This window comes from Antechinus flavipes, chromosome 2, assembly GCF_016432865.1.
Source record: "Antechinus flavipes isolate AdamAnt ecotype Samford, QLD, Australia chromosome 2, AdamAnt_v2, whole genome shotgun sequence".
Classification (NCBI taxonomy): Eukaryota; Metazoa; Chordata; class Mammalia; order Dasyuromorphia; family Dasyuridae; genus Antechinus; species Antechinus flavipes.
Genome location: NC_067399.1, coordinates 410,032,305 through 410,155,528, shown reverse-complemented (window position 1 = coordinate 410,155,528; position 123,224 = coordinate 410,032,305). Strand labels below are relative to the sequence as shown.

General features: G+C 35.5%; 1 long non-coding RNA gene across 3 annotated transcripts; it reads left to right on the top strand.

Moving 5' to 3' along the window:
- The first annotated feature begins 41,941 nt into the window (after positions 1 to 41,941).
- LOC127550149 (uncharacterized) lies at positions 41,942 to 114,992 on the top strand. 3 transcript variants are annotated; one of them, XR_007950780.1, is made up of 4 exons: positions 41,942 to 42,113; positions 110,087 to 110,146; positions 113,722 to 113,757; positions 114,563 to 114,992. It is a non-coding gene; the product is annotated as an uncharacterized LOC127550149 (long non-coding RNA). The 3 variants fall into 3 exon arrangements; XR_007950782.1 differs by lacking the exon at positions 41,942 to 42,113 and adding an exon at positions 81,790 to 82,847; XR_007950781.1 differs by lacking the exons at positions 41,942 to 42,113; positions 110,087 to 110,146 and adding an exon at positions 112,208 to 112,332.
- The last annotated feature ends 8,232 nt before the right edge of the window (positions 114,993 to 123,224 follow it).

Here is a 123,224-nt window from a genome sequence, read left to right as displayed (position 1 = left end):
TTCAAAGTGATTTAAGAGATTTAAGTTCATTTGGTAGAACCTGCTGGTGCTGTCCAGTGGATAGTTGGTGCTAAAAGAAAAAATACCTGAGACAAATACTTAGAAATTCAGCCCTTAGTCTTCTTATCCTCTCTATTGCTTCTCTTCTGTCCCATACCTGTATCCTGACCCCAACCAAAGGCTGCATGTTGCTACTTTTTTTTTTACTTTAAGACTTTCCTTAGTATTAATTTTTAACCTGGTTTCACTAGTTTAAAAAAAAAAAAAGAGGAAGAAGAACCACACAGTGTAATTTGCCCCAGATCCCTTACCTCATTAGAGACAGTTTTGTGAACTCTTCTGTTTCACCTTCAGAACTGGTCTATGTTTGACTTAGGTTAAATAACATTTATAGCATGTCACAGTTGGAAGGGATATTATCTAGTCCAGGCTGTTTATTTTATCAATGCAAAAAGAGGTCCAGTTCAGATTTGATCAAGGTCATTCAGCTCAATCATCCCAGTGGCAAAACAAACAAAAAACCAAAAAAAAAAAAAAAAAAAAACCCAGGACTAACAAAATTTAAGTTTTGTGCTATCCATCTCATGCCTTTTAAAAAAAAAAAACCACACTTTGCTATCGCCTATAAAAAACTTTTTCCTAACAAGGTATGATATTAAAATTTGAAAAATATTACTGAAAATAGTTATGCTGGCATCTCTCCAGAAATTAGGACAGATTATCATTTATTAAGAACAGTTAGATCTCATCTTACCTAAAGACAGGGGACAGGACTAATGACCACTCAGTGCCTAAACCCCAAGATTCTATAAACTTTGCTCAGCATAGAAAAAATCCTGCATTTTAGCCATGGTGGTTTCTTTTCCGGAATATCATCAATGGCTGATCCTTGATATCTAAATTCACTCTCCTCATCTTTTACACATGCCATTAAAACCTGGAAAGACTGACTCAGATAGACTTGTCATCTTTGCAGAAGGAAGAGAAAAAGAAATATAGTGGCAATACAAGCAGGAAGGCAAGAATCCAAAAAGTAGTCCAGAGGAGTGGACAGAAGACTTTTAAAAGGGGCAGGAGCAATGGGACTGAGGATGGAGTAACTCAAGTTGTAGAGTTTTATAGAATATTAGAGTTTGAAGGAACTTTAGAAAACATTGTGTCCAGAAGATGAAATTGAAGGTCAAAGAGATTAAGTTGTCTGTAGTCACATGTTCTTGTTTCTGATTTTCCCCCTTGCTAGTTTCACACCATTCTTTACCTTCTACACCTGAATTTTGCTATCTGATACACCAAGATACAGTACAGCATAGTGGAAACTGCCAACTGCATTAGGAGAGGGAGTTTCCTCACCTCAAAGATCCCTATATTTATTAAATTGTGGGTCCCATCCCTATTCCCTATTTGAGATAGCCATATTTTTGAAAATGCCAAAAATTTATCCTGTTAAGCAGAATTCTGGCATACACTATGGCCATTAGGAAGAATAATTTTCGTCATTCTAACAATCAGGACTCTTTATATGCTTTCATTGTTAAGGATAATCATTTTCTATTTAGGTAAAATTCTATGCTCTGTTAGTGTGTTAGTAAGTGAAAAGTGTTAACTGAGTTAAGTGTGAAGTTCAAGTACCTTTGTGGAATTCAAATGCTAGCATTTCCAAGTCTCCCTTAAGGGTTGTTATGAAGGTAGAACATCTTACCACAAAATAGGCAGTTATATTAGCCTTGACAAAAACATTGTAAACAGGACCTTAATAAATGAATTTATAATTGTTAATTCTTCTTACACCCAAGTTCCCTGACATATGCCTAACAATCACTGGGAGTGAATTTTAACCTACTGAGCTAAAGATTTATTTGTTCAGTTATCATCATGGGGAACCATTTTCTCTGCACTACTTGGGACAGAACATACTACAGAGCTCTGATTCATTCCACAATGAAGGAGGGAAAGCCTTTCATTCTCTTTATTAATGCATTATGAACTTACAATTTTTAACAATAGTCTACCTCACCCCTTTGGCTACTTCTATGGTGAGTCTTCAGTAGCCTACAAGAAAAGCCTTCAGAGTGTCAAAGCAGAGAGACTAAAGTTCAGAAAGATTCAGTGATTAGTTTAATGTGCCAAGAACAAAATTGTGGGTCTACAATTGTTGAAAGCCTCTTGTTTTTCCTCTATGACAACAAATAGTTATTGAACACTACCATATTCCTGACACTCTGCTAGGTGCTCTAGGTCATACAAAATGAGAAGACATCTTTGTCTTCAATAGTACTATAAATTTAGAGCTGAAGGGACTTTAGAGATTACTTAGTGTACCCCATCCCTTTTATTTTTACAAATGAGGAAGTGAGGCCTAGAGAATGGGTCTTGCCCAAGATTATGCAGATGGTATGTAGCAGAAAAGGAATTTGAAGACAGGTCCTCTATATTCCAAATTCAGCTTTTTCCCAAAATACTTCTTTGCCTCTACACTCTAACATTTCGATGGACAGGTTGTGGCTATTCCTTCTGGCCCTATAATTCTATTATCTGCTTTATTCTACCTTCTCAGACACATTTTATGCCAATGTTCTTTATGAACTCTATATATGCCAGGCAAATCAGACTTGTTACCTTAAATCTCTCACCTTTGGACTTTTGCATAGGCCTTTACCTCAGGCTTGAATCTCAGTCTCTTCTCTTTTTTATTTCTTAGTGCTTCTGTTATCTCTTCTAATGATATTCTTTTTCTAATTTTTTTGAGAGGCAATTGGAATTAACTGACTTGCCCAGGGTCAGACAGCTAGTAAATGTTAAGTGTTTGAGTTTGGATTTGAAGTCAGGTCCTTCTGATTCCAGGGCAAGTGCTCTGTCCACTAAGCCATGTAGCTTCTCCCTATGACATTAATTTTTTTTCATACCCAGAGAGAATGTAAGCACCTTGACCCCATGCTTTGGCTGTGTGTGTGTGTGTGTGTGTGCGTGTGTGTGCACATACACACACACACACACACACACACACACAGCCCACTCAGACTTCTGTAGTAGCCAGGAAGGATCATTGGGCATTTCCACAAGACCTAAAGGCTCCTTAGGCATTATCATTTGCCTTGTAGCTGAATTCTCATATATAAATTATCTTTCTCAATTAGAGTATGACTTTTTTTCTTTTTGCTCTTAATGTTTTTTTAATTGCACATAAAGATAATTATCAACATTCATTTTTGTATGATTTTTGAGTTCCAAATTTTTTTCCCTCTCTCCCTTTTTTTCTCCTTCCCCAAGACAGCAAGCACTCTGATATAGAATATACATAAAAATAATATTTAACATATTTCCATATAAATTATGTTATGAAAGAAGAATCAGAACAAAAGGGAAAAACCATGAGAAAGAAAAAATAAAAAACAAAAAAAGTGAAAATAATATGCTCTAGTCTGCATTCAGATTCCATAGTTCTTTATCTGGATGCAGATTACATTTTGCATCTTGAGTCTTTTGGAATTCTCTTATATAATTGTCTTTCTGAGAAGAGCTAAATCTATCATAATTGATCATTACGCAATGTTGCTATTACTATGTATAATGTTTTTCTGATTCTGCTCATTTCACTCAGCATTAGTTCATATAAGTCCAAGTTTTTCTGAAATCCATTTGCTCATTATTTCTTATGGAACAATACATACTACAGTCATTCCCTAACTTTTGGATATCCTCTCAGTTTCTAACTCTTTGCCACCACAAAACTTGATATAAATATTTTTGTATATGTGGGTTCTTTCCCCTTTTTTAATGATATCTTTGGGATACAGATATTGCTGGGTCAAAGGATATGTACAGTTTGGTTGTCCTTTGGTCAAAGTTCCAAATTGCTCTCCAGAATGGTTGGATCGGTTCACAATTCCAGAACGATGTATTAGTGTTTCAATTTTCACACCTCTTCTCCAAAATTTATTATTTCCCTTTTCTGTCAAGAGTGGAAACTTATTAAGGACAAATCCCTCTCATTTATGTAGTTTATATATGTATGTATATTAATGTCTTTGTATATATATGTACACACACAATACAGCATGTATACATATACATGCTTATACATTAATGTCTTGATATATATATAGACATGCATATGTACATACATGCCAAGAACTGTGCTAAATGCCAGGGGATAAAAATAGAAAAAGTGATACAGTCTTGTTCTCAAAAAATTCCCACTCTAATTGAGCGAGACAACTCATATAAGATAGTTTGGCTGCAGGACTAATGGTAAGACCTTGGGGGTCTTTAGGTAGATCTAGTGAAAATGTCCAATGGTCCTGCCTGATTACTCCATGAAGTCTGATTGGTATGGAGGTATGGGAATAGGGGAAGAGGCACCTTTACTGTCAGCTCTTCCCTCAGAGTTGTCCTATGGAGCCTTAATGAATCAAATCAAATTGATTCTTCCTTGTAGATCAACCCTTCACATCTTCTCATTCTTTGTGATAATTGTCCATATTATACCATGAATTATTCATAGAGGATGCTTAATAAATGTTTGTTGATTGATAATAGTATAGCTCTCATCTTTTACTTCTATCACCATATGTTTAGAGCATGCTTTATGTGCACGTGATCTTGAAAGTGTCTTTTATGCCACTTCTAGAATAAAAGTTCTATATATATAAATATACATACATATGTACATATAAAACCACTGTTAATATATTATACCAGACATACTCAGAATGTATTTTTTAATTGTCTTTTGGGTAACATTGATTTTTCTGAGATTGTATTCTTTGATTTATAGATACATATAATACCACTAAGAGTATATTGGTGTTAAAACAATAATCTATAGCAGGAAGGAGCACTTTATGATATCTTTTGATCATTGTTCTCTTCCTTTCAGTTTTGAGCTAGACCATTTTCCATTTGCAGGACTTGTCCAGAATACCTTCTACTGCATCTATCTACATCTATGTTTCTGTTTATGTCTGTGTCTGGTTCTGTTTCTGTGTCTATGTCTAGATTTATGTCTACCTTTCTCTCACTCTCTTACTGGATTAAGTCAGTGTGCCATTGTGTTAAATTGTATCTTGTTCTGGTCTTCCTTTAGTCAGTTTAGCAAGTTTATAAGTAGCTAGTATAAAGGGGACAAGAGAAGGAAATAAGATTGCAAAGAGGAATCCAAAGTCACATACAAACCATCCCAAAGATCCAAGGAACATAATTGATATTCTGGTAACATGTACTGAATTAGCAGACATCATCTAAGTGTTTCTGTCAGAGTTATAGCACTTTAATATATAGATTCAAAATAAATTCCACATCTCCAGTTTCAGACTAGCAGAACATCGAGGTGCTGATAACTCTGAAATTATGTAAATATGTTAACTTTTAAGTTTTATAGATAACTTTGAGGTAATTTGGGTATATTAATGAACTGATCCCAAAGTGACACATATAGGAGTTAAGTCTATTCTCAAAAAAAAGAAAACAAAACCCAAACCCTATAAAAATGAGACATCAAAACCCTTTCCCTCCCAACACGCTTTTATCTCTATCAGGTCCATGTGGCTAAGTGCTCCCAAATCTTATCCATGGTTATATAAATGATATTTTCTGCTTTCCCTTCCCATTCTCTTCTTTATACTCTTTCCATCCTCTTCCACTTGCCTTCCTTCACCAACTTATTCCCCTGTCATCACACTATCTCTCTCTATACCCCTTTCATTGCTTGTCTTTGTATTATCAGTACCTCAATAAAATGCGATTGCCATCCCATTTCCTGCTGCCAATTGTGGTCTTTCATGGTGAATAACCAGAGAATTGGACATGCCTATCTCCATTTCATAATTTCATAAATTAATTATCAATTCAGCCAACCTTTCAGCTATATGTCATAATCTGGCCAACATGCATTCTATAACTTAATTTTTAAAAATTGCTTGCTTCATTTTTGCTAGGTAGTCACATAATACTTATGAAAAATCAACTTTTTCCTTTGAGTTTATGTTTATAGTTGTTATAAAATTATACCATTTTGGGGACTTTCAATCTTTGATGTATACATACACACACACACACACACAAACACATACATACACGCTCATATATGTGCTAGTGAGTCTCTGGTTTAGTCATTTCTTTGCCAGGACAAAGCTCTGCCAATGGTTATATTTTTGGGTGTTTTTTCTCATTCTGCTTGTCTTCATCTGGGGGCCTCTGGATCTCTATGCTGAATCCCTAGGTTAAGATCTTTCAAATTTTTGGTTTGTAGGGCTGAATGTTCAGGACTCTCTATGGCATCTCAGTACCCTGACTGAGCACTCCTGAACCTATGTCTGCTGCTTTTCTGGATTTCTGAAATCCCCAGCCTGGGGCTTTCTGACCTCCCTGGAACTTGTTTAAGAAACACTTCCACTCTTGCTTCCCTTGGAGAGAGAGTCCTGTGGGCTGCACATGTTTCTGTTCTTGCAAGAAGGCTATAAGGTAAAGGCTTGTTTGCCTCTGCTGGCACTGGCTGCTCTGGCACTGGCTTTGCTAGCGGCTCTTTTTCCTTATTGCCCATTGGCTTCTGGCTGACTTTGCAGTTTGGGGGTGGAAGAAGTCATTTGCTGTAGTTTCTCATTAGATTTCTGGTTTGTTATTGGGTCTGGTGTAAATTTCAGGTTTTTGCTGGAGTAGATATGTAGGAGCTGGGCAGTCTGCCTCCTTTTGGGCAGCTGTCTTGGCCAGAACTCCACAATACATATTCTTATCCACTTGGATTTTGCTGTGTGGATTTCTTGGCCAATCTTTTAATTGACCATGGGACTTACTAAAGAAGCCTATAGTATTTCAGGGGATTGATGTAATCAGCACAGTTTCTGACCTGGCTCTTAAATGCCTTAAAATATAAAGACCTTACTTGTTGCTTGAATGAGTTTACACATCAGTTTGTCACATGCTATCAGTAATTTCTCTGGTGGAACTGAGTCTTTTTTACTTAGGAAAAAAATACAGAAAAGTTTTATTGATGCCTCATTTGCTGAATACCAGTTATTTTCTGCTATAACTCTATCCTTCCCAATGAAATCATGGAACAACATAAAACAGGTAAGCAAAATCAGCTAACAAAATGAATATGTCTCACAACATATGCAACATTCTGTTGCATCATCTTCTGTGTTCTGAAGGGAGGAGGGGAACATATTTCATTATTTTTTCCTCTAAGACCAAAATTGCTTATTTCAATTAACTTCAGTTTTGCTGCCTTTTTAGCATTATTTTAACTTACTCTATTATAGCCATTGTATATATTTCCTCCTAGTTCTAATTTTCTTCTGTATCAGTTCAAATAAATCTTCCTACATTTCTCCAAATTCTTTGTATTTAACACTTATAGCACAACAGCATTATTTGACATTAATTTACTACTGACATTTTAAAAATTATTTTCTCTCATTGAAGAACATCTTTTTTTTTTGTTTGTTTTTTTTTTTTTTTTGCTATTACACAAGTGCTGTTAAAAACATTTCATAACAAAGTTAACAAAATATGTGTACTAGTACTAGAATGAGTAATATAGAAGACAAGAGTTATATAGGAAATCCGTGTCAGTGAAAGTTGCTGGAGATATTTATAAGCAGGAAGTGGAACTTGAGCTGGGTTCCCAGTAGCTCATATCTTCTACTTAGTGTTCAATCTGCTAAATCATATTGCCTTTGACAGATTCAAATTTGTGTGGGATTTAGAAAGTCTTGCATGAGATTATCAAGTAGGAAGAGATGTTGAAAGGTGACAAATCCATGTCTTCCTGGTTGCATGTCTATCCCTCTAAGCCTTATGCAATAACACCTTTCTGGTCTGTATAAAGGTATAGTTTGTCATTTTAAGTTAATTTCTGGCTGGACATAATGGTACATTCCTATAATCCTAGCTACCAGTGAGGCTGAGGCTAGCAGATTCCTTAGACTTGGGAGTTCTGAACTGCTCTTATATGCCCTGAGATAAATGTTGATATAGAGAGCCCTCAGGAGCTGGAGCTAATGGTTGCCAGAAGAAAAGCAAAAAGGACCAAGTCAGAATCAGAGTGGGTCAAAATTCTAGTCCAGATCAGAATATCATCAAACCCATGAATAGCTCCCCTTTTCAACTAAGTTAAGATTTTAAAAATAGATAATAATATAATAAAGTTAATTTCTGAGCAAAAGTAAGGTACACTTAAACTTAGAGAAACATGTAATTATGTAGGCAAAGGTGTAAGGCCAGCTTTACCACAGAGAAACCAACTGCTCTTAGCTCATAGAAGTTTTTTTTGTTGACTTTGGTGGTGCCTGCCCACCCATGCCTGTCAGAGATGCTACTGAAAGCAAAACAGCAAAACTAACATCATTTCACAAGCTATGAACACCACAGTTCTTTTAATTTTCTCACTCCAGCAATCTCCTATAAAAGAGATCCCAGATGCTTCCTTAACATATGATTTTAATTCAGTCTCTTGAGGGTTTGTCAATTTGATCTTCACCAGAATACTTTCTCTTCCCAGGAAAATCATGGAACTATAGTATCCAGACTCAAGGAATCAAAGAAGTGACTTGTCAAAATTACTGGAAAGAAAAAAATGTCAATGAAAATCACTCCTTTGCCTATCCACATCCTGGAAAAGAGGATTGCTGGGACAGGAAATGCCCAGCATTTCTTAGACTATTTATTAAACCCTTGGCCAGGACTTGGAATCTTTCCTTGGGATCAACTAAGATTCAGTGGAGAAAGATGCTGCTCCATTTATCAACTCTTACACTTGGGTAGGAAGTTATTGGATGGGACCAGTCTTTCATAATGGTAACATCTTAGGTATTGTGATTTGAGGGGACAACTGGATGATTTTGTGGTTCAGTCATTTAGTTGTGCCTGAATCTTTGTGACTTTCTGTATCATAATATGTTAGTGCTATCCATGAAGTTTTTTTTTTTTAAGCAAAGATATTAGAATGATTTACTATTTCCTTCTCTAGTGGATTACAGCAAACAGAGTGATGTGACTTATTTAGGATCTAGTATTCTAAAGTGGATGGTCGCCTCATTCAATTACCTCATTCCACCATTAAAAACTCTATTCATTTGAGGAAATGAACAGGAACAGTTTTAAAAAAGGAAATATACTATATAGAGCTGGTATATTCTTTCATTTATTCATTCAGTCTTTGTTCAGTCAATAATAGCTCAGTATGAATTTGTTTATCAGTTTATCAGATCCTTTCTTCTTTGAATTTTGAGTTGGAGATCTAGGTTTCATATCTTAACTCTTTTAATTACTACTTATATGAATATGAAACATTTGGCATCTTTGGAGTTTTTGATTATTTTTCATTTGTAAAATGAGATGTTTGAACTTTTGGCACAGCAGCTTTGCTGGTTGGTTTTGTTTAACTGTTTTAATTTTTTATAAAGCTAGGCTATATATTGGGTGGGGAAAGGATGGATATTCAGAAATGATTGTGATATAAAAACAAAAGGTAGAAAAAGCTTTTTTTTTTTTAAAGTTATGTGACAACAAAACAAATCAAAGTGACCAAAAAAGTCACTTAAGTGATGTCTGAATCCTAAATCTCCATCTCTGATCCTATAATTCTTTCCAGCTTTAAAGCCAACAGTCATTAGGGAAAGGCTTTTGGTCCTATGGGGGACTAATTATAAGATGGATGGTTGAGGAAGGGAGAAAATGAAGAAGCATACTAATGACAAACTTCTTTGACTTTACAAATTTTGTTTAAGTAAGTCCTGTTGCTGAGCCAAATAATAAAACTGTGTGTTTTCTGTAGTCAGGGGAAAATTTTCATAGGGCAAGAGTCAGGATATTCTAATACAGCAAAGTAGGAATAGAAGCTGTTCTTTTTCATCCATTCAGAAGCTAACTCCTTCTTCCTAACCCATTTTATTTGATCCAGATCCAGAGGACATATGTCTCAACTCTCTTAAGGAAAAGATTGGGGAGGTGATAGGGAAGCTGAATAGCAGTCTGAAAGCATCTGACATGTTTTAATTCTAGGATACAGTCCTATTTGTGAGGAACTATAGTTCAGCAGAAAGAATTTTGGAGTTAGACTGAATCCTGATCTTACCATTTATAAGATGTGTTATCTTAGATAGGCAGTTGTCTTAACCATTGTCCCTCAGTTTCTTCATTGTGAAATGGCCATAATACCTTCTCTGTTTGCCTCACTCAAACAGTAAGGATCAAATGCTCTAAAGTACACAAAAGGTCTTTGTAACCACAAAGCACCATGTAAATACAAATTTTATTATAATTATGACTACCGAGGCTGCAAAAAGATGGGTTGAAGTGATGGCAAGAAAAATATGAATTAGTTCAAAGAGATACTTGTTCTTTGATTCACATATTTAAAACTGGAAGAGACTTTAAAGGACATCTATTCCAATTGCCTTCTCATTTTACATATGAAGAAATTGAGGGTAAGAGAGACCAAATGATATCTTATCTCTCCAAATTATACAGGTAGTAAGTCGCAGTACCAGACACTTTCTTTCTTAGCTTATTAAATGCTATGATGTCCTTCTCCAAAGTAGTTTTTTGAAAACAGAAAACAGGTGCTTTGTATCTGATGACTTAGATGATATTATGGTTACCTCTGACTTTGTTTCTTAATCAATGTACTTCTCGATAGATTAAAAACTGTGTAACTTTGCCAGTTTGCCAAAACAATATGACTTGCTTTGGAAACAATAATAATAACACTAAATGATAATAGCTAATGTTTGTATTTCTTTTTAACATTTTCAAAATGCTTTACATAAATTATCTTAGAGCAACCTTATGATGTAGCTACTTTTTTTTTTTTTTTGAGATGTCTCAAATTTTTTATTGACAGAACCTATGCCAGGGTAGTTTTTTACAGCATTATCTCTTGCACTCTCTTCTGTTCCGATTTTTCCCCTCCCTCCCTCCACCCCCTCCCCCAGATGGCAAGCAGTCCTTTGCATGTTAAATAGGTTACATACAGTATGTCCTAGATACAATATATGTGTGCAGAACCGAACAGTTCTCTTGTTGCACAGGGAGAATTGGATTCAGAAGGTATAAATAACCCGGGAAGAAAAACAAAAATGCAAGCAGTTTATATTCATTTCCCAGTGTTCTTTCTTTGGGTGTAGCTGCTTCTGTCCATCCTTGACCAATTGAAACTGAATTAGCTCTCTTTATCGAAGAGATCCACTTCCATCAGAATACATCCTCAAACAGTATCGTTGTTGAGGTATATAATGATCTCCTGGTTCTGCTCATTTCACTTAGCATCAGTTCATATAAGTCTCGCCAGTCCTCTCTGTATTCATCCTGCTGGTAATTTCTTACAGAACAATAATATTCCATAATATTCATATACCACAATTTACTCAACCATTCTCCAATTGATGGACATCCATTCATTTTCTAGCTTCTAGCCACTACAAACAGGGCCGCCACAAACATTTTGGCACATACAGGTCCCTTTCCCTTCTTTAGTATCTCTTTGGAGTATAAGCCCAGTAGAAACACTGCTGGATCAAAGGATATGCACAGTTTGATAACTTTTTGAGCATAGTTCCAAATTGCTCTCCAGAATGGCTTGATGTGTTCATAATTCCACCAACAATGTATCAGTGTTCCTGTTTTCCCAATGATGTAGCTACTTTTACTACACTCATTTAAAAGATGAAAGCTGAGGCTAAAAAAGGCAAAGAGACTTGCCCAGGGTCACATAGCTAATAAGGTTCTAAGGCAGGATTCAAACTCCCTCTTTCTGATTCCAATTCCAACACTATCTCTATGTACCATTTAACTAATGCCTTAAGCAAACTCAGGGATAACTAGGTATTCCTTAAGCTGATGATGAGATCCTTCCTTTAGCAGAACTTCAACTGAGCTTGGGGTTAAGGTAAGTACAGTATTTAAGGATAAGACTGGGGTAATTGACTTGAGGAATATGGTATGCTAAGAAAATGTAAGACTAAGTCTTTGCCAAGGGCCAGGAAGGAGGGCTCTCATTCTGTAATGCATGGGTAATAGTGCAGTTAGTGTCAACAGAAATTTTCTTTGTGCATCTATTCAACCACATAATAGCATGGGCTCTTAAACAGGAGTCTCACTGGCAGAACATTCACACAGTTTTGGGCTGGGGGGATGGGGAAGCAGCATATGCTAATTATCATCAGGTGCCAGATACAGTGTTCTTTGGAGGAGAAAGAGGAAGGGGAGGGGTCTACAGGCATGTAGCCAATGGAACTCAAAAATCAGAATAAATATTTATTATCATTTAAATTCAGTAGACTAAGCTGAGCAATGAACAGAACAAAATTCAGTTTGTAGTTGTTTTTCTTCAGGACCACACAATTCTATCAAAAGCTGAACTGGCTCCAGATTTAGGAGTCCAGCTCTTTAGGGGCACCTGAAAACCTCAGTAAGATGATTTACTCACCCTGGGGGAAATGTCCAAAAGTAACCTCTTTCACCCCATCTTAGAGGAGCTGGTTCCAGAGGCCTTCCAGACATCAGTGAGTTTTTATTTAATTTACCTTGGAAGGATTTGGTCCCATTATAAATGGCCTTGCCTTCCCTTGACAAGTCATTCCCTCAGAAATAGAGGGATGAAGTCAGCGAGGACTGGAAGCCAAAACTAAGTGAATCTCATCAAACTTTTCTTTTCAATTTTGTTTCTGTTTGGGGTTTGACCATAATACACCTCCCCCCCCTTTTTTTTTTTACCCTGAGTGTTTTCTACTATAAACAGACTAACTTATTTGCACAACCAGGTTCTACCACAGACAGAATTTTGATGTAGGTGAGTTTTATGTAGGGTACTTTTCTTTTTTCCCCCAATATGTTTTTATTTATTTCATTAAATAATTTCCAGTTACATGTGAAAAAATAAACATTTCATTTTTGAAAAGTGCAAATTCCCTCCCTCCTTCTCTTCCCCCCTCCTTGGAAGACAAGCAATTTATCAATTAAAGACAAGCAATTTATCAATTAAAGACAAGCAATTTATCAATTATACATATAAAATCATACAAAATACATTAGCCATGTTGCAAAAAAAAAAAAAAAAAACAGTCAAAAAACCCCCAAGAAAAATGAAGAAAGTAAAAAAAAAAAAATGCTTCAATCTGCATTCAGAGTTGATCAGTTATTTCTCTGGTGGGAGATAGCATTTTTCATCATGAGTCCTTTGGAATTGTCTTGGCTTGCTATTAAAATCACAGCAGCTAAGTCTTTAACAGTTGATCATAGTTCAACGTTGCTGTTACTGTGTACAATGTTCTTCTGGTCCTGCTCACTTCATTTTACATGACTTCATGTAAGTAGTCTTAGGTTTTTCTGAAACCATCTTGCTCATTATTTCTTATAGTAGAATAGTATTCATATACCACAACTTGTTCAGCCATTCCCCAATTGATGGGCAGACTCTTGATTTCCAATTCTTTGACACCAAAAAAAAGAGCTGCTATAATTTTTTTTTTTGCACAAATAGATCCTTTTCATTTTCCTTTGATATTTTTCCTTTAGAAATCTTTTGATATATAGTGATACCACTACTATAGACCTACTAGTGGTATTGCTGAGTCAAATGTGTGTATAGTTTTATATTTCTTTGGGCATAGTGACAAATTGTTCTCCAAAATGGTTGAATCAATTCACAACTCCACCAACAATGCATTAGTGTTTGGGATACTTTTCTGTCACCTTTTGTGTACTTTCTTCTCTCTTTGGACAATACCCTTTCTTTAATTAGGTCTTCAGTGTACAACCTATATTTTCTTTTTTAAAAATTTTATTTTTATAAACTTTATTTTCAAAAAACATGCATAATCTTCAACATTCATCCTTGCAAAATCTTGTGTACAATCTATATTTTCTACATTTTCCAAATTAACAATTATATAATTCCTTAGATTTTAAAAAGTGATGAAATGCAAATATTATTATCTCCATTTTTTAATATATGGGGGAAATGAGATTCAAAGAGATTCTGATATACTTTTTTTAAACATGGGCCTGAAGCTTATTTGTATTTGCAATAACTTATTGGTGGAAGTTGATTACTTAGTGTTTTATGATTGTGTAGAATTGATGAAATCTTGGTAGAAGAGATCCTTCTTTTTCTTGCTTCTGTCTTCCATAAAGGACACATTGGATCCAGATGTGATTGCTAACACAGTCTTTACACAGCCCATAAGGATAAAACCAAGAATAACTCTGTATATAAATGAGCAAAGGATAGGAACAAATAATTCTCATTTAAAAATTTTTTTGAACAAGTAATTCAAATGAAGAAAAGCAAAACTGCCAACAATTATTTTTAAAAGCCTCAAAGTCACTGATAATAAGAAAAATGCAAATTCAAACAATTCTGAGGTATCACTTCATACTCATCAAATTGGCTAGGATGATGTTATTTTTGATCAGTCATTTCAATTGCTTTAACTTTGTGATCCCATTTGGGGTTTTCTTGGCAAATATACTGGAGTCATTTGCCATTTTCTTATCAAATTCATTTTACAGATGAGGAAACTGAGGCAATCAGGGTTAAGAGACTTGCCCAGTTATATAACTATTAAGTATCTGAGGCCAGATTTGAACTAAGGAAGATGAGTTTTCCTGATTTCAAACCCCTTTCACTGTGTCACTCAGATGCCCTTGCCAAGGTGGAAAAATTCAAAATGGACAGGGATGGGGTTTTGGTAGAATGACATAGGGAAGTAAGGAGAATACTAATTCCCTACTAATCGATTGATTCAATTTTCCTTCTATTCTCAAGAAGCTTACATTCAATTGAGGACAGGAAAAGTAATAATCACTCACATCTTTTAGCTACATAAACCTATTATTGAGTTTATTTCCAAAGATCAAGAATATATCTAGTTTATGAAAATAGTCATAGCAGCATTATTTGTAATTAGTAAAAAACTGGAAACAAATTTTGTACCTGACTGGGGAATGTCTGGACAAACTGTGCTATATGAACATAATGGAAAATATTGCACCATACGGAATATATGAAAAATGTAAAAAATTTGAACACATATGGACATGTTTTACATGAAGAAAAACCACATGAACAGAGCTGAACCAAAAGAATAATATACACAATTACTAAAGCTAGAAAATGACTTTAAATAGTCACAAGATAGGTAAAAAGTTAATATTCAGACAAAACATGTTTGTATTCTTTCTTTTCCCAAATGGAAAAAGACTAAAGAAAAAATTTATTGCCAGTCAAAATTATGCTTCCTCCCTCCGATTGTAGATGGAAGGAGATGCATTTGAAAGTATGATAGGGATCTGTGTGATATGCCAAAGCAAAGTTTTTTGATAAACATTTTTTTAAAGTATGAAAACTGTAATGTGAACTCATATTACCTGACTTCCATTCTAGCACTCTTTTTGAGCACAGTCTCTTAGTTCCTAGTTTCTGGCTTTTTTTGACTCTTAATTCTGTATCAAATTTTACTTGTTTTGTGTGCCATTCCTATAGCCCTCCAGGTTCTAGAACCAAATATGATGAACTATTTTCCAATAATGAAGAGTAATGTCTTAATAAGTTATAACTACCAAGAATCAGTTTGCACTTTAATAAGAACTTTTAAAGACAGCAAGGGGATACAGTTAAGTTCTATGTTCCTTGAGGACAGATATATTTTTACCATGTTGCTCAGAACTCTGTTTCCCATAGGGATACTTAAACAATTTATTGATGATGCTAAGGATAATTATAATATGAATAAAAGAAGGGTAAATTCAACTTTTTCCTTTAAAAACTTAAAGAATTCTAAACCTAATAGTCATCAAAGTAAAGAAAATGAATTGATCATACTTGATTATATTTCGTTAAGAAAATACATGTGGGCAATTAGGTGATTTTGTGGATAGAGCATTGAGCTTGAAGTCAGGAAGATCTTAGTTCATACTCAACTTCAGACACTTAACTAGCTGTGGGACCCTGGGCAAGTCATATAACCCTTATTTGCCTCACTTCCTTATCTGTAAAATAGGGATACAGTAGAGAAAAAAAAATGGAAAATCATTCCAGTATCTTCGCCAAGAAAACCCCTGTGGACAAAAGTCCATAGGGTCATGTAGAATTGGACATGACTGAATGACTGAACAATAACAAGAAAATACATATATTAACTGTAACAAAATAAATACCTATTTATTTTATATCCTCTTCAGATCTTTTCCCCCCTGAAAATTATTTCTTCCAATTATTTATGCTATTTTTAAAAATAGTTACATCCAGTTATAGAGAGTTTTTTTTTCTTTACCCTGCACCACTTAATATAAGATTTCTCTTGTCTCTTTGAATTTTTCTCAGTTGTTATTCCTAATGGCTCAATTATATTCCATTAAGTTAGTATACCATTTCTTTAGTCATTCATGAATTGTAATGAATACATGTTGTTTCCAGATTTTTTCAATTATGAGAAAAGCTCATAAGAATATTTTTGTACTACCTCCTGCTTGTTGGAATCCTTACTAACTGCTAACTAATTAGAGTTGATTTAATCTTACAAGAAGATTTTGGCCAGAACCTGAAACAAGGTACTAAGTAGAACTAATTAATACAAGGCTTGTGTTCACACCTTTACTCATTGGAGTTCACAAGTATGCTAGCTTCACAAAGTAAACTTTCTAACTTCAAGGGAGTTCACACCTCCCTTAAAGCTCTCTTTTCTTGTAAGATTAGATCAACTCTAGTTAGCAGTTAGTAAGGATTCCAACATCTTCTTTTCCTTCTTCTAACTTTTAAAATAATACCTTAGAGTATATAGTAATAAAATCACTGAATCAAAGGTGATGAATAGTTTTATATGTATTCAACTTTTTCCCAACATCCATTTTGATAATTAAGAAAAACCCCACACAAAATTGTAGTACATATTGATCACTCACTTACTCACCCACTCAACATTTACTGACTGTTCAAAGTACAAGAAAATTATTGGCTTGAATTTCTGAGAACCTAATTGGAACTCTTAGGGATTTAGGAATGAGCAAATAGGACTTTGTAATCCATCAGACAGGGATGAAACTGGCATTTACCTTAGCTATGTCTATGAAAATAAGCTAACTAATAATGTAAACAAGAAGCATGAGCGCATATTTAGGTTATTAGAAAGAATAAACACTGCCATATTTTATCAGAATACTCTCTGCACACAGTGAAGTAGGTGCATAATAAAAGTCTGTTGAACTGAATTCTCCAGAAGCAGCAATTGCACAGTGGAAATTGAGAAGCTATTAATAAATCATTTGCAATAAAGAAGGCCACAAAGATCTTTACTTGCCAACAGTGGATTCAAGTGACTGTATATACTTAGAAGTATAGTATTTTGGAACTAGAAGCAATCTTATGATGATTCAAGAAATTTCTTAAGGCCTGAACAGCCTGTTCCCTCCACAGCAGTACAAGCAACCTGGATCAGAATTTTTTTAATAGTCTGTTCTCCTTAATACTGTGGCTGGAACTGCATGTAAACTCTCTGGGAGCAAGGGCCAAGTCTTCCTCAATGTCTTGTACAAAAGGATAGCAATGGGGCCTTCATTTGTTATTTCATTGATATAAGGAACTATGTGGTAATGAAATATCCTCTACCAATGTAGGTTGGCACCTTCTCTTCAATTTAAGGTATTAGAGAGCTAGCTGGAGCACAAAAGTTAAGTGACTTGCTCAGGATCCCACTATTAGAATATTTCAGATGCATAATTTGAAATCTTGTCTTGTTGGCTTTGAGGACAGTTCTCTTTCCATTATACTATGCTTATAGTGGTGATGTGGTACTGAAATCAGAATTATGATGAAATTTATTGGGAACTATATGTAAAGATAGGAACTTTACAACTGCTAAGGTAAATTGTGTAATAGCAAGGTTGATCTATTTGAAGGCTCCTTTTGATCCTGGCTTAGTGGGCTTAGATCCTGCTATTTAAATCTTTTGACTTGTCATTGTCCAGTGGTCTTTCAACTATGAATTGTAGTCTTTTAAAAAAAAATTTCTATAATTTAAAATTTTCACTAATTTATATTGCTTTTAATTTCTAGAACATCACAAAATCTTTCATGGAATCATGGGTTTTGGGAATATAAATTATCTAGTCATCTAATCTCAGTGGTAATCTAGTTTAGTACTTATCTGAGTCATGAATCCAGATTAATGAGGTTAGATGGGAGAAATTTGCAAGAGTTTGGGGGAGAACGTGTAATGTGAAAGGGAGAGAAAAACAAAATAGCCATAAGACACTAGAAACTGATAGAAGGATTATTTGATGAATTTGTGAGAAGGTTTCTATTTTTCTATGGTCCTTCCAACTTTCTGTTCTCTTATATGCATTTAAAAATGCTTCATTTTATTTTATTCTCTTCCCTCCTTCCCTCCCTCCCTCCCTCTCTCCCTCCGACTCTCGCTTTCTTTCTTCCTTCCTTGCTTCCTTCCTTCCTTCCTATGAGATATTTGTTTTGCATGGTGATTTATATTTGTTGTAAGGATTTGCCTGCTTTTCTTTTCTTTTTCCAATGGGGAGGGTCAAGTAGGAGGAAGAGAAAATGCTTATTAATGAAAATAAAATTAAAAACAAATTTAAATATTGTTATTGTATAAATTGTTCTCCTAATTCTGCCCACTTTACTTCATTTCCTACAAGTGTTTCCAGAGTTCTTTGAAATTGTTCTTTTGTTCCTTTCTAGAAATCAAATTAAATTAATTGGGAAAGGTAACAATTACACAGACCTTGATATTCTTAAAGTAAATCAAATTGAGCATAAAACTTTCAAGGACAAAACTGTGACTGAGTACATTAAAGTTGAATCAATGGTCTAATATTCTATAATCAAAACTCAATGGAAAGAACATGATTAGAGCAATTAACAGCTATGCAATATTAGTCTTAATATTTACTTTTATTAAGACTAATATTGCATAGCTGTTAATTTGGGCTATAGTAGAACTGAAAGTATCCTAACAAAAATACATACAATATTAATGAAACAACTTAAGGCAGTTATAGAGATTAATATTTCCTTGCCAAAATTAAGGAAGATGATTGATAGATTATATCAGAGGATGTAATTAATTAGCAGGTCAGATACTTACAGAAATGCATTTGGCATAAGAAGACCAGATTTCATCGAGCAATAGTAAAGACTAATGATAGGTATATGCCACTGGATTTGTCAAATACAACTGAAAGGAGTTTTCCTCCTGATGGAGCCTATAAAATATTTGAGATGCAAGAGTGGAATCAAAAGGTCTTTCTAGGACAACACTCACATAGTATGTCAACAAAGAAATATTGAGTAAATCATAATATTTGTTTAGAGAAATTAAGGAATTTATGATGGTCACCCAGAACCAGGTAATTGCGACCACATATTACAAACATGTTATCTTAAAGGAGCTAGAATTAGTGATTGATACAGATTATATAAAAAAAGGACAGACATTATACAGCATATCATTTCAGGTTATAAGAATTTAGCAGCTCTTAAATACCTAGCAAGGCACAGGTAGGTGGTGAGAATTACATATCAGAAATTCCTTATCTTTTACAAACAGATACACCAAAATCCCATATTACAAATACAGATGTCAAAATATCATTGACAGTTTAGCAAGCAAACTATATAGACACTATATAGATAATTATAGAACATCCCCCTCAAAAAATATCGACCACAATCAACTGGATATGACATTAATCTACAAAATTTAAAAACATTTTACTAACTTCACCATACTTAATTGTCAAAATCTTTAAGCTATATGGAATAAAGCTTCCCAAAGTTTTCAAAACAGAGTTGAAAAGAAATTAAAACCATGTAAGAAAAAACAAAACATCTGTGTGACTGAGGTACATATCATACTGGTTATCTTGTCTGCTACTGTAGTTGTTTCACAAAAGCTGTAGGCTTATATCCATAGAAGATGAATTTACATTCTAATACTTTTACATAATTATAAAAAAAACCCCCAGCTATTTTATCTTCCTTTGGGGAAAAAATAGCCTGCAGATCCCTAAATATAAAAAGAATAATAGCAATTTTATTACTTGTCTTGGTACTGTTTCTATATGAACTCCATCAAAAAAGAAGAGAACAAAATGATGAACATTGACAACAACATCAGTCTTAATCCATATGTTTGAAATAGTAAAAATGGATAATAATAAATTCAGAAAACATCCAGACAAAAACTTATACAATAGTAGCAAAACAGGGAACCTATCATCGCAAGGCAACTAAAGAAAGATAAATACTTCCTTGTCGAACATGGAAGAAATAAGTTGTTCAATATATTCACATCACACTATAGACAGGTTTAAAATGAATTGAAATAGTTATCCCTTCATGGAGTAATAATAAAAATTAAAATAGGTATGTGCCATTGGATTTGTCTACTGTAAACAAAAATATTATACGTTTGGATGGAACTAATGAAATTGTTAAGATCAAAGAGCATAATCAAAAGGCCTTCCATGGGTGAGACACATGAACTCAATTAGCAACATGTCAGCAAGCATTGAAATGGCCAAATCGTGTGGAATTATTTACAGAACTGAAGGAGATTCTGCTAAAGATGTGAGACTACATTATTACCATGAGGAACTACAGATAAGTTATTTTTTAAAAAAATTAGGCTTTTTGATCATTGCAAGTTATACAAGGAAGTAGTAGAAACTATGTAACATAACATAGCAGTTTGCAAAACCTTGGTACATACATAATATCTAATAAGATACAGTCTCATGACCAGAATTATACATCTTCATTTCTCTTATATAAGATAGCTAGGTGACCAGTGGATAGAGTACTGTATCAGTACTATATCTGGAGTTAGAAAGACCTGAAGGGAAAATCTGACCTCAGATATTTACTGTTGACCTTGAGCAAATAGCATCTATTTACCTCAGTTTCCCAAACTGTAAAAAGGGGACAATAATAACATCTATCTCTTAGAGTTGTTGTGAGGGTCAAATGAGACAATATTTTAAATCTCTTACCATAGTGCCTGGCACATTGTAAATGTGATTTATTTGTTATTATTAATTAATAGACAGCAAATCCCTTTACTACAAATATAGATGCTAAAATAGCTTTGAGAATCTGACAGATAAATTAAACTTTAATTAGAATATTATCACAAAAGTTTTTGTCCATAAGTACCCAGAGTTAGCACTGACCCAGAAAAATGAAGAACAGTATTTTAAAATAGATGTCACTAAGCAAAATTCTCATAATCTTCAAATTATATAAAATGAAAAACTCTTAAAATATAGAGACCCAGTGGGAAAAAAATCAAAATAACATGGGAACAAAATGAAGTACATAACATCATTATGATCCCATATGCTGCTGGAGATATCCAAAAGATGCTTTCAGTAAGTCTAGAGAAAATGACCTTATATTCTAAAACTTTGACTTAATCACTAAAAGCAGTTATTTTATATGCCTGCACAATAATTTATAGAACATCAAACACAAAAAGAATAATAGCATATCATCAAATATCCTAGGGATTCCATCAAACTAAGATGAGAACAAAATAATAGTTATAATAATAAATAATGATATGGTAATCAATCACATACATTTTCAGTGTTTGTGAGTTTGATGAAAGTAGCTGAGAGATCTGGGTTTGAATCCTGACCCTATCACTTGCCATTTATATGAACTTGTACACATCCCTGGGCCTCAGTTTCTTCATCTGTAAAATGAAATGGTTGGTTTATCAGGGGTCCTCAAACTTTTTAAATAGGGGGGCCAGTTCACTGTCCCTCAGACTGTTGGAGGGACAGACTTTGTTTTGTGGGCCTTTAAATAAAGAAACTTCATAGCCCTGGCTGAGGAGGATAAACGTCCTCAGCTGCTGCATCTGGCCTGTGGGCGGTAGTTTGAGGACCCCTGGACTTTAGATGATCTCTAAGGAGTCTTTCAGTTTTAACATTTCATGATTATTCGCATGATCCCTGTACTTTCTTGCAATAGCTTTCCCACTCCTGTACTTTGTTTATATTATTAACTCTACCTGGACAATCCTAATCTCATTTCTCCTCAAAACCCTACCTTTCTTCATTGTTCAGCTCAAATGCCACCTACTCCATGAAGACTTGTTAGATTCCACCCCTCCCCCCAAAAAAACCCCTCTTCTATGCTATCTCTGTCTCTCTCCATCTCTGTATTTTCTGTCTCTCTGTCTCTCTCTCCCTCTGATTCTGTCTCTCTGTTTATCTCTGTCTCTCTCTCTTACTCTCTCTCATCTCATTCTTCTCAATACTGAACTCCCGCAGAGTTTTGTACTTCTTTTATGACATTTGCCAGTAATACTTTATTTGTTTTTCATTATTTGTATACTTAATATCATTTCTAAATGGTAATTTCCATGCAGCCTGAACCTGTGTTTCGTTTACCCTTATATCTTTTGTGTCTAATGTAGAGGCATATCTTCTACAATCTACCCATACTGACCCATACATGTCATTCTATCTTTCATCTCTGTGTTTTTGTCTTCTATGTTGGAATTGTTCTTTTTCTTCACCTCTATCTTTTAGACTCCTCGTTTTCTTTTAAGACTCGGCTCAAATGAAATTTTCTGCAGGATACTTCTCCCAGACTCATCTCCCCTCCATCTGCTAAAGCCTTTACCTTCTAAGCTTATCTTCCATATACTCTATATATCTTGTATGTACCTACTTATTAACATGCTGTTTTCCCCATTAAAATGTGATCATCTGAGGGAAGGGAAAGTTTTTGCCTTTCTTTGTACTCTAGTTCTTAGTACAGTGCCTGGTTTATTTAATAAATCTTTGTAGATTAATGGATTGATTATCTCCTAATAATAAATATTTGTTGAATCAATTTGAATGATCTCATTTGATCTTCTTTTGAAACTTGTAGGAAAGGCAGAATAGCTTCTAGTTCCATCTTGCAGATAAGAAAATAGAGGTAAGGCAAAAGCATTCTCAAGGTCCTGAAGCTTATTAATAAATAAGCAAGAGAGATAGGTTTCTTGATCTTTCTGTAAAAATCACTGCTCCCTTTCTTGGAGATTAGCTTGTGGAACTATTCCTTTTTAAAGGGTAGAGAGCTCCCTGTATTTAAGTTGCTTCTTTTTATCCATGCAGGCAGAAAGTTTTTCCTCATCAAGGAAACTAAGGAGCAATGGCCAGAGCCCTAAGTTCTGCAGAATGCTAAGACTCGCTTAGAGAAGGAAGTGGCTGTCATGGGCGAAGAATGTTTTCATAGTAAGCAGATCATCTAGGGAGATTAAAACTGGGCACCTTTGACTGCAGACCACTGGGCTCTCAGTTGCGCCAATGAGGCCCCACTGGAGCGTTCCCTAGGTAACAGTAGTGGAGGCTAAACAGATTTATGGGTGGGGTTACCACTAAGTGAGCACATTTTGTATCCATCTATCTATTCCTACAGTGTTGGTTTATACCACAGACTCAACAAGAGATAAATATGACACGTGGAAAGGAAAATATCTCCCCACCTCTTGGCTCCTGGTGTGCTGAGTTCCTAGAAACACAGTCTATGCTCCCTGTTTTTTGAAGAGAGGACAGGAACAAAGAATGGACTTGCCCAGGTGGACTTTCATTATCTAAATGGCTTCTGGAAAAATGAACCTCACTTCCCATTCCCACCCTCACCCTCTTTCTCCATGACCACACAGACTTTTGTTGGAAGAAGGAAAACTTTCATTGCACAATGAACTTGCTATTGCTGAGTTGCTATCAAAGTGTTCAATGTACTAGGTATGAAATAAAATGTTTATCTTATTTTTGACTTCTAAGTGTTTACTACCCTTAACAAGTTACTTTTATATATGTTTACAATCCAAGTTGATATAACATACATATTACATTTAGCTATAAATGAAATCCAGCAATTCAATGAAGAAATGTTCATTTCTTCTTTCTATTTATGCAAGACATTGTGCTAGGAATACAAAGAAAAAAATGAAATCTCTTGCTTTGAGGAGCTAATATATTGTAGGAGAAAAGGGCAGAGAACTGGGGAGGGGGAGATTACAACACAGACACAAGAAAATGCAAAATAATTTTGTGAAGGGAATGTTAATTACTTGGGGAATTGGGAAAGGATTTATATAAAAGGTTGCATAATGTAATTATAGAACATTAGTCTTGGGATAGGAAACTTCTAGTTAAAATTCAGGCTCAGGTATTTCCTAGCTGTGTGAGTTAGGGCAAGTCACTTCACTTCTGCTTAACTCAGTTTTCTCAAATGTAAAGTTAGGGAGTTGAACTTGATGTCCCTAAAGTCTCTTCTAACTCTAAATCTTTGATCATAATGAGGTACTTGAGTTTAGTTTTGAAGGAAGGATTACATGAGGTAAGAAGAGGAGATGGGAGTGCATTTTAGACATAGGAGATCACTGGAACAAAGGAACAGAAGCAAGAGAGAAGGGAATGTCATGTAAAACTGTAGAATACAGGAACAACTGTAGAATAGCTTGCATGAAACAGAGGATGAATATTAGAGAATATTCCCTAATTATTAAATAATAAATATTAAATTATTATTATATATTAATACTGTATTAATTAAATATTAAATGAAGCTAGAATGGTAGATGAGAGCTGGAATGTGGAGGGATTTAGATTCTGGCTGAAGCATTTGTAGTTTATCCTAAGAACAGTTGGAAGATATTGAACATTTTTGAATATGGAAATTATATGGTCATTTCTGTGTTTTAGGAATATCAATTTGGCAGCTAAATAGAAAATAGATTGGAGAAAGAAGACTGGAGGCAGAGAGACTAATTAGTAGGCTCTTGGGATAGTTTGGATGTCTAGTGATGAGGCTCTGAACTAGTATGAAAGCTATGTGAATAGAGACAAAGAAATAAATATAACCATGATGTGACCACATTTCAAAATGAGTTATATGTCCAAGTAAATGTTCCCTTCAAAGAGGTAAACTTGGGTAGAGCTTTACATTTATTCGTGTAATACTCACTTGTCTTTCAATATTTGAGAATTTTTTGGGAATTGACTTCCCAACTTTTCATTAAAAATATGTCTTTTTGGCTTAGAGGAAGAGGCCTTAGCCTTTTCTGTCTTGGAACCCCCTTGGCAGTCTGATGAAACTATGAATCCCTTCTCAGAATAATGCTTTTTTAATGTGAAAAATAAAATATATAGAATGCCAATAATGAAATACAGTAATCAAAATGTTAGAAACAACAACAGTAATAACATGCACCCCAGGTTAAGAATCCCTGCTTAAGAATCATATTTCATGCACAAGTAAAAGCTAAAATCCTGCCCCACCATTTTTTTTCTGTTAGAGCAAAGAATTTGTATTTACAGTTTGATTTCCCATTGCCTTTTCCCCGCCTCATATAAGTAGGTAGGATGTCATTGGAGAACAGGGGCTTCAAGAAATGGAAATCCAGAGATACTGAGAACAATTTAAACTTTAATCATGATACTAAAAAACTCCAGATCCTCTTTTAAAGAGCTCCAGAAGGAATGAGCTTTCTAACTCAGCCACAAACTTTGCCTCTTTCTCCTTTTGTGGTTTCAATTCTAAAAGGAATTATGATCTGATGAGTAAAAAAAAAAAAAAAAAAAGGATTCTTTCTAAGGGAACAATGAAGGATTGCCTACATCTCAGGCAGCATGGTTCTCTGGCCAATACAAACCAGAGATTTGCTATAAGGCCTGTGGTGAATTCTCTTAGTTGTTTCATAGTGAACAAAGCTCATACACTATAACACACCAGATACATATAATTTATATAAGTAATTTTGAGAAACTGCAAGCAGGGAGGGCCTAGCACAGAGTTTAATTGTTCTTGCTTTGGTCATTAGGGCAAGAAGGATATTAAAACTACAGATCGTGATTGGGAAGTGAGGTCAGAGAAGAGAGCAACTGTGACTGTCCATTAGGGACAGTAGACATGGGCAGGGACATTTCTTTCCAAGCACTGGCGCCCCTAATAATTACATTGCAACGGAGACCTTTGAAAATAGACAGAGAAAGAAGCCAGATTTATTGGAATATGCTTAAATCATAAACTCAGAATAGAAAAAAGGAAAAAAGATGAAACCTCAGAGATCATTTAACAGAAATGTTTTTATATAGTGCTTTCTGATTCATGAAATTCTTTCTTCACAAAATCTTGTGAAGTAGGTAGTACAAGTACTGTCATCTTGATTTTTACATTATAGGAAACTGAGACTCAGTAAAGTTAAATGATTTGGTTAAGATCGTACAGCTAGGAGTTATCACAGAAAAAAATGTTGCAATTGTTTTTCATTTAGTTGACTTGTGTTGTTTTCATTTTTATTACTATAATCATTTTGTATTAGTATTCTTTTTGTACTTCAATATGCATCAGCTCCTAACAGTGTAATAATATGTGATCACATTTAGAAACCATAATTTATGGGCCTATTCCCTAAGAAATGAATGCCCACTTACTTTCCATTTTTTGTTTACATCCAAGTGTTAATGATTATATCTCAATCTCTATCATTTCTATCTTTATCATCTCTAGGCCTATTTTGCTTCCTCTTTCTTCATATATATACATATATACACAACTATGTTATTTGTATATATGTTTGCACATGTGTGTATGTGTATATGAATGTGTATATATAATATATACACACGCATATCTACCAATAGTAGGGAGTCTATTATGTGTACCTTTGGTATTGGCCTATGGACTCCTCAAAAGTATGTTTTTTAAATGCACAAAATAAAATTCATTCCTTTCTTTTTGTTACAGACATCCTTTTGGTAAATGACCATTAATGCAATTCCCAGGGAAAAGATTATAAACAAATTGTTTAGTGAGTTTTCTTGCATGATTTCAAATTATTTAAGAGAAAGATTAGACCAATCCACAACTTTGTTAAAAATATTTTCCTTCTTTCATATACTTTTCCAAGACTGATCCAGAACTTTTTCTACCACTCCCTAGTGCTTTCCCACTCCCAGTTAGTTGAAAAGCCACTACACTGTGTGGAAATCATAGAAAGCCAATTTTTGATGAAATAACTTTTTTCACAAATTATTTTATTTTATAATAATAATAAGAGTTTTCGAGGTACTTTGTATTGTCTCACTTGTTTTTTGTTGGAATCCTTACAAAGTGTTAAGTCATTAGAATTGATAGAGACAATAATTATCTAATTTAGCATGGTTCAGTATGATTGATCTGATCCTATAAGGGGATGTTATGGGCCAGAACTTGAAATAAGGTACTAAGTGGAATTGAGGAGACAATGTTTAAATCTAGTTTAGAACTGATTTAATCCTACAACAAATAATGGTTTCCCAGCGATAATGATTGGTGTGTACAGTGTACAGCATATAAGCAAGAAGCTCTCAGGGCCAAAGAGCATTCTGGGAGAGACAGAAGCCCACTCTCGGGGGCGGAGACAGATTCATTCCATATTCCACCTTTGTGCTGACTGGAGACATTTGGAGGGAGCTAGGGGCTGAAGCTCAAGACTTTGAAGGACACAATAAAGCACTGGATTTTAATTCCTGGCTGCATTTGAGATGATTATTACTCTGAACTGAAACTAAGGCTACCTCCAGAAAACCTCCCCAAGAAACCTGTTCCCACAGAGAACCATTATATTGTAGACAAAGAAGAAGAACACCACAGTTTTTGACATACCTCTGTGATGAATGAAATATAAGCAATATTATTCTAATTTTTTCTCAATAATATTTTATTTTTCCAATTACATATAAAGATACTTTTCAACATTTATTTTTCTAAGATTTTGATTTCCAAATTTTTTCTCCTTCTCCCCTTTACTTCCCTCTTTCCCAAGACGGCAATCAATCTGATATAATCAGATATATTGTACAATCATTTTATGTACATTATGTGTATATTTTATGTACAATATATATGTACAATCATTTTAAACATATTTCCATATTTGTCATGTGGTGAAAGAAAAAAATCAAACTAAAAGGAAAAAAATATAAGAAAGAAGAAGCAAAAAAAGATGAAAATAGTATGTTTTGATCTGCATTCAGTCTTCATAGTTCTCCCTCTGGATGTGGATGATATTTCCCATGTTAAATCTATTGGAATTGGAATTCTATTGCAATCATCACATTACCAAGAAGAGATAATACTATCACAGTTGATCCTCATATAACCTTGCTGTTACTGTGTAAAATGTTCTCCGTTCTACTTACTTCATTCAGCATCAATTCATAGAAATCTTTCTAGGCTTTTCTGAAATGAGCTTGCTTGTCATTTCTTATAGAACAATAATATTTCATTACATATACCATAACTTATTCAGCTATTCCCTAATTGATGGGCTTCCACTCAATTTCCAATTTCTTGCCACTAAGAAAAGAGCTGTTATAAACATTTTTTGCACATTTTCCTCTTGTTATAGAGGGAACAGATACAGACTCAGTAGAAACATTGCTGGATCAAAGAGTATGCAGTTTTATAGCCCTTTGGACATAGTTATAACTCCAAAATGGTTGTGTCATTTGTAACTCTACTAACAATGTATCAGTGTTCCAGTTTTCATACATCCCCTCCAACATTTATTATCTTTTCCTGTCATTTTAGCTAATCTGAGAGGTGTGAAGTAGTGCCTCAGCGTTGTCTTTATTTGCATTTTTCTAATCAATAGTGATTTAGAGTCTTTTTTTTTTCATGTGATTAGAAATGGCTTTACTTTCTTCACCTGAAATTGTCTGTTCATATCCTCCCACCATTTATCAATTGAGGAATAACATGTATTCTTATAAATTTGAATCTGTTATCTATATATCATAGAAATGAAGCCTTTATCAGTAACACTGGCTGCAAAATCCTTCCTTCCCCAATTTCTCCTTCCATTCTAATTTTGGCTGCATTGGTTTTGTTTGTGCAAAACCTTTTAAATTTAATATAATTGGAATTATCCATTTTGCATTTCATAATGTTCTCTACTTCTTTGGACATAAATTCCTCTCTTCTCCACTGATCTGACAGGTGTCAGATGATCCTTTGCTCTCCTAATTTGCTTATAATATTATCCTTTATATCTAAATCATGAACTCATTTTGACCTTATCTTGGTATAGGGTGTGAAATGTTGGTCAATGCCTAGTTTCTGCAGTATTGTTTTCCAATTTTTGGAGCAATTTTTGTCAAATACTGGATTTTTATCCCAGAAGTATTATTCTGATTTTACAGATGATGATGTGACATTAAAAAAATTTCTGAGTTCATGTGAAAAAGGTCTTGGCATTTTTGTGGATTATAAGCTCAACATTAACTGATAATGAGATATGGTAGCCCATGAGGTTAATATGCTCTGGGGCTACATTTAGAGAAGAATAATGTCAGAATGAGAGTGATTATAATCCCATTTTACTCAGTTCTTGTCAGACCACATCTGGAGAACTATGTGGAGATTTGGGAGTCTTTTGATGAGAGATGATAATTGAATTTGTGAAAACTGATGAGATCATGAAAGAAGAGTATAAGAGACAGAGAAAAGAAGTCTGAGAACAGAGCCTTAGGGGGACATCCATGATTCAGGGGTGGGAGATGGATAAAAAACAGAAAGGGAAATGGAGGAATGGTCATACATCTAGAGAAATCAAGAGGGAGCTGTTCTGAGCCAAGGCACCAAACATTTATTAAGCATCTACTATGTGCCAGGCACTGGGTTAAGTGATAGAAATACAAAGAAAAGGCAAAGACAATCTCTACTCTCAAAGAGCTCACAGCCTAATGGGGAAAGAGCCAAGGCAAAAGAAAGTTTCTCATAAGATAGGATGGCCAGCATTGTTGCAAGCTACAGAAATGTTAAAGAGGTTGAAGATTGAGAAAAGAAAATAGGTTTTTGGGAAAGTAATTAATGTTCAAAATAGAATGAGCAGTTCTAGGACATGACTCTCCCATCACAGAAAGTATACAAAGATGATAAATTCAAGTCAACAGATAATATATTAAGTGTCACCTCTACACAAAGTACTATTAGGTTTGGGGCCAGGCAATGTGTATAAGGTATTTATGTTTCAGGTAAGGATTGGGTTAAATTACATATACAGCTCCTCCAACTTTAAGATTTGGTAATTTTATATTCCTTCTCTCATCTACCCTTCTCAAAACAAAATGGTGCATTTCCAGTTTTCAGGTAAATGGGTACAAAGGCCATACCCAGATAAAATTACGGTGATCCTACTCAATATCTACTGACAAATGTTCTGTACTAGTCAGAATGCTCTAATAGTATGAGTACCTTGGACAAGGGCAAAAGAAATAAGATACTAGTAAAAACACATATTACACTATAGCTGGAAATCCTGGTTTATGCCTTGTATCTTACCATAAAAAAGTATTTGCCCTATATTTTTGTTCCCTTAAGGATTTTCTAGGAACTGAGTTCAAATCCTGCCTCACAAATTTTAGGTGTATACCCTGTGTAACTCATTTAGCTTTCCTCAGCCTGAGAGTCTTCCTATATAGAATAGGGACAATAATTGCACATACTTCATAGGTCTGTTGTGAGAATCAAATTAGGTAAAAAATACATAAAATTATTTGCAAACCTTCAAGAGTTTTATAAATGTTTTATTGTTGTTATTGTTGTTGACTAGTTAAGCAATCTGATAAGTATAAAGTACTAATAGTTTCTCTCTGGCAATACTGTATATTTAGATTTTCAAGCAGGTGCCCTGGAATAGTATGGTGACCATGGTGATGGATTTGGAGTTAACAGACCTCGATTTCAAATCCTGACTAATACTAGCAACTTAATCTCTCTAAATCTTAACTTTCTCATCTGCAAAATGAGAGTAATAATACCTGTATGTCCTGCCTTACCAAGTTATTTTGAAAGTACTTTGTAAATCGTTAAGTACTAAAGAAATGTAAATGTTTATGATTTTTGTGAAGAGATACAGATAGATTTAGAGATACAGAGCCTCAACCCAGAGGAAATATTTCAGTGTGGAGAAGGGAATTTTAGAAACTCAGGCAGGCTAAGTGATTGGCAATAGGGGTGGGGATCTTGGAAGAGCTTTTGATTCCATTTAAACTATATTAATATCTATTGGTAGGTAACTACTTCTTTCTTCTAGAGGAAAAGACTAACTTTTGGTTGTAAATAGATCACCAGTAGATTGTAAATGAGAAGTTTCTTCCTTCCTTCTTTCCTTCTTTTTCTTCTTGCCTGCCTGCTTCCCTGCCCTAGTCTTCCTGCATTTCTTCCTTAGAACATTCATTAAAGCACCTGACAGACAGCCTGCGGGCCACCCTTAAAATGAGTCATATAGATTTGGATTCATGTCTTGCCTTTACACTTAATAGTTATATGACCATAGGCATGTCAGTTAGCCTCTTAGTACCCCAGGAAACTTTGTAGGACCCTGAGTTCCAGATGAATGAATACACACACACACACACACACACACACACACACACACACACATACTCTCTCTCTCTCTCTCTCTCTCTCTGTCTCTCTGTCTCTCTCTCTGTCTCTGTCTCTGTCTTTGTCTCTCTGTCTCTCTCTCTATATATATATACATACATACATACATACTTATAGAAAGATAGATAGATAGATAGATAGATAGATAGTAGAAGGAGTTTCTATGCTAGGAAGCTTCTCACAATAATGAAATCACAGGTCTAAATAAATAACAAATGAGCTTTCCATATGTAAGATCTTATGCAAGGGTCTAGGGCTGTTATGAGGAACTCTTTACTATTGTTTGTTGTGACTCTGGAGTTATCATCCACTCTCTAGTCTTCCTTATCCCTTAGAGGCAATCAGTTGTCTTGTCTTACACATGCACCCTCCATAACCTCTCTCTCATCTATTCTTTTCTCATAACCACTACCCTATGTGGCTGCTACTCACTTCAGGCCCTCATGATCTCTTGACAAGATGAATTACTGTGATAGCCTACCAGGTCATTTCCTTGACTCAAATTTCTTCCCTCTCCCATCCATTCTTCACTAGCTTCCAAAATGATTTTCCCTAAAGCACAGGTTACTCTCCTCAGAAAGCTTCAGTGGTTCTCCATTTCCTCTAGGATCAAATAAAAAAAAAATACCCAAGCAAAGGCATTTAATGGAAGGAAATCATGAGAACAAAAGTTATATAACATTCATGGGGGGCCATTTTCCCACACCTATAGTCAATGCATCAATGCAAAGAATTGGCACACACTTAGAGTGCCCTAAAAAGAGGCATGCACATGGGGAACATGTATGACCCAGACAACTCACATCTCACGGACTGCAGGGCCCCTATGTCTTTCCCTTCTTATGATAGCCTTAAAGTACATCTCCTGGAGATAGCCTCTGCTGGTAATATCACTCACTTGGCTCCCTTGGCCTGTTTCTCTATGTAGCTCAACCCCTGAAGACTAAAACTAACTCACACAAAGTTTGTGATTTTGACTCACAAAGTTGTTGGATCCTCTGTTCTCTGACGCCTGTGGATTATCATACTGGGTAGAAACTCTACTGCAAGGTGCTTTTTCCAAGTAGTGAAGAAAACTTCCTCTAAATAATTTCCAACCCATTTTTACAGGCTTACTATTACTTATTTTCATACATTCTATGGTCCTGCCTAACTGGTTTATTATTCTTCATACATGCCAGTCTATCCTTCATTGCTTGTGCCTTTGCAGTGCTGTGTCCCATACTTGGAATTGCACTTCTGCCTTCCTTTCACTTCTTATTATCCTTAACTTCCTTCAAAGTTTAGTTTAAATGTTGTATACTACATGAGGCTTTTCCTGATTTCTGACAGCTGCTACTGCCTCCTCCCCAAATTACTTTGTATACATGTTCATGTTGTTTCTCCTGGTAGAATGCAAGCTCTTTGAGGGTTACAACTTTTTTATTTTGTTTTTGTATTCCTCATACCCAGCAAAAATGCCTAACATATAGTAGCCCCTTAGTAATGCTTACTGATTGATTGCAAAGAGATTTTCTTTCTTTTCATAAAATCTAGGATCTAGGAAGATCCTGTTTTCCTAGAAGTATTTGAGTCCTTGAACATAGTAATTCCCAAAGAGGGAAGAAATGATAGATATTATTAGCTCACTAGGGAAGATAGACTATTTCCCCAGAGAAGGTAAAGCTGTATCTTCTCAAATGGATTAGTAGGAAAAATAAAATGTTTTTTTCTTTCCAATGCTGGTCACTACTTTGTGTGTCCTTGAGAATCTTGTCAAGGGGGTTGTTATACTTACAACTTGGTCTCCAATGGAGCGAAGCTGATGAGCACATTACCCGGCATGGAGCAACTCATAAAAAAAGAATAGATTTGACTAAAGGCCTAATGTGTTCTTCAACATGGGATTGATTTTTACATCACATTTGTTTTCCAAAGAACAGGGATGAAAAAGGAATTCCCTCTCTTCCACCACTGCTAGTCATGTTTTATAGACAATGAGATGTATGGATCAAATACTCCCCTCTCATGAAAAATCATTCTCTTACCTCCCATTAGTACAAGGAGATCCCAGGAATGCATTTAGCCACTTAAAATTAGTCAATATTCCACTCCTTTTTTTCAAGACTTTAAGAGTTCTCCCATTTCTACCAAATAAAACCAAAACTTCTTACCTAGGAATTCATGGCCTTGATAGCCTACCTACTTCCTTATACATGCTCTACCAATGTTTACAGCCAATTAGACAGTTTACTGTTCTCCAACAAAGTATGTTCATGCCCCATACTTTCCTATCCCAGTTTCTTTGTCTTTGCTATCCTTTGCCTTAGAATCATCTACTTTCTTCTAATTTCAAGACATATGGAAATCCTACCAATTCTTCAGGGATAAACTTTAAGGCTATTTGTTTCATGTAGTTTTCCTTCTTCTCAGAAAGATATGATTTTTCCTTGCTTTTGAGAATTCCCAGGAAAGGAAGTATGGCATAGAAAATAGAAAGTTGGTATCTTATTCATTATTATGCCATTTTATATTTATTTTTAAATAAATATTTATTTCTTCTTCTAGATTTTAAGGTCCAAGCTTTATTCATTTTTATATACTTGTCAGTGTTACTCATATGTGAACTAGACAGTCAATAAAAGTGTGTTGAATTAAGTTGTATTTTATAAACCTTGAAGAGTTATAGAAATATGAGTCTTTATTATTGTTACTGTTAGTATTATTATTATTTTTTTTGAACAAGAGCCAGGAATTATAAGTAGTGTTGTTATGGAAGTGCATCTGCAAAAATATGACTGTTTTTGGATAACATTTGGTGCCAGATCTCAAGCTTTAAAACTTCAAGTTTCTCCAAATAGAACTTGAAATCACTGAAGTGGAAAAATGTTCTCTGCTCATTAAAGGAAGCTTGTTTGTTTATTTTTGTTATTGATTAAAACTCTAGCCAAATTTCACGTTCTCTCATTTAGAGAGATAACAGAATTGAAATCATTAATTTCATAAGCAAATAAAGGAGTAAAGCTTCAATAAGCAGGTCCGTGTAGGTTGGAGGTCTATTAAAGCGAGAGGAAGAGCAACAGAATGGGATTTTTTAAAAGGACTTGCCGTCTGTGATAGTTTATAAAATCCTCTCTGTTTTTTTTTTTTTCCTGCCCACCTAGCCTTTCTCGCAATAGTTCATCTCTGCTCTAGACACCCTCGCCTGGCAGCCTTCCTGGAATTTCCCAGGCATGGAATCTTCCACACTAGAAGCTTCTGAGTCACTCTTACTAATTGACATCTCCCTACCTGTGACATCAGAAAAGAGGGAAAACCAATCAGAAACTTGTCTTCCATATAGTCTCCTGTCTCCAAAGGTCAATTTCAATTGGAACAAATTCTTCAGAGGGTGAGATGCAATTTGATATGGTTTCAGGCAAAACTGAGAAGTGGGCAAAGATTATCTTCTTCCATACTCTTCTTTGGCATGTGCAAACTTCTACATTGCAAGTGGTTATCAATACTGGCAATTTTTGATTAAAACTCTATCCACTACATATCTAACTGCTCCTATAGTAAGTATTTAATAAATGTTTATTGACTAACTAATTGACTCATCAGTATGTGAGATGAGGTGACTTAAAGGCATGGTAAATAATGAGATCCCTAAGAGAAGATGTAGAGAAGAAAAGGGTCTAAGCCATAGAAATCATAGAAAAGGATCATAGGGATGCACCTGTACAGAGGGGAAAGGCCATGGATGATGGTCCTACAAAGGAGACTCAGAAAGCACGATCAGACAGAGAGTATGTCCCCAGGAGGAGACTGTTTGGGAGGAGACAATGGTCCATGGTATCAAAACCTATTAGGAGGATAAGGAGAATAAGGATCTAGAAAAGTCAATGGATTTAGCTGTTAAGAGATCACTGGGAACTTTGGAGAGAAAAGATTTGTTTAATTGGTGGAATTCAAAGCTAAATTGGAAGCACTGAGAAGTGAATAATTGGAAGGTGAAAAAAAGAAACATTAAACACAGACAGTTTTTTCTAAGGGGGAGAAATAGGGTAGTATCTTCAAAGGATTGTTGAGTCAAATGATGGATTGTTTTTTAAGCATTAGGAAGTTCTGGTTATGTTTGTAGATAGTAGGGGAGGAGTTAGTGAATAACAAGATATTGAAGATTATAAAATGAGAGGGGAATGATTGATGGTACATGTTTCTAGACACAATGAATCACAAATAATGGTGATGTAACCTTTAGAGTGAACTGTGATTGAAGGGACTGATTTCTGATTGCTTATATTATATGGATAATATAAGGCATATGGTAACAATGGCATTGGGTGTGAAGATTTATAGGGGAGCAAAGGTGACAAGGTGAATGACTATGTGGAGCTGGAAGATTCTAGCTAGCTGTGTTCTTTCAGCTTTAGCCTATGGATATTAAAGATCCCTCGTCTTGACTTTCCTACATACATTCCTAACACCCGTGAGACCAAAAAGAGAGAAATGGCAGATTTGAACTAAGCTGTGGCAGAAAGTTCTAGAGATTGAATACTTCTCAAGGTAAATTCATCCCACTCTCTAAAAGCAGTTAAAGCTTTCCTAGAAGGTGAGGTGAGTGGCTGAGCAATCTCTCTCTTTCCTCTCCACTGAGGGACTGATGGATTTCTGAGAAGCCACTTATTACCTAGTTTCTATTTTCTGCATGGAATTTATGAGAGACCTGGTGTGGGAGAAATCAGGCTTCCCACCTGAGGAGTTAGGATAAGGTGAAGTAGCTTGCTTAGGCCACAGGTGTTGAATACAAATGCTTTATTTCTTGAATATCACCATGCTTTCTATTTTTATGTAAATTGTTCTTGTTCTTTATACTAATATGAATTCTAAGCAATTTCTGAACTTAACTAGATGTTTAGAAATCTTTTAGAGGAAGTAAGGAATTTTGAGAGGTATGAACATAACAAAGCAACAAGAATATATGAAATTTGGGAATAATAAGGCAAACAAGTTTCCTTTTAAAACATCATACCATCCCCACTACACATCCAGTTCAAATGCACTGGAATGTACTTACCTTTAGGTAGAAGGAAGAAAATGGGACATGATGTAGGCCGTGAGAGGTTTGGGTCTAGCCTTGAGTTGACCTATATCATCTGAGAATTCTGACATGAAAATTAGGGTTGTTTTCTGCAACCTCTTTCAATTTCCTTGAATCCTACTTCATTTCTGAGTCCAGCTTTAATTTCTGTCTAACTCACTACCTTGAGGTTATTGTCAGTGCCAGTCTCACCTCCTCATTTTTAGCCAACTAAGCTCCTATGTGACTCACGCTCTGTGTGAAGCTGCAAATGTCTGCCTCATTTTCATTCCGAAGCTACACATTGCTGTGGAGCAGCTGGGCATAGTGAGGCTATCGCCCTTGCTCCAGAGGCCTGTTAAATCAAGAACAAAGCCAATTAGCATGGGAGCCATGCCAACTCGGCCTCATCCCAGGTGGAGAGATTAATTTCCATGCTGGTAACAACTCATCTCTGGCAATGATTTTGCCCCTCCAAAAGGGGAATTTCCAGGAAAGGCACATGTCTCCTTTCAGTGACTGCAAAAGTCAATTAATGTGCAGCAGAGACTGATAGGAGAGTGAGAGTGGGGGATGAGAACAGAGAAGGAAAATAAGACAAGAAGGGCTCAGACATTGAAGTCAGGAGGGCTTAATCAGAAGGAATGTCCCCAAGAGATTACTGGATGTTGGCAGGGGTCCTGGTAAAGATCACAGGACTTAATCAATAACATCAAAGAACAAAATTCAACTCATGATGTGATTAGTGGGAAGAACATTGGCCTAGATGTCAAAAGATGTAGGTTTTAGCTCAGCCATTAACTCACTGTGCAACTTAAAGAAGATCACTTCATTACCTCTTAATTTCTATCAAGTGAGAGGGTTTGACTAAATGAAATATAAGGCCCTTTCTAGTTCTAAGATTCTATCGTTCAATGATCATGGGTCCTCAGAATGGGCTGAACTGTTGACTCATCTTCTTTTTGAGGGGAGAATCAAAAGTATCCTGTGACATGTATTTCTAGTTTCTAGAACCAAAGCTATTCCCTTTAGGAAATTCTGGTTGGCCGCAGAAAATTATTTTTGGAATTCTGACACACTCTGTTAATGAGTCGTAAATGGCTCAACAAAACGGTAATGATATTGAAATGGATTCTTTCAATGACATTTCCAGAAAATCTCCAGTGTGATCACTGGATATAAACTCTAGATAATTCTAGAAATGGAAGCTAGGTGGTACAGTGAAAAGTCAGGACTAGAGGCAGGAAGAATGGGATCCTGGGCAAGTCAGTTAACCCTTTTGTCCTCATCTATAAAATGAGCTGGAGAAGGAAAAGACAAATCACTCCAATATCTTTGCCAAGAAAACTCCAAATAAGGTCACATGGAGTTGGAATGAATGAAATGATTGAACAATAATTCAGGAAATAGCTTTCATTCAATAATTAGTACTCCGGAAGAAAAGAAATGTAAGTACCATGGGGCCCCTGTGCCAAATAGGGAGCCCCTACCTTGAAAATGGAGTATTATCATCAGTTCTTATATGGGTCTATTAACTACTCTATTTTATAGTCATATATGATGCTGTTAACCTTAACTATACTTTCTGCAATTGTCATCACAAATTCATTCCCACTAGTAGGCTCATGAGATAATTAGAAGTTTTTTCACAGAAAAAAAGGGTATTAAAATGTGAGCTTTTGGGGGGAGTTATGATATTTTAATATTTGTATCCTAAACACCTAGCACAATGTATGACACATGATAAACATTGAATAAATGCTAGTCAGTTGCTTGAAACTGATCTTCCCCTCCCTCCATTCAAAGCACATGGATTATTAGTGATGGAGTTAGAGGAATAGCTTTATGTACTAAAGGCAACACATTTTACTTCAATGTCATAGAAGGGTTTCATACCAAAAACTGAATTTTGGAATTCTTTCTTTTTTCGCCCACAATAAGGATTGATCTTTGAATAAATATGATACTCTGCTTCTTCCAACTGTCTCAACCATTAAATCTAATCGACCATGCAGAAATCCTTTTATTTTTATAGAAATGCACTTTTTTTTTTTTTTTTTGCAATCATAGATTCTTATATGGAAAGCAAGCAGAGACATTATCTAGCTCAACATTCATTGCCCCAGTGGGGAACAGTGATTTGTCCAGAGTCACACAGGTTGACCCAAGTTTTAAATACAAGTCCTGTAAGTCCAAAACCAGTGTTCTTTTCAACACATATTACTTTCTGTAGACTAGCAACAATAAATAGTTAACTTAGCACTGACTGGGTATAGATGTGGCTTTATTTCTTCATTGCCACATAGTTTAAATAACTTTTTTTCACAAGTCAGGCCTTGTTTTCAACAAGGAGGGAACAATTAAACACTGTAGCCATGTACTTATATACTAGTCCTTAGGACAGCACAGTCTAGTATAGTCTAATAAGGAAGATATTATCTTTAGAATTCAATTAGAAACAAAACAATAATAATCTGCATTTATATCATTCTTTGGTTGGAAATTGTTTTTGTTTTAGTTGTTTTTAGTCATGTCTGACTTTTGTGACCCCATTTGGTGTTTTCTTGGCAAAGATACTGGAGTGGTTTGCCATTTTCTTTTACAGCTCATTTCACAGATGAGGAAACTAAGGCAAACAGGGAAGTGATTTGCCCAGTGCCACATAGTTAGCACCGGAGGTCTGATTTGGGTTCAGGTCTTCCCGAATGCAGGCCCAGCAAACTATCCACTATCCAGCTAGCTGCATTTTATAAATACTATTTCATTTTATACTTACAACAATCTGAGGAGGTAAGTACTCTCCTGCCTCCAGATCTAGAACCTTATCCACTAAACCTTCTAACTTAATCATAAAATCATATCGGGGTAAATGGGGTGAGAGGAACCATTTAATACAACTTCTTCATTTTATAGAGAAGGAAATTGATTTGGCAAGAGGGAAGATGAAAAGTAGTTTGTCTAAAATCATAGTTATGAAAAAATTGTCAGATATTTATTATTTAGAGTACAAAATAAAATTTCTTGGGGAAAAATATGGATTCATGAATTCCTTGTCTCCTTTCCCATCTTTTTGAGGGTAGAGGTCTGCAATCTGAAATCCATTATTCTTAATTATTCCTGTTCCCTATTGTCATAAATACTTGATACTTACCATATAATTAAACATCTGGACTTTTAGATCTATCCCAAATATTCTTGAACACTACTTTATGAAGTTTTCTTTTCATTAAATCTATTCTTTACAATTGAAATGTGATGGAAAGTCATTGGAGTAGATCTCCTAGGCAATGTTGAGCAAATAGACCTCATTTCCTCCTCATTATCTTCATCACCATTATTACCACCACCACCACTATCATTATCAACAGCAGAGGCAGCAGGTGGCACAGTGTTGCAACTGGAGTCTTCCTAGACAGGAGTTTGAATCTAGTCCAGATCAGTTGTGTGACCCTGGGCAAATCATTCAATTCTGTATGCCTCAGTTTTCTTATCTGTAAAATAGGGATAATAATAGCATCTATCTCCCAGAGTTGGTGTGAGAATATAATATTTGTAAGACTGATGTGAGCAGAACCAGGAGAACATGGTACACAGCAATAACAATATTGTCTGATGAACAATTGTGGATGACTTAGGTATTCTCAGCAATACAATGATCCAAGACAATTTCAAAGGACTTAAGATGAAAAATGCTATTTGCCTCCAGAGAAAGAAATGAAAGCATCTAAATATAGACAGAAATGTATACTTTTCAACATATTACTTTCTGTAGACTACAATAAATAGTCAATTTAGCACTGACTGGGTTTTTCCAGACTGAGCAACTAAGCCTTGCTCTTTATCAGGGATCTTTAGGCTGGAAGTGAAGTCATTCTTTCAAAAATGAAGTAATTTGAAGGCCATTGAGGGACCTCATTATGTTTGGGTAACATTAAGGCAATACCAAAATCTTACTTTGTTGGGTACTAAGTCATAATTCCAGAAAGAATTCTCTTATTTACTGTTAACTTTGAAATAAATAATCCTCTAGGAGCCTCTTGGGTAATATTTGAGCCTCTAGCTAGCCCTTTAGCTAGAATACTTGAACAAAGCTTCATGTGAGGGCTATAGAAACATTTTGGCAACAACTGGTTGAATCTCTACTGAACACTAGATCTGAACTGATCTTTGTCTCTAAATCACCAACTGCCCTATCAGCTTTTCAAATACTTCAAAATCATGGAGGCAGAATGATATAGCAGAAATCATGCTGGTTTGGGAGCTGGAGGATCCGAGTTCAAAATCCATCTCTGCTGTTTGATACAAGTACAACAAAAGGCAAGTGGGTTTTCGGATTTTCAATGATAAACTAACAGAGCTGGCTCTATAAATATCTCTTAAAGATCTAAAACTATGACTCATGAATCTTTTTATTGGTTTTGCTTTTTTTATTTCCTCATTTTTCTTTCTTTTTTTGGGGGGTGGTGAGGCAATTAGGGCTAAGTGACTTGCCCAGGTCCACATAACTAGTAATTGTCAAGTGTCTGAGGCTAGATTTGAACTCTTGACTTCAGGGCTGGTTCTTTATCCACTACACTATCTAGCTGCTTCACCTTTTTGCCAGCATTGTAGGAAGAACGGGGTACAACATGTTTCAGTGAAAAGAGAGAATAGGCAACACCACAGGAAGTACAGAGGAGAAATGCTATTGATGGATGCGGGCTGCAATGAATGCAATAAATTTATTTATATAAATATAAATAGTATATATATCATTATATATTATAATACATTATATATTTATAATTCATAAATAGTATAAAACAAATGATGACTGGCACTTTGACAATGAATTAAAGGCAGATATCTTATGTGGAGTGAATATCTTGAGTGAACTGACATATAAATTATTGGTTAAAAAAATGTGGTGAGAGTGAATAATGGGAGAAGATAGCAGCCAAGAGGAACAGTGCTCTTTGAGCACACATAGTGCTTGGTCTAAGGCTTTCTTCCCTAGTGCTATTGAAATCCTTGTCTGCTGCAAAAGGGTACCCTGCAGGGTGGTGGTCTTCAGTGATAGAAGAGTTCACTCTGTCATGAAGGATAAGATCCATCTCTTGGGAGCTGAATTTTCAGAAGGCATGATTACTATTCAAGTTCCCTTTTAGATGTGTTCCGAGCTCTAGTTTCCAAGCATTGCAAGACCTGATTATGGGTCACACAAGACCCGAAAGGAATAGAGAAGGATCCCATATGGCTGTCCTCAGTAAGGATAAGGCATTAAGGGCCATACCCAACACAGCTGGGGAAGACACACAGAAGAAATCCCAGACCACCGCATCTAGGTGACTGCAAGGATTCTTAGGGCCTTATGTATTGTCCACTTCTCCAGGTCTGGTTGATTGCCCTGGGTTACCCCAGTGCCAAAGGTATATAAAATTAATCTAAAGGACTACTCTTCTCCAGTGAATACAGGTTACAGACTCTGCTACTTATCTCCAGTGCACAATCCCAGCAAAACTCCATATACATGTTTGTTGATTGCTGTTTTGATGAGAAGAAGGAATTTACTTGATCTCTGAAAAAGGCAATCTCCTTTTGGATCTATGAGGACTCCCACAGGACTGACAGGATGTTAAAGATGTGAGTGAGATACATGCTTTTAATTAAGTTGGGTTTATCCCTCGAATTCAAGGACAGTCAGAAGAATTTTCTTCCATTAGAAACCATGATTCCACTTCTCCCCATTTCCTACCTCTGTCATCACTGAAAGCATAACAATAGAAGTCCAACTCTGAAAGGATTTCAAGAACCTTGAGTTGCAGTGAGAGCAATCTTAGCCAGTCTCTGAGAATAACAAGACACAATTGTGTTGACAAGATTCTCTTCATTAAGCTTTGATAGCCACCATGTGGGTTATAACTTTTATAAGTACCCATGGTCCAGAAGGTGGTGCTTCCATTACACAGTGCCTTGCATCTGGTAGATATTTAATGAAAATTTAATTTGAAATCATCTTAGTCGTTAGTATTTTCAGATTAAACCAGCTTTTAATATAGATTTATAAAATTTTTCAAGCTAAAAGAAATTATAGAAATCTTGTGGAGTGGAAAAAGCTCTGAATTTAGTAAAATATAGATTGAAGTTTTAACTTTACTTGTCATTTGTACTACCTGGACAAATTACAGATTCTTGTACATCTTTTGTTTTAACTTGTGTCAAATAATGATGAGGGTGGTGGTGGTGATGATGATGATGATGATGATGATGATAAAAAGTGTTTTAAAGATTTCTGGGGCATCTAGGTGGCACAATGGATAGATCTCCAGACCTGCAGTCAGGAGGACCTGAGTTCAAATTGTCTCAGGCAGTTCCTAGCTATTTGACTTTGAGTTTTTGCCTCAGTTTCCTCATTTGTAAAATGAGCCGGAGAAAGAAATGGCAAACCATTCCAGTATCTTTGTGAAGAAAACTCCAAATGGGGTCATGATGTATCAGACACAAATGAAAAAACCTATTAATAAAAACAACAACAAAATTTTACAATGACCTTTACACTCATTATTTTATTTGATCAAATGAAGGAATTGGTGTAATTTAGCTTTAACTTGATAGAGGTTAAAAAATCCCACTGATTTTTTTTTTCCTGAGGCAATTTGGGTTAAGTGACTTGCCCAGGGTCACACAGCTAGGAAGTATCAAGTATCTGAGGTCAGATTTGAACTTAAATCCTCCTGACTTCAGAGCTGGCACTCTATCTACTGAGCCATCTAGCTACCCCAAGGTAGAGGATTTATTGGATAGAATGGATTAAGGAAGAACTGCATTCATATTCTCTGACACTAGGTTTATGACTCTGAGGAAGACACTTATTTTCCTCAATTTTCATTTAAAAAAAATAACTATGTTCTTATCTGTCAAATGAGGGAGTTGGATTCAATGACTCCTAATATTCCTTTCTGGTCTAAATTATAATTCTAATGATTTTGTCCAGCCCTGCCATTTTACAACTGGAGAACCAAAGTCCTTATCAGTAAAGTGCTTTGCCCATGGTTGCCCAGGGAGTCAGGATTCCTGATTGGTGCTGGGGTGTTTGTTCTGCTACATCCATCTGTCTCCTTCTCACTATTGAAAAAAAAAAAAGAGCCGCAGATTCAGCCTTTTCAGACTAAACACACAGACTCATGTACACGCACACACACATACACATACATACATGCACAGCAGGAAGAGAAGGGTACATATAGGCACTTTCATCCCTCTTTGCAGATAGAGACTATGGAACAGAAATCTGTTTGCAGGATGAGTCACAGAGGCATTGGGCTGAAGGGCAGGATCCAGCATCCCTGGGGAATCTTTATTTATAGCTCAAGCCAATGTGATGGATAGCCAAGGAGACGAATAAAATCATTCCTGAGGAGCTTCAGTGATGGATAGTGATAAGATAACCAAAATATTTCATTCCCACCATAACGCACTTTTCGCAGGAGCTTATTGTGGTAACAAGACCTCCAAAACCGCTGTGTCATTCTTAAGTGTGCAGACCCTGCCGTCTACCAGGGACAGAACCACATTTGCTGCATTCCTTTCACTTCGTGTGCCGGAAGAAGCTTTCTCTGGGCTGAATATACATGAACTCCCTGTTAATCTGAGCAAACACAGAAGCTGCCCAAAACAAACAACAACAACCAAAAAAAATGCTGTGGCAGGGCTGAGGCCCTTGATATGGTCAAGATCAAAACGATACACAATCTACTCCTGGAACTGTACAGCTCTGCCTCTGTAAACAGTGTGGTTTCTGTAAGAGGCAGGATAAATTACATAAACTGATCCAGATTCCAGGGACAACTTTACCTGTAAGAAGGAGGGGCTCTCTCTGGTGTGGTTTGGAGGATAATGGGGAAAATTCTTTCCCCCCATTCCTTCATCCCTCTTCCCCATTAGATGCTAGGATTTAGAATTAGAATGGACGCTAGATATCATTTAGAGTAATGCTCTAAATTTATAGATGAGATAATTGAGACCCAAGGTCACATGCATCTGGACCGGAACCCACGTCCTCTGGCTCCATATCCTAAATTATGATACCTTTTTACTGGATCCCTCTTACTTGCTCAGTGCCTTCTGCACATAAGTTCTTTTTTTAATTTCCACTGAAATGCCCCACCTGGTTTGCCTTCCTTAAGGGAGTGATTGCTTCATATTCTAGAACTTACCTTCCCACTTATTCCAAATATACATTTCGGTCCTCAATCAAAGTTGATTCATTCCCAGATGTTCTTCCCCCCCTCCCCAGGCAATTACAATATATTTAAGAGACCTAATTCATGCTAAGGTGTGCATGGCTGATTAATACCTCAATTTACATTTTAAGAATGTCACCATAATGTTTTGGATTCCAGATGGGAGGATAATGATAATGATAATAATAACAGTAATGATGACTAGCATCACAGCTAACATTTATATAGGCTTCCTATATGCTAAGCACCCATAGTACTTTACAATTACCATCCCATTTGATCATCACAGCAGTCTTGGGAGATAGACATTATTATTATCCCTTTTTTAAAATTAGGGAAACTATAGTGAACAGGGGTTAAGTGACTTGCCTGGGGTTACATAGCTAGTAGGTGTATGAGGACAGATTTGAACTTAATTCTGCCTGGCTCCAGGCCCAGCACATTAAATAGCTCGGAGGTTTGCAAAACCATTAATATGTTGTCATTATTAAGTTGTAATACATGAATGTGAGGGATTAGAGGTGGATATTATGACATAAAAATGATGAGGAGACTTTCAGAAATACCTGGGAAGATCTGTATGAATTGAAGCAATGTTGAAGCAAAAAAATAAGTGAGCAGAAACAGGAGAACAATGTAAACTGGCAATCTTGACACATAAAGGAGAATCAGACAGAGAAAGGAAGGAAAGATTTGGAAGAAGAGGGGAGAAGGGAGGTGCCCATCTAAGTAAAACAAAATGCTTCAATGATCCTAGTTTCTTCTCTATAGAAACTCTAAATTAGCTATCTGGCTTCTTTATGTTTCTTTCTGTTTACCTTGAAGTCATATATATATATATATATTTCTTTCCTAATTCTGTTTGCTTCTGTCCGTATCATTTCATGTAAGCCTTCTCATGGTTCTCTGGGTACTTCATACTTCTTTCTTATTGTGTTGTAACATTCCATTACATGCATGTGCCAGTTTGTTTAGCTTTTCCCTAATTGACAACCATCCAATTTATTTCCAATTCTTTCTTATCACAAAGAATGCTTCAATAGATATTTTGTTATATGGTCTTGATTTTGTCATCAATCACAAATGTACCACCTTTATGTTTAAGAATTTTGAATTTCTCTGATCTTATGTAGACCATAACTATTAGCTTTTCCCTTTGTCTTTCTTTATAAAACTCCACTCTTCATTCTCCCCAATTCCTCAACTCCTCGATTATCTCTCTTAAACACTTTTTCCTCTTTCCCCCATCTTAACTCCATTGGTGAACAATTCAGTTCTGTAGCATTCTCTTGAATTCCTAACTTCCTTATCATATCATCAGTTATGCAGTCAAGCCTTAGCCTTGGATCATTCCCATCATTAGCTGCCTTTGTTGCTGAATGAAGATGGAAAAATATCAATCAGTCATACCCTGTCCACTGGGTATTATTTATGTTATACAACCTCTACTAGTTCCTTGTTGTTGGTAGGCGATTCTATTATACTTTTTTAAAAATAAATTCATTATCTTATTCTTTTTTGGCATTGTTTCTTCCCAATCTTTTCATCCATCTTCAGATGTTTTATGGATTCCTTTCCCCTCATTTCCTCAGATGAAAATTTTGTCTCATGTTTTACAGGAAAAAAATTGAGGCTTTTTGCTGTCACCTCACTATTTTCTCTCTTCCTCATCTCTTATCACTCAGATATTTTCTGTCAGTATCTCTTCATTTACCCCTGGCTCACATGATGAAGTAGCCTTATTTTTTATTCTCTACTTGTTAGAGCAATCCCATTTATTACATCTCCTCCAAGAGCTTCCTCCATATCTACCTCACTTTTTCCACTTATTTTCAATTTTTCCTTTTCTACTAACTTATTCTTCACTGTATACAAACATGTCTGTATTTGTTACATCTTGAAAAAAATCTTCATTTGATCTTTCCATCCTTGTTAACTATTGTTCTCTATTTCTTCTTCCCTTTGTAGCTAAACTCCTGGAAAAGGTTATCTGTAATAGGTGCCTCCATTCCCTTCCTCTCTCTTCTAAACCCCTTACAATCAGGTTTCTATCTTATCATTTCACTAAAAGTTCTCTCTCCAAAGTTAGTGGATTTCTTAATTGCCAAATCTAATGACCTTTTCTAAATACTGATTCTCCCTGACACCTCTTTAGTCTTTCACACTATTGATCATCCTCTTCTCCTTGATATTTTCTTCTTTCTAGGATTTTGGGATACCACTCTTTTCTGCTTCTTCTCTTACTTATCTAATCATTGTTTCCTTTGCTAAATCTTCTTTCAGAACACACTCTTGAATTGTAGAGGTCCCTCAGGAGTCTTTCCTGGACCTTCTTCTCTCCTCTCTCTATACCTTGACCTGATGATCATCTCTCAGGGATTTAATTGATGTTTAGTTGATGATTCTCAAATATATCCATCGTTTCCCAAAGTCTCTGCTGACTTCTAACCTTGCACATCCAACTGTCTTTCAGACATTTAAAACTGAATATTCAGTAAATATCTTAAACTCAGTATGATTAAAATGGAGCATTAACTTTCCCCTAAAAGCTCTCCCGTGTCCTACTTTCCCAATTACTATAGAAGGGAACACCATTCTCCCGGGCCTTCAGGTTCATAACTTAGGAATCATCCTGGACTCCTCACTATTTCTCACCTCTCGTAGTCAAGTGTTGCCAAGGTCTTTTCATCTCACCTTTGCAACATTTTTTCAAATATGTCCATTTCTCTCCTCTGACATTGCTACCACTCTAGTGCAGACTCTTATCACCTCATACCTTGACTACTGTAAATAGCCTGCTGCTAGATCTGCCTGCCTTAAATCTCTCTCCACTCCAAACCTTTCTCTATACAGCCACAAAAATAATTTTCCTAAAATGCAGGGTTGATCATGTTACTTAATCAACTCCAGTGACTCTCCATTGCCTCCAGGGTCAAAAACAAAATATTCTGTTTGGCATTTAAATTCTTTCTCAACCAACCTTCTTAACTTCATCATGAACTCTTCCATTCAGTGACACATACCTCTTTGCTATTTTATAAATAGGGCATCCTATCTCCTAGCTCTGGGAATTTTATTTGTACCCCTTCTTCATCTCTATCTACTGACTTTCCTGTCTTCCTGTATGTCCCAATTAAAATTCCATATTTTATCCAAAGCCTTCCCAATCCTTCTTAATTCTAATGCCTTTCCTCTGTTGATTATTTCCTATTTATCTTTTAAATAGTTTGCTTTATATATATTATGTGTATAATATATATATGTTTTTCTTTGCATATTGTCTCATTAGATTGAGTGCTTTGAGGGTGCTTTTTGTCTCTTTTTCAATGACCAACTTAGCACACTGTTACAGAATGGACATTTATTAATGTTTATTGATTGATATATTGATATATTCAACCTTTTTTCCCATTCTTTGATCTTCTTGGAGTATGTGTCTAGTGTAGAATCTCTGGGTCAAAAAGAATGGACATTTTTAATAACATAAATCCAGACTGTAATACAGAATGGTTGTATGAATTCATAACTCCACCTTTTAAACAAATAATCCCTAACCTGGCAGGAGAATAGTCCTTGAGAAACCTGGTTCCTAATTATGGCTTTGTGACATATTATTAGCACAACCATGAGCAAGTCATCTTATCCATCAAAACCTGAGATTACTCATTTTCCTTGACAAGCACTTATTTGCTATAGAACTTTGCATATGCTAGACGTACATCATTTTATTGAATGAATGAGTTTATTGAGTATTAATTTTCCCAAACCTTTATTTCATCTTTTAGATAAAGTGACTTGATTCTTAAGGTCAGACAATGAGTTAGAAGCAGAGAAAAGACTAGTCCAATTTATGTTTCCTCGCCATTTTTTCTTCCTCATCATATTATATCATATATCCATGGCTCGAATGTATTTATATGTAAGGTACATGAGTAACCACATGCCATAATAGAGAGCTGACCAGAATTTGGGAACATCTAGGTCCAATCTACATTTATCCCAAACCATGAATCTGTAGGCAAGTGAATTAATCTCTCAATATCCCAGGTAATTTTCTGAGGGGAAAGGAAAAGGGGCAAAGACTCAATATATTAAATATTTTACAAATATTATCTTATTTGATTCTCAGAACAAATATGGGATGTAGCTGCTATTATTATCCCAATTTTACAGCTGAGGAAACTGAGGCAAACTCAGTAAAGTGACTTGTCCAGTATTGTACAGTTAAGATGTATCTGAGGGTAAATTTGAACTCTGGTTTTTCTGATTCTAGGCTCTGTGCTCTGTCCATGGTGTCACCTAGCTGTAGAGAAGTTGCAACCATAGGTTGCAGAGAAAGTCCTGCTTTGGTGGATGAAGCTTCTTACCAGGAGTTAACCTATACTGATGATGACAAAAATCATAAATATAGTCTTTCTCTTTCCCCTACAATATGTACATGTTGTTTTCCTCAATAGAATATAAATTCCTTGAAGGCAGGGACTGTTGGTTTTTTTTGTTTGTTTGTTTTTGTCTTTATTTTTCTGTGAATTAGTAGAACATCTGCAATATAGTGGGTTTTGATAACTACTTTTAGGAAAAAAAAAGGTTGATTAAGAAGATTAAAAAAAGAGAACAACGTGCTTACTTCACAGGGTTGTCATGAAGATCAGAGAAGATAATAGATGTGAAAATGCTTTCAATAAGTTAAAATAAGTGGAAAACCAGCCTTAGACCAGTCAGGATTTGGAGCCAAATAGTAGAGTAAGAGACAGAGCTATGATGTGGAGGAATAAGCTTGAACCTTGCCCTATATTAGTACAATGAGTTATGGGTATTGTAAAGGTCCCGATACAAAAAAGGATCTGCTAGAGAGGGAGAAGAATAATACATTCTAATGCCCTTGAGAGCTTTACTGCTAAATAGGGTCTCTGACCTGAGGATAGTATGATAAGTCTAAGTCACAGGGGTCCTCAAACTTTTTAAGGGGGGCCAGTTCAATGTCCCTCAGACAGTTGTAGGGCCAGACTATAGTAAAAAAAAAAAAAAAAAAACTTTTTGTGGGCCTTTAAATAAAGAAACTTCATAGTCCTGGATGAGTGAGATAAACGTTCTTAGCTGCCCAATCTGGTCTGCAGCGGTAGTTTGAGGACCCCTGGAAGAGATCACATAGGTCCCCGGGGAGATGGGAAAGGGAAGAGTAGTCTTTTGACTGAGTGGGGATATGCATCTTTTTTGGAAATAACTAACATTTATATAGCTCTTTAAAGTTTGCATATATGATTTCATTTGGACCTCATGACAATCCTTTGTGTTAAAGAAAGCTTGTTCTATGTTCAAAATTTTAGCCCAACTACTTTCATGGAAAGGTAAATTTCCTTGCTTTTTTGCTTTCAAACTTATTTGTGCATCAAATTCTAATGTTTCCAGAGCAAATCCTGGTTGGAGACATAACCTAAAAGATACTTAAAGCTTTTTGAGGGGTGAGGGGTAGAATCCTTGGATCAGATGGTGTAAAGATTTTAAACAAAGTGTCCCCCAACTCCCCAAAATGAACCCTCTCCTTATAAACATAGGGTGTTAATTTGGGGCCATACATAAGGATAAGATATTTTCCTTTTGGTTTCTGCGGAGAAAGAATGAAATAGCCAATTGAACCAATATCATACAAGAATTAGAAATAGCAGCCAGACGAAGTCATAGGATTCCAGACTCCAGCTCTGGCTTTTGGTAGGACACTCAGAGTCAGTGTCTGGAGGCCTTTGGGGCAGGTTTACAGTTGACCTGAAGAAGCCAGCTGGGGGTCACTGTTACCCAGAGATATCAGCTCTGCCCTTGGTTGACCTTAGCACTCAGAGACAGTACCAGCCCCCAGCTGCAGAAGTAGGGGCTTCAAGTCTTGTTTTGTTTAGTGTTTTCCTTTGAACAAACCCTTCTGATAGATGTAGCTCAGCTGCTGGCAAGGGTGAGTCATTGGAGAAGGAACTGCTGAGGAGCCAAACAATGAGGCTTGATTTATGACCCTAGGCTTCCTCCCCAGAAACCCTATCATGTGTCCCTTTTAGGAAGGGGCCTTGTCCAGATGGGCTGCTTTTCAAAATGCAAGGCTGAATCCCAGAGACCTACTCCTACCACATCTGTTGTAGTGTGCAGGAGAAGGAGAGAACCTGGAAACCAAATAAAGATGTTGGGCCAAAGTAGGAAACCTTCCTTCAGCAAGCTAAGTCCATTCATTAGACATAAGGAATTCTGGGTATTGGTGACTTTCCTTGTGATCTCATTAAAAGCTGAGCTGGAGGTGGAGCTTGGAGGCAAACTCTCTGGATTCTCAAGTTAGATGTCCTATTATTCTTTGGAATCTACGAAAGAAAAAATACCCCACGAGAGACCCAAGGGAGGCCCTATGCAGAAAAAACTTGGCCAGCACAGAAAAGCTATTTAATTTTAGCTGCCAACAAGTTTTATGGGTCAGTCAGTACATGATGATCTTTGCACTGGGGACACTGACCAGTCATTGCCGTCATGGGCCTTTGCTAAGATAACTTTTTGTGAACTTGTAGGCTCCATGCTGGGTAGAAAGTAAAGGAATCTGGGTCCTTGATTGACCCCAGGCAAGTTGCTTAACTCTATGCCTGAGGCAATCAAAGTAGGAACCAGAATGTTTGCATGCAGGTAATTTAATTAAAAATTATCTGAAATCTTCAGTTTGAAAGTGCTAGAGAAAAACTAATATGAACTTCACTTATTGTATTGTGTAGAGACTAGTGCTGCAGTGACAAATTATTTGAGTCACAATTGTCTTCTGGGATTTAGAAGAAATGTCAATAAAATCATGAATAATAGGCGCCTGGCTGACATCTAAGAAGGTCAAGGATAAGAATTGGTTGGTGATGAAGCTCTATTGTGAGGGAGGGAAGGTCAGTGTTAGAAAAAGCTAATTAAAGTGGGGGTTGAGAGTGTGTGTGTATATAGAGTGATGGTAGAAATTTGTTTGGGAGAGAAGGAAATGAAACTATGGATTTCATCAGATACTTTGTAGAATTAGAATTTCAAGCATATTTCCAGTTCAATTTCCTTTTTTTAAAGGCGAGGAAACTGAGGCTTACAGACGTTAAGTTACTTGCACCTAGTTAGCATCACAGATAGAATTTGAACCCTTCTCCTCCAGAGCTAGTGTTTTTTTCCCACTGTACCACCTTTCCTCCTCTTTCCTTTAACAATCAAGTCGATGATGGAATGGGCTTAATGGTCTCAGTGGTCTCAGGGGGTACTGTCCTTCCAGATCTCCATTACTGTTGAACTCTTGATAAAGTGCTCACTGGGATTCAGTTAGAAAATTTCTACAGAAATATATTAGCCAACCCAATTTATGAGGCTAGCATACAGATAGTTCCTAGGACCCTTCCTCAATTCCCTTAATGGAGACATTAATGAGTCTAGTAATATCAGAAGAATACTAAATAGATGTTATTTAGGATCTTTTTCCTTATAAAGAGCCTAAATCTTCCTGGAACATCCACTTGTTACTTCAAGTTTTTTTCTGTTGATGGAAATGGAAAAAGTTAAATTCTCCTTCTATTTAATAGTTCTCAAAAAAGGGTAATATAACAGAAGTAAATGGAGGAAAACATAAGCTAACAATCATAATTCACATTTAATTTGAATTATTTAAGAATTTAAGAAAAGGATAGTAACAGATGGATAAGAAAACAAAACCCAACAATCTGTTGTATACAAAAAAATACAACTAAGAGTAAGGACAAATAGAGAATGAAAAATGAGAGACTGAAACAAAATTTATTACACATATATATCCCCAAAAGGCAGGAATAATAATCATACTATCAAACAAAGAAAACAAAACAAAACACAACCAACAGTACCTAGGGAAAGTATATTATCCTTAAAGAAGCCATAGACATTGAACCATTATCAGTACTAAATATGTATGAACTAATTTGCACAGCATATAAATTCATAAAGAAAAAGGTAAATAAAAATGCAAATGATATAACAAATAAGACAATTGTTGTAAGAGACTATTTTTTCCGTTAAATATAACATAAATGTAAAGAAAACCATAAAACTGGAAAAATTGTTAAAGAATGTAGATCCGAAACCATTTATGGTGTATTTTGAATGGGTACATTTAAGAATATACATTTTTCATAGCATTATATAGTACCTTGACAAAAACTGATCAGACCATCCTTTCTGTCTTTTTCAAAAATCTTCTTCTAGAACATGTTCTCTAACCATATATGTTCCCATAGGATTCTGCTCTGGGTCCTCTTCTCTTTTCTTTCTCTACTACTTCATTTGGTGATCTCATTAGCTCTTACGGATTTAATTACTATCGCTATATGAATGATTCTCAAATCTACTTAAGCTCCTCTAACCTATCTGGTGGCTTCTAGCCTCACATCTCCAGATCTTCTTGAGTTGGATGTCCAGTAAATATCTTAAAACATCATGTGCAAAACTGAATTCATAATTTTTTCCTTTAAGTCTTCTCCTTTCTCTTTACTTCCCTACTATTGTTGAGTGCAAAACCATCCTCAGTCTCTCAGACTAACCAATGTAGGTATCATTTTTGACTCCTTACTATCTCATCACTCATGTCCAATCTGTTGCTAGGGCCTATCAATCTTACCTTTACCAACAGCTTTCAGATATTCTCCCTTTTCTCTTTGGACACTGCCACCACTCTGTAACAGGTTCTTATCACCACAGGCTTGGATTATTGCTTCCCTCAAGGCTCTCCCCACTCCATTGCAACCTCCATTCAGTTGCCAAAGTGATTTTCCTAAGGCTCAAGTCTGACTATGTCACGCCTCTACTTAATAAACTCTAATGGCTCCCAATTTTCTTTAGGATCAAATTCTAAATCTACTGTTGGGCCCGCAAAGCCCTTTATGATCTAGACCCCTTCTATCTTTCTAGTTTTATTCTCTGTCTCATGCTCTTCAATCTTGTGACACTTATCTCCTTGCTGTTCTATGAACAAGAAACTCCATCTTTCAGATCTGGGCTATCTTCTGGACCTGGAATGTTCTCTGTCCTTATCTCTGCTTCCTGGTTTGCTTTCAACTAAATGGTTCTCTTCTATGTGAAGTATTTCTTAGCCCTTTTTAATTATACTATTTTCCATCTTTTAATTATTTCTTATTTTTTCCATATATAGCTTATTTATACTTATTTGTTTTCTAGTCTCTCCCATTAGATTGTAAGTTCCTTGAGTATAGGGATTATTTTTTGCCTCTTTTTGTATCCCCAGCAGTTAGCACAATGTTTAGCCCATAGTAGATGTTTAATGTTTAACTGACAAACCTTGTGCTAGAGCTCAGAAATTACAAATAAATGTAAAAATATACTAAATATATCCTTTATAGATCATACAAAATAAAATAGTAATTAAATATGAGGAAAAGGCATAGATATAAATGGAAACTTTATAATGACATCCTGAATAATGAGAGGGTCAAAGAATAAAATCTTTGAAACAATTAGTAACTTCCTGAAAGGGAATGTTAGTGATGAGACATACCAAAATTTCTGAGATCCAGCTAAAATTGTCTTCAGAAGTAATGCATGATGGGGAATAGATAGTTTATACTCTAGTTCCAGTGATGACCTTACTGAATGTAAGACAAAAGGATGTCATCCAGGAATAGAGATGTTAGTCATTCAAAGAGAAAAAAATATAAGATGAGTGGCCAACTCCATCAGTGTCAACAAAGTATTTTTTTAAAAATTGGAGGAAGGTCTTTGGCAGATTGTGTGGGCACAGAGTTACACATGGATGAGAAAGTATTGATTGGTTAGCATTTACAGCAATGAAGGGAGTACCCACATCAGAAAGGTGACAAACCACGGAAGTACCAAAGAATTGTTAGTCACCAATAAACTCATTAGATGTTGTTACGGAATCTGATAGTTCCATTGCTCATTTAGCAGTTCAGATTAACACTAAAATGGTCAAGCTAGTCTTGATTATAAAATAAGTTAAGAGGAAGCAATACAAAATTATCATCACCACTTCTTTATCATCATTTGATATGAAGCAAAGGTTATTGAGATCAAAAAAACAATTATTTACAACCAAACAGCAACCCCCCAAAATCCCACAATTCCTCCCCCTTTAAATATACAAACAGAGTCAAATCTTAATCCAATTGTAATGTTCTGGATTGTTCTGAAATCTCCCCTACCCTAAAATATATTTCTTAGCAACCAGTCTAGCACAGTGCCTAGGACAGAGGGTGTGCATCACTATAGGATTAAATCATTATTAAATTTGCCTGAGAGTAACTATTTAGCACGTTAATGAGAATTATTTTATCTAATTAAATCACTGCTTCTCAGAGAGTAGTTGCTTTGGGGGATGGAAAGGAACATATGGAAGGGTAGGGAAATGACTATAGAAAGAATAGGACTCCAGTGGAGGATCAAGGGCTAGGATCAAACTATCAGGGAGGAAACTGAGCCATGAGAGGGAGAGTTTAAAAGGTGCAGAAAATAAACTCTGTCAGTTTCATAATCTTTCCTTTCCTTTTCCCCTCTAAACAGGCTACAGGTTTTTGCTGATGACTTACAAGAAATGACCTAGATTTCAGAGGAAAAGTTTCTGAACCCCAAAAGCACATGGGACTGAATCTATACTGTTAGCATCATTTATGTGCCTGGTATTATGCAAAAATAAATTTACTAAGCTAAATTGTCTCCAATTCCATAGAAGGCCATACTGTCTTACTATAGACTGTCATACTATAGAGATTATTCATATAAAATGAATATAGGTTCTATCTTCCCAACAATATGTTTTAAAACCCAGAATAACATGACTTTTGTTTGTTTCTTTTCTGTTGATTATCAGGTCTTCTTAGTAAATTTTATTCTTGGAAAACCAAATGGCCAGTATTAATGGTTCTGAATAGCCAATCAGGGCCCACTTTGGCTATTTGTTATGTCCCTCCTGAAATACCCAAAATTCTAAAGTTGACTTTGGGTCAGTTCTCTGAAAGATAGCCCTGAAACTTTGCTGTATACCAGATGGGAGATGACTTCTGACTAGCCAGAGGAGTCCTGAGTACAGATGCTATGTGAAATGGAGAAATTTTAAGCAAAGAGCTCAAGAAATGGAATTTGAGAGCAAAGAATGAGAACGTCCAGGTACAAACTTGTGAAAGGCAGCTGGGAAATTCCCCAAAAAGCTAAGACATATGGGAATGCTGAATTCCCAAAGCCCTTGATTCTCAGTCCCTCCAATCCTAGAACAGACTTCTTGGTGAGACAGTAAGATTGATGAGTTTATTCTTTCTTTGGAAGAATTGAGATTTTATCTTATTCCTGAGTTAAAGAACTTATTTATTCTTATATTTCTATTGTCTACTCTAATTTGCATCACTTCCCTGATGTTTACTTACTATTTACTTGGATAAATAGGTTTACTTACTAAACAAAATGTGTGTGTGTGTGTGTGTGTGTGTGTGTGTGTGTGTGTGTGTGTGTTTATGTCCCAAGAATTTGTTGGGAGGGAGCTTAGTTGACAAGAGAAAGCTGTTACCTTTCCTTTTAGAGTGACCAGGGGAAATGGCTTTTATTTTGACCCTAAAAAGAAAGCATTTTACCATGACTACACATATTTTATTTGATGTATGGTAGATGGATATAATTCTAACCCAATACTCCTTTTGAAGATGGATGAGACATCTCACTAGGATCCTCCTTTGTTGCACTGAATATGATGATTATTATTGATGGTACACTACCTAGGATTCTAGGCTTCTCCCCTCCCCCCCACTAGATGATTGGCTTTGGAAGAGGGATGTGAATGAGGCATCAGATCCCCAGTAGAGGAACATAGGTTAGGGATGTGGACTCCCCAGTGCTGGAACTCCTTTTTTTGGCTGGGGATGAAGATCCATGGTTTTCCACTTTACTACTTAGAGGTCATGTAGACCACCACATGGTTGCTATAATCATACTCATGGTCCTATCAGGAAATGAGCTTGGCAAAATGGTCATTGAGGGCAATACCAGTGTCAGCATCAAAGGTAGACAAGTGAGTATTGACAGTTCAGGGCCCTCCTCTTGCTCCTCACAAAGACAAGAAGTCACAGTATCCCTTGGAAATGAGGTAGGCAGGATGCCACAGGCGGGTCAGTCAATTGCTATTAGATGGCTACCTACTATGTATATTATGCTTTATAAAATAAGGGTTGGAAAAAATGATTTCTAAGATCCAGAAATTATTTTGGAGTTATCTGTTTTAGGATGATTTACAGATCTGCTAGTGCAGTAAATAGAAATGCTTCTTCATAGAAAGGTAAATTGTTGTTATGGAGAAAATGTTCTGAAAGGATTCATGGAAGTATTATCTCTTTTAAAGGAAATAAAAATTTCCTGACAATTTGTCTATCCAAAATGGGCTGCCTTTGGAAGTGGTGGGTTGCCCCTCCATGGCTGACTTTAAGTAAAGGGTAGATAACTCTTTACTGGGGTAATTGGAGAGAAAATTCTCATTTACTATGATTGGACTACATGGTCTGTGAGGTAAATCCCAATCTGGGAATTTTGTGATCCTGTGTTTTTTTTCCTTCCTACCCCAACATTCTATTTTTACTATATGACTGTTGCTACAAGTGCTAATAATGATGAGCCATAATAAAAAACTAAACCTAGCAGTTAGACAGGACACAAATGATATCTAGGTTTATCATGCATTTGACTCATTCGAAAACTAGCCATGAAGCAAGAGATGAAATAAATCAAGTTGGACATAGGATCATGCATCTGACTAAAAGTTGGGAGAACTGGATTCAAATCCTATCAGTATCTTGCCAAAGTCACTTCTTCATTCCAGGCCTCTGTTCATTCAGCTATAAAATGAGAAGATTGGACTAAATGACCTTCAGGTTTTAACCTTCTCTGATTCCACAATGGTCCAGTTCCTGCTGTCCTTTAAATAGCAAGCAAAAGCAGTTTCTAAAACCCAGAAGGAAGAGAGGTCCAAAGGGAGGTTGGTCTTTCATAGAATTAGAGCTTTGCTTTTCACTGTCAGGGTTCCTCCAGCAGATATACACAGAGCTCAGTCTCCCTAAGGAGTCCAAATAGAGGCCCAGTAACAGTGTGGTGCAATGGAAAGAGCATTGATTCAGGAGTAAGAGAACCTGACACTTGCTACCTGTGACCTGGTACAGAGCTGTTGGATGATACCATCAATATTCCCAAGTGTGACTTGAACCAGAAGAAAATGTAATTGGAAAATTTAAAAATAAATAAATAAAAATACAATAGAACATAGATAATGTTGATTTGTAGTTTTCTAAGTCAATATACAGCTTGCAGGGATCTATATTTAAAATTCATTGGCCCCCATTTCTCTTTGAATTTGACATTGACCTAGAACAAATCCCTGTACCTGCCTCACTTATAAAATGAGTGGGTTGGAGTGGAATGGATTAGATAGGTTCAGAAGTAGCTTCTGGCTTTAGATCTATGATCCGACAAGCACATTTCAGGGAAAATATTAGAGGGTACTTGACTTATGTGTTATATAAAGACTGTCTTAGAAGACATCCAAAGTCCCTTCTTACCCTGAGTCGAAGACTTTATGTGTGTTTTCCCCCTCCAAGGAGTATCTATATTTTAAGGATGTAGCAGGAAGAGGCCAGTGCTTAAAACAGAGTAGTAATTGGTTAGTAGGGAAATTTCCAGTTTCAGTAGATAAGTTTTTTAAAATAATAAATTATTTTCTCCAACTTCATTTAATTCTGTGTTTTCCTATGGCGCACATTTCAGTAGAACATAAGAAAAAAACCAGGAATATGCTAAAAATATTATTTAAGAACATACTCCAGGCTTTCCTTTGCTTCAAACCATATAACTTTGCTGTTATATTATAATTTCCTATGCTTTATACCATAAGATCTACTGAATAACATTTTTTTAAAATTTGCAATTAATTGGGAAGAAATTAACTCCCCAAATGACTATCCTAGAAGCCGTTAGATTAATAGAAAACTGGCGTATCTGGTCACTCTAATCAGATGCAAGATTAGAAAAAAGAACAAGCAGTGAGGATCATTTTGGAGAAAACTCATCAACACCTCTGCTGATAAAATACAAGAAAATGAAAGTTAAATGAGGAGGAGAAAAGGAGAGTTTTATTATAAACTAAGATAGGGCTGAATTTGTTTTTTTTAATAAGCTTCAAGACTAAAGAGTAATAAAAAACTGATCTCTGAATTTAATACTTCCCAGCGGGTAAGTTGAAAATAAATTTTAAGTCCTTCAAGATACTCTAGTATGATATGCTTATTTTATCAAGGAGGAAACTGAGGCTCAGAGAGCTGAAATTATTTATTAGAGTTACATAACTGTTAATGACACAAGTGGCACTAGAAACCAGGTCTCTTTACTCCTAGTACTCTATTCCTTCTAAGTAATACTATTACAAGAAATAGAATTGATTTTAATTAAATTGATGTTATTAGGGCAAGACAAAATGGTTAGTCAGTCTGCTTGTATTTATGATCGTATTTCTTCCCTTATAGCCATCTTTTTTCTAGCTTCTTTATGCTGTATAAGCTGCCCCAAATCCCCACATGTGTGTTTTCCCAACTCTTTTGCCATTCTTGTGTTATTATCTACTCCCAATTTCTTTCCTTTTTCTATATCAAATATATGTTATATAGTTAATTCTGGAGGGAGATATTCTCATATTATAGAAAAAATGTGAAAAACAAATTTATCCTAAAGGCATTAATAACTCATAAAGGAGAAGAAAGTGTTAGTACTACCACAAGCATTTTAATCTGAAAAATGAAGAGAAACCCTCAAAACAATTTAATGCATTGCCAATAAGAGAAATCTAGACAAATGCTTTCCCCTTTTAGAATATCTTCAACTTCTCTGGATATATTTTATAAATACAATTATATACAGTATATGCATGTTTAAATATATTCATATACACATATCACAATCCATCCAACATACACATTTATACATGTGGTTATTTACTTTTTTGTCGTCTTTCCCATTAGAATGTGAGCTTCTTGAGAACAAGGGATTGCGTTTATTTTTCTCTGTAATCTTAAGCACTTAGTATAGTCCGTAGGAAACTTTTAATAAATGCTTGCTGATTGTTGGGTGTTAGGGGAGAGATTTTTGGAGGGAAGATCTTGGAGGGAAGGGAAGGGAAAGCCTGGTTTCCCTTATGCCACAGGTGACCTTTCCTGTGTTTATTCACAAAATTAGGACCTAGTTGATAATGAGGGCTTGTAGCTTCAGTAGAGCCATTAAATGTCACAAACTAGGAAATTCTCCCCCAAAGCCACTGAGAGATACTATCAATGCAGATTGATTGTGACAGGCCATTTCTCAGGCTCCATTGGAAACCAAACAAAGCCCAGGCCCCAAACAAACGCGGGAGAAAGGGTACTGAGGGTAGGAATTCATAACCAATGTGAGTTATGAATCAGATGAGTGACGTTGTCTTTTGGGTTTTGTGCAAATGTTTCCCATTTCAGTTGAAGCTGCATCTGCCTCACCCGGTGATTTTTCACAGCCATGAATGATTTATGACTTTCTGACTCCACATCCCACAAGATTGCATAAGGGCCAGAGAAAAACAAATGAGGCCCGGCCAACTTTCAACAACCAAACCTTTTCAGAAAGTGGATTTCGGACCCACACTTAACACCACATACCAAGATAAGATCAAAATGGGTCCATGACCTAGGCATAAAGAACGAGATTATAAATAAATTAGAGGAACATAGGATAGTTTATCTCTCAGACTTGTGGAGGAGAAAGAAATTTGTGACCAAAGATGAACTAGAGACCATTACCAATCACAAAATAGAAAATTTTGATTATATCAAATTAAAAAGCCTTTGTACAAACAGAACGAATGCAAACAAGATTAGTAGGGAAGTAACTAACTGGGAAAACATCTTTACAATTAAAGGTTCTGATAAAGGCCTCATTTCCAAAATATATAGAGAACTGACTCAAATTTATAAAAAATCAAGCCATTCTCCAATTGATAAATGGTCAAAGGATATGAACAGACAATTTTCAGATGAAGAAATTGAAACTATTACCACTCACATGAAAGAGTGTTCCAAATCACTATTGATCAGAGAAATGCAAATTAAGACAACTCTGAGATATCACTACACTCCTGTCAGATTGGCTAAGATGACAGGAAAAAACAATGATGAATGTTGGAGGGGATGCGGGAAAACGGGGACATTGATGCATTGTTGGTGGAGTTGTGAACGAATCCAGCCATTCTGGAGAGCGATCTGGAATTATGCCCAAAAAGTTATCAAACTGTGCATACCCTTTGATCCAACAGTGTTTCTATTGGGCTTATACCCCAAAGAGATACTAAAAAAGGGAAGGGGACCTGTATGTGCCAAAATGTTTGTAGCAGCCCTGTTTGTAGTGGCTAGAAACTGGAAAATGAATGGATGCCCATCAATTGGAGAATGGCTGGGTAAATTGTGGTATATGAATGTTATGGAATATTATTGCTCTGTAAGGAATGACCAGCAGGATGAATACAGAGAGGCTTGGAGAGACCTACATGGACTGATGCTAAGTGAGATGAGCAGAACCAGGAGATCATTATACACTTCGACAACGATATTGTATGAGGATGTATTCTGATGGAAGTGGATTTCTCTGACAAAGAGACTTAACTGAGTTTCATTGGAGAAATGATGGACAGAAACAGCTACACCCAAAGAAGGAATACTGGGAAATGAATGTGAACTATTTGCATTTTTGATTTTCTTCCCGAGTTATTTTTACCTTCTGAATCCAATTCTCCCTGTGCAACAAGAGAACTGTTTGGTTCTGCAAATATGTATTGTATCTAGGATATACTGCAACATGTTTAGCATATATAGGACTGCTTGCCATCCTGGGGCGGAGGAGGGAGGGAGGGGGAAAAAACGAAACATAAGTGATTGCAAGGGATAATGTCGTGTAGAAATTATCCTGGCATGGATTCTGTCAATGCGAAGTTATTATTAAATAAAAATAAAATTTATTATAAAAAAAAAAAAAAAAAAAAAAAAAAAAAAAAAAAGAAAGTGGATTTCACTTTTGACTCCAATCAGCTACAAGTTTTTGTACTCACCGAATGCCTTAATTCCAGACTGTGCAGTCTTCCTATAGAGTCTCTTAAATTTCTTCGTGATTTATGCATCCATTCATATTGCAACTAGACTCCAGAAGTTTCCTGTGAATGCCATTCTGATCTTCAGTCCTTTCTTTCTGAAAGTGAACTTTGCAGTTGAATGACTGTCATAGCTTCATCAGTTTGGTTAATGATTGGACAGAATTATACTGATGGGAAGAATCCCCCATCTTCCCGCCTCTGTTTTTATTTTTTTTCTTCTTAAAATGGCCATACCTAGCAGAATGTAAGCACAAAACTGTGATTCTTGGGGAGAATGTGGGACATGCATACATTCAGAAATCTTGTTTTTTTTTTTTTTTTTTTTTTTTTGTTTAGCAAGAGGGCTCTGAACGATTCTTTTCTCAGTCCATAGTCAATAAAAATTGGACTTAATTTTAGCCATTGCATCCAGACCAGGAGATTTTCAAATTCTAAAAATGCTGTCAAGATAGTTTCCTTCAAGGCTCAATAATAGCACCATCTTCTATATGAAGCCTTTCCTAATCCTTGTAGCTGTTAGTGCTTTCCCTACTCCTCACCTTCAATTATTCTCTATCTATTTATTATATTTACAAGTTTGCATTTTAGGAAGCTAGGTGGGGCAGTGCATAGAGGGCTGAACCTGAAGTCAGGAAGACTCATCTTCCTGAGTTCAAATATGGCCTCAAAAACTTTTTAGCTGTGTGACTTTGGGCAAGTCAGTTAACCCTGTTTGCCTGTTTCTTCATTTGTACAATGAGCTGGAGAAGGAAATGCAAAATACTTTCTTTTCTTTTTTTTTTTTTTTGTGTGTCTCTCAGTCATTTTTAAAAAAATTTTTATTTAATAATAACTATATTGACAGAATCCATGCCAGGGTAATTTTTTTACAACATTATCCCTTGCACTCATTTCTGTTCCGATTTTTCCCCTCCCTCCCTCCACCTCCTCCCCTAGATGGCAAGCAGTCCTATATATGTTGGATATGTTGCAGTATATCCTAGATACAATATATGTTTGCAGAACCAGTTTTCTTGTTGCACAGGGAGAATTGGATTCAGAAGGTATAAATAACCCGGGAAGAAAAACAAAAATGCAGATAGTTCACATTCGTTTCCCAGTGTTCTTTCTTTGGGTGTAGCTGCTTCTGTCCGTCATTTATCAATTGAAACTCAGGTCTCTTTGTCAAAGAAATCCACTTCCATCAAAATATGTCCTCATACAATATCGTTGTCGAAGTGTATAATGATCTCCTGGTTCTGCTCATTTCACTTGGCATCAGTTCATGTAAGTCTCGCCAGTCCTCTCTGTATTCATCCTGCTGGTCATTTCTTACAGAACAATAATATTCCATAACATTCATATACCACAATTTACCCAGCCTTCTCCAATTGATGGGCATCATCATTTTCCAGTTTCTAGCCACTACAAATAGGGCTGCTACAAACATTTTGGCACATACAGGTCCCTTTCCCTTCTTTAGTATTTCTTTGGGATATAAGCCCAATAGAAACAACGGATCAAAGGGTATGCACAATTTGATAACTTTTTGGGCATAATTCCAGATTGCTCTCCAGAATGGTTGGATTCGTTCACAATTCCACCAACAATGCATTAGTGTCCCAGTTCAAAATACTTTCTTAGTCAAAAAATTCCCAAACGGGTCAGGGAGAGTTGGACATGACTGAAATGATTGAGCAACAACACACCTGCTGTCTCCCTTGACTCAGAGTGATATCCTATAAGTATCTCAGGACAGAGACTATAATTGAGCTTAAATGTTTAAATCAATATAGGCTTGTTTATTGATGAATTTAATGAATTATTTTTTTGCCCTCCCCCTGCTAGCAAAATATTAATTATTCTATTTGGCTCTAAAGTAGTAATCAACATGTAGCAATCAATTGTTAAGGATCTTTTTTGTTTAAAGGCTTATTTGAGACACTGAAGATATGAAAAGAAAAAATAGTAATCTTTAGCCTATAGGAGTTTATAGTTTACTGGAGTGGAAACAACATGTATATGGGTAAGTCAACACAAAATTTTCATGCAGAAAATATGAAGTTTAGGATGGATAGAAAATTCTTGCCTCTTACCAGTAGTTGGGTGACTATTTCTTACTATCCCCACACTACTATCTAAGACTGAGATACAATTGAGTTGGTGATTTGTCTTGGGAGCAGAAAGTTCAGTGTTGGGATTTCCTCAAACTGACACATTCAAAGGTTTGGTCAATATTTCTGTAACTTTAGTCAGTCAGTCAGTTATTAAGCATTTATTAAGCACTTATGCACCAGGCACTATGCTAAATATTAGGGATACAAAGAAAGTGGAGGGGGAGAGAAAGAGAGAATGAAAAAGAGGAAGGAGAAGAGGGGAGGGAGAGAGAGAGAAAGAAGAGATGGGAGAGGAGGAGGAGAAAGAGGAGAGGAAGGGAGAAGAAAGAGAGAGAAAAGGAGGAAAAAGAGGCAGAGAGATTCAGAGAGAGAGAAAGAGACAGAGATAGAGGGAGGGAGGAAGGAGAGGAGAAAGAGATAATGAGAGAGGTGGGGAAGGGAGAAGGATTGAGGGAGGGAGGGGATAGTATTTACAGTTTGGTAGATCAGGAAAGGCTGAAGATAGAGGTAGCATTTGAGATAGGGTATTCCTAGTGGCATTGTAGAGTAGTATCCACTATAGATGTAGAGTACTATCTACTAAATGTAGAGTATTCTCTACTGCAGTAGGTTATTAATACCATACAGGTACACACAATTTTCTCCTACCTCTCACAACATGAAATGATGTGAGGGGGAAGGAGAAGAAGTCATTCAAAAGCTTTCTAAGTTGCTCCCTTGAAGCTCTAATATCCTCTAGTTATAGATTATACAGAATTAGAAGCTGGGAATTCTGAAAGGTAGAGGTAAAGAATGAGGTCATTCTGGATATGAGGAACAGCCTTTCATGCAGCAAAGGCAAGGAAGTGGTAGGAACAGCAATATGAGCTTAGAGCCCTGGATTACCACCCAAGGGGAGTTCATTTCTTCTATTAGGCTATGTCTTCATGCACAAACCAGCTTGATAGTTTTGATTACATCATTAAATAATAATGATGATAATAAAAAGCTCTACAGGTCTAGCCAGTTAGCAACCTATTTTGAGTGTGTAAACACAGCCTTGGATATCAGCAAAAATTTACAGGGTTTATGACTTAAAAATATCATGGAATTGGAGCTGCAATTTAGGAAGTTGTTGAGTGGCTCCTTAATCTGTCAGTAATGCTGTTGATAATGTTATCATGCCTAGTTAAAAGTTTTTTTTAAAAAACTTTTTTTTAAATAAAAAGTATTTTTAAACACTTAGTATAGTGCTAGGCTCTATGCTAAAATAAAAACTGAGAATACCAAAACAAGCAAGAAAAAAAAAAAAGGCCCTTCCTTCAAAGAGCTTACATTCTTGTAGAGGAATAAAGTTCATAAAAACAAGCTGAAAAGGGAAGGAATAGTTGGATAGAGGAAGATATCTCCAGGGATATGATGGAGAAGTTCAGAGGAGGGCATTCCTGTAGGAAAAAAGAGATGACTGGCCTGTTTACCATTCTGGGAGGCCTCTCTATTCTCCAATAAGAGGGAGGGAAGGGTCCCAAGGTCAGAATATGCTTTTGTACACACATGATCAATGGCATCAATGGCATAAAACAGCCTTCTGCAAGAGACATTGTGGTAGCAGTTTTCTTAACCATGAAGAAAGAAATTAACACATAAACAGCTTCTTTTTTACTCTGATCTCTCAAATCATCACTGTGAAACAGCCTCAAATAGTTTTCTTTTTGGACATATGCTTCATCTTGGATCTGTTTAGACTATCTCTTTAGAGATGTGTGTGTATATATATATATATATATATATATATATATATATATATGTATATATATACATATGTGTATATATATAATATATACATATGTATAAATATCCTCTCTATATACTTATGCACATATATAATATACATATACATATACATGTATTCACATATTCAATATATATGTGCATTTATATGTATATATTTGTATATTCTGCCCTAGACTTTTCCCAGATACTTCAAAAAATGAAGAAAATTATTTCCTTTGTAATATGACCTTCTCTATTTTAGAGAACAAATGAATACCACTAATTAACTTTAAATCTGGCCCAAGCCAACCATCTTTCATCATTTAGTTAGTTTATTATTCCATGCAGTAGGATGAGTACTCAGGTAATTGCAGAAGGGCAGAATTGTAGAGTTTTCTCTGATATCAATATGGTGATCAATAAGATTTGGCTCAGAGGAGTACTTGTCTAGTTTTAATGTCAGAAGGAAAAGAGACACCGCTGAGTATTCTTCCCCAGTTCTGTTTGTTGACAGTGAGAGAACCCCAGACAGAGTGGGGCATGGATCAAATTTGGTTTAACCTTGCCATGAGAAATTCAACCTGGAGCGTCACTATGTCGCTGGACCAAAATCCTGCAGAACCTAAGCCATATTGAAGTTTCTTTAGCTGTCCTTTTGCACTTTTTTTTTTTCCTTTTCTCCTTTTGGGACCAGTTGAAGTCCTGATCTTGCTATCCAAAAGTGAGAGTTCATCCCAGTTTAGCTGTCTTGGACTTGGCTTTTCAATAGAAACTTGTGTTTCCCAGTACTTGTTTATCCCCTTTGCCCTTCAATGTCCATGAATTCGGATGACACACCCTCACACAGATGGAGGAACATATTTCAGTTTTAGGGGCATTTGTCCTTATAGTCTGAGATTAAGGTTTCACTGGCAGCTGATATCAACTAAGTTCAACTTTCTACAAAAAGGTTCTGACATCTCTCCACTTTGACTACTAGGAGCTTAGATTGGAAATGATGTAAAAAGAATTAATTTACTAGCTAGAGGCTGGAGTACTAGCACTTTTAGTTTGTTTTAGGGAGTCATAGTTCCATTCCTGAGATTTGGGGAAGGAGATTTATGAGACTATACCTTTGGAAGTCTTCCCTTTCTTCCCTCATCATATTATTTATATTAAGTTGCATAAAACATTTATTAAAAACTTACTATATGCCAGATGCTATACTTTGGGAATATAGGCATTTATATCCTCAAGGAATTTATGGAGGAAAATGACACACAAAAGGGAGATGACAGAAGAGAGGTAGGTACAAAGGTGTAATTATCGTGGAATTAGGAGCAGAAATGGATTAAAAGCAAGTATGGCTGGCATGGAACTTCCTCCAATGCCTCAAGATCAAAAAGTGAAGGTCTGAACAGAGTGTGAGCAGGCAGCTGACTAGTTTGTAAAAATCCAGAGTTGGGGAACGTGCCAGTTTAGAAATGTTGTCATAGGATTTAGAGCTGGAGGGCCTCCCAAAAGATTATCTAGTCTAATGTCCTTACTTACAGATGAGGAAACTGAGTTTCAGAGTGGTGAAGTCACTTTCCTCAGGTCATAAAAACAGTAAGAAAGGTGGAGTTCTAATTCAGATCTCCCAACTTCAAATCTGGTATTATTTTCACAACAGTATGCTGTCAACAGCTGAGGGTAAGGGAAGAAGCTCTTCCCTGACAGTCCAGTGCTTAGCACTGACATAGTGCCTGCTTAATAATTGTAGGTTGGTTAATTGATTGATTGATGGATGTGCATACATTACAGACTTTCTCAGTGACTTCCTCCGTACTTTCTTCTTGTTGTTGCTTAGTCATGTCTGACTCTTCATGATCCCATTTTTTTTTTTTTTTTTTTTTGGCAAAGATAATGGAATAGTTTTTCATTCCTTCCATTTTTTCCAGCTTATTTTACAGATGAGGAAACTGGCAATGATGGAGAGAATAATAATAATAATTCTGAGGTAATAATGAATGGTAATGATAAAAATAATAATAATAAAAATAGTATTTAGATACAAATTTTATAAGTATCAAATTTTTAAATCTAATGTTTATAAATATTACCTCATTTTTATGTTCACAATAATCTTGTGAGTAGTCAATAAGCAATAAACATTTCTCATATGCCTACTATGTGCCAGGCACTGTGCTAAGCTCTAGGTAACACAAATACCAATAAAAATATAATTCCTGCTCTCAAGAACTTTACAAACTCATAAGAGAAGACAGTGCACAAAAGGAAGCTGAGAAGATGGGGAGGAGAAGGTGCTGAACATTGGGGCAAGAAGTCCAAAAGCAATGTAGCTACTGAGAAATGGGAAGAAAGGTAAGTCCAATTATTATCCCCATTTTATAGATGAGGAAAATGAAATGGACAGAAGTAAAGTGATTTCACTTTACTTAGCTAGGAAATATCTGAGACTTTATTTGAATTCAAATCTGTCTGATAGCCCAGAATTATCCAATGCATCACTTACCTCATCTAAGAGAAGACAAAGGAGGAAGGTTATAAAGCTGAGGGAGAGGGAGAAAAGATAAAAATGTAATCAAAGAGGGGAATTTCAGAGTGAGATCAAAAGATCTCACATTTTCTGGATAATGAAATTATGTTAGAAAGATGACATAGATTATTGAATTTAGTCAGGAATATGTGGGTACAAATCTCATCATAGACATTCACTGACTGTGTAAATTTGGGAAAGACTCTTAACTTTTCTATAGTCCATCCAAACAAGGAAATTGGCCTTCCTAGTTTTCAAAGCCCTTTCAGCTTTAAATCTATAATTCTTTGATTCTTTTTATCCTTAAAACAACTCTATAAATAATTATCAGCTGAAGAATGGATGGAATGCTGAGCTTGAAGAGTGGAAATTCTGGGTTCAAATTCAGTTACAGACAATTACTAACTGTGTGACTCTGGGCAAGTCACTTAGTTTGAATCTATCTCAATTTTTTCAACTTTAAAATGGGAATAATAACAGTACCTATCTCCTAGGGTTGTGGTGAGAATCAAATGAGATCTATTCAAAAAGAGTTTAGCACATTTCCTGGCACTATAGTAGGTACTTAATCAATGCTTATTTGCTCACATTTACATGGTAATTTAAGGTTTACAAAACACTTTGTACTGTCTTGTTTGATATAGGTCGGGCAGATATTATTAAATTGAGATCAAGAAATATAGTCAGAGAATTTTAATTGTCTTATCCAAGTACACAAAGTTAGTGGCAGATTCATATCCAAATCATCTACCTCTTTCTCTTATTTTGGGCTTCCTCACAAGACTGACATATTTCATATACTTCATATCCAGATGGCAGAAATTAGAGTTGGATAGTCTAGATAGAGTTAAAGATAAAATCAATCAATTAACAAGTATTCATTGAGTGCATTTTATGCAGCAAACATAATGATAGGGACTGAAGATTAAAAAAAAAAATACTCATTGCCTTCAGGGAGCTTACATTCTATTAGAAAAAAAATGATACTTTTTTGTGCTTATGCAGTTATTTCAGTTATTCCTAACTTTTGTGACTTGGTTTGAAGTTTTCTTGGCAAAGACACTGACTGGAGTGTTTTGCTATTTTTTCCTCCAGTTCATATTACTGATGAAGAACTGAGGCAAATGGTATTAATTGATTTCTCAAGATCATCTAGTTAGTAAGAATCTGAGGTCAAATTTGAATTCAAGATGAATCTTTCTGATTTCATTCCCAGTGTTTTATCCACCAGGCCACCTAACATCCCTCCATGCTACATATATAAGTATTTTTTTTTTTTTAATGTGTAGGAACTACCAACAGAAAGGATCAGGAAAGGTTCAGTTTCCTGGCATGGCACTGGTAGACTGACCAGGCTTCACAGGTGTATAACAATGATGTTATCAAAACGGATCTGTAGACTTTCAGTAGTCTGAGCTAGCTCTGACAATGCATTATCAATTTCGTTATCAGTGTGGACATCCCTGGAAAGTATACTGCCAAGGTAAGTGAACTTAACCACAGCATTCAAAACTTCACCATTTACTGTAACTGATGGTTCCACATATAGATGGTATGGTGCTGGTTGATGGAACACCTGTGTTTTATTGGTGGTGTTAGGCCAAAATTAGCACAAGCAGCAGAGAATTGATCCATATTTTGTGCATCTTAGCCTCAGAGGCTGCATTGAGTGCACAATCCTTTGCAAACAAAAAAGTCATGCACCAACACTCCCTCCACTTTAGTTTTGGCTTGTAGTCTTTTCAAATTGAAGAATTTACCATCATTGTGGTAACTGACTTTGATTTCATATTTGTCTTCATTGAAGTATTTGACAACATATCTGAAAACATCATGCTAAAAAGCACAGGAGCAAGCACACAGCCTTGTTTCACTCCATTGGTGACTGGAGAACATTGCCCACTGTTTAGAGCGTGGGCAAGTCTGCCATCGTGAAATTGATGAACTTCTCTGGGCAACCAAATTTTAGCATAATTTTCCATAAGCCTTCATGACTGATAGTATCAAAGGTCTTGATCAGACCTACAAATGTTGTGTATAAAACTCTGTTCTGCTCCTAACATTTTTTCCTATAGTTGTTGGGCAATAAACACCTTATCAACTGTTCCTTCTGAAGCTACATTGACTCTCAGATAGATGACCTTTCTCTAGGTCAGGGGAATTTCTAGCAGTGTAATTCAGCAGCCGCCTGGGTGTCTGAGCAATCTTTTAAGGACCATATTGCTCATCTCCATGTGTGAAGAAGGGGCTAGAAAAGGTGTCCTAAATTGTTTTTGCTTACCCAACCCTGGCCTGATTACCATGGTAGATGGGAATATCACCCTGTGATCTAGAAACTTAAAATGTACAAAAACTTCTAAAAAGTTGATTCTGCTCATCTTTAGTATATGGAATCTGTACACACTTATAGACAATACAAAATCCAGTTGACCTGAAAGAATAGCTCCTGTTGTGAGAGAACTCTTGTTGGATGTATGGCATCCAAATGGCAGCCCTAAGTGAAACAAGGCTGGCAAATGAAGGCCAGATTACTGAAGTAGGAGCTGGATACACATTTTTTTCCTGGAATGACTGCAATAAAAGAGAGTACTGGTAAACTGGTAAAGAGAGAGAGAGAGAGAGAGAGAGAGAGAGAGGAAAAAAAAAGGAGTCCAATCAAAACTTTGATACCTAAATCAGGCAGGATGAAAACAGAAAAAGAAAATTATAGACCAATCTCCCTAATGAACATTGATGCAAAAATCTTAAATAAAATATTAGCAAAAAGATTAGAAAAATCATCCCCAGGATAATACACCATGATCAAGTAGGATTTATACCAGGATTGCATGGCTGGTTCAATATTAGGAAAACTATTAGCATAATTGACTATATCAATAACCAAATTAACAAAAACCATATGATCATCTCAGTAGATGCAGAAAAAGCATGTGATAACATCCAACACCCATTCCTATTAAAACCACTAGAGCATATAGGAATAAATGGGCTTTTCCTTAAAATTGTCAGTAGCATCTATTTAAAACTCAATAAGCATCATATGTAATGGGGATAAACTGGAACCATTCCCAATAAGATCAGGAGTAAAACAAGGTTGCCCACTGTCACCATTACTATTCAATATTATATTAGAAATGCTAGATTTGGCAATAAGAGAAGAAAAAGAAATTAAAGGAATTAGAATAGGTAATGAAGAAACCAAATTATCCCTCTTTGCAGATAATATGATAGTATACTTAGAGAGCCCTAGAGATTCTACTAAAAAGCTATTAGAAATAATCCACAACTTTAACAAAGTTGCATTATACAAAATAAATCCACATAAATCATCAGCATTTTTATACATCACTAACAAAATCCAGCAGCAAGAGATACAGAGAGAAATTCCATTTAAAATAACTGTTGATAGTATAAAATATTTGGGAATCTATCTGACAAAGGAAAGCCAGGAAGTATATGAACCAAACATACAAAACACTTTCCACACAAATAAAGTCAGATCTAAACAACTGGAAAAATATTAAGTGCTCCTGGAGAAGCTGAGTGAATATAATAAAGATGACAATACTACTAAATTAATCTATTTATTTAGTGCTGTACCAATCAGACTCCCAAGAAACTATTTCAATGACTTAGGAAAATAACAACAAAATTCATCTGGAAGAAAAAAAAGTCAAGATTTTCAAGGGAATTAATTTTAAAAAATCAAATGAAAATGTCCTCGTTGTACCTGATCTAAAACTATATTATAAAGCTATGGTCACCAAAATTATTTGTATTGGCTAAGAAATAGACTAGTTGATCAGTGAAATAGGTTAGATTTACAGGACAAAATAGTCAATAACTATAGCAATCTAGTGTTTGACAAACCCCAAGACCCCAACTTTTGGGATAAGAATGCACTATTTGACAAAAACTTTGAGAAAATTGGAAATTAGTATGGCAGAAACTAGGAATTGACCCACACTTAATAGTATACACCCCGATAAGATCAAAATGGGTTCATGATCTAGGCATAAAGAATGAGATTATAAATAAATTAGAAGAACAAAGGATAGTTTATCTCTCAGACCTGTGGAAGAGGAAGGAATTTGTGACCAAAGAAGAACTAGAGATCATTATTGATCACACAATAGAAAATTTTGATTATATCAAATTAAAAAGCTTTTGAACAAACAAAACTAATGCAGATAAGATTAAAAGGGAAGCAATAAACTAGGAAAACATCTTTACAGTCAAAGGTTCTGATAAAGGCCTCATTTCCAAAATACATAGCGAATTGACTCTAATTTATAAGAAATCAGGCCATCCTTCAATTGATAAATGGTTAAAGAATATGAATAGACAATTTTCAGATGATGAAATTGAAACTATTTCTACTCATATGAAAGGGTGTTCCAAATCACTATTGATCAGAGAAATGAAAATTAAGACAACTCTGAGATACCATTACACACCTCTCAGATTGGCTAAGCTGGCAGAAAAAGATAATGATAAATGTTGAAGGGGATGCGGGAAAACTGGGACACTGATGCATTGTTGGTGGAGTTGTGAATGGATTCTACCATTCTGGAGAGCAATTTGGAACTATGCTCAGAGTTATCAAACTGTTCATACCCTTTGATCCAGCAGTGTTACTAGGCTTATATCCCAAAGAGATATTAAAGAAGGGAAAGGTACCCGTATGTGCAAAAATGTTTGTGGCAGCTCTCTTTGTAGTGGCCAGAAACTGGAAACTGAGTGGATGCCCATCAATTGGAGAATAGCTGAATAAATTATGGCATCTGAATGTTATGGAATATTATTGTTCTATAAGAAATGACCAGCAGGATGAATACAGAGAGGCTTGGAGAGACTTCCATGAACTGATATTAAGTGAAATGAGCAGAACCAGGAGATCATTATATACTTGAACAACAATACTGGAGGATTGAAGATCAATTCTGATGGAAGTGGCTATCTTCAACAAGGAGAGGATTCAAATCAGTTCTAATTGATCAGTAATGAACAGAACCGGCTACACTCAGTGAAAGAACACTGGAAAATGAGTGTGGACCACAATATATTATTGTTTGCTTGCATTTTTGTTTTTCTTCCCAGGTTATTTTTACCTTCTTTCTAAATCCAATTTTTCTTGTGTAACAAGATAACTGTATAAGTATGTATATATTTATTGTATTTAACACATACTTAACATGTTTAACATGCATGAGGCTGCCTGTCATCTAGGGGAAGGAGTGGAGGGAAGGAGAGGAAAAGTTGGAACAGAAGTTTTTGCAAGGGTCAATGTTGAAAAATTACCCATGCATATGTTTTGTCAATAAAAAGCTATAATAATAATAAAAAACCAAATCCATTAAGCAGGAGCTATCTAATATTAGAAATAGCAAGAAAGCCAATTTGAATGGATCATAAGCTACATGAAAAGGAATAATATGTAATAAGCCTTAAAAGCTAGGTTGGAAAAAGGTTATAAAAGGTTTTAAATGCTAAATAAAAAGACAATAGGGAATAACTGAATACTATTGAGCATGGGAGTAACATAGTCAAATATGTACTTTAGGATTATCTCCTTGGCAAGATAGATTGGAGAGTTGAGACTTGAGTCAGGGAGACTAATTAAGAGGTCATTGTTGGTCTGTTTTGGTCCTTTAATAAATCAATCCAATTCAATTTGAGTCCAAGAGCATCTTAAATTGAATTTACTTAGTACCTCACTTTTTTAAATCTCTTTTCCTTTCTTCTCTATTATAATTACATTAGATCACTGTTCTGAATGATTTAGTCAGTTGTTACATTAGTACTTGAAGGTTTTGGGGATTGTAATGTAATAAACTTTGTTAAGTTGTTTGGTGGCAATGAAGTCATATTGACATGACACGTACAGAAGAGGTTGATTCATTCAAAGAAAATGGATCAGTTCTTTTTCTTAAAAAAAAAAAAAAAAAGATCAATCAGTTGGAGAGTTTTGACATCATGTAGACAAAACTACAAAACTGCCAGCTGGGTTCATTTAAAAAAATTGGTAATTATTCCATGTGTATATATTCATATGAGTAATATAATATCTGATATAATATTTTATTTTAATATTTTATTATTATATTATTTATGTATTATATGATATAATATTTTAAAGTCCAAAACATCCTACATATTTCAAACAAGCCCAATGGGATAGATTATTTTATTTTTGTTTGTTTAGATGTGTAATTCACTCATTAGGGAATTTCTAGTGTGGAAATTCCCTTTATTAAATTGTAATCAGCAACTTGTCTGCACCTTATAGTCACAGGGAATTTATTTAGGGCACTGAGATATTAAGCAACTTGTCAATGGTCAGATTACTAGTGTCTGTGAAGAGCAGAACTTGAACATAGAACTTTCTGTTTCTAAGGCTTACTTTAACATACTAGAATATCATAAACATCCTAGAGAGAAACTTACCAGAAAAACCAATTAGGAGGGAATACCAATCAGAGAGTATTCTACTTTTTTGAGGTAGATATTATGGATATTATTATCTCCATTTTACAGATGGAGTAATTGAGACTATGAAGTTAGGTGATTTGCTTGTAGTTTCACAACTAATAAAATATCAGGTGGGATTTGAATCCATATTTAACTCCAAGTATAGAGATTTATTTAATTCACTAGATGTATCAGGATGCTTTCAATACTTCTACCTTAAAGTGTATTTGGGAAATATAATGGAATAAATAAAAACACAATAGAACATAGATAATGTTAATAAGTAATTTTCTAGATGAATATGTTGTCCATAGGGATTCTTATATGTTTCTATTTAAATATGACATGACTGTACCACATGATGTTCCCTCTCGAGGCTGTGGGTCTAAATTGAACTTTGTCATAATATTCTCCATTATTTTGTACAGTTTATTTTATGAGAAAACTCAGCTTCTATTTTGTCTAGAATTGATCTCTTTCCCTTTCTTGCTCCATTCTTTTCTTCATCTTTCATCAGGTCATTAATTATCAAGTGGCTGCAGCTGGGCTGTGTGTGGGGGCAGATCCAACTTGGATATGGCTCCTGAGTAGTGACTATTTTTCTTCTGGTTTCTTCAAATGCAAAGATGATCAATCCATGATCCAGCAGCGGGTGGCACAGGGGTTCCAGGGTACACTTGCTGTTCTCATCTTTTTCTCCATAGATACAGGATGTGATTTACCCTATCTCCAAGTAACATGGTTTGTTTGTAAGGGTCAAGGTAGTGGGAAATCTGCCTTCTGAAGAATATCATCTCCTTGATGAATAGGCAATTATAGGATTTGCCTTGCTTTAAACCACTTTCTGAATTATTCTGATATTTAAAAAGGCAGAGCCACATATAGGAAGCAGAATGTTTTTTAGACTAGATTTCTAATTTCTGTCATAGATGGAAGCTCCTGGTGAAGAAGTTCCCTCTAATGATACCAATCAGCACCTGTCTTGCAACTAATAGTTTAAGAGAGGACTTTGGGGCATAGAGAAAATGACTTTTCTAGGGACAGGGTCAGTTTGTGTCAGAGGATGCACTTGAACCTAGGGTGTTTTTTTGGTTGTTGTTCTCAAGCAGGTCTCTATCTGCTAAGTAACACTGTCTTTGATCTAAAATATCAAAAATCTCACTGTGAGTATCAGAATCATAGAAAGCTAGGAAGAGTCTCAGAGATCACTGAATACATCATTTATCTTTTTATGGATGGACTAGAGGGACTTGAGTCAGGGAGACCAATGAGGAGGCCATTATGAGTCTTTTTGGTCTTCAAGACTCAGAGTGGGCAAGAGACTCATTGAAAGTTTTGCAGATTACACCTCAGAGGCAGAATTGGAACGAAAACTCATATTGCCCCCCTTAACTTTCAGTTTGGGGTGATTTTTTTCAAAACTTCATCACCATCAGGTAGCTTTTTCTTGGTGGGTAAATCACTATACCTACGGAGCCAGGTGGTACAATGAATAAAGTGCTGGGCCTGGAGTCAGGAAAATCTCTTCTTGGGTTCAAATCTAGCCTCAGACACTTATTGTGGCCTGGGTAAGTCACCTAACTTTGTTTGCCTCAGTTTCCTTATCTGTAAAATGAGATAGAGAAGGAAATGGCAAACCATTTTAGTATCACTGCCAAGAAAACCCCAAATGGGGTCACAAAAAAATAGGATACAACTGAAATGACTGAAGAAACATGTCACTATACATACAGACACATACCCAGAGGCTCTGCCTACATGTTCTTCCTTTATCCATTTTATTTATTTTTCCTTTTTAAACATTTGGTAATCTAAAGTTATAAATTTTTTGCATCATAGTGAGTTCTCAATATGCTTCCAATTCCACTGAACACCTGCCTTCTAACAAAACTAAAGTTCCCAACATGTGTATTTTGTTTTATATAAGACATTTCTTTCTATCATTAACCTCACTGGGGTACATGCTTAGTAATTAATCTGTTTAATTAGCTGGTTGTTACCTCAGTGTACTTAGCAGGAGTCTTCTCCCCTTGGTTATGAGCAAGTTGGAAGATATTTCTTGAAGGAGTTATTGATCCCAGTGGCCAGAAGATTCTATACTGAAGTTACATTCAACTCAATTCGACAAAAATTTATTAAGGCTACATAAGTGTAGCACACCCAGGTCTACAAAGACAAGAATAAAATATTATTTCCCCTCAAGGAATTTACATTATATTGGAATGTCATATATGAGGAACACAGAATATATACCAGTTTAGCTGGAATTGTAGGAAGAATAGTGTGTATAGATTGAAAAGAACTTTAAAAGATAAAAAGACAAGTTGTATTCTATTTTAGAAATAAGGGGGAGTCACTGGAGTTTTTTGAAGGCTGGAGTAGAGTTCAGTTCTCTGATTAATCTCAACTTTACCAACTCCCATAATTGAGAGACCATAATATTTGAGAATACTTTAACATGAGAGGTCCCTCAAGTTTGAGACATTGGAACTGGGTGGATGAGAACTCTATGAACTAAATTCTCAACTCCTTAGGAAAGTAAGAAGAAGAATGTCCTGGACGTTGGTAAATGAGATAACTTTACTATAGATGGATGGAGAATTTCAAAGGAAGGGAGGTTCCTGAATCATAGTGGCCGAGGAGAAGTCTGTAAATAGTACTGGGGAACATGGAATAAGCCAGGTGCTTCTTCTGGCCCCATCTATCATAAGGTCTGAGAGGAGTAGCCAGTCTAGAGATAATGACAAGAAAAGAGGAAGCCTACATTCAAATCCTGCCTCTGATGAATATTGACTCTATGACTCTAGGCAAATCCTTTTGTCTCTAAGTATTCCAGGGAGCTTTCTAGGACCATGAATTGTGGAACAGTTGCCAACATACATTGATGGAGGGGACTTCTTTAGGGGGAACTCTCTACACTAACGAAATCATAGGAACAGATTACCTTCCCACCCCCAAAAGATAAGATAAAAGGGAGATCAGAAAAGTTGTGCTGAATTAGTGTAGTGACAGCAACCAGGGAAAGTAGTTCTCACTTCAGAAAAACAGTGACTCTGAATCACAGGGATTAGGGGAGCAGGAGGTAGGAATTTGCTAAGCCATGCCAAGGACATCCATCAAGAATGGAGAGCTTGTTGACTAACTTGTGCCTTTGGCAAGATGCTGCTAATTGTCAATCCAAGAGTTGAACAAACTAGTTTTATAATCTGCAAAAACATGCAGATTGATGTTTACTTGGGGTGGGGGGGAGCAGAGGGATCAGAAAAATAGAATTGGGACAGAAGCCTTCTGAAAACTGATCAACAGGAAAGAAAGGAGAAAGTTGGTCACAAGAGCAATCTATAAGAATGAGAAAGGGCTAACAATCTCCAGCAGACATGAAAGGCAAAGGGAATCTTAAAGTTTCTTTCTAGTATAGACTAGTAATTGCACAAAATGAAGGCTGATGTCTCTATTAGAATGGAAGGTAAAAGAGATTTAGGAGCATTTATTCTAGTTTATTATGTCTAGTTTACTAGAAGAATGGAGTTTTCCTTGGGGGAAAAATAGAAAAAAGACTTCAAGGTGAAAGTAAAAAAAGCAAAGGATCTAAAGAGAGAAAGAGACCTTGTCTGTAATAGGAAGGTGCAAGAAAATGACAAAGGGGAGGAAATGGAGAAGTGTTACTTAATACTTATTTTTAGGTAAAAGGTCAGAGGCTCTTCCGATAGTCAGCCAATTAGTCAGTCATTACTTATTATGTGCCAAAACTGTGTTAAGCATTTGGAATATAAAGAAAAGTAAAAATCAGTTTCTGACCTCAAGGAATAAACATTCTAATGGGGAAGGCAACATGTAAATAACCAGGAGCATAGAAAATTTATACAGAGTAAATGAAGGCAATTTAGGAGGGGAAGAAGGCATTAGCAGCTGAGAGGACTAGGAGAAAGAAAGGCTTCCTGTAGAATGTGGCATTTGAGCTGAGTCCTGAAGGAAGCAGAGAAACTAAAAATAGGAGGTGGGGGAGCAGAACATTCTAAGCATGTGGAATGGCCCATCCAAAAACACATAGATGGCATTTGAACATAGGACAGTGTAGCTGGATTGTAGAGTTTATGGGGAGGAGGAATAATGTATAAGAAGTCTGAAGTAGTAGGAAAAGCTCAGATTATAAAGAGCATTAAACGGTGACCTGAAGAGTTTACATTTAGTTTTGGAGGCAATAGGGAGCTGTTGGAACTCATGGAGCAGAAAGGATGACATGGTCAGATCTATACTTTAGATAAATCATTTTTTTTTTTACTTCTGTAAAGAAAGTTTTATAGTTGAGTTTAAATTTAAATCCAATATGAGTCTTAGTAGGTTAACTTTCAGATATTTTATTTATTCTGTTTTTGCTCTGAATGAAATTTTTCTTTATATCGCTTCCTCATGGATTTTGTTAGTAATATATAGAATTCCCAATAACTTTGTAGTTTTATTTTATATCTTCCTAATTGTCTGAAGTTAGTTGTTTTAAAACCATGTTAAGGATGGATTAAATAACAGATAATGAATTAAAAATACCAAAAAAGTGTATGATCTTATAAGAACAGTGTCAGGAATATTAAGTCTAAGGGACTGAAGTTGGTGGTGAGAACTAAACATAAAAAGTCAGGTTTCTTCCACTATGTGTGAAAAGAGGGGTATCAAAACAGGGAAAGGACTTGTTGCTTGGGGTGAAAGGGTAAGGATAGCAGGCATGAACAAATTTAGACTTAATGCAAAGAAAAACTTTTAACAATCAGAGCTATCATAAAGTGGAATAAGTTGCTTTAGAGGAAGTGGATATTCTCTCTAGCAAGGCCTTCAAGCAAATGTTAGATGACCATTTATGCATTATAATGTAGAAGAGTTACTCAGTTGGACTAAGTAGACACTGAGGCTATTTTCAATTCTGAAATTGTATGATTCGGTGATATGCAGCTTTTGTTTTTGCCTCTGTCTCTCTGTCTCTCTCTGTGTCTCTATCTGTCTACCCTGTTCCATTTCTTTCTTTCTTTCTTCATTTTTTCTTTCTTTCTTTCTTTCTTTCTTTCTTTCTTTCTTTCTTTCTTTCTTTCTTTCTTTCTTTCTCTCTCTCTCTCTCTCTCTCTTCTCTCTCTCTCTCTCTCTCTCTCTCTCTCTCTCTCTCTCTCTCTCTCTCTCTCCCCTTCCCCTCCCCCTGGTCTCTCTCCCTCTTTCTCTCTTTCTCTCTCTCTCCCCCCTCTCTCCTGCCCCGCCCCTTCCACTCTCTCTCTCTCTCTTTCTCTCTCTCTTTTTCTTTCTTTAAACAAGAACTTTTGGGCCAAAAAAGGAAAGAATAGAAATTGTTAGTAGGAAGTAAAAATATAAATCAACAAAAAATTATTAAAGAACACCTAGCTCCTTTTACTGATTTTGTTACTAGGCTCAAGTGCATTAAATACCATCTTGAAAGGACTGGTGGATGTGATTATTGAACTAAGGATTTCTGAAAGCTCATGCAAAAGAGGAGTACAACTAAATTGGCTAAGGGCAAATGTCTGGATTTTCAAAATAGAGAAGATAAAGTAGTCTGCAAACCATAGACCAGTGAGCTTCAACTTAATCAAATAGTAAATTGAATTTTAAAAATTAAATATCATTAAAACATTTGGCAGAAATATTTAATACTCATGAAACATTATTTTAAAATAAGCTTTAAAATATTATTAAAGGATTAGGTAGTATATAGAAAAGGAAGTAAGATCACCAAGATTCATCATAATTTCATCAAAAAACAGATTATACCTGTCTAACCTATATTTCTTTTCTGGCTGTAGTTACTAGATAAGTAGATCAAGGAAATGATGTAGATGTTAGCAAAAGAAAATGACCAAGTTTTTCATGCTATTCTTCTTGACAAGATGGAGAAGTGTAAGATAAAGAATAATATAGTTAAGTGAACTTGAAACTCTATAAATGTCAGAATCCAAAGAGCTAAATCCAAAGAATCCAATAGCTAAAATTAAAAAAAACAAAAAAAACAAACAAAAAAACAAAACAGAAAGATTTGTGGTTCAACGAACTAACTCCTTCTACCAGAGTCATGTGATCATTCATATGTTACTTAGCACATGAGCCTTAAGAAATTATCTGAGACAAAATGACTTTAAGTAATTTGCCTAGGATCACATTGCCAACAAATGAGGGAGGCAGAATTTTAACTCAGGCCTTCCAGACTTAAAACCTAGGGCTTTACTATGCCAGGCTGCCTTTGTAAAAATTATAACAATAATAAAAAATCATTAATAATTTAATATTAACTTGGAAGGAAGTTTCTATTAGAGTATACTAAAGATATATTATTATGCTGTTCACTATTTTTATCAATGACAAATGCATGAATTATATGTTGATTAAATATGTAGATGGCAAAGGGATAGAGAAATAGTTATTATATTGAATAGTAGGATAAAGCTAGATCATTGGGTTTAATCTAGTAAGATTAAATTTTATTGGAATAAATACAAATTTTTATACATAGATTCAGAAAATCATCCTCATTATGAAATCTGAAAGACATAGCTAAATAATATGTCTAATTGTAGATGTAGTGTAATCACCAAAAAATATTATAAAATTTTATGCATTTGAGAGATATAAGATCCTAGACTGGTAAGGTAAAAGTTCTACTATACTTTGTCTTGATCTGATTATATTTGGAGTATTTATTTTGCTCTGTTTTGGGCACCATATTTTCAGGAGGACATTTATAAGCTAGAGAGTATCCAGAGGAAGGAAACCAGAATGATAAGGAGCCTCAGAATCATATCCTATGAAACTGAATTGAAAGAACTGAGGATTTTTAGTTTGGAGAAGAAAAGACTTAGTCTTAGAGGGACTAGACAGATATCTTGAGTTACATGGAAGGTTGTTTTGTGGAAAAAGGATTGGGTTTGTTCTACTTTGCTCTAGAGGTCAGATTTAGGAAAAATGGTAGAAGTGTGTTGTGCATATGCCATTTTGGGGAGGAATGTTGAGTCAATTGTTAATCAGAACATGATTAGATCTGTAGACAGATTTCAGAAGCTCCTTGAAACAGCAACAGCAATAACAAACATATATTAATTTTTTTACTCACCTCTAACTTCAAGTTAACATTTCTCCCAATTTTGAATTAAAAAGAAAACTATTCTGTGTAGGGGTCCACAGGCTTCATTAGACTTTAAGGAGTTTCATGATACACAAAAATTAAGCCTCCCAATGGATTCCATGGAATTTCCCATGGAAAATGAATACTAGCACACTGAAAAGTATTAAACTAATACCCATGGAGTAGAGAATCTATTACTACTGATCGATTTGCAGCTGCAAAGAACCCCAGAAATTATCTAGTCAATGCCTTTATTTTACCTTATTTTTCCCCAACCTCCTTTTTTTTTGACAAATAAGGAAACTGAGGCCCAAGGTCATAGAAGTAGAAAATAGTAGAGATATGAGGAAAAGCCAAATCCTTTGATTCTAAACCCAGCACTTTCTACTGCCTCCCAAGAGCTTTGTGAGCAATAGATGCTTTTTAAAAAAAAAAAAGTTGGAAATTCAAAAGCTTTTCATCTCAGATTATTAAATGAAAAAAACAAAAAAGATGAAGCAGGTCAGGAATTTAGCATTTTGATTTTAGTGCCAATAACCACTCAGACCAGGGTTAGAGAGCAATTTGTTTTTTACTCTGTTTGCCACTGGACTGATTTTACCCCCACAGTGTAATCTTATTTTGCTGCTGTTGCAAAGGACTAAATAAATTCATTCTTTGTTCTCTGAGGAGACAAACACTCTTACCTTCTTTTTATCATTACAGTATTATGTACTTTTAGCCTGAACATGCTTTCATGGAAAAAAGGGGAGTGCACCCAAAGGCAGACAGATCTTGCACATGCTCCAAAGAAAATATTGTCCTCTGTTGTGAGCTGCTTCTTCAAACTGCCAAAATTCTTTGAAAACCCCGAAATGATCTTTTTTTCCTTATTCCAGGCAGAATGAATAATTATCCAGGAGGTCTTTCAAAAACATTGACCTACTCATGTGGAGGCAACCTATTAACCTGACCAGTTTTGTTTTGTACCTTAAGACACAGAAAATTAAATGACCTGAATGAAGGTGAGCCATTCATTTCACACTTAGATGTTATCTTACTCATTCTTGAACAGCTGTACTTTGTAGCTAGTTGTTTTTTTTCCCTTTAAACTAGATTTGAGAACAAAGGTATAAAATTGGACTCTATCCATGAAGCTTTGCTCCTCTCCATTAAGAACACAAAGGGAATCTGAGATTAGCAGCAATCTGCCCAACTCCCATAATGTTGCAATAATGACTTGGAGTATCTTTTAAAAGCCATTAGTAAATCCTAGCAGGCCAGTGGAGCTTGTTGGTAATTGTCATTCACATTTGTCAATGTTTCTTTCTTTCCTTCTGCCTCTGGGTAGCTGATAACAGCAAGTGGTATTTGGTGGGGAATGAAGGGCCTAAGATGATTGGGCAAGGTTTGGATGAGGGGAGATGAGAAAAATTTTGGAGGGAGAGATAGACAGCCAGACAGGCAGAGAGAGAGACAGAGACAGAGACAGAGACACAGAGAGACAGAGAGAGAGAGAGACACAGAGAGAGAGACAGACAGACAGAGAGAGAGAGAGAGAGAGAGAGAAAGAGAGAGAGAGAGACAGAGAGACAGACAGAGACAGAGACAGAGAGAAAGAGAGAGAAACAGAGAGAGACAGAGAGAGAGAGAGAGAAAAGAGAGAGAGAGAGACAGAGAGACAGACAGAGACAGAGACAGAGAGAAAGAGAGAGAAACAGAGAGAGACAGAGAGAGAGAGAGAAAAAGAGAGAGAGACAGAGAGAGAGAGAGAGACAGACAGACAGACAGAGATAGAGAGAGAGAGAGAGAGAGAGAGAGAGAGAGAAGAGAGAGAGAGAGCATGCTGCAGCTGATTCATTGCAGGCTTCAGGCCAGAGTCATGGGAAGTATATCCAAACACTTGTGTAAAGTGTTTGCTTGACAGGGAATAAAGGACACCCTGTAAATGTGACAGTTCTTAGTCCTTAGAGGGAAGCAGCTGCAAACATGACATGTAGTCAGGTGCACCAATGAAGAATTTGTTTTCAGAACTACAATTGATTCATGTTATACAAGTCCCTGTCACCCCCAATAACTTCTGAAAGAATATAATGATGGGAGATCAAATGCTAAGGGTAGGGAGGAGCCATTCTTTTCCACCCTTAACTTTTTGTTCACTCTTACTTCCAAGAAATCATATCAGGGACAACCTCTCTGCTATGTAGTTCAGGGATTACACTGTACAATACCACACAATATAATTTCCTCTGTTCAGGGTTTAGACTTAGAGTGGCTGATGCTTTAAATTCATGGAAATGGCTGGATTGCTGGCAGCCACTTAGTTCTCACTTCTCCAAGATTCAACAACTTCTCTTTGAGCCTTAGGATGATTTCCTATCATGCAATGAGACCTTCTTATCTGGGTATTCCATCAGAATTTTTAAAAGGGGGAGAAAAGAAACTTTTTTTTCTCATTAAAGGGGTCTTCAATACACATGCTTGCATTTATGGCCAATGAAAGGATTGGACCAAGTGATCTATAAGGTTCCTTCCATTTCTATGTTTCTATAATTTTAAACTATGAGGCAGTTAAATGGTAAAGCATATAGAGCACTGGAACTGGAATCAGAAAAACATGAGATCAAATCAAATACTAGGTGTGAGATGCTAGGCAAGTCACTTGCTTCTGTATTAATTTCCTCAACTGTAGCAGGGGGATAATAATAGCACCTATCTCACTAGACTGTTGTAAGGATCAAATAAAATCATATTTGTAAAGTACTCAGCACAATTTCTAGTCTATAGTAGGCACTTAATAAATATTTATTCCATTCCCACCTTACATTACCCCTGCCATGATAAATATTTGTTGAAGCTTTGGCATTATCTTTGGTCCCTGATATGCAATCTGTTCTCAAGTTTTTTTCCCTACGTTCTTTTCTTTTCTTCCTCTACAGTCTTTCTTTTGGTGACCTCATCAGCTCTTAGAGGTTTAACCATTGTCTCCCCTTAAGTTTAGTTCTACATCACCAATTGTCTATTAGACATTTTTAGCTATATGTCCCATAGAAATCTCAAACTTACCATGTTCAAAACTGAAAATTTTTTTTGAACTTCCCTCTGCTCACTCTTCTAAGCTTCCCCATTCCTTTTGAAGACACTACCACTATTCTAGGGCAGCTTAGGTGGTATAGTGGATAGAATGCTGTGCTTGGAGTCAGGAAGTCATTGAGTAGTTTTTCAGTTGGTTCTGACTCGTTATGGAACTATTTATTTTGTGGGATTTTTTTAGTTTGTTTTTTAGTTTGCCATTTCCTCTTTTTTTGGCCATTTTTAGTTTGTTTTTTAGTTTGCCATTTCCCTCCTATAACATGGAACGAGCACCAGTCAAGGTATTAGGAGATCTGAAGTTTATTCTTGATTCTGTCACTGACCAAGGACAAATCACTTTATCTTCTTAGTTTTTTCACCTTTAAAATGATGGCATTGGATATAATGGTCTGAAATTGGGGTCCACATTGCTGATTTCACCATCTTTCTTCCTCTTTAAAAAATTCTTTGTTATAAAGGATAGCTCTTTGGGAGGAAGGAGAGGGGGAAAAAGGGATTGAGGGGAAAACAAATATGATATAAAAATGAGATATCAATAAAAGTCTTTTTGAAAAAAGGGAACAAAATGAATGCATGTTGATTGATTCAAAGGCTCTCAATAAGTGTTTGATGCCTAAGATGTGAAAAGATTTACAAAAGTTAAATATGCTTTATAATTACATTATCATTTCCATGAGTGTCTGTTCTATTTTCTTAATAAGAATTCATGAGAGAGTATTATTATAATTCCTTTCCTGCTGTTAGTCCTGTTTCTGAAATATTTGAGCCTCAAGAATGAAGTTCAGATCTTGGATACTGTGGAGCATTATAGGCTGACATGTAGAAAAAACTGACAGTTTCTTGAAGCATCTGAAATATATTCATCAAGAGACTGAGGAATTGTGGGGATCGGTTACTTCTGTTTTTCCAGATAAGCATTAAACATTAAAATGCTGCAGGTCTCTGATACTACACACAGGAATGATGGATCATAGTGAATACTTCACAACTCCTAAGTGGGGAAATGAGGTAGCTATGGCATTGTAGCAGAACTGGAAGAGCACTGGCCAAGGCAGTAGGGGCAGCAGTGGTGGAGAATATCTGGCCCGCAGGCTGTGTAAAGTAAGAAATAATTTTCTAAGGCAATCTCTGTAACCTCCCATATGGAGGTGACCTTGGACAAGTCACTTGAAAGAATAAACCAAAAACCCTTCACTTATCAAGTGTTAACTATGCATCGGGCATCTACTAAGTGCTGGAAATACAAAATAAAAAGCAAAACAATCCCTATATTTAAGAAATTTTTATTTTATGCAAATTAAGACAACTTTGAGGTACCATTTACACCTCTCACATTGGCTAAGATGACAAGAAAAGATAATGATAAATGAGAGGTTTTTGAAAAACTGGGACTCTAATGCATTGTTGGTGGGTGGAGTTGTGAACTGATCCAACCATTTTGGAGAACAATTTAAAACTATGCTCAAAGGGTTATCAAACTGTTCATACTCTTTGATCCTAAGTATCTCTACCGGACCTATTTTTCAAAGAGAATAGAAAAAAGGAAAAAGGACCCACATGTGCAAAAAATGTTTATAGCAGCCCTTTATATAGTGGCAAGGAACTGGAAACTGAGTGGATGCTGTTAGTTGGGAATAGTTGAATAAATTATAGCATATGAATGTTATGGAATATTATTGTTCTATAAAAAAAGGATCAGCAAGATGATTTCAGAAAGGTTTGGACAGGCTTACATGAACTGATGATAAGTGAAGTGAGTAGAATCAAGAGAACATTGTACACGGCAATAAGAAGATTATGTGATCAATTTTGATGTACATGATTCTTTTTTTTTTTTTTTTTTTTTAACAATAAGGTGATTCAGGCCAATTCCAATAGATTTGTGATGGAGAGAGTCATCTACACCCAGAGAGAGGACTATAGGGACTGAATGTAGACCACAAAATAGTATTTTTTACCTTTGCTATTGTTGTTTGTTTGCTTGTTTTTTTTTTCTTTCTCTTTTTTTTCTTTTTTGATTTGATTTTTTTTTTTTTGGTGCAGCATGATAAATGTGGAAATATGTATAGAAGAATTACGCATTTAACTTATGTATTATTTGCTGTCGAAGTGAGAGGGAAGATGGGGAAGTAGGGACAAAAATTGGAACACAAGATTTTGCAGGGGTGAATATTGAAAATTATCTTTGCATGTATTTGGAAAAATTAAAAGCTATTGTTGTAAAAAAAAGTTATATTTTATTACAGGGAGATAACATATATAAGAAAATGCTTATCAAAGAAAATTTTCTTGTTTTAGGTCCAAATTATCTCAACTATGAAATAAGAGTTGTACTACTGTTCCTTTTTATAACTCCCCACAGAAATCTATTGGCTTAGTTGGACTCCCTGCAAGATAATTTTTTTTCCTTGAGAGTGATGAGTGAGAACTGATTTAGGAAGAGGAGGAATTGCTGTCCTTGGAGAAGCAACATGTTCCTCAGTGCAGATCAGTTAAGATATATAAAGCATCATCAGCTCTAGAGGCTGGCGCCAAATTAGTAGCTTGGAAGAGCTTTCCATGGAGACCTGGGATTTGGAGAAATTGCCAGAGATAAAGGTTGGGCTCCAGGTACAAGCTTTTTAGGACATGGATAAAGATAGAGTTGTTTCTGCGTTTTTCTTTTTCATTAGTCTGGGCGTATTTATAAGATACATTTCTTTCTGTATCTGCTTTGATGGTTCTTAGGGATCAAGAGAGTAAAGGACTGTGAGATGACAACCCAGAACAGAGAAATACCTTTTGTATAAAGGAAAGATTGAGAGTTCTTGTGAAAAGAATTATACTGGATTCTTTAGACCCACTTCCAGAGGAAGCTAATCCAGACATGACAATCAGAGAATGCTGGGTACTTTACTTACAGAGAGATATAAAAACAAGCAAACATGACATCAAGATCTACTCATAAAGCATCACTTTCTTTAACCATTTGCTTTCTTGTCAGGTAGTTTATTTTTTTCCTTCCTGTCATAGAATTATTTTCCTTTGTGCAAAATATGAAAGAATATGTGTATATGTATGAGAGTGTGTATGTGTATTTGTTCCATTAGAATGAAATTATAGGATTCAAGTGTTCCCTTATTTCAGTTTTATTCAACTCTCTGTGACTCCATTTTAGGGTTTTCTTGACAAAGAGACTGAAATGGTTCGCCATTTCCTTCTCCAGCCCATTTTTACAGATGAGGAAACTGAAGCAAACAGGGTTAAATGACTTGTCCAGGATCATACAACTAGTAGGCATCTGAGACCAGATTTGAACTCCTGTTTCCAAGCCCAGTACTCTATGCACTACACCACCTAGCTACCACAGGATTCAGTTAGTCAAAACTAAAACAGGTCTTCAGTAAATGGAAATTATTCTGACTTCATGGACCAAGGGAAGAGTATTAAGGGAATGGCTGTGTGTACAGCAAATGTATATATGAAAGAACGATTTCATTTGATGTAGTTGGAAAGACTATAAAGCCTAGAATAAAAACATCCTTTAAGGTCCCTGATCTAGACTTCTTTCTACCCCATTCAACAATGACAGAGAAGCCACAATTCTGAAAAAGTTACATGTATTGCACTATTCCTTGGAGTGGAGAATCACTCAGTTCTGCCACTAGCAATTTGTGTAAATTTGAGGAGGTTGCTTTCCTCTCTGGGTTTTCGTTTTGATATCAATAAAAAGAGAATTGGACCAGATCTCTAAAGTATTTTCTAGATGTAACATTGCTTCTCCTCAAGCCAACCTTACCATCCTCCCTTTCACTTCTAACAGGGGATCTCCCCAAATGCTTTACAGATGTTTAGAACATCCACGATGGACTTCTTCTTTTCCCCAACTATATATAGCAAATCACTTCAATAAGGTGGATGAGGTTGCTCTTCTCTATGTTAACAACAACTTTTCTATTTGGGCCTTCCTTCCCCATCTTCTGTGAATTTGTTCCTTTGATCAGTGTCTCCTTATCTCCCTGCTTTTTCCTAACTGCCTTCAAACATCCCCCCAACTCCTTTATCTTAAAACCCCCCCTTCATTTGATCACATCATCCTATAGCACTTATTCATTTCACAATCAAACATGTAGAAAAAGCTGTCTAGACTAGTTGTCTCCATTTTCTCATCTCATACTCACTTCTTAACCCATTACAATCTGAATTCTGACCTTATCACTCAAGTGAAACTATATATTTCCAAGGTTACCAATGATCTACTAGTCAATGAATATAATGGTCTCTTCTCAGTCTTAATGCTTCTTGATCTTTCTGCAACATTTGATATTACTGACCCTTCTCTTAAAACATTTTCTCCCCCTAAGTTGTCATTACTTTCTCTTTCTACTTGTATGACCACTTTTCATTCTCTTTTTCAGTATTATCACACTTGTCTGTTGCCCTATGTTGCCCTATGGATGGACTGCAGGGTTCGGTCTTGTATCTTTTTCCTTTTTCTTGGTGATCTCATCAACTCTCACAAGTTCATTAACCCCTTTATGCAGATAACTTCCAGAATTATAAACTAGCCTTAATTTATCTCATAAGCTGCTTCATAGACATCTCCAAATGTATGCTTGATAGGCACCTGAAACTCTATGCATCTAAAACAGAACTCATTATCTTTGCTTCACTAATTCTCCCTGTCTCCTCACTTCTTAATGTCTTTTGAGGACTCCATCATCCTTCTAGGCAGCAAAGTTCACAAATTTAGAGTCATCTTTGACTCTAAATTTCTTCATTTCTTATGTTTGATAAGTTGCCAAGTCTTAATGATTCAGTCTCCACAGTATATATATCAAATTCATCCTGTTCTCTCCATTAACATGGTGAGGACCCAGGTCAAACAGTCACCACTTCTTTTCTGAGCTATTACAATCACTTCCTAATTTGTCTTTCTGCCCTCAAGTCTTTTCACCTTCTCCAATACATCCTCCTCAGAATTGCCAAACTGAGATTCCTAAAACAGTCTGATTGTCATTTCTATGATCAAGAAATTCTGGTGACTTCTTCTTGTCCCTGAGAGGAAATGAAAATTCTTCTATCTTTTTAAATTCTTTACAATCCGACTCCAGATTACTTTTCTGGACGTGTACATTATTCTTTCCCACACTACACTCCAATCAAAATACCTTACTAACTCTTTCCAGTGCTTGAAAATCCATCTCTGTCCCCCATGCCCATAAGATTCTTTTTCCCCATCTCTCTCTCTTAGAATTGTTCATTTCCTTGAAAGCTCAGTCCAAGTCTCACATTCTAAATAAGGTCTTTCCTGTCTCAGATTCAAGGGCCCTCTCTCCAGAAATCACTTTGTATATTTATAGTGTAGATATGTACATATATTTGTATTTCTAAATTTATAATGTACATTATTATTTTATATAATAGAGATAGCTAGGTAGCTCAGACCCAGAATCAGGAGGATTGGAGTTCAGATACTTTCTCAGATACTTACCACCTGTGTGATCCTGGATGAATCACTTAATCTCTGTTTAACTCAATTTTATCATATATGAAATGGGAGTAATAATAGCACCTATATCCCAGGTTTGTTGTGAGGATAAAATGAGACTCTATTTGTAAAGTACTTCACAAACCTCAAAGCACTATATAAATGCTAGCTACTGTTGTATATATTTAATATTTAATTTTCAAAGTTACATTATGAAAGTAAATTGAGCTCTGGGGGTCCATTTAGACAATGCAGAGCTAGGGGGACATTAGCTTGTTAGGTTTCATTTTTTAATTTACTATTTAATACAAAGAGCAAGGGAAGAAGTGGTAGAAAGAAGGTATCCAAAAGAAATGGAGAAGCAGGTTTTAAAAAATTAATGAGGAAAAGAAGAGTCTATTTTATTTCAAAATTTTGTCTGAATTAGCCCAAACATTTGAGTCCTAAAATAATATATAGGTGTATATTTATTTATATATTCATATGTACTTTTTTTTTTACAACTTTTGTCATCTGTTAAGTTGTTGATACAAATCATTACGTTAATGAAATTATAATGACTATATTCCCTTATTGATACCAAGTTTTTCATCATGCTTTTCTTAACCATGCTTCTACTATGAGTATGATAAAAGGAGAAAATTACTGGACAGAGTCAGGAGATCTGAGTTCTATCCAATATCGACTCTGCCACCAACTTGTATGACTTTGGGCAAGTCACTTCTGAGGATATCTTGAATAAGTCATCTTTCTGAGCCTAAGTTTTCTGACCCTTAAAATGGAAATGGAAGGGTAAGATGGAGTGAAAAGTACTGATGTACTTGATGATCTCTTTAAGTCCCTATCCAGGGCAAAAATGTTTTGGTTCTTATTTTTCTTATTGAACAAATCTATATTTATTTCAAAATCCAGATTTTAAATGATTTTTAGATAGAGCTTCAGAAAGTTTTGAAAAAAGGATGATAATGATTTCCTTAGCCAGATACTTTATCGTTATCTTACCAACATTCTTATTGATACTAACCAATGGCAAAATTCTAGAATGTATTATTAAACAAATGGCTTGTGAGAATGTTGAAAAGGAAATGGTGATCAATTGGATTAAGCCTCATGCATTTTTCTCAAAGCAAACCAGCCTGCTCTCTTTCTCTTTGGTTCTGGGCCTGGATCATTTTTCATCTGCCTTGTCTGTCCGTAATATAAGTTCTAATGAACTGGTTCTATGGGTTTTCTACCCAGTTGTACACAATCATTTGGAGAGAAGTATTCTTTCAACTTGGATTTTGTCTGTTTGGGTATTGTGGCCAAACTATTTTGAACGATTATTGTCTTCCCAGTGATTTTCACCAGTTAAAACTTCCTTCACAAATTATTGAATCCCTAGAGTTTAGTACCGTCACATCAGAGTGCTTAATAAAAACTTGTTTACTTGTTGACTTGAATGGAAGAGTTCAGACAAAGATGGGATGCCCCTTTATGTTTGATATTCTAATTATGAAATGAAATGGGAAAAATCATAACTTAAACCATCAGCTTCAGAGAAAGGTGAATATTATGAAACATACTACAAATCCCCTGCATCTCCCAGAGATGACACAAAAACTTCCATATCTATCTTCTTTCCAATTAGAAATAGAAAATAACTGCTTGAAAGAAAGGTCAAGAGTGCTTGGGAGTGGCCACACTGCTGCAATTTTTCAGTTGGTAATTTTTTATTTAGTTGTTTCATCAGAACTTTCCCATATAATTATGTACTGGACTGGGGCTTTGTTGAGAGGTCACTATGATTTATGGAACTGTAATTACATCAGGATAATCTAGAGATCTTAAAAATGATATGAAAAGGAAAAAGTACTTTATGGAATCCAGAATTATTAGAATCCAGAGGTGGAAAAACTGATTCATAAATGCCAGGTCTATCCTAAATAACTAAAGAATTAGCAGTTTAGACACAGAAAATTGCTGGTACCCTGGAGCCCCCATTAAAATAGCCCCTGAGATAGTATCTAAAAGAGACATTTGTAATTTCATCTCTACTGGAACTTCTTTCTTCAGATCATAACTCATTGACAACATAGTAGGTTGTCTTAGAGAATGTATGAGACTCAGGAGGATAAAGAACTTGTTCATGCTTACATAACTAGTAATTATTGGAGGACTGATTTGACCCTTTGAAGCCCCTGACCCTATACCTACTTTCCATCTAACTTCCAAAGAAGAGGGGAGGAAGGGCGGAGAAGGAAACATTTATTAAGCATCTAATTAGGGCAAAGCACTTATTAAATATTCTCATTTGATATTCACAACAACTTTTAAAATATCATTTTATTTCTCCAAATACATGTAATAATTGTTTTCAACATTCACCTTTGCAAAATTTTGTGTTCCAAATTTTTCTCCCTCTTGTCCCCCCTCCTCCATCACCAAGACAACAAGCATTCTGATATAGGTTAAATGTGTTCACAACAACTTTTAAAAGTAGATCATATTACATCCTCCCCCCATTTTACAGTGGAGAAAATTGATGTTGAAAGAGATTAAATAACTTGTCCAGGATCACACAGGTAGTAATGTCCAGCATAGATTTGAACTCAGGACTTCTTAACTCCAGGCTTTCTACCAATGCACCATAGAGCTGCTTCAAAGAGGAACATCAATTTCAAGCTGACATTTTCTGGAGATAGTTTTTATCCTACTGGCTGGCATACTGAAATAGTCTGCAAATCTCCTAATGAGGCTGCCAAATAAGGCTTTTCTTGGTTTCACAGTCTATCAATGCTCTTTTTTCCTACCTCAAGCATCTGAATTCTTTTAGAATGGAGCTGTAATTTATCGCATTGCTCTAGATTATGTAAATTCCCACAATTTTGCAAATTATATAAAAAAGTTATTTTCCTGCCTTTCTCAGTCTTCTACCCAGACATCTTCATCCCAGCAGTCTTTTCACCATCTGCTTTGCCCCTCTTTTATCTTCCCCACCAAACAAAACACCTCTGAAAGTTCATGCAGAAATTCCTGAAGATTGATCATGTTTGATGTGAGTTGTTTAGCTCAAAAAATTGGCTTTGTGAACTTATGAATTGAGTCAAAGGGCATATTCATTTCTCTCTCTAAAAAGTCAGCTGGCTGAACTCAATCATTCACATGTCATTTAGTTACACATGGATAGCACACTACCTGCTAAAAGTGTGACTTTTTTTGACCAGTGTTTCTACAGATTCTTTCATTTCTTTCACTTAGAAAATCACGGACATCTTGATAGTGTGGTGGGAGCAAAAGCTTCAGAAGTTCCAATCTTTGCTCTGATTTTAGACAAGGGAGTTAAGAATGTGTGATCTTGCCAGGGAGATTATTTGTGGATCCTTAGGTAATATTCACGAGCATGTTGGCATCTCTATCTAGTAAAGGGCAGATAATAATGAAATATAATGCTTATATTAAGGATCTTTTTTCTGAGAGTTACATCCAGGACATGGAAAGTTTGTTCATTAAATAATTCATCTATCTATTCAGTCAATAAATATTTACTGACTGTCTTTCACCATATTCCTCCTTGAGATGTTACAAATAAGTCAATATACTAAATTAGTATTACCCACAACTGACCCATCATTTTGTCTGGCAGAGAAATCAAGTGCTTTGCTGGTTTTCCCAGTGATTTTCATCAGTTAAAACTTTCTTCAAAATTGTTAAAGCCCTAGAGGTGAGTACATTATCAGTCACATCAGAGGTGCTTAATAAAAGCTTGCTTAAAGACATTCTCCAGTTGGTAAATGGTCAAAGAATATGAACAGATAATTTTCAGATGAAGAAATTAAAACCATTTCTAGTAATATTAAAAATACTCTGAATCACTCTTGATCAGAGAAATGCAAATTAAGATAACTCTGAGGTACGACTATATACATCTCAGATTGGCTAAGATGACAAGAAAAGATTATGATAAATGTTGGAGGAGATGTGTCTGGGACACTAATACATTGTTGGTAGAATTGCGAACTGATCCAACCATTCTGGAAATCCATCCAATTTAGAACTATATCCAGCAGTATCTTTATTAGGCTTGTATCCCAAAGAGATACAAAAGGGGAAAGGACCCACATACTCAAAAATGTTTGTTGCAGTCCTTTTTGCAGTAGCAAGGAACTGGAAACTGACTGGATGCTCATCAATTGGGGAATGGCTAAATAAGTTATGGAATATGAATGTTATGGAATATTATTGTTCTATAAGAAACAATCAACAGGATGATTTCAGAGAGGCCTGGAAATTCTTACATGAACTGATCCTAAGCGAAGTGAGTAGAACCAAGAGAACATTGCACAAAACAATAAGATTACTCAATGATCAATTCTGATGGACATGGCTCCTTTTAACACTGAGGTGATTCAGGCCATATAGACTTGTTCTATAGAACAATAGTTTTAATAGATTTGTGATGGAGAGAAACATCTGCACCCAGAGAGATGACTATGGGGACTGAGTGTGGATCACAACATGGTATTTTCATCTTTTTTGATGTTGCTTGTTTTTTTTTTTTTTCTTTCTCATTTTTTTCCCCTTTTGATCTGTTTTTCTTGTGCATCATGATAACTGTAGAAATTTTATAGAAGAATTGTACATATTTAACATATGTTGGATTACTTGCTATTTAGGGGAAATGGTATGAAGAAGGAAGGGAGAAAAATTTGGAACACAAGGTTTTTTAAGGGTGAATGTTGAAAACTATCTTTGCATGTATTTTGAAAATAAAAAGCTATTATTTAAAAAAATAAAAAAGCAGTTGATTCAGTTGGAAAAAAAAAAAAGCTTGTTCTGAAAGAGAGAGAAGGCTGAATAAATCTGATACCTCTCCTCAAGGAGATTATAATCTAGGAGGAGCCATAGGCATATTTGCTATGACTTGAATGAATATGTAGACTATGTCACCAATGCTCAGTTATTTATAAATCAAAATTTTAGGATTAATTCTTTTTATATTTCCCCTTTATTATGTTTTTTTTTAATCATCTATGGAGTTGATCTATTTTAACATCACCAGGGAGAATGGATCAGGGCAAAATTGCACTAAGCAATTTTTTCCCCTGACAACTCTTTCAACATTTATATTTCAGGGCAGCTAGAAAGCACAGTAGATAGAACGAATACCAGCCTCCTGAAGTCAGGAGGCCCAGAGTTCAAATGTGACCCTAGATAGTTAACATTTTCTAGCTGTGTGACTCTGGGCAAGTCACTTAACCCCAATTGCCTCACCAAAACCAAAACCAAAACATTTGTATCTCAACAAAATCAAATTTAAATGACCAACAAAAATAGCCTTAAAAAGGAATAGAATTGAGGCAGCTAGATGGCACAGTGCATAGAGCAGCATCCCTGAAGTCAGGAGGACATGAGTTCAAATCTGGCCTCAGATACTTACCACTTCCTAGCTGTGTGACCCTGGGCAAGTCACTTAACCCCAATTGCCTCAGGGAAAAAAAAAAAAAGGAATAGAACCATAGAATTCTAGGCTTCTGGGAAATTTACTCTTAGTCCAAACCCTGGCAATGGTTTAACTCCCTCTAGAGCAAACACACTGAATTATTGACCAATTTCTGCTCAAATACATCTAGTATTGGAGAGGACTCATCACCTCACAAGACAGCTCATTTCATTTCTGGAAAATTCCCTTTCTTATAGATTTTATTCAAGATGTTAAATGAAACAACATTTATAATAGTAGAACTGATGTTAGTGATTTTCGAAAGACTTTGAGAGAAGGGAGAAGAGATGTTGCACTGGAGAAAGGTGGATACTCTTTTTTTTAAAAGGAAGATATTGGATTCAGCAATTTACAGGCTAACTCCTGGCAAAATTCAAGAACATAATATTTATTAACCATCCTCCTTGGAGGCAGAATCCGTATTTTATGTTTCTTTATTTACTTTTCCTTTTTTAAGTGCATCCTCAGCCCTTAACAAAGTGCCTGACACTTGCTAAGTACTTCAGAAATGCTTAATGAGCAATGAACCTCATTTCTTTTTTCAGTAGAGTTACTAGAATGGTATACCAAAGGAATGCTACAGACACAGTATGCCTGAATTTCAGCAAAACATTTGACAAAAGTTCTAGACATGAGATAGAGAAATATGGGTTAAATGAGAATATGATTATATAGATTCAAAATTGGATGAATTCCTGGATGAAAAAAGTCAGGTCAATATCAACCTAGAAGGATGTATAGCATTCTTTGAATCTATCCTTATTCCTGTACTATTTAACATTTTTATTAGTGACTCATTTGAAGTAAAAAGTTCCATAATTCCCAGATTTGCAGATGACTAGAAGCTAGGAAGATAATTCATTGAATGACAACGTCTGGATCGAAGAAGAAGAAGAAGAAGAAGAAGAACTCAACAAACTAGATCAATGGGCTAAATCAAATTAATTTAATAGGGGTTAGTATTAAGTCCCCTTCCTGTGTTAAAAAGAAAATCTATCACGCAAATTCAGGATGAGGAAGGTAGGGCTGGTTGACAGATCTTATGAAAAAGATCAAAGGATTTTATAGGATTAGAAACTCCCATGTGGGAGTTTATAGCTGCCTAAAAAAACCCCACCTAATTCAATCTCGGGCTAAATAAGTATAGGAAGGTGATAGTCCTCTGATACTCTGTTTCTCAGACCTTTTCTGGAATTTTGTGTTAAGTTTTGGGTGTCACATTTTAGGAAAGACTTTGACAAATGGAAATACACTCTAGATTTTCAAAGAGCAGATTTCAAAGGGTTCAGAAAGTATATTGGTAGAATGCTATGCTCTAAATTTCTATAGGAGAAATCAACCTTACAGGGATGGTGAGTTCTCAAGGAAGAAATTCTGAGAAACAAGAGAAACAATTACAATAAAAAGGAAAAGAATGTAGAAACAAATATAGATTTAGAAGAAACTGATCGACTAACTTAAGTATCCCCCTCCCCCCACTTCAAATGAAAGATCAGAGCAAGAAGAGGTAATGGATGAGGAATACAAATCTTGGCAAGGTTCTGAAAAAATAAAGTCAAGTTCATAGTAAGCCAATGTTGATGAAGAAATCTGATAGCATTTAAAAAGCAGTTTAAAAAAAACTAAATTGGGAGGGAAAATGAGAATCAATGAATGGATAGGACCTATGTTTGAGGGGTAAATGAGACTATGATAAGTAATGACAGAGAAAGCAGAATTTAAAGGTAGCAAGCTAGAGTGAAGATGGTAGAGTAAGAATTAATTTTTTGCCTATCTTTCCCAAAATACCTCCTTCATAACAATCTAAAAAATGTACCAAATTGAATAATGATCAGAAAAGTAAAGAAAAAATTACAATGAATCATTTTTCCAATCCAGGGCAGCTTAAGAAGACAGAAAAATGTGCAGATATTAAGGTAGGATCTGGCCATGAATGGGCAAGGAAATGGTGGCAGTTGCAACTGGGAGCATTCTGGTATTCAGAGGGGAAAAAAAAAGAGAATTGAGACAGAACATCAAGACAATAAGCACCTGGGCATAAAGGGATCCCAGAATATTCCTGAACTAGTGTTGGGTGCAGGAACTGGTGCCATCTGTCTTCTCTGTTACTCATTATCTAGTTCTGTGGCATGGATCCAGGATGGAGAAGAGCAGTTTTGAGGAAATGTTCAATCTAACTTGAGTTTTAATAAGTTTCCAGAAAACATAGTTGAAAGGCTCTCAGCCCAGGAGCAAAAATGGGGAAATTTTAGTCTTTAGGCTAACTTCTAAACCTTCAGTGGAATCAATAGGGTAGAAGACCAAAATCAAAAGGGAGTCATCAGTTGTCATTAACAACCTTCAGAGCCTTCCCGTGAGCTAACAGTGACCGAATCCAGTAGCAGTAGTCTATTGAATCTCAATCATGAATAAGCTAATAGACCCAAACCTGGATCTGCAAAACTCAGACTAGCAGGTCAGTATACAGCTTCTCAGATCACACCATTCTGGGAGTACTAAAAATGTGCAAGCTTGAAGCACAAAAACAGCAGAAGGACAAAAAAGTACCAAAACTTAGATGAGATGTTCCCTCTCACCCCTACTTCCCAGAAGTTCACATGATTTGGCATTAACAGAAAGCCCAAAGTAAAGAAATAGTTTGGAAGAAGGATGAAATAAATAAAATAATATTACCTCAAAGAGCTGTTATAGTAACAGGGAAACCCTAGTCAGAATTATAGAAAAATGATTTTAAATGATTTTAAACTTCTATAAGCAAAACCTCACAAAAATGCAGATTGGACAATAGAAAGCAAGTATTTCTAGAGAAGTAAGAAAAAAAAGAATTAAAAAAAAAGGTTTTAAAAATCAAATGAGAGCTATGGAAGAAAAATATGAAAAGAAGATTAAAAGCTTGGTTATGTAAAGGGCTGAAACTCTGAGTTGATGCACTGAGGTTGGACAACCAAGCATTTAAGGGTATTTACCGATTGGACAATACTCTATTAGCATATGCTTGGAAAATGGCCCTTCCCACTATTCTGTGCTGGTTCGATCTTTTGGTGTATACAGAGAATTGTGGGAGGGATTAGGGGGTGGAGTAAGACAAACCAGAGTCATTTTGTCGGTAGACAAGGAAAAAGGAGGTTGTGGAGATCCTGCATCCATCCAATTCACTTCTACCCCTAAAGACCAAGAATAAAGACCATGGACTTTTGCATATTCTGACTCTGCCTGATTCCAAGGTATGCAGGGTGCTAACTCGGTCTTCACATGGTTAAAAAGGTACAAAACCTTATTGGAAAAGAAAGAACTTCTTGAAAATTACAATGGGTCAAACTAATGATTCCATGAAACATTAAGAAATAATAAGAGTACCAACCCTGAAGTCAGAAGGACCTGAGTTCAAATCTGGTCTCAGACACTTAACATTTCCTAGCTCTGTCACCCTGAGCAAGTCCTTAACCCTAATTGCCTCAGCAAAAAATAATAATAATAATAATAATAATAAAAATAAGAATAAAAGACTAAAAATAGAAGAAAATGTGAAATATTTCATAGCAAAGAAAGACTTGAAAAATGGATCAAAGAGAGATAATTTAAGAATCATTAAACTATGTGAAACCATGACCAAAAAAAAAAAAAAAAGAGCCTAGACATCATATTTCAGTAAATCAGAAAGCAGAATTTAACTTAAAAATATGTCAATAACCTGTAAAACATTTTGGAGACAGGCAAGGTAATACAGGACTAAAGTCCAATCAAGTCAACAAGCATTTGAAAGAATTTATTATTTGCCAACCACTGTGCTAAGCACTAGGGATCCAAAGAAAGTCAAAAGACAGTTCCTACCAGTGAGAGAAAAAACCAATTATGTACATACAAAACATACATAAGTTCAATTGTAGGAGAAAAAAATTTCATACCAATGTTCAGAAAGAGAAAGACACTTTTATTTCTCAACTTCATTCAAGTCAGCAAACGACTTCAATTACTAGCAAAATTCCAAGACATTATTAAAGTGTACTTTGTGGAAATCTAGAAAAGAAAGAAATTATTCCAAAGAGGTTTCATGGCCTCATCAAAAACAGATCATAATAAATGAAACATTTCATTTTTTTGACAGAGTTTCTAGATTGGAAGACCAGGGGATTTCTGACAATGTGTTTTACCTAGATGTTATCAAAGCATTTGATAGTGTTTCTCATGTTATTTAAAAATATTTTATTAATACTTTCTTTTTTATTACTATGATGTCCTAATAATCCCTATCTCAAAGTAAAATTCTTTATGCAAAACGCATTGACTCATTGATTATTATCTAACAATCTCATTCTGCACCTGTAGTATACCACCTTTTTTTAACCAAGAGGCAGAAGGTACATTTCATTATCAGTCTTTTAGAGTCAATCAGTTATTTTATTAAATTGGGTTCTAGTGTCTTTTACTGGCTTTTAAATATATGCACATGGAGTTAAGGAATATTCATATTCTTGATTTCAAATCTGGCCACAGACACTTACTGCATGATCTTGGATGAATCTCTTAACCCTATCTATCTTAGTTTCCTCATCTATAAAATGAGCTGAAGAAGAAAATGGAAAATTTTAGTATCATTGCCAAGAAAACCCAAAATGGGGTCATGGAGAGTCTGATATGACTGGAAAATGGCTGAACAGTAAAAAATCTGCCCAGCAGTTTTATGGCTACATCAAAGGACATGAATAGCTTAATAATTTTTCTAGAATAGTTCCAAATATTGTTCAGAATGGCCAAACCAGCTCACAGTGCCATTAACATTGTATGAATGTGCCTGTCTTCTTAGGGTCCCTCTAATTTGGGCTATTTTCATCTTCTTTCATCTCTAATAATTTTCTGAGTATGAGCTAAAACATCAGAATCAGTTAAATTTTTATTTCAACGAATCACAAACTCACAGAGTTGGAAAGAACCTCAGAGTTCATTTAATCCAATCCATAACTGATATCTGACCAAGAATCCCTTTCATAACAACCTCAGATTGGGGGAAAATTATTATCTTTATGATTATTTTGTATTGTGGAAGTGAATACTAGTGAAATGATATTAGATGCCTTTTACATTTAGGGTGTGATATTTGAAGTTCTTTTATTATTGTTGTTATTGAAGTTTTTTCCTGTACAGGTATTGATACTTTATATTTGTCCTCTTAAAAATTGTTGTTCATATCCTTTGATCACTTTACTGATGACTCTTGATCATAAACTTTAATATCCTTTCTTATCTTGGATATCATACCTTTATGAGAGATATTTTGTGCAAAATATTCTCCCCAAAGAGGTTCTCTTCTCATTTTATTAACATTGATTTTGTTTGTACAAAAGCTTTTAAATTTGATATAATCAAAATTGTCTATTTTGTCTTTTCTTATATCTGTCTTTTGTTTAGTTATGGCTTTTCAAACTTTAGATTTAAAATCTACCTTCTATTCTCTTCTACTTTAAAAAGAGATGATATGACCTTTTATATAGCTTGCTCATCTGTTTGGAGTTAATTTTAGCATATGGTATATGATACTAGTCTAATCCTAATCTCTGCCATGGTTTTCAGTTTTCTCAACAATTCTCATCAAATAATAATTCCTTTCCCCATAGTTATGTTCCTAGGTTTTCCAAACACTGGGCTACCATGTGAAATTATTTCTGGATCTTGCATTCCTAACCTGTTTTCAAAATCAACCCATTTTTAAAAATTAATGTCAATTAATTTCAATAATTCTTATTTTATCATATAATTAGAAATCTGGTAATGTTAGGCACCCTTTATGCCTATATTTTACATTATTTCTTTTAAAATTCTTAACCTTTTGTTCTTCCAGATGAATCTGATTATTTTGCTTAGTGCTACTAAGATTTTAATAATGATTGGGATAATGCTAAATCTGCACATAAATTTTGGTAATGTTATCATTTTTATTATATCAATTCTGGCCAACTCTGAATAGTAAATATATTTCAATTATTTGACTTCTTTATTTATGTAAAAACTTTTTGTAATTGAGATTTATATAGATTTCAAGCATGAATTGTTAGCTTAAACCTCAAATATTATGTGCATTTCATAGTTATTATAAATGGAATTTCTTTTTCTATCTCCTGCTGGGTTTCATTAGTAATACAGAGTTAAGCTAATAATTTTTTGTGGTTTTATTTTGAATATTTTGAAGTTGTTTAAATTAATTTTTTTCATTAAATATCTGTGATTCTTAAAATAATCCATTATATTACCTGAAAGGGAAGCCTTCTATAAAGGATAGAAGGCTGGCCTCAGAAACAGGAAGATCTCTGGGTACAAGTCCCAAATCTGACACAAGATGGCTTTTTGATCCTGTGTAAATCACTTAATTTCTCTGCGCTATAGGCAACTCTCTAACAATATAATGCAGAATAGGCCCCAATCTACAGTCACAAAAATTTTCTCTCCAAGAATTCCCTATTGAAATCTGAAGTTGGGTTAAAAGTATCATCTGAATTAATGATAGTTTAATCTTCTCTTTACCTTTGTATACTCTCAATTTTTTGTCTTCTCTATGCAAAACTTTTTAGCATTATTTGCTAAATACCTATGCTAAATCTATATCCATTTATATATCTAATGTAAATATTATATTATATATCCATTTATATATATATATACACACACACACATATATATATAAATTATGTGAATATAAATATGTTAAATATATATCCAAATAATAATGGAGATAATGGTGTGAAAAGTGCTGAAAAGTTGGGTTTCCACAGGGTTGCAAGCTTTGAGGTAGTGTGGGATTGGGATAGTGGGTTCCACTGAACTAGAGGTTTTCAGAATGTGAGAGGTTAAGGAAGATTAGGATTCACAGAACAATTAAGTGATCAATAGAAGCCTTGAACAAATAAGCAATTACGGGGCTAGGAAGGCATAAGTAAATTCAGCCAATCTGAAAGACTTCTATGGTTTTGAGAAAACCACAAACTTAAGATAATAGTCCATCCAGCCCAAATTAGTTAGGGTCAATGACCTGACTTGACCAAATCCTTACTGCACCTGATTAATAGGCTAATTGAATGTGAAACAACACATCCCAGATGAGAAGTTTTCCACTATTTTTGAACATGGGATGTATAATGAGAGATGGGGGAATGTATTTTATACATATTATTGGGAAACATGTAGTGGGCCAATCAGAAAGATTAACCTGGATAAAATGGACCAATCTCTTCTCTGAAGGGAGGAGCTGCATCACAAGAGCAAGTAAAAGGTTCCCCTATTTCTGCACTCAGTGCTCCCTCTTCCAGAAGAGGAGTGGGGCCCGCTTCTGGCCATAAATGTTAAAATGATTCCTTAAGATTCTTCTTTAACAAATTTTCTTTGATATCTGATTTTCTGTGTCAAGAGTGTTATTTTTAACAATGGATATTCTTGGGAAATGTTCTAGAGTTTTTCTCCATTACATATAATAATTTCAGATATATGCTTATATTAGAGAAAATTATTTTATTGAACACTTTTTCAATTAGAATCAAGTGTTATATTTGTTGGAAGTATTTTTCAATTTTTTGATGATTCATGTGACTTGCAATTTTTATTTTTAATATAATTTATCATGCTTAAAGTTTGTTTTTGCTTTTTTTATATCTCAAACATATAGCATACTGCATACATATAGTAAGCGCTTAATAAAAGCTTATTGATTAATTAATCCCAAACTATTCTTACATTCTTGACATAAATCCAACTTGATTGTAGTGAATAATTTCCAATACATTTTTGTAGAATCTTTGATAGAATATTATTTAATTTTTTTCATCAGTATTATTTTACAGTATTATTTCTCTGTCTTTTCACAGTTTGTGTAACAGGATGATATTTGTCTCAGAAAAAGTTTAGTAAAATGATGTTTTATTAATATGGCAGCTAGGTGGTGCAGTAGATAAAGTTCTGAACTTGGACACAAGAAGATCTAAATTCAAGTCCAGCTTCAGATGAGAACCAGCTGCATGATCCTGGACAAGTCACTTCTTTTTGCCTTCGTTTCTTTAACTATAAAGTAGCACCTACCTCTCAGGATTATTGTGAGAATAAAATGAGATATTTGTAAAATACTTTGCTAACCTTAAAGATGCTATATAAATGCTAATTGTTATTATAATAAACATAAAAATGTATACCACTCAGTTCAGACATTCATTACCTCATTTACTTACTACAATATCCTAAGCTCTAGACTTTTCATCCAAAATGTTTGAGAATCCTCTATTCTATTAAGTAGCATTTTTTTTTCCTCTTATAGAACATGCTCAGTTTTGTAGGGTAAATTTGGTTTTAAGCCTATATCTTTTAACTTTTGGAATACTGTATTCCAAGATCTTCTCTTGGTTTTTGTAGAAGCTTGTAATTCTTGTGTGAACCAGACAGCTATGATTCCTCTGTTAATGAACTTTTTCTGTAGGGCTGGCTGCTTTATAATATTTTATTTTATTTTTTACTCCAAAAGTTCCGAATTTTGAGTAGCACAATCTTGGGATTTTCCTCTTTAGGTTTTCTTTTAGAAGGTGAACTGTGGGCATTTTCTCTATTTTGCCCTCTGGTTCTAATAATTCTGGACTATTTCCATTTATAATTCCTTTGAATATTGTATTCAGTCTTTAAAAAAATAATGATTTTCAGGAAGTCTTATATTTTTCATTATCTCTTCTTGACCTAGTTTCCAAGTCAATCATTTTAGAAAACATATCTCATTTCAATTTTTTCTATCTTTTCCTAATATTTCTTTTTACCTTATGAAATAATTTCTTTTTGATCTATTCTGATTTTCAGAAGTTTGTTACATGATAAGATTTACCACTTTTTTGTTTTAGGCAATTTGTTCCCCTTTCAATTCCCTTCTCCAAAATTATTTTTTAAAAATCATTTGCTTCAGTTTTTCTATATACTTGTCCATTTCTATGTATTCTATATATTCATGTATCAAATCTATGGAAAATCCATTTTTTTCCTATGAGTTTCTGCTTGCAGTTGTTGTAATGTTAATTTCCTGTTAAAGCTTATATTTTAGGGTACTTTTAGATCTATAATGATTTTTTGTGGTGATTGATATCTTCTGTTTTTTTCATATCTTCACCTTTAATTTATGAATTGGGGCTTTGGACTAGATCAGACCTCATTTCCTGTTATGCTTTTGGTTGAGGTGGTAAGACCTGTCTGATCTTGCTGTGGATACGTTTCCACTTTTTAAGTGTATGTTTATACTTAAGAGAACCCTTGTTCTCAGCTAAGGCTGGGATATTTTATGTGAGAGTCTTGTAACTGATGAAGTGAGTGCTAATAAGTGATGTGTACTTTTTATGAGGGGAGGGACAGGAACAAGAGCTTTGTGAGGAGAGAAGCATTCTCTTTACCAAGGGGAAAAGGCTCTTAACAAGCCCTTGGCTTGGCTGGAATCTGGGTTGCACAGACCCCATCTTGATCCTTAAGGTCCAGAGCATGGGAGCTTCAGGGCTGTTTATGGTTGCTCAGAATAGAATGCTAAAACTTCAGAGCTTCTGGAACTAGTATATTTTGGTCCATGCCCTATCTCACCTAAGCTAGCTGTTATTGCTTTTTCCTTCCCCCAGATTTCTGACAATTCTTATGATTTCTTATGGAAGTCCTGTCCTCTTGCCTCCAGATACCAAACCTTTCAGGCTACTATAGGATCTGAGAGGTTTTTGGTCACACTGGAAAACTTCTTTCTTGTTTGCCTATTTGGGCTGGATTCTTTGGAGATTTTCCTTTTCTATTGTCTTTGGATTTCTGGTTGACTTTTGGTGAAGATATGCAGTAGCTGAAGTCACTTAACATAGGTTCCAATATATTTCTTGATTTTCATATGGCCTGGTATTATTTTAAGTTTTTGTTGCTCATTGTGATCAGAATTCTTAAATCTTTTAAATTATATATATATTTTATGTAGCAAGTACTACTCCCTATATGTACCATGGGGATGTTGTAGGACTCAGAGATACAAAAGATATCCCTAGATTTTTTTCCCCTACTTTCTCCAAGGAGTATTTTAATTCCTGCTAAAAGGGAGAGCAAAAAGTTGGACCTAAACAAGAGGCCATTCTGCTCTTCTCAGAGAGAATGGATACTGGGCTGAAATGACATCTTTTTCCACCAAATATCACTTCTACAGTGAACACACATAGGAATTAAAAAAGAAACCCATTTATCTAAGTCAATAGCAAAACAGAAAAGAGGGAAAGTGTACATAGGAAAATATTTTCCAGACAATACAGAATGAAGAAGCTTTCTCACTTGGGATACTTTGGCTCAACCAAGAGGGAACCCCAAATGTCATTTATTGGAAAAAATTCCTTGAAGTCACTAAGTGTAGCAAACTGGACTTGGGATACGATGGAGATTGCTAGCTCCTCTCATTTTCAGTTTTTTTTCCTCAGAATCTTTTCCTTCATTTACCTGGAATTGACATTGTCTATCTTCTCTCTAGAAACCAGAAATGTCTGAATCCTAAAGAGACTGAAAACTGGAGCTTGAAGAATATTGATAACCCTGGAATTTTCCTTTTTCTTACTCTTGTCAATGCTGTCCCTTCCCTCATGCAGGCATAGATCTAGCATTGATATCTATGCATGAGGAGAGAGTCCTATGCAAATGGGCTTTGATTACATTACCAATATTATTATTATTATATAAATTGTTCTTTTTTCTTCCCACTTCATTCTGCTTTAGTTGCTACACATCATACCAAGATTCAACAAACTATTCCCCTAATCTTTCCTTATGGAATTATAGATACATGATACAATGTAATTATTCAGCTACTCTCCAATTGACAAATATCCCTTTATTTTTTTGTTTCTTTGCTATTACAAAAAGAATTTCTATAAATTTGTGTACACATGGGTACTTTTCTTTTTTATAGATGTTTTTATGGTATGGACTAGTAGTAGTAATATAAAAAATATCCTTAGCTCCCTGATCCTACAAAAACAAGTGGCAGATTAGAATTTGCTGACTCTTATTCTATGCTATCTTGGTTGGTGATCTCATCATCTTTATGCACTACTCCCAAATCTATATTTATAGCCATACCTCTCTCCTGAGTTCCAATTCCAAATCACCAATAACTTCTTGGATGGCTCAAAATGGACATCCCATAGATTACTCAGACTCAGTATATGAAAACCAGAGTTCATTATATTTTTCCCCCCAAAACTCTCCCCTCATCTGAATGCCCTTAATGGTATCAAAGACATTTCCCTCCTCCTAGTCACACAGGCTTCAGATTTCAGTGTTACATGTGATTCCTCACTCCTATTCATCCCAATATCCAATCTGTTGCCATGACTTGTTATTTATCACATCTCCTTCTCTAGTATGAGTCCTTATTATCTCTCACCTGGACTATTTCTAGTTATTCTCCTTACCCCAAGCTTCTCCTCTTGCCAATCTATTCTGTACTCAGCTGCAAAAATGATTTTCCTGAAGTATAAGTCATAACACCAAATCAATAAACTCCCGTTGGCTTTCTTTTACATCCAGGATCAAATATAAAATCCTCTGTTTGGCTTTTGAAGCCTTTTACAGCCTAAGCTGTTTCTTTCCACTTTTCCAGCCTTACTTTACTCCAATCCATATATTCTATGATGCAATAATTCTGACTTTCTTGAGGTTCCTTGGCCATTACAATTCATCCTAACTCCATGCCTTTTCACTAACTCTCCACAATGCCTGGAATGCTTTGCACCCTTATTCTGCTTCCAAGATTTCCTGGCTTCCTTTTAGACTTAATTCAAATCCCACTTTCTGTTACTGCCTTTCCACTGACACAACCTTCCATTTACAGGGAGGTGAAACAGTGAGCAGAAGATTGGACTTGGAGTTAGGAAGATCTGAGTTCCAATCTATTTTATTGGCTATATGACCCTGGGCAAGTCATTTAACCTTTAAGCCTCAGTTTCCTCATCTGTAAAATGGGGATAATAATAGCACCTAATTACCAGGTTTGTTTTGAAGATCAATTAAGATAATAATTGTAAAACACTTAGTACATTGCCTGGCACATAGTCAGTGCTATATTAATGCTAGTTATTAGTTATTATATCTCTTATATGTACATTGATATTTTTGCATGTTTTCTCCATCATTAGAATATGAACTTCTCGATGACGGGGATAGTGTTATTGCTTTTATTTCTAGCTAGCACAGTTCTTGGCACATAGTAAATACTTAATAAAATGCTTGTGGACTGCCTGACTGGGGGGAAGGACTATTCAGTTTTTGTCTTTTTAATCTCCCAGTGTACATTGCGTTTCACATAGTAGTGCTTAATAAATGATCATTTTATTGAATTTCTATATTCCTTTGGCTAAAGCAGAGCTCCTGGGGATTTCAAAGGTAAAGAAAAGGGGCTCTGTTGGAAATGGTACGTTAGTTTTTTGAACTTTAGTGTGTAGAAACATCCAGTCCAGGAAACAACCTGAGGGAGTTGTACTGAATATTTCCCTCAGCAAACACTGGGAACAAGGTTTGCTCAAAGAACTTCAGACCAGGAAGGGATTTCAGAGGTCGTATCGTTCAGTTCCTTAATTTTACATATATATGCCTATGGAGCTGAGCACGTCCTCTGGCCTGTTCTGTGGGACAAGGGACTCCTTGTTATAGAAAATGCATAATCCAGCCACAGTTGATGGGACCTTTGGTCCCTGAGACTGGGATTATGCTGGCAATGTCTGACCACAGAGCCAAAAGGAATTTCCCCCATCACAGGACCAATGGAACAATCAAGAATTTCTGGGCTGAATATATCTTTTATCAAGAGACTAGAGCACATGTCTCCTCAAAAAGAGGCCAAATTGCACAGCTCCATGGGGAGTGCCCCTGTTCATTCCAACTATATACAGATAAAAATATTGAGGTTCAGATAGAATGGGTGCCTTGGCTAAGATTATCTAAGCAAATTAGTAGCAGAGAAAGGACAGGACCTTGTAATTCTTGACTCCCAGGCCAGTGTACAATCCAAGTTCTATTGAAGAAATATTATATTGCCACCTTCAGCCACATTCAGGTTCTTAGAGTAATATTCAACCATTTCCTTATCAAGTCTTCATTTTTTTCCTTAGGAATTTTCCTTCTGACCAACCAAAATTAACCATGCAATATTATGGTAATATAAAATTTATCAGCTAATTGACAAGAATGTCATGTTCCAGGCACTGTACTAAGTGCTTGGTATATAAAAACAAAAGTGAAATAGTCCTCAAGCAGTTTACATTCTAATGTTATGCTGATATATGTACACACACGTGTGTGTGTGTGTGTGTGTGTGTGTGTGGAAGACCCATATAAAATTATCCAAAGAAACTTTGTGTGAAAAAGTGCTAATTATTATAGAGCAGAGAAAGGCCTTCAAAAGTCTGAGTCTTGAAGGAAACCAATGATTCTAGGAGGTAAAAGTATATTTATTGAGGATATTCTAGGCAAGGGAGCCAAAAGGACATTTTCTTGAAACATACATTGTTCTCTCTCTGCTTCTCTGTCTATGTGTCTTTCTCTCCTTTCTCTCTTCGCTCTCATATTCATTCACACATGTATATGATAGGTGTGAATCTATAAAAAATGCACATGTGTATACAGTTTGTCTAAATAGATAGAGGCAACTCAGTGAAATGGATAAATGTCTCTGGAATCTGAATTACCTCTTCCAGAGAGATTTTCACCTTGAGGGGGATAGGAGAAGGCCTATGGTTTAGCTTTTGCTCCTTCCCTCTCTCCAGCAGGTATAAAAGATTAGAATTATATTGATCTGCTTCCCCCCAACCCTCAGTATTAATTGATGACCTAGGGGTATGAATCTCATCCAGAAGGAAAGCTCTGGTCCCTCTTAAAGGGGAGGGCTGTACTTATTTTGCAGTTCTTTAACTTAATTGGTCACCAACTGCTGGTTATAAAAGAGACCATCCAAAAGGGTGGATAGAGAATAAGCTGATTTATCCAAACAAACAATTTAAGTTTAACAAATTAGAATATATGAAAAATATTCAAGAATGAATGAGATCTTTATAGTTGGGATCAAGATGAGATTAAATCAGGAGAAAGATACAAATCTTACCCAAGGAGGTCTATTTTGTAGTCTCTAGAAAGATAAGCTAGAAATGAATAAAATGTTGAAAAGTTGGATTACCTAACATATATGCAACTTTTCTCTCCTCCAGAGTGGTTTGAACTACATTGGTCTCTCTCCCAGAAGCTATGGCACCGCATTTCTTACACAGGTATCACGATGTACTCATCATTTTCCCTGTCAACCTAAAATCATGTTATCTACATATGTATCAGCTCTCAAAAATTCCAGGTTTGACTGGAAACTTGTTTGTATCTATATATAAGTAATGTATAGACATATATGTACATATACTTGACTGTATACATACATATGTGTGAATTAGTTGAAAAGTGAATATTTTGTTCATCTATTTTTCTAAGTTACAAATTTCCAGGATTGTAGTCTGGGATTTCTCTGAGCTACATTTCCCATCCTTGTTTATGAACCTGAGCATTGCATGCTAATAGAATAATAAGCACAAGTTTGCAAATTCACTCTTTCTGTACTCTGAGAGTATATCAGCTGCCATAGAAACCTAAAGGAAGGTAAAGGGATGTTGGCAAGTCATCCAGCAATTGGACTTAATAGCCTCAAGGACTGAGTCTTAGCAACTAGTCAATCCTGAAGTCTTGTGAATACAACTCTTCAGGATGGGAGCTATGGCTGGGAAGATATTTATAACCCTTGTGTCTCAGTAGAGAAGGGGACCATCTTTTTGTTAGTAGTGGCTGGAATCAGATGTAATTGTGGGGCAGCTTCCTTGCTCTCCATCCATTTTTATTTCTCTTCTGCCTTCCTGCTTGAATCTTTACATGTCTCTTCTTCTTGAGGATTCATGCCCACTTTCCCATCAAAAGCTCTTCAAATGATCTTATACAACTAGAATCTATGCTGAGTAACATTCTCACCTAGTACACTCCATACAAGTTTATGGGAAATGCAGTTCCTAGGAAGAATAAGTCTCCCCTATGGTTGATTAATTCAAAGTCAAGCATCAGGTACATATTTCTAAACTGTCCTTTATTCTAATGGATCTACATGCATATTTCCCATGAGAATGAAAAAAAAATTATTCTCTTTTTTCCCTTCTCCCTCCTTTTCTTTTTGAAAGAATGAGCTGTGATTCTAAGCTGAGGTACAATAATTTTGGTGACTTTTCAGCTTCTAATGATGGAAAAACATTTATTTTAGTAGTTGTTGACCTGTGGGAAAAGACCATTATTCTAAATATCATGATGAGGTCATGGAAGCTGATTGAGGGTGGAGAAGCATTCTTAGTGAAGAGGACAAGGGAAAATAACGAATTTTAGATGAATCAAAATAGACTTTTCTATTCTGAGCAAAAGACTCTGATTTTTCTGATTGTACCCAGGGTTACTGAAGCAAGATTATTCCCAGTAAGATTGCAGGGTCCTTGACTTAGAGTTTTAAGGGTTCTATTCCAATCCCTTATTTTATAGATGAAGTAACTGAGACCCAGATTTGCACAGATGTAGTAAATGGCAGATCTGAGATTTGAACACTAACCTCTAACTACAAATCCAGTCCTCTTCCACTGTGCCATGTAGCAAAAGTTATTAGGATTGCTATACTCTTTTATGTTCAGTTGCAATAGTGGTATGGATGGGAGCAGAAAATAGTGAACTTCGTTAAAGGGAATTGAAGGTAAACAGCAATAATAACATACAAATATATTTTGAATGAATGAAAATAAGACCTTGCACTTGCCTATTGCTCCATCCTTAGCAAAATGTTTTTAATTCTCATTTTTTCTTCTATAGTCCCCCAACCCCTGTGAAATAGCTAATGTAGATATTACTAATCCCCTTTGACAATTGAGCAAACTGAGGTACACAATAAGTTAACCGTTGAACCAGGACTAGAGCTAAAATCTCCTGACTCTTAGCCAGTTGATGTTTTCTCCGGAGCACATCGCCTCTGTCGGTCTGATTAGAGAGAGCATAATACCTCACCCTGGAATGCAATTTTTCGAGCTTGCCAGGAAGTCAAACCCTAGTGTCTGATGGCCCCTGCACAGTGTGGCTCATAACTTGTCTGTGTGGGGTGAGCCTCTGGCATCAACCCCAGTGAGACAGCGCTTCTGTTCAAGAGCAATTAATTGGGAGATCTCCATGCCTTCCCCTTTTTGCCCTTCGCCCCTCCCTATTTCCCAGCCCACACCCTCTACGAGAGGACTGAGAGTCTCATGAAGTTTTTATAAACAAACAGGGACCCTTTAATGTTCAATTTCCATTTTTCTTGGGCAACGGCCTAGCCCAGATCTCTGAGAAGGGCGGAAAAAGACCTATCTCTGAGGAGAAAGCCAAAAACAAACTTCGCCAGGAGAGTTGGCAGGTAACTTGATTCCCACAGAGTGCCAGGCACCTGTTAGTCAAGTCTATTTACAGAGGCCCCAGGAGTAGTCACTCCTTCAGTGGAGTTGCCGACTTGTCCCTCTTGAGGGATTTATGTGTATGCACAATACAGCCCCAATACCTACTGTCTAAATCAGAATTTTCACAAGAACTTAACTCTTGTAGCCTTTAAATGTTGATCCCTATTAAAAATGCAACATCCTTTCTCCATTAGAATTTTAAGCATTTATTCAACAGCATGACCATCTAAAAACAATTGGAAAGAGGAGGAAAGTTGGAGGATCCTGGATATTGGATGATGACAGATTTGGGGTAGAAAGGGGGATGGGATGGGCATTAGAGCCATTAGTCCTGTGAGTAACTTATGTGATGATTTTAGAGCTGTTCTCTGGACAAAGAATATCAAGTTTAACCACATCGGAAATGCTGAGAGATAGTTCATGTTGGTGGTGGGAAGATAAGCAATTCCCGGTAAATAGTTTGCAACAGCTCCTGGAAACCAGGGGAAAAAAAGGATCCTAGCTAATCCAGGTCCATTTCAAGGATTTGCTTTCAGAACCCATGGTTAGCAAGGAGGTGGGAGCAGGGATGTGCTGGTAAATGTTTAACAATCTACTCATTGGTCCAGGGATCTTTGGGAGTCCCTAAAGGCTTTTTCAGGGGATCCAAGGGGTCAAAACTATTTTTGTAACAATATTATAATGTTTTAATTTCTAATGCAGTAAAGATCAATAAATATAACTTATATAATAAAAACTCTTAGGGAGGAAGAAAGTCTTCAATCATTTTTAGGAGTATAAAGGAACCTTGAGACCAAAAACATTTTCTTAAGTATAATTTGTATGAAAATTTTCTCTATCTTTTTCTTAAGACAATCAAAAAAACAATTAATCAAGAGCTAGGTTGTAGCAATTTTATAACATGAAATTCTTTTTCTGAGCTAAAGAAAAAAATACATATATATATATATGTGAGTGTGAGTGAATAGTTAGAACTATAAGAGATATCAGCTCTGAGTGAGAGCTTAGAACATAATATGTCTGAGCTAGAAAGGATTTTAGGACAAAGACAGAATATTGGAGAGGTAAGGAATCTTAGAAATCAGTTTTTGAGATCAAAAGTTCACAAACTTTTTGGTCCCAAGATCCCTTTACACTCCTAAAAATTATTGAGAACTGCCTTCCTACTTGACAGTTTTTGTTATGATGATTACATCTTTTGATATTTACTCTCTTAGAAAGCAAAACATGATAATACTGTTAAGAAAATAGTTTTGACCTTGTGGATCCCCTGAAAGGGTCATAGGGACTCTTAAGAGTCCCTGGACCATACTTTGAAAACTCCTAAACTCAAGCTCTTTGATTTGCAGATCCAGAAATCAAGAGGATACAATATACCCAGAGAGGTATGGTAAGCCTGAGTAATGAATCTATAACTATTCTCACCTTCCTTTCCTCTTAAAAACAGAAATGAAAAACTATCCATTTTTACAATCTCCTTTCTATCCACTAGGAATTATTGTAATCAATTCCTAATCTCACTCGTTCTTTTCTTTTCTCTTTTTGTGAGTAACTGCAGGAGGCTGTCCATGGCCTGATTAAAATCAGTAGATTAAGGCTATTGCCCTGTGCTTTACCAAGCAGGCTCTGATTCACCTGAGTGATGGATAGCATCAGAGTGGGCTATCTTCTTTAACCACTGGGAACCATTGCTCTTTGCCCCAGTTCATTACTTATTCAAAGGGGAGAAAAGCAGAAACTATAAAAACCCTGTACGTGCCAATGGCACTAGGGATGAAAGAACATTTTACAATGGGGCATTTATCTCTTTCCTTTCTAAAAGATAAATACGATCTGCACCCAGTTTAATTGACCCAAAGCATTTTGACTATGAGATCCTTGGATAGAAAATGCTGCACATTAAACTTTCTCTGAAATATGGCCTGAATGCTTATGGTTGAGGCACTGCAACACTACACATTTGGATATTTTGAGGTATCAGCTGCATTTTTTTTTTTGTTTTTACCCAGATGTTTGGTGTCTAGTGTTAAGAAAAGTCAAGCAAGTCTCTTCCTAATTTTAAGAGCCTATAATCCTATGATTCGGGCCATGAAATTTCTGGGTACTTGAGGTCTATCAATTGAGTAATTGCTAAACAAGCTGTGATATGTAATTGTAATGGAATATTATTGTACTTATTGATGATTTCAGAAAAATCTGGAAAGACTTACATGAACTGATGCATAGTGAAATGAACAAAACAAGGAGAATGTTGTATACTGTAACAGCAAGATTATTCAATGAAGAACTGAGTGACTTAACTATTCTCACAATACAATGATTGAAGACAATCCCAAAGGACTCATGATGAAATATACTAGTCTCCTACAGAGAAAGAACTGATATGGATTGAATACAGATTGAAGCACTCTATTTTTCATTTTCTTTCTTTCATTTTTTCTTTTTATTCAAGTCTTCTTGTACAAAATGACTAACGTAGAAATGTTTTACGTAACTGTAAATGTATAACATGTATATGATTGCTTACTGTCTCAAGGATTAGGGGAGGGGAGGAGAAGAGGGAAAGAGTTTGAAACTCAAAACTTTAAGTAAAAATATTAAAAAAAAAAATACTACCACACCCTGTAGCCACATTCTGACTCAATTCTTTCCCAAGCAACCTCAGTGGTGAGTATGAGAAAGTTGGGAGTGACAACTTTTTTATCTCCAAACTAGGCAAGAAAATGGTTGTGAACACCTCCCTAGTTGTTGTCCAGACCCAAAGTGCTCTTAAGGATCATTCCCGGAGGTTTTTCACAGAAGCAATTAGGGGAGCAGGTCCCTGGTCTATGTCAGAGAACCCAAATGGCTGGCTCTTTCTTTATGGAAACTCCTTTGCTGTTAATCATGAGATATATGATAAGGACTAAAGATAGAATGCAAAGCTGAGGTGGGAGAAGACTCTTGTCCTAATTAGTGCTGAAAGGAAAAGCCCCAATATTATAGAACATGGCTTCCTAGTATTTAGAGTTGAGTAGTTCTGCAGAGTAAGATTCTGTCCTGGCTGCTGCTTTTCATTTTCTGAGCCAAATGCTTGTGGTTTTAGGCTGTGTTTGGGATAGCTAGTTTGTTTGGGTGTTCATACTGAGAGAGGGATGATTTGGACATTGGGGAAAAAAATGTAACTGAGCCCCTGAAAATTTTAAAACAAATATTCCGTCTCCGAAACACATTTTCATTTTCCTCTGATTGGGTGTGGGTTCTTTTAGGTAATAAATTGGGCCAATTATAGCTTAGACTCTCACTAGTAAAACTACTTTCAATTTATAGATACCAGCAAAAACTCCAAAAGAAAAAACAGTTAATGGAGACATTAAAAATGCAAAAAACAAAACAAAACAAGAGGCAATTAAATGGTAGTATTATTCTGTGCTGGCATACAAAAAATTCATTCATTCCCTTTTCTGGGGTAGTAGATAGGAGAAGAGGGGAGAAAACTTCCTGGGGAAAGCATATGGGAAGATAGGAAAATTATCTTTGAGCCTATGGGCAGATACAGGGAGGAAACTGTTCTCTTATCTTGTTTTCAGTAGCCGGCACCACTTGGACTAGAGTTGATTCAACTCTGGCTCTGGGTTGCATTCTTCTTCCACCTGGAGTAGGCCTCCTGCAGAGCCCCTTCTTTACTTCTGTCTCTGAAACCCAAACACAGAGGTGCAGCCACAGCACCAGCATCTCTTGCTTAGTAGGCCTTGGTCCATTATCTCAGATTGCTCTGGTTTGTCTCTCTACTTACAGCTACCCCAAAATACTCCCATGACTTTTCTTTCAATGCTGTCTTCCAACTTTTACTATCATTTTTTTCTCAAGTGTCCACTTCACTCTACCCCTAACCCTTTCTTGTTCTTATACTTCCTGATGCAATTCTTGCATCTTGGAGCTCCATTCAATAGCAGCTTCCTTTGCTTTTACTGGCACTGAAGCAAAGCAGGAGTCCTCTATTATCAGCAAAATAATCCCTGACCGTCTTATGCTTACTTTTCAGGGAAGAGAGAGAGCCTTCAAAATGAAATACTGAATGTTTTATAAGTAGGCTGATTCCTTGCCAGGGACAGTAAATAAATACTTATTGGGATCCAGGAGTTTGCAAATAACCTCAAAGGCCTACAAGAAAATTTAGCAAATACAGTCTGAAGAGACTCACTAGGAGGGAGATTGCATCATTATCTCTTAATTTTGATGTAGTAATACCTTGTTCAAGTTCATGGAGTTGGGGGGCTGTCTCATGCTACCTGGGGTTTGAAAACCAGAGAGTTGAATATATTGGACAAATTTAGCTTAGAGAAGTGAAGACCTGGAGGTATATAAAAGTTGTCTTCAAATGATTAAAAAGATTGTTCTCTAGTAGAAGAATTGGACTTGTTCTATAGGTAATTCAAAAGGACAGAACTAAGATCAAAGGGTGGAAACTATAAAGAAGCAGAGTTTAGATCCATATGAGTGCAGTGGGTACTCTTCCTACCTCCCTCCCTCTTTCCCTCTCTCCCTCTCTCCCTCCCTCCCTCCCTTCTTTCTTTCCTTCCTTCCTTCCTTCCTTCCTTCCTTCCTTCCTTCCTTCCTTCCTTCCTTCCTTCCTTCCTTCCTTCCTTCCTTCCTCCCATTATATATTATACTAGGAGTACATGCCTTCACAATCTTCATCTGCTCCCATGAGACTCCCAGTTCCCCTTTTCTCAGTTCCCGTTACCCTAGGTTTTATAGATGTGGGACTTGCCCAAGGTCACAAAACTAATAAGCATCTGATGCCAAATTTTTATCCAGGTCTTCCTGAATCCAAGTCCAGCACATTTTCACTGTGCCACCTAGCTGCCTTAGTAGTAAGATATGAATGAGGGAGTCAGGAATGGTGGCCCACGTACGATACTTAGGGTGATTTACTGCACTTCAAGGTTTCTTCTCCTTCTCCTCAAAGTATTTAAATCTGCTGAATCTCATTAACACATGGTTATATGGTATGCTTACTAAGTGATTCTGTGATTAATTACTCCAGTATCTGGGCCATTGCCAGTCTTATTGACTCTTGTCTTGCCACTGACCTCTGGAGGAAGAATGAGTCTGATGACTTTGTGCTGCTCTCCTGCACGTAAATCCACCTTACTTGCAAGACATGATGTCATTGGTCCCCTTTGAGAAGGAAGGATGAACAACCACAACTCCTTCTACCTTTGATATTTCATGATTCTATGTTTAAATGTTCCTGTTTTTAAGGAGAATAAAGTCTTTTGTCACTTTCTGTGATGATTCTTTTCTGCAAACCTGTAAAGTTGTCGGTCCTTTTAGCAAGCATTCATTCTGGAGGCTTCAACCTAACAATCCATCTGTGACCATAATTAGATTTGTCTGAGGAAAGTAGAAAAATGAATTCTTAGTTTTGAGAGTATATTCTAGATAAAATAGTGAAATTAATTGATTCACTCACTCATTTATGCATTCAGCACATATTGTTTGAACAGCAGTTATATGCAGGACCTTATGACATAGACAAAGCCTAATTTAGGGACCTCTGTTTTCTCTTTTTGTCCTCCCCATGGGTGCCCTCTGACCAGCTTTTGCCCAATCCAAAATTGATCCTTCTTGGCAATGGAATTGAATTGAATTGAATTTGATTCTCATTTATATGCAAGGGATATAGAGAGAAGACTTGAAATGAGAAGACCTGGGTGCTGGTCTTCTATGACACATACAATCAGGTATATTCTGGAGCCAGCTCTGAGCAGATTGTTAAATTTTCTGTGTGAACCTGAATACCTCAGAAATTGAAAATTGCTATAACTAGGATTGATCTGTTGTTTTCTTGATTGTCTATATTTAAGAAAGTGTTAATAATGCAAATTAAATGTAAAAATACTCATGTATACATTCTCCACACAATCCCAGAGAATCTATGTTAAACATTTAGCAGCATATTGCTCTATTGATCTATCAACATTTCTTGAATTTAGCAGGAATACAGTAGAAGACTCAGGGAATGAAGTTATCACCAGACTGGAAGCTTGGTGACTGTAGAATCATAATAATAACAATAATCATTTACACAATCCTTTTAGGTTCATTATCTCACTTGAGCCTTACAACAGCTCTATATACCACCGTCATCTCTCTAGACCTTTGTTTCCTTGTCTATAAAATGAGGAGGTTGGACAAGTTAACCTCCAAGATCATTTCCAGTTCTACTATGGGCTGATGCACAAGAAAGTGCTTTTTAAAAGTATGTACTGAAGCAGTAGACTCTCATCTTTAACAAACTGTGTTAACAGAAAAAGGAAGGAGATCTAGGAACAAAGTCAGATTCTGAAGTCCAAGTAAGGCATGGGAGCAATGTGGGTGTTCAAAGAGTGAGGAGGCAAAGGAGGACGCAGGTTGCTACATTTAGAAATCCCATTTAATCTTGTAGTTTGGAGTTGGAAGCAAATCACCATCTCTTTGAGGTCCAAGTTCTTTTAACTTGTGAGGAAATGCAACTTCTTACATCAACTATGGGAGGCTCAGAGCAACACAAAGTCCAGCAAATGACTTATTGAAGTAATAATTCAAGTATAAAAGAATCAGAAACAGATGGATTATATTTTCCTTGAAATTATATAAGGATTAGGGTACTGTAGAAGAAGGGCACACCAAGGAGCAGGGCTGAGCTTCTCAGTCATTTCCTAAATTACACGATTTGGCACTAAAGAATATACACTCTGATGTAATGAATCATTACCCTTATTGGTCCCTTGCTCTTTAGGTTCCTTTTACCCCACCCCTAATCCATGATGAAGGATTGAAGATTAGCCACTGAACCAGGAAGTACAACTCACTCAGAAGACTTTAAATATATATACTAAAAAAGACAATATATATGTATATGTATACATACATATATAAATAAACAAAAATTTATTTTCTCTCCCTCTCATATTGCCTTAGGCAATGGATGGAAAACTCTTGAACTGCCTGTGTATAGTTAGGCAAAACATTTCCACATCAAGCATGTCCAAATATATAATTACACACACACACACACACACACACACACACACACACACACAAACACACATATATTTTATAAATAAATATATATATATATATATTATATATATATATATATATATATATATATATATATATATATATATATATATATATATGTATTTTTAACCTTGAGTCCACCACTCTGTTGGGATGGGTAGCGTATTTCATCATAAATCCTCTCAAATTGTGGTTGATCATTGCGTAAATAAGAGTTTGTCTTCACACTGCTGTCTCATAATATATAAATTGTTCTCCTGATTCTGCTCACTCTGTATCACTTTGTATGACTCTTCTCGGGTTTCTCTGAAACCATCCCCATCATTATTTTTTACAGCACGGTAATATTTTATTATATTCATATACCATAATTTGTTCCACTGTTCCTCAATTTATGGGTACCCCTTTAGTTTCCAGTTCTTGATGCCTAAAAGAAGAGCTAGTATGGACAATTTCAATACATCTGAGTCCTCTTTCTCTTTCTTTGATTTCCTTTAAGTATAGATGTAGTAGTGATATCACTGGGCCAAAGAATATGCATTGTTAGTAATTTTCTAAATTCTTTCTAAATTGGTTACCAGAATGGCTAGACTAATTCACAGCTCTGTCAATGGTACATTAATATATCCAGTTCTTCACAGTCCCCCTCACCTTTTTAAAATCACTCTTGGCAAACTGATATGTATGTATGTAGAATCTCAGAGTTGATATAATTTGGACTTATCAAGTTAGTGTTTTGGAGAGATTCATGGTAGGCAAACTAATCAGCAGGCAATTGCAATAGTTCTTAGTTTTAGTTTAGTTTAATTTTAGTTTTAATATGGCTCTTACTTAATAGCTTGGAATTCTTCCTCTGAAAACTGCCTGTTTCTATCTTTTGATCATTTATCATTTCCCAGTTGATCATTTATCAACTGGGAAATGGCTCTTAGTCTTACAAATTTGAATCAGTCTCTCTCTCTCTCTCTCTCTCTCTGTCTCTCTCTCTTTCTCATTCTCTCTTTCTGAAATGAAACCTTTATCTGAGAAACTTGCTGCAAAGATTTTTTCTACCAGTTAGCTGCTTCTATTTGATTCCAACAGCATTGCTTTTTTGCGTGCAAAAGCCTTTTAATCTCATATAATCAAAATTGTCAAATTTATCTTGTGATCCTCGCTATCTTTTGTTTTGTCAAACTGTTCCCCTAATCATAGACTTACAGGTAATTTCCTCCTTACTCCACTAATTTGTTTATTTTATTATCCTTTATGTCTAAGTCACCCAAATATTTGGAACTTATCTTCATTTACAAAATGAGATGTTGATACATTCCTAGTTTCTTCCAGATTCCTTTCCAGTTTTTCCTACAGTTTTTGACCAATGATGAGTTTTTGGCCCAATAGCTGTAATTTTAGGACTTTAAAAACTCTAGGCTAAAGTACCTATTTGCTTCTGCATACTGTTTACCTAATCTTCTCCATTTATGGACTTTCTAATTCTTAACCAGTACAAAATCATTTGATGATTACTGCAGTGTAGTTTTAGATCTAATATTGCTAAGCTCCCTTTCCTCCCAGTTTTTCATTATTTCTCTTAAGATTTTAGATCTTTTTTTTCTCCAGATGAATTCTGTAATTATGTTTTCTATCTTTAGATAGTAATCCCTTAGTATTTTGATTGGCAAAACACTGAATAATTATTTTAGGTAGTATTTTCATTTTTGTTACATTCGACTGACCGCCCCTCATGAACAATCAATATTTTTCCAATTATTTAAGCCTATTCTATTTGTGTGAAGAATGTTTCTAGTTATGTTCATATAGTTGTTGTGTTTGTCACAGCAGGTTCGCTCAAGTATTTTACACATTCTGTACTTATTATTGTTATTTTTGACAAGGCTTTGAATCCTTTTATTTTGCCTTCACCACTTTTTCTTTTTCTTGTAAAAATTTTATTCTGAACTTAAGAAATAAAAAAAGCATTTTTATAATATAGTAGAATAGGAAAAATAATTGCACATGAAACTGCAAATATATTATGTGCAACTTGCTATTATTTTAAAATATACAATAAATTTATCATGTAAATTTCTTTTCTTTTTCTTCCCTCTCTCCAATACTACCCTAGAGACTACCATTAGACACAAATGTGTGTGTGTATGTATATATGTATGTAAAATCACTCTATACATACTTCTATTTATCAGTTCTTTCTTTGCATGCAGATAGTATCTTATTTCATATGTGCTTTGTAATTAATTGGATATTTATAACAGTCAAAATGATATAGTCAATCAAAGTTGTCCTTAAAACAATATTTGCTATTATTGTATATAATCTTCTCTAGGTTCTGCTGATTTTGCTCTTCATTATTTCATGCAAATCTAGCCATGTTTTTCTAAGATCACTGAGCTCATCATTTTTTATGGCACAGTAATATTCCATCATAATTATATAGTACAACTTGTTCAATCATTTCCCAATTGACCCAATTTTTAGTTTTTTGACACTACAAAGAGGGCTGCTAGAAATATTTTAGAACATACTATGCTCTTTTCCTTCATCCCTAATAATCTTTGGAAACAGACCTATTTTTCTGGTCATTTCTAGTATTTCTGGGTCAAAAGGTATGGAAAGTTTAATAATTCTTTGGGCATAATTCCAGATTGCTTTTCAAATGATTGGATTATTTCACAATTCCACCAATAATTATTGCCCATTTTTTCCCCAATTTGTCTCAATTCTTCAACATTTGTCACTTTCCCCTTCAATTACTTTAGTCAATGTGGTAGGTACAAAATGATATCTTAAGGTTGTTTTAATTTGCATTTCTCTAATCAATGATGATTAAGAGTATTTTTATAAGACTATGAATTATTTTGTATTTCTTCATTGGAAAGTTGCCTATTCATATCATTTGAACATTTATCAATTGGGGAATGATTCACAGATTTATAGATTTGACAGTAAACTTAAAATAAATCTATATAAATCATTAGTATTCCTTTATATAACAAGTAAAAATCCAAAATAAGAGACAGTAGGAGATAACTCTTTTAAAATGAGTCTAGATAGTATAAAATGCCTGCAAAAATGAATCCAGGAACTAGATGATCAAATTATAAGGAACTCATACAAATAAAATCTTATTTAAATAATTGGAAAAATATTAGCTGTTTACTACTAGCCAAGGCAATATAATAAAAATGACAATTTGACCTAAACTACTTTATATATTTAATGCTATCTCATTAAATTACCAAAAAATATTTTACTAAGTTAGAAAAAATAATAACCAAATTGACTTGGAAGAACAAAAGGTCAAGAATATCAACGGAACTAATGAAAAAAAATGTAAATGAAGAAGATTTACCAGTACCACTTAAACTATACTACAAGGCTGTTATATCAAAACTATCTGGAAAAAGCTAAGAAATAGAAAGGTAGATCAGTTGCAACAGAGTAAAAATAATTTACAGTAGCAAATAACTATAATAACCTCGTGTTTGACAAATGTAAAGACTTAAGTTTTTGGAATAAGGATTCCTTATTTGATAGAAATGGTTAGAAAAGCTGGAAAGCAGACTGGCAGAAATAGGAAATAGATTAATATCTTACACAATTTACCAAGATAAGGTCAAAATGAATATGTGGATATAAAGAAATAAATTACAAGAAAATTTGAAGAATATGGAACATATTACCTATTACACTACTGAATAGGTAAACAATTTATGCATAAGCAAAAGATAGAGAACAATGTGAGATATAAAATGGATAATTTTGATTACATTAAATTAAAAAGGTTTTATACAAATAAAAC